Source organism: Spinacia oleracea, chromosome 6 (genome assembly GCF_020520425.1).
Source record: "Spinacia oleracea cultivar Varoflay chromosome 6, BTI_SOV_V1, whole genome shotgun sequence".
NCBI classification, from domain to species: Eukaryota; Viridiplantae; Streptophyta; class Magnoliopsida; order Caryophyllales; family Amaranthaceae; genus Spinacia; species Spinacia oleracea.
In genome coordinates, this window is record NC_079492.1 from 112,941,838 (window position 1) to 113,086,016 (window position 144,179).

The 144,179-nt window shown below is 36.5% G+C and overlaps 6 protein-coding genes, 2 long non-coding RNA genes and 1 pseudogene across 8 annotated transcripts; 3 read left to right on the forward strand and 6 right to left on the reverse strand.

The window, feature by feature from the left end:
• Window positions 1–2,054: 2,054 nt before the first annotated feature.
• Window positions 2,055–5,377, reverse strand: LOC110795565 (uncharacterized; annotated as a pseudogene).
• A 473-nt stretch (window positions 5,378–5,850) lies between these two features.
• Window positions 5,851–7,147, forward strand: LOC130462446 (uncharacterized). The gene is made up of 2 exons (XM_056830654.1): window positions 5,851–5,973; window positions 6,497–7,147. The coding sequence occupies exons 1-2, from the start codon at window positions 5,877–5,879 to the stop codon at window positions 6,808–6,810; spliced, it is 411 nt and encodes a 136-aa protein (XP_056686632.1). The 5' UTR covers window positions 5,851–5,876; the 3' UTR covers window positions 6,811–7,147.
• Window positions 7,148–11,621: 4,474 nt separating this feature from the next.
• Window positions 11,622–12,315, forward strand: LOC130462445 (uncharacterized). Its single transcript, XM_056830652.1, has 2 exons — window positions 11,622–12,020; window positions 12,111–12,315. The coding sequence occupies exons 1-2, from the start codon at window positions 11,637–11,639 to the stop codon at window positions 12,312–12,314; spliced, it is 588 nt and encodes a 195-aa protein (XP_056686630.1). The 5' UTR covers window positions 11,622–11,636; the 3' UTR covers window position 12,315.
• A 1,946-nt stretch (window positions 12,316–14,261) lies between these two features.
• LOC110795566 (uncharacterized) lies at window positions 14,262–19,607 on the reverse strand. Its single transcript, XM_056832643.1, has 6 exons — window positions 19,341–19,607; window positions 18,608–18,804; window positions 17,619–17,919; window positions 15,906–17,359; window positions 15,453–15,807; window positions 14,262–15,252 (listed from the first exon to the last, which is right to left on the reverse strand). The coding sequence occupies exons 1-4, from the start codon at window positions 19,605–19,607 to the stop codon at window positions 16,238–16,240; spliced, it is 1,887 nt and encodes a 628-aa protein (XP_056688621.1). The 3' UTR covers window positions 14,262–15,252; window positions 15,453–15,807; window positions 15,906–16,237.
• On the reverse strand, window positions 14,428–16,229 carry LOC130463498 (uncharacterized). The gene is made up of 5 exons (XM_056832642.1): window positions 16,212–16,229; window positions 15,906–16,157; window positions 15,453–15,807; window positions 14,698–15,252; window positions 14,428–14,615 (listed from the first exon to the last, which is right to left on the reverse strand). Exons 1-5 carry the CDS (start codon window positions 16,227–16,229, stop codon window positions 14,428–14,430), a joined length of 1,368 nt encoding a protein of 455 aa, XP_056688620.1.
• An 8,042-nt stretch (window positions 19,608–27,649) lies between the features above and the next one.
• LOC110795567 (uncharacterized) lies at window positions 27,650–28,635 on the reverse strand. Its single transcript, XR_002535325.2, has 2 exons — window positions 28,049–28,635; window positions 27,650–27,798 (listed from the first exon to the last, which is right to left on the reverse strand). It is a non-coding gene; the product is annotated as an uncharacterized lncRNA (long non-coding RNA).
• Window positions 28,636–50,353: 21,718 nt separating this feature from the next.
• LOC110795572 (embryo-specific protein ATS3A) lies at window positions 50,354–51,553 on the reverse strand. Its single transcript, XM_022000588.2, has 2 exons — window positions 51,024–51,553; window positions 50,354–50,929 (listed from the first exon to the last, which is right to left on the reverse strand). Exons 1-2 carry the CDS (start codon window positions 51,126–51,128, stop codon window positions 50,477–50,479), a joined length of 558 nt encoding a protein of 185 aa, XP_021856280.1. The 5' UTR covers window positions 51,129–51,553; the 3' UTR covers window positions 50,354–50,476.
• A 4,169-nt stretch (window positions 51,554–55,722) lies between these two features.
• LOC110795573 (uncharacterized) lies at window positions 55,723–79,714 on the forward strand. The gene is made up of 3 exons (XR_002535330.2): window positions 55,723–55,860; window positions 55,947–56,050; window positions 79,574–79,714. It is a non-coding gene; the product is annotated as an uncharacterized lncRNA (long non-coding RNA).
• A 21,612-nt stretch (window positions 79,715–101,326) lies between these two features.
• Window positions 101,327–104,144, reverse strand: LOC110795568 (BTB/POZ domain-containing protein At5g60050). The gene is made up of 2 exons (XM_022000585.2): window positions 103,251–104,144; window positions 101,327–102,547 (listed from the first exon to the last, which is right to left on the reverse strand). The coding sequence occupies exons 1-2, from the start codon at window positions 103,824–103,826 to the stop codon at window positions 101,585–101,587; spliced, it is 1,539 nt and encodes a 512-aa protein (XP_021856277.1). The 5' UTR covers window positions 103,827–104,144; the 3' UTR covers window positions 101,327–101,584.
• Between the last annotated feature and the right edge of the window lie 40,035 nt (window positions 104,145–144,179).

Consider the following 144,179-nt stretch of genomic DNA (forward strand, 5'->3'; position numbering starts at 1 on the left):
AATCGACTTAATTCATTACCAATTGAACTTGTTTGCCTCGTTTCGTTAATAAACATGTTAGTCTCGTTGTTGTTTAAACCAATATGAATATATGACAAACTTGTATTTACAAACTTTACAAATTCATTACGTATTAATTCATCATTATCGATTATTAATTACTACATTATTAGTATTTAGTTCATCAATACATATTTCGTAATACTCTAGCATGGTGGGGGAGGGCATAGATGATTTTGATTCCATTTGAATCATTTGATTGGTAAATATTACATGACATAATAAAAGACATTGACAGACTTTTCTTAATTAAGTTTATGAAATTAATTGGATAGTGAACATTACTACATTAGTTGTTCGTCAAAAAAGAAATAACATTAGTTGTGATTTTAGTAATAACTCGACATTGTTTGTAATTTGTATCCGAATTGATCTGACTAAACATGAACCCGACCCGATATGAACCCGACCCGATATGATTCCGACCCGATTACAATCCGGCTAAACCCGTTAACAAACCGAACTGAATTGACCCGACCCGACTACAAACCGACCCGATTTGACCCGACCCGGTATGAACCCGACCTGATATGAACCCGACCCGATATGAACCTGAACCGATATGAACCCGACTTAACCCGTTTATGACCCGACCAGGTATGAACCGACCCGATATGAACCCGACCCGATACGAACCCGATCTGTTATGAACCCGACCCGATATGAACCCGACCCGATATGAACCCGTAACACATAACCCGAACCCGAACCGATTCGTTAATTTTTCAACCCGACCCGAACCGAACCGATAACAAAATAAACCGATTTCAACCAGAACCGATGAACCCGAACCGAAACAGAACCGATGACCCGATTTGACACCTCTATGCAGAAGGGTTTAATTTTGTGTATGTCCTTGTTGTTTATTAATGAGAATTTAGCATCTTCATTAATTATTATCTTGTTCACACACGGTGTACGTACGGTGTGGTTATTACCCATTAATCAGTTATTCATAAACAGGGAAAGAAAGCGTTGGGTGGTGTGGAATTGTGGAAAGCTACAACGTAACGAACTCTACGTGATATATAATCCGTACTACTTCCTCTGTCTCTTAATATTCGACCTGATTTGATCGGCATATAATTTTAGACAATTCAATTGACTTGGAAGTTTATTAGGTGGTACTCCTTCCGTTTCTTTTTGTTCTTTACGTTTGATCTTTTGCACGTCTATTAATGAATAATTAATTTGCATTAAGATTCCTCTATTTTTTATTTAAACAGGAAAATATTTATAATGTTTTCACTCTTATCAAAATTCTGATGTTGGGAAAATGAGAAAAAATTAATGCCTCAATAAAAAAAAGTGTGAGAGATTAAATGACCCAAATGAATTTAATTTGTTAAAATAATCATTGGACACAAATTTTAATAGAATATTAAAACATTTATGTGATAATATAAAAGGAAATGTACAAACCATTTTGAATCACCCAAAAAGGAAAACGTAAAGAACAAAGAAACGGAGGGAGTAGTTGATAATGGAGTATTTTTTTTAATATAGATAGTGGAAAATGTGTCAAATAAAGGGGTGGGATGGGATAAGGGTGGATGCAATATTTGGTTTATACCACCGGGTGCACAGTGTTCACCGTTCACCCTATTTTTAAATGAAAGAACATAAGAGCGAGATAATTACAAAGAACATAGTTAATAGGAAGAACATAAAGGCAAAATACAAAGAACATTGATAAAATATAACAAATTATCCCCATGATTAAATTTAGAACATTTTGTGAAAAAAAATCATCAACAAATCTTCAAACTTATCATCAACTTCATGAATAAACACAAAGAATTCGTAAAACAAGAATAAGTACATTCCATACTAAAAATAGTAAAAGAACCCATAGTTCAAACGCATAGAACATATGCACCCATAGAACATAAACGCTCATAGAACATATGCACCCATAGAACATATACACCAATAGAACTTAAACCTTCATAGAACATAAACACTCATAGAACATATAGTTGAAACCCATGCAATGAACATATAATTCAATCCCAAAGAACTTATAACTCAAACTCAAAGAACACACAGCCCCGGCCCGGACAAAATGGAGGCCCTGTGCTGAGGTTGGAAAATAGGCCCCTATATACAAAAATTCAAAGGCACAATTATTTCAAAAATAGTTATTATTTAATTACATTATAATTGTTTCTTACCGGCAACATTAATAAGTAAAAATACTATCTTTTTATTTAAAGAGCGCCATCCTTCTAACACTTTTTGAAGCGAAATCGTCAACCAAATCTTCATAATCAACCTTCTCCAAAATATCATTCTCAATTGCTATTAAGGCCAACCCATTAAGTCGTTCTTGTGACATTGTGGAACGCATATATGTCTTCAACAACTTCAGTTTAGAAAAACTTCTTTCTGCAGAAGCAACCGTTACAGGAATAGTTAAAAGGATTCTATATGCAATCATCGAGTTAGGGAAGAAATCCAGACTTTTCAAATACTTCAAAATATCCATAGGTCCCATTTTTTCCACAGGCAAGAATTCCATAAGTAATTTTAACTCCACATATAACTCATTACCATCAATATCAGATTGTCCATTGTTGTTTGAAAGTGCAGTTTCCAAATGAGTACAAGAGAGCTTCAGACAAACATGATCTAGTGATTGTAACTTGTGGGAATTAAACAAGAAACCAAATATATTTTCATATTCTTGGTACTGCTCAAATCTCTTAGTAAGAGAAACAACAGCTTGATCAACAATGTATAAGAAATAATTAACTCTAAATGATTCTTCAGGAGATTGGGAAGCAGATGACGTGTTTGGAATCTCGTCAAAAAAAACTTTACGTCTAATTTCACGTCTTTGGGGAAAAACAGGATCTATGTTCATTTCAATGGCAATCTTTTTAGCACTCTCGAGGGCATCATTAAAACCATTTTCTCTATATTGCTCAAAAAAAGAAGTCAATCCCTTTACTTTTTCAATAGCAACATCAATAAGCATATCCTTAAACTGTAAATGCTTACTAACCAAATTTACAGCACATAATATTTCAAACCAAATAATAATAGCCAGTATAAACTCAAAATCACCAAGCTCATTTTTAGCCAAGGATTTAGCTTCATTTTGTATATTATTTTCACCATCATCAATATCCCCCACTTGTAACAAAGCTTCTCGAATTTCCAACATTTGAAACCGTATAGCTTTGACACTTTCAACACGACTTTCCCAACGGGTGGATGACAAAGACTTAAGAGTTAATCCTTTTACATTATCTTTTAAAAAATTTCACCTTTTTGTAGAACATGCAAATATCGTATAAATACGTTGTATGATGCCAAAAAAATCTCTAGCTTTACCACAAGTGTTAGCCATATCACACAATGCTAAATTAAGACTATGACAACCACAAGGACTATAAAAAGCTCTAGGATTTATATCTAGAAGTCGTTTTTGTACTCCTTGATGTCTTCCTTTCATATTTGATCCATTATCATAGGCTTGTCCTCGCACATTATCAATATCAAGACCAAGATCCTTTAACTCGTTTTGCAAAACATCAAAAAGCCCTAGACCACTTGTATCATTCACATTCAAATATCCTAAAAATGACTCCTCTACATTAATAGGCTTTGAAGAGATGTCGACATATCTTAAAATAATAGACATTTGTTCTTGGTGACCAACATCAGGTGTGCAATCAAGAATCACAGAAAAATACTTAGCTTCTTTTATTTTCTTAATAATTTCACTTTTAATTGCGGAACCAAGCAAAAGTATTAACTCATTCTGAATTCTATGGCCAAGATAATGAATATGAATTTCATCATTTGTAATACGTCGAACATGGTCTTGAATGATTGGATCAAACTCTGACAACATTTCAATCAAGCCCAAAAAATTTCCATTACTACTTTGTTGTAATCGCTCATTAGAGCCACGAAATGCTAAATTATGTTTTGCAAGAAATTTTACAATTGAAATAATTCTTACTAAGACCTTTTTCCAATGCTCTTTTTCTTTTTGAATTCGATTTTGAGACACTTTGTCAATAGTCTCATCCTTCTGGAATCTAAGACGCAATTCATACCAACTTGCCATATTTTTAAAATGTTCCATACTTGTCTCGTGCTCTTTAAGCCTTGTACTAATATGTGACCAATCACTAAAACCTTCAGTGACTAATTGACCTCTTCCTAGCCCTTTTTTAAATATTTTACAACAAAAACAAAAAACTCTGTCAAGTTCTTTTGAGTAAACAAGCCATTCTCTATCACACTTCTCTCCATTTGATAAGACTCTAGTATATAAAGAAGCACAAAATCGCTTAGAAAATTTATCTTTGGGACCTTTATCAATAGATGAGTCTCTTTTAGGGCCCTTTGTTGCTAACACATCAATCATTTTAGAATCAAGGCCATCCCATCTCCGTGGATCAAATATATCAACCATGTTTGTTTGCCCACCGTTATCATTTTCAACATTCATTTCATCCAAATTAGTAACATCAGGAACATTATTTTCATTTACACCATTACTATTCTCAACAACAGGATCATTATTTTCATTTAGATTGTTGTTATCATCAGTACGATCATCACTTTCATTAACATTATTATTACCAACATCAATAGGATCATTATTTTCATTCAAATTGTGATCACCACCACTAGTATCATTATTTTCATTCAAATTGTGATCACCACCACTAGTATTATTATTTTCATTCAAACTAGAGACTTGGGGTTCTTTCACAATATACTTATCAAAACCTCCTCTTAAGGACATATTTAACTCTTCAAGTCTCATTTTCTTTTTACGTTTTTCATGTCCGGAATCATATTTTCTAAATCGAGGAGGCATAATTGAAATAATACAATACAACACAATAAATTAATATTAAATGCAATTTGAAAAGAAAGAAACCACCTCAATTTCACTGCTAACAAACTTTCATTATTTCAATGAATTCAATCGGCAAATCGGCAATGTCAATCGTCTCAATCCATTTTCCATTATTTGTCCAAGACTCCAACACCAAAATCTGCAAGTTAACCAATGAATTAAAACAAATTTAAGGGAAATTCGACTACTTAACTCAGATTATTCGGTGTACAAAAAAAAAATATGAAAATAAAAATTCAAAATTAAACTATGAAAATTAAAATTACCTGAATTTCAGAATTTTTAGATGTGAATTGAGAGGAGATGGAACTTGTAAATTTATAGAAATTGATTTATTTCCGTTGGAGAAGAATTGAGCGATGAGATTGATGTGATTTGAGAGACATAGCTTCATAGCTATGGCTGATTTTCTACTTTTCTTCCCAAAAAAAAAGGAGTAAACTGTACTGAAGGTCCCTAAACTTTGCCAAAAGGAGCAGTTAGGTCCCTCAAGTTTCAAAAGGAGCATTTAGGTCCCTCAAAATGGATGGAAAACGCTGCTTTTTGTTTTCCGTCACTAACGTCCGTTAAAATGCATTTAATAATATTAAAAATTATTAAAATAAAAGGAGAATTAATATACACGTAGATTAATGATTGAAAACAGATGATTTTGATGAAAATAAGCGTTTTCCAATCACTTAGCCTTTTCAACTTACTTTTTCAATGTGTACACGTGGAAACCCTTCCAACTTCCCTCGTTTTTTCTGGTTCCTTCCTAATAATGTTTTGGCGGTAATTTTTTACTGTTCCCAACCCTATTTCCCCCCTTTTCACTTCCTATTTATATGGTCCCCCCCCCCCATTTTCACTCTCAGTTGTCTTTTTGCCATTTACTCACTCAAACACTTAAGAGAATTAGAAGTTATTACTCTGAGTTTTCTGCAAAAAAATGGGTTCTTGCGTATCAAACAAAAGGTCTGCTGATTCCAAGTGGGAAGGTCTCACCAGGAAGAGAACAAGAACAAGAATATCCAGATGGGACGAAGGTATTTTCATTCAATTTGTCGGTTTTTTCAATAAATGTTTGCAGTTGAGCCATGATAAATTAGGGCTTTTTTGTTAAGTAACTTTTTCCCAAAATTGGTGCATGCATTATCTTGATTGTGGTGTTTTATATGTTAATTTAAACAATCGTGGGCTGATTTCGCATAATTTATCAATTGAAGTTGGAATTAGGGTTTCGTCCGTTTTTACTTTCCAATATTTAATTCGAATTGATGCTTGCATGTTCTTGAAAATGGTGTTTAATATGTTAAATTATACAATTGTTGCCTAACTTGGAATTAATTTAAACTAGATTTTGTAGTAATTAGGGTTTCACTTACTGTTTTTGATTCACTTAAATAAAAAACAGAGTTTGATTAATTCGAATTGATGCTTGCATTTTCTTGAAAATGGTGTTTCTTTAAACTATTGTTTCTTAATTTAGAAGTATTTTAATCTAGATTCCGTATAATAATTAGGGTTTACTTACTATTTTATTGACTTTGGCCGTTACTTTGACTTTAGGAGCCCATGCTTTAAGGGAGGCACACCCCCTTTGCCATCATCAGGACATTCTAATCACCCAGATCTTCCCCAGGCTGGACTGGGAGGGGCAGTCTGCTGTGCAGAGTGTGTGCAAGCAGTGGCGTCGGTGGGCCAAGCTGCGGTACCGCCTCCCATACCACTACCCTCAAGGATGCTACCGTGCATGGCTGCGTGAGTGGGTCATCATGGACATCATTGACAATGATGGTCGTGACTTCCACGCCTGGTTGGACAAGGACATGACCGTCTACTTTGACGGCTTCCCCCTCCTTTTCAAGGAAGAGGAGGAGTAGCTGGTGGTGGAGGCCATGCAGGGTGGGTGGTGGTGGCGCTGGTGGTGGCCCCTCTTTTGTCAAGCTTTTGTTGATCCAGCTTGTTTATAGCTTTTTTTATTTTTAATTTTCAAGGACAATTACATTACTACTGTCATTGCAATGTTGGTTTTTGTGGAAGGTGACAAATGTTGGTTTTTGGTATTTGTCACTGCTATGACAGTAGTTTATACTTAACCGTAGGCTTCTCCCTCAATAGTGGATTGAGGTTGTAATGTAAGGGTTGAAGCCTACCCTTTTGTAAATTCAAATGGAATGATCATGATGAATGAATGAAGATAACTGTTTCCTTTTGTTATCTCTTGTGTTGTTATTCAAGCTTTCATTTGGTTTGATTTCTTAAAGTTTTGTTCTTTTAATTGATATTGTTTTAACTTTGATCAGATGATGTTGATGATTTGACTTTGAACCCTTGCATATATGTGCATCATGGTGGTGAATGGGTTATGCAAGGTGATATGGTTTATAGTGGGGGGAGGGTGGATGTCTTTGATTACATCCATGAGAATGCAGATGGGAAATATGTTAAGGAATTAGTGGATAGTTTAGGTTATAATGATATAGAGAAAGTACATTTCTGGGACCCTAGGAAAGAATTCAAGAATGGGGTTAGGTTTTTAGGTTTTGATAGTAGTACTTGTGACCCTTTCTTAGCTTTACTCTTTGAATACAAAAGCATTCATATATACATTGAACATAAAATCAAACCCACCTACAACTTTAACCTAAACAGGAGTGTAGGAGGGGGAGGAGGGAGAGGTAGCTTCCTTGAGTTGTTGAATACTGATGTGGTTGACTTAAATTCTGATTATGTGGAACCACCTTTTACAGTATTCCCACCCAAACAAACTGAAACTCAACCTGAAACTCAACCTGAACCTCATATTCAACCTCAAAATGTGCCTCAACCTGAAATTGATTATGATTCAGAGGGTACAGATGAAGATGATGATGAGTTAGCCACTGCTAGGTCTAAGATATCTGATGATATGAGAAGGGAAAAGGCTTATTTTGAGGAGTTAGTAATGCTGAAAAAACTAGCAGAAAGTAAAGTAGAAGGTGGTCTGAACCTAGGGGATGACTTTGATGGATACAGTGACTTAGACAGCCCTAGTGAGTCAGAAGATGAGGATGATGTTGGTTACTTAGTTGCACCACAACACCATAAGAGGGGGAGAGGGAAACAGAAGCAAAACGACACTGAAACTGAAGAGAGGGAAGCCACTTTTTATGTTGGGCAACAGTTTGAGAATCCAAAGACATTTAGGAAAGCAATCATAGATTATTCAATTGATAAAGGAAGAAACATTCCATTTTCTAAAAATGATTCCACTAGGGTTTGTGCAGAGTGTGAGCACAAAGATAAAGGTTGTAAATGGAGAATTTGGGCTTCATGGGAGAGAGGAAGAAGGTCATTTACAGTGAAAACATTTGTCAGTGAGCACACTTGTGGTAGGACACCTATCATTACGGTTTTTTCATGAAATGCCCCCGAGGTTTGCAAAAACGCACCAAATACCCTCGCGTCTTTTGAATCACATAATATACCCCTATTTTTTCCCAAGTTTGCACCAAATACCCCTAAACCGACCTTCCGTTAGTCCTCCGTTAAGTCGTGTTTATAATTCACAGAATACCCCTATTTATAAATTTATTGCACAATATACACCTATTTTGAAACTAAGTTGCACCAAATACGCAAAATGCTTTTAAACTGCAGAATTTAATTTCCACAAAGCGTTCACCTAATTAATCAAATTAATCAACCAAAAAGTTAAACCTAAAACATGAAATAGAAGTAATAATCAAAGAAAATTGAAATGCTCAAACAACAAATCCAATAAGAAATTGATTGAATTGAACTTGATGCAACTGTTCGAGGAACTTGATAGGCAAGTGGTTGATTCATTGTGGAACACTTGTTACAACAAGCCTTCTTTGCTTAGGGAGAAATGTCTTCTTGTACTTGCCAAGATTTACCTCCACCTGATGTTGCCAACAAACACTTTGAACCTCCTCTTCGAGCTTGGGTTGCGAAACGTGAACCTAAGAAACCTTCTGAGCGAAAAGAAATGCATAAACAAATGCATACTAGTCATACACATTCTTGCAGCAGGTGCGGCACTGCAACACACAAAAAAGTACCATTAGCACCAACCTCAAGCATCTACTGAAAGCCTCACAGCAGGTTCTATCTTGTACAAAATTTTCACGAAGGTATTATTCTGATATAAACAAATATTCTCTTGCAACATAAGAGAAATCAAGCTCAAAGAATCATCAAAATTAGTCTCAATAATTCGGTAGTTCCATATTGGTTCAATTTTATTGAACTTAACAATATCCACCCACTATTCTTTAAACTTTGCATACAGATCAGTTATAAAGTCAGTCCGATCAACATATTTTCTCATACACATGTAATTAACAACCCAACTTTTAGCCTTATCAAACATGTGTTGTGAAGCCAAGTAGCTAACTCTACTATTTCATCTTCAGGAATATAGCAAAGGTTCAAGAGTGCTCATATACATCCATGAACCTACAACTATTACCTGTTCATTTGGGGGAGAAAAAGTAGCCTTGGGTGTAGCTAGAGCAGTGTATAATGGAAATTGCACTCCCCCAGTCATCTACTGAGCTACAGAATCACAGGTCACCGTAAGAAGTGCAATTTTTCATGAACAAAACTAATTCAACCCTTGTTCACAGAAATGAGAATACCGAAACTCCAAATTTGGAACCATAGTTGAAAACCCAAAAACAATTCTCTCACTCTCCTCAAATAACGTTCCTTAAATACATTAATTCAATGAAAATTGATGAATTTTCAACCAACTAAACAATGAGACGAACTTGAAGCAATTTACTCTAATAGTCTATCACTTCCACCGACAACAACAACAACCAGAAAATTGACAGCAACAACAACAATGGCAAGAAAAAACAACAACAATCAACACTGAAATCAATAAATAGCAGCAAATGGATTATGTTTTGATTCGAAAAAAACAATAAATTTACTCTAATAGTCCATCAATTCCCAACAACAACAACCAGAAAATTGAAAACAATAACAACAAAAACCAACAACAATGACGGCAACAACATTCAACACAAATCAATAAATGCAATTCCAATCTAGTCAAGGAGAGAAGGAGAGAGTGGAACCTCACGACGGGCAAATTCGACAGCGGCGAATAAGGACGTCGGAAAGGGGAAGGAGAGGATCGACTTTCGTCGGCGGTCAGAGAGCAGGAGTCGGACGCCGCCGGCGACCAGAGAGCAGGAGGAAGAACATCGGAGAGGAGAGAGAAAGAGAAAGAGAAAGAAGTTGAGATTTTTTTTTTTTTTTTGGAATTTATGTCGAAAAATACGTATTAAGGGTAAAATAGTAAAACACGACTAACGGCAGACTAACGCCGTTAACTCAAAGGTGCATCTCATGAACAGTACGCAAAAATAGGGGTATATTATGTGATTCAAAAGACGCGAGGGTATTTGGTGCGTTTTTGCAAACCTCGGGGGCATTTCATGAAAAAACCGCTATCATTAAGAAGATGACTTCACATTGGATTGCAGAACACTACCAGAATCTGTTTAAGGTTAACCCTTACATGAGAGTGCAAGATATTCAGGAAACCATTTGGTTAGAAAAGGGTATAAGGGTGAGCAAAGACAAGGCTGCCAGGGCTAGGAGAAGGGGTCAAGCACTCATTGTTGGTGAATACAAAGAGCAGTATGCATTACTCCCAAGGTATGCAGCTGAGATACTAAGAAGCAATCCAGGGAACACAGTGAAGTTGAAGTTGGATGCAAATGTGTTTGACAGACTGTATTTGTGTTTTGAGGCACTTAGGAAAGGGTTCTTGGCAGGATGCAGACCTTTCATATCACTTGATGGATGTTTCTTAAAGAGACCATTTGGGGGTCAATTGTTAGTAGCAGTAGGGAGGGATGGAAACAATCAAATGTTCCCTTTGGCTTGGGCTGTTTGTGAGGTTGAGAGCACTGACACATGGAGTTGGTTTCTAGAACTTCTAGCTACTGATTTAGGCACTAGTGAAGGAGCAGGGTACACTTTCATGTCTGACCAACAAAAGGGTTTACTTGCTGCTGTGTCAAATGTGTTTCCACAAGCTGAAAGTAGGGTGTGTACAAGGCATGTGTACTGTAACTTTAGGGGAGTGTTTGGAGGTGGTTTAGAGTACAGAAAACAATTTTGGACTATTGCAAAAAGCAACACAGTAAATCACTTCAATGAAAACATTGAAGTAATGAGGGGTATTTCACATGAAGCTGCTGAAGACCTACTGAAAAGGAACTACAAGAAATGGTGTAGGGCATTCTACACTCCATTATCTTGTTGTGACAGTGTAGACAACAACATGAGTGAGGTGTTTAATGCATACATCTTGAGTGCAAGGCACAAGCCTATTATTACCATGTTGGAAGATATCAGAGAGGGTTTGATGGAAAGACTGCATAAGAAAAGAGATTTCATTGGGAAAAAGGAGATAATGTTGTGTCCTAGGATCCAAATTCAGTTAGAGAAACACAAAATTTGGGCTAGGGGTTGGAATGCATACTGGGATGGTGGGTTTTGCTATGGAGTAAGAGAAGGTGCAACACAGGTTAAGTATGTGGTGGATCTGAACCAACATACTTGCAGTTGCAATGCATGGCAGGTGAGTGGGATTCCATGCAAACATGCAATTGTTGCTATATGGAATAAAGTAGACCACCCAGAATAATATGTCAATGCATATTTCTGCAAACAGACCTACATGAAGGCATATGAATTTTTGTTAGAGCCTTTAAATGGTCCTCAAGAGTGGCCTACTTCTGATAGCATTGTTGTGGCTCCAAAGGTGAAAAAGGTCAATGGAAGACCTGAAACAAAGAGGAGATATGGTGTTGGAGAGGTAACTGCATCTGGTAAGCTGAAGAGAACAGGTTGTTCTATGAAATGCAGCTTATGTGGTGTGATAGGCCACAACAAAAGGGGTTGCAAGAATGCCCCTAAGAAACAACAACACAGCAACAATCATGCTACTGCAGAGCAGACCACACCACAACAACAACACCCAAGAACCAGTTCAGCTATACCAATGCACAATAGGGGTGTGGGTATTTATACCTACCCAAATGGGTATCAAAGAATAGCTACTGTAAGTCATTCAATATACTCAAATTCTTTCTTACATGTTACTTTACTGTACTGAAGCCAACTTGTTCCTAATTTGTTTTAATTAATGCAGCCTATATCACAACACTTCCCCACACCACAGAGGCAAAGACCTCCTGCAGCTTTCTATTCTGATCATGGGGGTGAGCAAACCATCTACTCCTTCCCTGCACATGACTTCCCATTGTCACAGACTCAACCAAGTCAAGGACACACAATATCAAGCCAAGCATTGCAGGATCTTGCAATGGCTAGAAGATTAGAAAAAAGACCATGAGGTTAGATTTTATTGAATTTAAAGTCTTCATTACATTTCATTAGTGCAGATCATTACATTTTACCTACCCACTTAACCCACTTAACTTAAAACAAACCAGATAAAAAAAACAGAACCACTAGGATTACAACCCACACTTCACATTTCACACTAATAGGTCTTCTCATCTTGCTCATCACATAGTCTGCCTCCCTCTTCCTTGCATAATTGTTAGCTTCACTAAGTTTTGTCCTAAAACTATCAACTTCAGTAGCAAGGCTTTGTTTATCTTGCATTAACCCTAGTATGACAATTGTTTGCCAAGTTGTTGGTTCTTGTTCATCAATCCATCTAAAAAAAATGCAACCCCTTCTGTTTGTTTCAACATCATAATCTGGACAAGCAATGAACCTCCTTCCAGGATTTTCTTTTGTCCATGCCTTTTGAATGGATACTGTGAATCCACAGTAGCACCTCTTAGGGTGTTCATTATCACCATTGTTGAACAAAGAGATAGCCCTGTTCATCATTCTGCAAATAAATTACGTTTTAATAATTTATTCCTAAATATGTTTAATTATTGTTAAAACAAGCTAACTTAAGATTTACAAAAAAATGGCAGGAAAATACCTTTTTATGTTGAGAAGAGTCAGCTATGGTGGAGCAACAGAGAAAAAACACAGAGCAGAAGATGGAGAAGAAAGAATTTTTTTTTTAAGTGTTTTGTTGTTGTTTTGATGTGCATGGAATGTTAAATACTCTGATTTTTGAGAGCCTCAACGGCTATATTTTTGTAAAAAGCTAACTGAAATGAATTTCCCTTTATTTAATTATTGGTAAATGGTAAATGTAACTGTTTTTTTGTCGTTTAGTGCCTTTTATTTAGTTTCCTTTTAATTTAAATGCATTTTAACGGACGTTAGTGACGGAAAACAAAAAGCAGCGGATTCCATCCAAACGCAGGGACCTAAATGCTCCTTTTGAAACTTGAGGGACCTAACTGCTCCTTTTGGCAAAGTTTAGGGACCTGCAGATCTATTTACTCAAAAAAAAAAAAGAGGAAGAAGATCAGTAATTCAGTAGAGTAGATGAAGAGATGCGTTAGAAACTAGGTAGTAGGTACTAGGTAGAAAATAAGGGAGGAGAGAGAAAAGAAACCTCTTTTAAGTTTTGGGAGTACTGAGTAGTGAGTACATAAGGAGTAGGAATAAAAGAAACCTCTTTTAATTTTTAGGGAAATTTCCATTAGTACACTTGTACTATTGGCTTCTGCCAACGATACACTTATTTTTAATTATATTTCCATTAGTACACTTAAGGTATTGACTTTCTTATTACCATGAATCATTCCATTAAATATTTAACTGCAGTTAAAGTTAAAAAAAAGAACAAATAAAAAAAAACAAATAAAATTTAAGACTCCTCTCATCAGTAAAAGAAGGCAAGCACCGTACCTCCAAATTAGTCATTTGATTAACTCATAATACTACATATTACTCCATGCTTCGTATGAATAATATGTTTTAACATTGTGGTTGAAGAAGCAATGTTGTTTGTAACTTACAGTCCACTGCTTCATATGGAGGAAAGCATGAAGGAGCTCACAATTTCATTTGGAGCATGAAGAATTCTAAACTCTGGACAGGCAGCAGCCACATTAGAACATTCTTTCATGATTCATGATGCTAGCCGAAGTTACTGGTTCATGATGCTCTTTATGGTTCATGATGCTAGCCGAAGTTGTAAGAACAATATAACCAACTGTCTGGAGGGAAGCAACCTATCTCTTTGACTCCAATATCAAAATGAGGGCTGCAACCTAGTTGTTCTGGAATAAGTCTCTTTGATTCCAACATCAAAACGAGGAGATGAACACTAAGCATTTATACTAGAAGACATATCAGACCCAAGAGAAGACAAAAATGATTTTTTTTGTGTGGAAATGTAAGCATCATGAAAGACTAAGTGTCAAAATCCAATATGACTTTCAATAAGAAACGTATTACAGGGACAAAGCACATAAAAAGCAACGGGGGTCTACTTGATAATATTCACCAAAAAATTCCAGCATAAATGTGTATTATGCCTTAAAATATTGTCTCATTTAACCATAAAATTAGATTTGTGGTTGGGATTATGTCGGTTGAGTACTCATCTGAGAGTTTGCTTGTTGTGATTCTCTTGCTGGTGCCTTCCCCCTTCTGGACCCATTTGTTCTAGCTGCGATGTCTGCTGCTCTGGCTACTGCTGCTGCAACTTCAGCGACTTTTGCCGCTTTTGCCGCCTTTTCAGCAGCCTTTGCCGCCTTTTCAGCTGCTTTAGCTGCATTTGATTGATCTCTAACTCTAGGGTTTTTTTATCACAATTGGCTCATCTGTCTCTCTCAGCTCCTTTCCGGTCAGACCTCCCTTACAAGTCCTAGAATTGTGCCCAAAACAGCCACACTTGTGACATTTTACAGTCTTTGATCTTTTCCCGGGCTGCTCTTCTCCTTCTTCTCTCCTTCTATTTCTGCAAGGCCTTCCAACTCCCCTTTTCATTCTAGGTGGCTTGATTGTTGGTAAGTTCTCATACATCAGCCATTGATCTCTGTCAGGCAATGGAATGATGTTAAAGTTGTAGATTTTCTTGTAGGTTTTTACAGAAAACCACGAGCTAACAAATTTGTGTAGATCCAACTTTGCATCAACCATTGCCCTTATGGCATGTCTACATGGTACACCAGAAATTTGCCATGCTCCACAAGAACAAATCTTATCATTCAAACTTAAAGGGAACTGAGATTTACCCTCATGTATCTCATACTCCCCTGGCCTAGACATGTATGCCCTGCAACTACTGGATTCCTTGCCTATTTGTTTAAGCATCTTCACAATTTTAGGACAAATTCCATCATTATCCCAACCCATTGAATTCTGATGCCTGGTTGATATTCTAACCATACATACCCTTCTAATTCCTACAATTTTCACATAAAATTCAAAATTAATAAGATATGAAACACATAAACAATGGTGCAAACACAAACAATGCATCAATAGTAATTTAACATTAATTTACTATCTTCTTAAACCATGATAAACTTATAATGATAACTTGTAGTTTTTTGTCCTAATATTGAATACAAATCAATTAATTTCATAAGTAAGAATATTATACCTTCAAGCAATGTCAAAACTGGCCTGCATCTATCTACTCCAAGAGTGGAATTGAAACTTTCAACAAAGTTTGAAGTATTTGAATCACAACACACATTTGGGTCAAATTTGTGTTTGCTCCACTTCTCCTGCTTGCCTAACTTTGCAAACCAAGTCATCACGGGTTTACCCCCCACCTTTTGCAACCTCTCCATTGCTTTTCTGAAGCTGTATGCAGAAGTAGCATTGCAAACTCTCCAAAACATTATGTACATTGCAGGCCCAGGAAATTCTCTTTTGTAGTTCCTACTTAAATGCCTACAACAATATCTTCTCTTTGCAGCCGGCCACACATCCTTCAAAGCAAGATCAACTCCCTGAAAAACACATATTGCATCACAAAAACATCATAATTTAGCTCCTATATTTTATTAAAGATAAACTTATAAATTATTACAAATAATACAACTAATACCTTCTGCCTATCTGATATAATTGTCCAATCTGATCTGTTTGAGTCCTTCAATATGTTGTACAATCGCCAAAAGAAAAAACTCCATGTCTCTTTGTCTTCAACACTCACAATTGCAAACGCCAAAGGGAATATTTCATTGTTGTTGTCTAAGGCGATCGCGGACAACAAAATACCACCATAATTTCCTTTTAAATGGCACCCATCCACACCTATCAAAGGTCTGCAACCACCAAGGAAACCCTCCACTGAGCACTGAATGAAATGAATATATTGCTGAACAAAAGCTCCTTTGGTAAACTTTCAGACTCCACAATTGTGCACCATGCCTTTGATTATGGGTTGGTGTCTCTTATAATCTCAGCATAGGCAGGTAAATGTCCATAAGACTTATCATGGCCTCCAAATAAAATCTCAATCACATACCTCTTCATTCTGTATAAAGTGGTTTGCTTCATAAACAAACCAAACCTCTTGAAGAGTAATTCATACAATGACAGTCCAGGGATGTCAGGGTTTGCCCTAATGTCTTCCATTACTTTGGAGGCAGCCCACTTCACACTACAAACAGGATTATGAGTCTCTAATCCTCTACAAGTATGCTCATTAGGCATAATTTTCTTAATAGCCCACGTTCTGCCATCTGGTAACCTACTAGCATGTAATCTCCAGTCACATTTCTCCTGAGAACAAGTGACTGTATATATCTTCTTATCTGCATACAACACGTTGATGGAAAATTTTTCTTGGATACAATAATCCTTCAAAGTGTCCTTGAAATGGTCCTTGTCAGTGAATATCATCCACGGCCTAAGTTCTATCCTTCCAAATTCTTTATCTTCGTACATCTCACCATTTATGTACAACTTCTGAAAATAATAATCGTCATCATCTTCATCAATAAACCCAAACCACGTACTAGGCTTCCAGTTGTCTTTTATTTTGCTTACCCTAACAATATCCTCCAACTCATCAGCAGGGATGTCGCCATCTGGTATAATATCACCATCAGAATCATCTTCATCCTCAAAAGTAACTTTTCTCCTAACTTTAGCACCACTTCTCCTAGATTCACCCCTAGTTGCTCCACTTGCAGACACAGTTGGATTAGTCGGGTTTCTAACAGATTTCCTAACCTCTCCAGTCCAAAAACCTTTCTTAATTGCTGTGGTCCTAGGCATTTTTCTAGCAAACACTGCTGGGTTAGTGTCTTGTACCTCAGGTGCAGTGTTAATGTTATGACCGACTTGAGGGGAAAACCTAGGGCTCGTCCTTCGTTGTAAAGTCTGGAATACAGTGTTAGGTGATTTGGGGGATGGTGGATATATGCCTTTGGTTGTCTGGTCCATTTCACTCACAACAACAGGGGATTTTCTTAGTGTAGCTAAAATGGTTGTTTTATAAGTTCTTCTATCCTCATTGTACTCCTGTGACTGATGGACCTCCCCGAGTAACTCCTGCATATCATTCCAATTATACTCATTAGCAATGTTAAATTCATTCTCATCATGTATGTCAATGTCATCAAGTGAAGGGTTGACAACTTGTTCTGGTTCAAACTGAATGATCAGTGGGTGCTACTGCTGTCACACCAACTGGAGACAATCTGGCACTTCTTCTGGGAACAAGTTTTCCCTTCGTTGGAGTGCCTTTTGAGTGAATCGGTTGAAGCAAGGCTACATTTTCAATGGTTTTGGATCTCCTGAAGTTACTCACCATCAAGTTCAATGGAGTAGGTTCTAAAACTGTGCCAACCCATATATAAATAAGTCTGGCACCACGCAACCTTTGGAACATGGTCATTAAATCAACATCTGTTAGCAGCTTCCACTGTTGCATCTTCCACAAATACGCAAATGTAGGGTAATGCAAATCTGCAATAAGTCCTCCATTAATCCCAGATATATCTTCAAACTCCATAACTAAATCTAGTAAGTTACACTTGTCCTCATCAACCTTGATGTCACAGTCCTTCCCCCTTAACTGAAACCTCAAAACTCTACCATCATTATCCATTCTGCAAAACAAAATTATAACCATGTATCAGTATAGCACACAAAATTATACAAACTTTACTCCAAATTCATTAAAAATATACAACAAATTGATTTATAAACTGAGTTATTTCCCTGAACTCTTTTTTCTAATATACAACAAACAAGATGTGTGATATCTTGTATAATATATTTGGTAATCAATTAGTTGCGAACACGTGACTTTATAGTGGACCAATGGTGTAATACATTAGGATAGTGTAGTGGCGTACTAGTGTACTGGTGTATAACAATGGCTTATGGCTCTGAATTTGCCTAATAGTGTACGGGTGTATAACAATGGCTTATGGCTCTAGACTCTAGTGTACTAGTGTATTGGTGTACTGACATTTACACCTTCAAAGGCATAACTGATAAATATTGACCGACAGTGTATTCATAATTGCTAATATATTCATAATTGCCATAGTTTGGTACCACTGTACCAATCTTGTATTAATAATTGTTAATGTAGGAGCAAACCATCAACTTGCTACTGGACACAAAAAGTTCAATAATTTAACAAGGCTTAAACAAAGAGACAAATTGCAAAGCCTAATTGACAATCTAAAACCAAGTTACAATTTGAAATTAATACATATACGGTGCAAAGTTACAAAAAATTAACCAAATTTGATAGAATTATTGAATCAAAATAAGTAATTAACATACCTTGTTCCACCGTCAATGATTGCTTCACTACACTCGACCAAATTGGCAGCGAAATTGCCCACCAAAACTGATTCAATAATTGAGGCCAAGTTGAATATTTTCCCAACAATTTTGCTGTTAAGGTTTAGAATTTGAGATAAGTGCAGATTGTGTATAATTTTGTTTAGGTTTAGATGACAGAGGAAGAAAAGGGAACGCTAATGTTTTTAGAACTTTAAAGGGTTATGTTTTTTGTTATTTTTTTTATTTTTTTTAATCAATGCTTAACTACAGTTAAACTATCTAAGAGAAAAGTTTATAGTAATAATAAAGTCAACCTTATAAGTGTATTATTGGCAAGTCAATTTATATTGAGTGTATCGTTGGCAGAAGCCAATAGTACAAGTGTACTAATGGGAATTTCCCTAATTTTTAACTTCTACACGTGATGTTTTTGTTTTGAATTTTTTATTTTCTTTCAATTTTTTTTCTGAAGTTGGGGGCCCCTTTGAAGGCGAGGCCCTGTTCCGAGTCCCATTATGGGCCGGTTAAGGGCCGGGCCTGAGAATACATATATACTAACAAAACCTACATTGTCTTTATTTTTTTTTATTTTTTTTGACATTGGCTAAATGAAAAACTAAAACATACAAGGAGAAATCAAATAACTACTACGAGCTTTTTTTGCTCTTACATTGCTTTCTAAGTGACTAAAAAGACTCAGTGACAATTTTCGTTTGTCACCAATACCTACCTTGAAAAAGAAGAGACGCTTCCGACAGTTTCCCCTTTTCCTTACCTTAGATGAAGTAACGCAAGGTGGGATCGATCTTGGTATTGCGATGCTTTTGAGCTTACGAGCCAATGTTGAGAATACAAAGGTGGTAGTTGTTGACAAGTTGCTTTTTAAGCAAGTCTGGGAATCAAGGTGTGTCCTAGTATCATGAGCCTTGGGATCGAGGTTCTTATCCATATGTATCCCATACTCACTAATGTCCTTAGTGGTGACAATTTCCTCCATTGTTGTTGGGATCTCAACTAATTGAGCACTTTTCTCATAACCACTCGCACTTGAAGCTTGTTTCCCCTGATCTTCAAGTCCTGTCTTCGGATCAATGCACACCGAGATCCAAGAATGATCGTTAGGTTTATAAACCTTGATTTGTTCTCTTGGAGCAGTTGATCATAAGTCGTGGATGAAATCTGCATTGAAGAGTTTTTCCTCTTCGAGTTGGAGAATGCAAATTTTGTTTTCCCTTTATCAGTTTTGAAGCTCGGCCTTGACTTTTCAGTAGGTGTGTTGTTAGGCATACCCTCATTAGCATTTGTGATGTTTCCTCCCTTGCTCATGGAGCAATTAAAATTGTCATCCTTCCCCTTTTCGGTATAGGTAGACATAAAATGGACAGTAGAAAAGGCCTTCTTACCTTTCCTGTCCTTGGCTATCCAACAATCATCCTCTTCCGATGATCGTCGCTTTCGTCTCGGAGTGGAGACCTCTGTCAATAAATGAAAGGGATCAAAAGTCCCATTTGGTTGACTCTTGTTAGTCAAAGAGCTGATTTGTTTGGCGGGTTCATTCGGAACGCCGTTGATAGAGACCACTTGCTCAAGGTGGTGTCCTTGAATTTTTCCATGAAGGATTGAAATTTCTAATTTGATAGCTTTATCAAGAGGTGCTAATGTTAATGCCTTTTCAAGGTCTAGCATAGCGGATTGAACGTCACCAGATCTAGCATACGCTTGTCCTCTTCTGTAGAGGTTTTTGGTGTTGTTTTGGTCCCTAGCTAGTCAAGATGACAGTACATAAAGAAATAACTATCTCATAATTTCCAATCTTCAGTTCACAAGCTGATAAATTCGAAAAATATGAATTGACAAGTGTGGAGATATTCTTGTTCAATTCATTGCTTCCTCCATAGAGAGTTCAGAGATAATAGCAACCAATATCGTTTCATAAATCATGGTAGCATATTTAAACTCTCCTTTTTTGAAGTAGCAATTGCCTATCTCCTTCAATCCAGAAGCCCAATAACATAATTCCTCAACAGAGGCTTCACCAAGATCCCCCACTTTCAACATATGCGACTTAAAATCCTCTCCTAACACTTAAAACTTACATTGTCATCTAATAAACATCGTCTTCAAGCTCATACAAAACAAAAAAAATAGAAAAGTAAATACCAAAACACATGAAAAAATAATTAAAACATATATTTTCTTTCAACAACAAATTTAGGAATTTCTTCATCATCAATACAATCACTATAATATATCCATAAGAATTGGAAAACCCCAAAATGATTTTCTCTAAAAATTTGCAAAAAATCAATTAATATGAAGTTTAGTTGTTTAGCAAAGAAGAATAACTTGGCATCTTATTTTTTCAAACAGAATCTTATATGTTCAGTGAGTAATATTCTGTGTTTTTAACCAAATCCCATATTTTTAGTGAGTAATATTCTATTTTTTTAACCCAACAATGATTTGTTAAAACATAATCCCATATTTTTAGTGAATCGTATTTTATTTTTTTATTTGTTTTGATTTCAATAAACTCAAAATTACGTCGTTTTGAACGGGGTGCACAATGAACATGGTGTACCATCCAATTTGCGTGGGGGTTAAAGTTTTTAATGGTTTTTTAGGAATTAAGGAATTTATGTGGGTACATGGTTAGGTGATAAATGATACTTGCTCTGTTCTTTTTTAAAAGACACAATTATTTATGCACGTTTGCCAATGCATGATTCAAACATTAATATCCTCCATTACTGATAAGAAAAAATTATAAAAAGTTGATATTTAAAAAGTATTTATTGAGACGAATCTAATAAGACTCCAACGAGTATGTTTTTCTTATGTATAGATCACAAAATGAAGTCAAATGAGCTTTTTGTGAATAGTGTTAAAACCCCAATTGTGTCATAAAAATAAGAACGGGGGAGGTATAATATTAGTAAAAGTATGTCATTTATAGAAATGAGACGATTATTAAGGGACGACTTTATAAGGAAACCGGAGCGAGTATTAAGGGGCGGAGGGTGTATGTAGGAAGTAGCGAACCAAGTTCTAGCTTTCCTCGGTCGTCCACCTCTTATCGATCTCGTCATATGTGCACAAACGACTGTTGAAAGTTCGTGATTTGTAAAGTTATACGTAGTTGTGATAGTACATAGTACTCCCTCCATATCTAAATGATGTATCCATTTGGAAAAGGGTGGTGTTTTTAAGAAAATTGGAATCTTAATTTGTATTGGTATAAGTGTAATGATTGAGTGTAAGAAAAATGATTGTATGTAAGAGATTATAATAAAAAAAAGAAGAGAGAAAATAATAAAGAAATAAGGTAAGAGAGAGGAGTGATAATGATGGGTGATAAAGGAGGTGAGAGAGTGGGTATATGGGGAAGGGAAAAGAATTAAATAATAGGGGTGAGGAAATTTAGGTGGGGAATCTTTGGGTATTTTGGTAATTAGATAGAAATGTAAGGGTATTTTAGGAGAAAATGTATGTCCAAAAATAGAAACGGATACAACAAAAAGAAATGCTTAAAATAGAAACGGATACAAAAAAAAGAAATGGAGGGAGTAATATACTCCCCCAATCCCTTATTAGTAGCCCCGGTTTGACACATTAGTTTTAGGTAATTTAATTGACTTATTAATTTATTAGGTGTTTGTTGATAGTGAGGTATTTTTAAAAAAAATATATATATATTTAGTGGGAAATGTGTCAAATAAAGGGTGGGGGTGGGGAAAGTTGAATTTTTTAATGTTTTTATAGGAAGTAGGAATATATGTATGTTCATGGTTAAGTGAGAGAAATGATATAATATTAAAAGTATGTCATTTATAGAAACAAGGCGAGTATTAAGGACGACTTTATAAGGAACACATAGCGAGTATTAAGGCACGTATTTGGTACTATTAAGATGCCGCCTTAAGTTTATATATATTTGAACAAAGTCTCGTTTTGTTCACCTTATCTAATCAGAACTGATGTGGTCTAATTTGATTTGAACTTATTTTTTCTGATCAGATCAGATCTAAATTGATCTGATTTGATCTTCTTTTTCATAATTAAGATTTAAATAAAATTACAGTTATTAATATTAAATGATTTACATGTAAAATAAATTTTATTCAAATGCATAATATTGTTATTATATACTCCCTCCGTTCCTAAATGTTTTTTCCCGTTTCCCGATTTGGCGTTCCTTTTTTTTCTTCCAAGTTGGAACCTTTACTAGTTTTGGGCATCATTTTTTACCAAAATACCCTCAGTCTACAATTTAATTTCCTACCATATCCTACCTTTATTCCATCCACCTACCCAATTATTCCCTTGATTTCCCCACCCACCTTATTTAATTCATTCACACCCCCTAATTCATTCACCCATCTTATTTTATGATTCTTTTAATAAAATATCTCCATTTTCTTTCTTTCTTTATTATTTTCTCCCAATATCATTTATTCTAAAAAGTAGAATCTCTTACACCCCATCATTATTCTTACGCTAATCATACCAAGATCATCCAAATGACAACCTACACTTTCTCGGTTTAGTGCGGAGGCCGAATATAGAGGTGTTGCAAATGTCGTATATTGTTGGATGCGAAAATTACTACTGGAACTTCTTTGTCTTGTTAGTAAGGCTACTTTGGTCTATTGCGATAATGTAAATGCAATATATCTCTCTCGGAGCCTAGTTCAACTTTAATCACCAAACATACTAAGATGGAAATTCAATTCGTACGCGAAAAGGTTACTAAAGGTCACGTACGTGTCCTACATGTCCGTTCCTATTGTCAAATTGCTGAAATTTTCACGAAAAGACTTCCGCTGATATTCTTTGATGAATTTCGGAACAGTCTCAGCGTACACAAACTTCCCGTTTCAACTGTAGGGATATGTTAGAATATGTATATAATATATTTTATTATATACATAATCTTGTGATTAATTTAAATTTATTGTAATTGATTCTGTAAATATTCTGTAGTTATATTTACTAGTTTAGCCTACCTTGTAATTGTATAAATACTACCTCCGTTCCTAAAAGTTCTTTACGCTTTCCGTTTTAGTCCGTTCCTGAAAGTTCTTTACACTCCTACTTTATTCCATTTTTACTCTTATTTGGCCCACCATAACTTACCCACTCACAATACTTTAATATTAGTTTCCACCCACTCACATTATTGGACAATTTATAGCCACTCATTTTCCATTTGTTACCCCACCATCACATGTTCACCAAAATTCCTTAATTACCGTGCAAATAGTAACCGTAAAGATCATTTAGGAACGGAGGTAGTACATGATATAGGCAATAATAAATCTCACGTATTAATTCCTTCAATAATGATTTGGACCGAAAAGTAAAAAAAAAAGTGTATTGTTTAACCACCCTTCTTTTTAGAAGAAAGTACAAATTAAGATTTACATTAAAATGTCACAAATGTACCGTATTTTGCATGTTCTTGGCACAACTTTGTCAAATGTAATAAGAAATTTAGTTTGAAATTCACATTGAGCAACCAAAGATATTTTACCATCCCATTCCCCCTATTATTTGGATAACCAAAAAGATGAAGTTTAATTATAAAAAAAAAAATTTGAGAGCGAGTTCTTATTTTTTGGATGTATAATTCTTATGAAGTATGTAAATTGATTCTCGCCCTTGTAGGGTTTTTACCCCAATATCCCTTTTATTTAGAAAAATTCGCCGAGTCCTTTAATAATTACTCAATTCGTCCCTTAATACTCGCATCGATTTGACCGGTAAAGAGTTTAAGATACTTAAATTGACTTATTAATTTAATGTGTGGTAGTTGATAATGAGGTATTCTTTTAATATAGGTATTTCAGGGGTGGGGGTGGGAGGTGTGAATTTTTAAATGTTTTTTTTGTAGGGAGTAGGGATGTAGGTGTGTTAGTAGGTAAGTGTGAGAAATAATATAATATTGTTAAAAAAAATCAATTTATAGAAGCGGTGCAAGTATTAAGGGACGACCCGAAAATGAAAGCGGTGCAAGTATTAAGGGACGGAGGGAGTAATACATAGGAAACAGTTTCCTATACATTTCCCACTAACTATATTAAAAAAAAATATCCCATTGTCAACTAACACCCATTAAATTAATAAGTCAATTCAAGTGTCTTAAACTCCGCACCGGTCAAACCGGTACGAGTATTAAGGGACGGAGGGAGTACTCCTCAAAGCAAAGATGTCGTCTTCCTATTTTATTATCTACTACTCCTTCCGTCCCAAAATTATAGTCATGTATTTCAAAATGGGCGTTTCATAATTATAATCTTGTGAACATAAACTAATTCTTATATTACCCTCATTTGGGACCACAAAAAAATATATTGCATTTGAAAACCTCCCCATGTGCTATATTCCCCTTCCTCGTATACTTTATTCCTTTTTACATGAACTATATTTTATTTTCTCAATCAAATTAATCATCAATGTACTATATTTCAATTTCTCACGCAATATATTTCCCTTTAGCTTAAAATCCGTATTTTTACTCAAACGTGACTATAATTTTGGGACAAAAAGAGTACAAAATAATACGTATATGAGAGCGTGTTTTTATTTTTTTGATCTTATAATTCATGTAGGCTTTTATCCCCACACTACCCCAATATCCCCTATTACTTAGACAAGTTCTCCAAGTATCTTAACAATTAGTATAAAACTACTAGTTTTAGGTTTCGTCTGTTTTAACGGAAAAACACCTTTTCGTAAACCCATTTTTTCATTTTTCTTTGTTTGTTTGGACAAGGGTGATATATAATTTTTCAAAAAGTGAAAAACAACTTTCTTTAGGAGAAATCCAATTTTTAGTTCGAAAAGAAGGAATGCCACATTCCACTCAAATCCCTTACAGTTCTGTTTCTCTCCTCTCATTTCCACTTCTATGTACTTTTCTTTATAAATTTTTTTGGCAATTAATAATGTATTAAAAACCAAAGGACCTTGAGGAATAAGAACTCAAGGTAAGAGATTACAGCCAAAACCACCTAAACAACAACATCACAAACCAGCAACAGCTAGCTAGTCAGCCAGTAATACAACAGTTTAGCTCTAAGCTCATCAGATCATCTACAAGAAACCTTAAACATAATTTCCTTTACAATGAGATGGGAAGATTTAGGTAGTACCACAAAACACAATAGAGTTTCTAAGCATCCAGATGGAGTAAAGGGTTTCAGAAAAAACACATAGTGTAAAGCTGGGAGAAAGCACCACCTTTCCTACTCTGATAAGCAGCAATATAGAGCTCCTGGTCAAAACCATAACTGCACCTTGTAATCCCCAACACAAGCAGAACTTTCTCCCCAACACAAGCAGAAATTTCTGCCATATTTCAGCAGAAAAAGAACATTCAAAGAACAAGTGTTCGACTGACTCTTTACCAGAATTGCATAACACACACTGATCTGAACATTGAATCCCCAATGAGAGGAGCTTGTCGTTGTAGCTAGTCTGTTGAGAGCAGCTAACAAAGTCACAAAAATACCCTTTGGGCTAGCCTTATTATTGCATATCCGTCTTTTCTAGTGGACTTTAACATGATTACCTTGTAGTTGCTTATAAACTTTGCTAATATAGAAATTAACTCCGGCAGTTGTGTTATGCCAACTTCCAATTTGCTGAATAACATCCCTGCAGCCAAAATTTTTCTTCAAAGCCCAAGAGCAAGTGTTAGGAATAGAACAACTCAAAGGGTCTTGCCCTATCATATAATAGCTATCCACCCATTTCATCCACGTACAATTTGTCTTTCTTATGAGCTAGGGCCCATAACAATTTATTGATAGCCACTTTATTCCAAATTGCTATGCTATTGATGTTCCAACCACCTGCCGACTTAGGTAAATAGAGCTTGTCCAAGCCACTAGAGCCTTCTTGGAACTAATAAACAGTATCACCTGTCCATAGAAAAACTGTGCAGAAAGCTTCAACTTCCTTAATAATTCTCTTTGGCAAAATAAAGAGCTGGCACCAAAATTTTTGCATCCCAAAGAGAATAGTATTAATCAGTAAGAGCCTTCCAACATAAGAGAGAAACCTAGCCGACCAGATTTTAGCCCTAGCCAAGATTTTATCCATCAATGGCTTGCATTGATGATAATTCAGTTTCCTAGGAGAAAGGGGAACTCCTAGGTACCTAAATGGAAAGAAACCTTCTGTAATCCCTCCAGAGCCTACAATTTGAGAGGAGAACTCTGCAGAGATACCACCAAAGTAAATGTTGCTTTTGCTCATATTAGCTTCCAGCCCTGAAGTAGAGGAAAATTCCCAAAAAGCGTTGAGAAATATTCCATCCATATAGCAAAGAGAAAAGGAGATATAGGGTCACCATGTCTCAAACCTTTTTTAGCTTGGAAAGGAGTAGTAGGGAATCCATTAATCAATATTGAATAGGAAATTGTAGTTAAGCAGGCCATCACCCATTTTACATAAATCCCAGGGAAACCCTACTCATGCAGAACATTTTCAATGAAAGTCCACTCAATAGAGTCATATTTCTTCTTTAAATCAATTTCCAGGACACATCTTGGAGAGATGTGAGCTCTACCATAACCCTTAATGAGTTTAGTAGCAAGCAAGATGTTATCAGCAATGTACCTTCCAGGTATAAACCTAGATTGACATTCACTTACCAATTCTGTAATCACCTGTTGCATCCTACCAGTGAGGATCTTAGAAATAAGCTTGTACACAATAGAGCAACGTAACATGCTATTGGCCTGAATGTTGGGGAATAGACAGGCCCGATCCTGAGAATTTAAGGGCCCTAGGCGAAGTTGAAAAAAAGGGCCCCCTTAATAAAAAGACCAATTTTTTTTTCACAATCAAAATAATACTACATAATAAATAAACTTAGTTTTGCAAATATTATCATGATTTTCATTCGAGTGATCTAAATTTTCATTTGTATCTACCCTTTTCACCACAAATTTATCCATGGCTCCGTATTGTGATTTTCTTATCTCTTCCTCTCTTTTTCTCTTTTTTCGTTTTGCACTTCCAGACAACATCTTGAATAAAATAAATAACACACTAAGTAATAAATCAATTAAACAAAGAATTTAAAGAACAATAGCACCTATAAATTGAACAAAATTTAGATAGAACATCCAAAAATTAAATCTCCAAAATCCAATTGGCATCGATCGACGATTCTCAATCTGTAACAAAACAAATTGAAAACAATTAGAATAGTAATAACTACAATTCATTGCCAATTCAACACCAGAATTCACAAATTGAAATCAAAAAAATTAGAACTGAAATCTGAAATTAAAAGAAACTATTAAAATAATCGGAAATTCGGAATGATTGAAATCATAAGAAACTAATCGAAATGATTTAACATAAAAAAAAAAAAAAAAAACGGAATGATTTATATATTAGCAATAGGCAATCAATTAGGCATACCTGATTATTGACTGCTACTCTCTTAACACAAACCCTCAACTGCTTCGCCCCACCAATTCCCGACTGCCGCCTCTTGTTGCGCCGACTGCCGCCTCTTGTTGCGTCGCCGGCCTTATCCACCACCACCGCTTCGCGTTGCACCTCCGGCCGCCGCGAGATTTGACAAATCCACAAAAAGATAGATAATTTTGTATAGAAACAACCACTAACGGAAATAAGAGAGAGGAGAAGGATTGAGGATTAATGAATAATTCCCCTCTATATATCTTGATAAAAATATTTCCGTTGCCATTGTTTTGATTAGAAAGCTTGAAAATTGAAAGTATGAAAATAGGGAATTGGAGAAGAAAATGTGAATCAATTATTCAATTAATTGATTCGATTTAAGAAATACTGGAAATATTGAACGACATTGATGAATAAATGGAAGGAATAAGTTCAGAAAACAAGAAAGAGGAAGGTAAAAGAGCTGGACGGAAATTCGAGATTTGGAGGAATACAAATTTTCCGTGATTTTAGGCATTGGAAAGGGTAACTGTTAATTTGGTGGTTTTTTTCCGTTTACATTCATCTTCCGTGATTTTTTTTCCTTTTACATTGCACTAAATAATCAACCTAGCTAATAACTATTTTTTTTTGGGCCCCCTTTTGGCTTGGGTCCTAGGCGGTCACACTCCCGGCCTACCCCCTAGGGCCGGGCCTGGGAATAGAGTTAAACATAATAACATGTGCGGAAACAATCCCCAAAGCCAGGAAGCATGTATAAAACACATATTAAGCATACTTACATTTGAAGCGTGTTTTCCACAATAATTTGTCAACGAACACGAACTTAGAACTCCACTTGTCGTTCCTCTACTTGGTTCACCGACATGTTCAGATCCATCTTGATAATCGTAGCTTAGACAATCATTCTAGAGTTTGTGCTTTTGGGAAGAACACATCCATGGAGGCTGAGAGAGAATTAGGGTTTCTCTCTCCTCCTTAGGGTTTGATGTGTGTGGCTGATATGTTGCATTAGCATTAGGAAAAAAGTAATAGTCTAGGTTATATCAATAACCTATTAAGTGAGCCAAGCCAACCGGCCAAGCATAGAGCCCGACCGGCTAGCATGGCCCACGACCAAACCACTGCACAAGCGCGCAGCACACAGCACGCGGTGGGCTGGGCCTACGCTGCTGCTGTTTCTGTTGCTTCTCCGTGCATGCACAGCCAAGGCAGCAAGGCCATGGGCCTTTGCTCCTTGCGCTTTGCTCGTGGGCTTGCATTCGTGTTTGCTTCAATTAATTATCATCCGATAATTCATTTATCGTTTCGTACTTGACGATCCATTGTCATACGATACGATTATTCGTTTCTCCTAGCTTGCGAATATATGCAATCACGATATACGATTTCACCATCTAATGTTAAATCGTATAATTATGTTTTCCAAACTAATTTCCCGAAAAGCTATTAAATGAATTTCCGATTCATTTAATCCGGTGATCTGTTACATGCCATTAATGTGACCTTGTAGGTTCAGTCAAGAGTAAGTTGTGAGCTTAATATTCATTAGAACTAACTGATCGGAAGCATTGCTCCAGCTAGCTGTTCCGATCACTTGATCTCACTGAATTAATTGTTCGCAATTAATCTGAACCTTGGTATTAAACTTAATGCACCTTGGGTGAAGGACATATTTCCTTCAATCTCCCACTTGTCATTCAGACAAGTGTGCATCAACATTCCTTTGTCACTTAGTGTTACCTACTGAACATAAGGTAAGATCCAAGCCATCCTTATTAGGTCCAAAAGTGTTTCTCGGATTACAGAGTTCAACTGTCAAACTTTCGCAGAAGGTTAAGCCTAACCATTCTGAGCACGGCCATGCATTTTACAGTATCTAACTCTCCGAGAGGCCTTGTTACACAAAAAACACCATATCCTATCAAAGATAGGAGGACAATCCATTCTTGCAATCTATGAACACTCACTCTGATTCATAGTACGCTCAATAACTGCTTTTATAGCCTCCTTTTACGGTGCGACGTTTAGCTAGTATCAAAGCGAACTAATTCTCAAACGAGCAGACATAATCGTTCATGTTCTGAGGAATGGTTCTAATCACCATTAATGAGAACTACCTATGACATGACTTTAATCTCTTAAAGTGTTCTCATGGTCAATCCGATACAAGATCCAATAAGTATCTATGCAAATAATTTCTGACATCCAGTCCATCTAGTTCAAGAAACATAACTATAAATCAACTTGCAATCTAATCTTCATTAGTCATTGGTCGTCCACCTTTCAATGACCAGGATTAGGGATCCTTTGTGACTTCAATATTCAAGTTCACTTATGGGTGTTTCTTTGTCGAAGAATCCATCTTGACATCCCATTTGAATGATTTGAATCACATGGACTTATCATCTAATACTAAACCAAGATTAAATGAACTATGAAATATAATTTCATAAATGATAAATGTTTAAACCAAATGCTTACCAATTTGTGGGCCTCTAACCCAAAATCAAGCATTTAATGTTTTACAAATATAGGCCTTTCACCCAATACTTAAAACATTCATGGAACTCAAACTTGATTCCATATCTGCATATAAATGCTGTGTATCATTCAATGCAGAGGTTTAGTTTATCATACTTTGCTATCCTTAGCATCTTTTCTATCGAAAGCCTTTCGATGTAAGATGAAAAGATCTTTGAATATGTTTCTAGAATGATCTAGCCTTTCGTTGCTGTTTAGAATGATAATCATATCTAAAATAGAAAATCATCCAGGTAGCAGACTTGTGATCAACCTGAGTTCATTGAAGAACTCCCACTAAAAACAATTCCCTTTCATTGCTTCTTAGGCAACAATGAATTCATTTCAATTATGTAGAATTTCAAATGATGCTTCCTTTTGGAATGCTCCAACCAGTTCACATAGATGTGGGCCGGGAGATACATCTTTCAACTGAGAACTTGGAAACTAATCATTGATTCAGTTTCCCATGCATCACATATGGTTTAGAACCTAGCTATGTTACCACCTTTTAATCACGACGCCTAATTGCCCGTGTATGTTTGTGGTTTGCCTAACAACAAGATTCAACTTTTGCTTAGGCAAATGCATGTAGCATCAAAACTTTAGTTATCTTCACTTCCTCTTATCAAGTGCTCATCCTACATATCCAAATGTATTGGATGTTCTTGATACTGTTCCAATGATCTTTGATCCAGATCAATAGAGATTGGTATAAACTCGTCATGATCCAATGTTGACGAGTTATCTTGGCGATCTATATATCACATTATACATGATTTATTGTAATGAAAAAAACCATTCGCATTTTAAAATCTATCCATGTAACTTTTAGCTTCATTCTGTTTCAAGAGACACTGAATCTTACTAAAATCTTGGCATTGCCATGTGATATAAGGTGAAGGCACCTCTTCAAGGTCCTTCATGCTTAACTTTAGTGATAACAACCTAGCTTTATACTTAGTTAAAGCATTCATAACTTAGACTTAATCATATGGGATGAGAGTCTCTTTTGAGTCTCTCCATTGTGTTTGATTTAGTAATTACTTTTACAGAATCCAAACAACGCTTTAGATCCTATCCAATAGATCTTTAACCCAGTATGTTCTAAGTTTCGCCATGGTTCTAATAAAATACTTTCAAATCTAACCATTTAGAATTTGAATGTCATTTTCAATACAGAGATATGTATCTCATATATAGAACCAATAAACTGGACTTAGCTCCCACTAAACTCCTCATCTATAAGATGATCCATATTTTCATAAAGCTATGATTTCTCAATAGCCTTTTAGACAAATATGGTCCAATTCCCACTTGCATGCTTTAATCTAAGAATATATTTCTTAAGCTTGCTCTTTTATCTAGCATCCAAAACTTTTACATTGTGTGATGTACACAATTCCTTTCTACAAGTCCAATTGAGTAAGGTGTTTCGTTTTCCAATTTCCATATTTCCATATGCAATGATTGCTAGATTTATCCAAAATAGTTCAAGCATTCCGACTTGGTGAAAAAGATTTCAACATTATCAACGTCGTGAAGTTGTTTACAATCTTTAACCACCAATCTAGCTTCTCTTTTGTATGTGTATACAATATCATCTTTGTATGTTTTGAAAACATGTTTACAACCAATGGGAGTGAATCCTTTATGCAAATCAACGTTTAGAAAACATGTTTGCAACTAATGGGAGTGAACCCTTTATGCAAATCAACCAAATCATAGATTTGATTCTTCAAGATGAAGGTACTTTGGATGAAATGGCCTCAAACCATTTTTGTATGGCCTCGAACCATACTTATGTTTCTGATGGCCTCAAACCATACTTGGGAATTTTTAATTCGTCGTAGCTAACTTGTAATTCGTATGTTTTTGAAGCACTTTCCAAAGTCTTCATAGTTTTCATTCCTTAAGATATCTATGTATCTATCTTCGTTGAATTCTATTCCTTATACGATTTACTTAGGTATTGAACATCAAACGTTAGTGTCTATAAAGACATTACTCAATTCCTTTGAGTATTAGGATTCTCTTGAAGCACTTCTAACGTCTTCCTGAAGCTCTTCCAAAGGCTTCTAAGTACGGAGCTTTTCCAAAGACTCCTAAGTATCTTACATTTGTTTGTTGCTTGACTCGAAGTCCATTCGAGGTCAATTTTCTCCCACTTGCCTTTTTGGAAATATGATGGTTTCCTAAAAGACATTATCTTAAGCAACAACCATATGTTCTCAGATTTGTGGTAGAATCAATACCTTTTGTTTCTATGAGTCGCTCATAAAGAAACATATATCTATCCTTGAGTTTGTTTGATGAAACACTAACTCCCACTGGGTTCGACAACCCTAGATATATATGTACTGAAAAGATGTACTGAACCGAAGTTCAATCCTTATGACATCTTATCCTTAGCTTTGACAACCTTGTTTAGTGTGATAGTCACTTGAGAGTATCATTTAGAAACTATATAGGAAAATAGTCGTGATTATCGTTAATCGAAATAGATTCCGATTTCTCCATTTGGACATACCATATTCTTATGGAGCTTTGATTGTTATAATGCCATATAAACAATCTAGATAATCTTTCTTGGCTCATGCAAACATCACCTTGACCCTAGCCTAGATGTTCCAAAATTCTTGCCAAGTTGATTTTATACCCTTTTGTGAATTACATCGAAGTATTTCACATATTTCACTTTGAGTAAATATAGCCATATTTTCTCAAATTCTTGTGAAATAGGTAGGTCATAAAATCCATCTTTGGCCCATGAACTTCATTGTCTAGAAACTTCTAACAATAGTCCATTTCTATGTCATGTTCAACAAGCAAGACCCACGTGTCTTAAATTAACCAACTTTCAGAAATCCATGCCATGGAATCTTAGAATGTTGACTTGTTGATATGATCGTATGACATGGCCAAAGATATGTGGAACACAAATCAAAATGTTTGATTTGAACCTTCTTAAGTTTGAGTGTGAAGAGATTCGTTTGTTTATTAATCAATCATATGACTCAACCCTTAAATGACCATTTCATTCAAATAAACACTCAACGAATGTTTTTGTTTACTTTGAATGTGAGTCTTTGCGTTGTCCAAATAGAAATTGATTATGATGATTAATGGAATATAATACCATTAAGTTCCAGCCTTTAGAAGGACTTTAAAACAAACATGATGACTCTACAATTAATGTAGCACAACTTTTCTTCATTTCCCACTTGTAGGTCAAAAACTAGACTTAGCTCCCGGAATTTGAGTTCTTAACAAGAGTTTAGAACTTCAAGCGGTAATCTAATACCATAGGAGTTTATTTGCTAAGTCGTTTCTCTTTAACATAAACTGCAAGGTAGAAATTGAATATTGAATTCATTTCTTTTGTTCCCCTTTCCTATCCTTTCTAGCACGTTTTCTTATAGTCCTAAAGATTTTACTCTTTGCTTGATCTTCTTACTTTGTTACGCTTACAAAGTCCCTTTCTTTTGTTCACTTTGAATGACAACATCCAATGAGTCTAATTCATTATCGAATCAAAAGAAAATTGGTTGCTAACCATTGGTTATACATGAGTCTTTAACTCAATACTTCATTATTTCAAAACTACCCAGTATTCTGAATATATGAGGTCCAATTGGTCTACCATTCAAATTCTAGTTTGAAAACAACCATGAAGATCACTATAAGAAAATAGCATTCAAGATACGCTCTCACTCTCCTTTTCTTTGAGAATCTCTCTCAAAATAGTTACCAATCGATCGAGGAAATATCGCAGTTCTATTGTCCGAACGCAATAAGGTTGAAGATGTACTATTCTACAGAATGAAATAGCAAAGAAAACATTTATCATACTTTAATAACTTGAAATAAAAGCATTGACGCAATCATCAAAGCTATTAAACATTTCATTCATGCAAAAAGCAAAAACATGGTCCAAAATGAATGAAACGATTCCAAGACCCCAAAATTCCTAAAATCCTTAAGCAGCTTTAGCATGTCTTAAGTAGTTTAAGATTTTAGGTAAGCAAAACCTATTGCTAGTAATCTCCAAATTACTCTTGGTTAATAAATTAATGCCATAATTTATCCCATTGCCACAACTTAATGCCATTGTTGTTTGAGTTGTAACCACAATCAACGTGCACCTTTAGGACGCCTTACCACCTAAGTCAACTAAAATAGCACCTCGCTTTAACGTAAACCTACTATCTTAGATCCCTAGATTTTTGTAAGTGTTGATTTGGAAGGCAACTTTTAAACTCAATATTACTTGGACCTAGTTGTTTCTATGTTGGTTCGATTATTAAGTGAACTTAAAACTAATCGATTCGTAGGAAACAACCTGTTCATGCAAAGCATACATACATTCATACATTCACGCATAATATATATATTTAATTGCATAAATAAATGGTGATCTAGTATGGCCCAAAACATCTTGTCTTGAAGCATCCAATCTTCATCACCTCCTTGTTAGCTTGGCATCGTCTTGAATCTTCGTTCAAATGCTAACTTAAAGTTCTAAACTTAGAAATACTTGAAAATAATAAAATTACATCAAAATTTCCATGGTACGCAGACCATATTTAAAACTTTACATTCAAAGATAGAACGGTACGCAGACCGTATTTAACTATCCTAAATTGGCCATACTAGTCACTTGGAGTACCTGCATTACATAAAATATATATTCTATGCATTCACCCATTCGTATGCTAAAACGAATGACCCATATTAATATGCAAGTATTTACGTGAATTAATTAAAATTCACGTTCACATAAACGCGTCCTAAAAGATTAATCAATTTCCAAATTATTAATCCTTAGACTTTATTCTAATTAAAAATGAATTTAATTAAAATAATGCGACCTACGAAAATAATTAAAAAATAATTATTTCATTTTAATTTCATTTAGTGGCTCCCACTCAAACCAATAATTATTCCGGATAATTAATTATGAAATATTGAATTAAACTCGCAGCCCGGACCAAGCAAATAAAATATTAAATTAAATATCCCGTTAGCCCAAATTAATGCAAATATACGAAGCTCAACGAATTAAACGATTTTTAACAAAAAAGTCCAATTACTTAGTCGGGCTAGGCTTGCGCCCAGCCCAATGCCTTGCGTGAGGCCCAAGACTGCACGAGCAAGGTTCGCACACACCCAGCCCCGCGCGCGCATCGCGTCCCCGCAGCTATGCTGCCCCTGCGTGCGTGTTGTGCGTCGTGTGTGTGTTGGACGTCGCATGGCTCGCGCCTTGCTTCGTCGCCGCCCCGCAAGCAATGCCGCCTGCCCCTTCCTCGCCCAGCGCGCACGAGGCACGCAACGTAGCTGCTGCTGCCCATGTCGCATGCGGCTCGGTCCAAGCACAATGGCCTCGTATGGCTCGACGAGCCATACGTCCACCATGCTCATGTTCGTGCCTTTGGTTCGTAATACGGACCAACTTAATTAAAATTAAATTTAATTCACGAACTTGCATTAATTTTATTTTTCAAAAAAGTTACGATTTTTATTTTCGAAAAACAACGATTTTTTACGATTTAATAAACTTTAACGACAATCCCATTTCGTAAAATTAATAAATCAAGGGCTAACATTATTCAAACTTTTAAGAACGATCGAATCAACATTAAAGTTTGAACTTTTAATTAATAAAATCCGAAGCTTTAAATCGTTCATAAACAATTAAATTTCAGATTTTTAATAATTTGGTTTAAGTGCGATTAAAATTAACGAAACCATTCAAAATTTTAATCCATTAATTTTTAAAATTAGCCACTGACCCCTGAAATTATATCCCCTTTCCCAATTAATCGAATTATTAAACCAAAATTAATTAAAATTCAATTAGGGTTTATCCCCCACTTTGACTGAGTCTTGGAGTAAGACGATGGTCAAAGTATCAGACGAAGTGCGTCATACAAGCCATGGTGTATGTGACCGGTTTTGCGAGGGTCTCACGATCCCCCGAGTGATAACATTTGACTTAAGGATCATCACTTGAAGTGTTAACATATTCCTCACGTGTCATTGGAATTTGTTAAGTATAGGAACTCCCTCACTTTGTCATCGGAAGTACCTACAGATGTATAGAAACTCCCTCACTTTGTCATTGGAAGTATCTACAGATGTTTTCAAAATCAAAGCTATAAAGTGTAACCAGGCCTGGCCAAGCCTGATCACGAGGTAAAAATGTTTTTAAAGATTCTCATTTTCAGGGTTAGCTAAACGAGAAAACCCCCTTTGTTTTTATAGGACGTAAAACGAAGGAAAATCCAGCACATCGCTCTTTTTTGGAAAAGCGGAAAACCAATCCTTTGATTTTTGGAAAAGGGAAACCATCTTTTGATTTTTGGAAAAAGATAAACCATCTTTTGATTTTTGGAAAAGATAAACCATCCTTTGATTTTTGGAAAAAGATAAATCACCCTTTGATTTTTGGAAAAGGAGAAACCGGGAAAAGTTATTGCTGCGACAAGTAAGGACCTGCGCGGTTAGTGGCGCAGACCCCACCCGCTGAAGGTGGGCGAGCCTGTTTTTGTTGTTTTTTTTTTTGAATATTTTTTTTGAAAACTGAGGACCTGCGTGGTTAGTGACGCAGACCCCGCCGGCTGAAGATGGCGAGCCTGTTTTTTTGAAGATTTCATTTTGTTATTATTTTTGTTTTCGAAAACTGAGGACCTACGCGTTTTAGTGACACAGACCCCGCCAACTGAAGGTGGGCGAACCTGAATTTTTTTTTTTTATTTTTATTGGGGACTCGCATGGTTCTGACGCGATCCTGCCTGATTGAGGCGGGCCAGAATCTATTTCATTTATCCTTGGAATTTCTTTTGAGAATTTTTTATTCATTCTTGTAAGAGGGAGTTCTCTCGAGAAATGCTCGGGTTTAGTTGTAACCTGAATGTGGGTTGGCAACGTGTCTAAACAGACCATCGTTTCGCGGCCGTCTGCCTTTCATGGCTTTGAACAAGTCTTTACGGCCCATAGGATGTATGTCACCGTTGAGAACTGGCCTAGTTATGCCACTACTTAGGTCCTTGCGAAATGACTGGTGGGACCATATGCGAATGTTAACGGAGACCTTTGCTTTGAGGTCGAGTTCGTTTTAGAATTTGTCCAAGGGCGGGACGCGGCCTGGAAGCGTTGTTCCAACTTGCATCGTGTATTTTCTTTCTTTCGAGCCCCCAAGCATTCGTATTTGATGGTTGCTCTTTACCAAGAAGAGTGCGTATTTTATAACGTCCTTGATCGTGTTTGGGATCATGCTCGTAAGTGCGAGCGACCTTGGTAGTGGTATGCTACTTTTATGAAATCGTGGAGTGCGACTTCATTTTCCGGGCGACAAAGTCCATTTCATTTTTTTTCAATGATTAATGCATCGAGCTTACTTCGGCCCGGATTGACCCTTTTTTTTTGACAAATAAACGTTTTTAACTTGAGAAACCAACGACGTAATGATTTTTTTTGTTCCGAAGAATGACCTTGGTTAATATATTTTTTATTGCTTTTTTAAAAAAAAAAATGTACACATATTTTGGAGACGTGTCTAAGTTTCGACACTTGCTTTCACCATTTGGGCTCTAAAAATATTTTGGGCTTGATCTTGGTTAAAACAGGGCCCCGTGTCTACTAACACGGTTTTGGGCGTTTTCCTGGTTTGCGTTTTGGAAGAGTCGGGCCTTGGGCTGCATTTTCAACGCCCTGTGCCAAGCGTTAGATATTCCGGCGCCCAGCCTCGGGCGCTGAAAATGCTGCCTTAGCAGCCCCTTTTTTTTATTTTCCGAGATTTCTCAACGCGTTTCCGAATGGGATTAGGATGATTTCGTGTATATATAGGGGGTTAAGTACGTTTTTCTTTTCCACCACTGCCAACTTCTTCTCTCAATTATCTAGCTTTATTTTTTACTCTCGCCATGTCGATTCCTCCTTTCTCCCTCCAACGAGCTGTTAGACGCTGGCTTAGAGCTCTTAATCACACAGAAAAGGTTTTGTTGAAAGGATACCACTTAGAGGCACTTTTAGGCTTACAACAAATTAACATTGATTATAACTTTCTGTATGCCGCCCTAACCTTTTGGGATTCTCATCACCATGTTTTTGTTTTCCGGGGCAACGAGGTATGCCCTTTACCAGATGAATTTATCGCAATCCTGGGTTATCCTACTAATGCTACTCCTGCTACCCCTGGCACTGTTGAAGAGGGTAAAACAACTATAGGGGCTTTCCTAGGACTAGATGATGAAATGCTTGCTGAGATCATTGTGGGTGATAAGGTTAATTTGGCGAAACTTGCAAAACATCAGTTTAGGCCTAGTAAAAATATGACTGAAAAGAAATTGAATATCCGGGCACTTGTGTTCTGCTTGTTGAACCACTATTTACTGTCGAATAACAATGGTGAGTTTGGCGATATAAGGTTGATTCCCCTGATCAGTCAAATGGAGAGTTGTTATTCTATCATGCCGTTGATTGTTGCTGAGACCTTGTTGGGTGCGGATGAGTTAAAGAAGGATGCCAAGTCTGAAAATTTTAAGGGGAGCCCCCTATTGCTGCAGGTAATTGATCGTTTATTTGCGCGCATATAATTATTTTTTCTTTTCGTTTGCCTCTGCCTGTAGCTGATTTTCAGTGCCCAGGGCTGGGGGTCGGAATTTCTGGCGCCTGGTCCTGGGCGTTGAAATTGCGTCTCAGGCCTTATTATTTTTCTGATCGCACCCGTTTTTTGCAGACTTGGCTCATGGAACGACTTAGGCTTCTAGAAGCTCCTGCCGATCCTAAACATTTCGCCCTATAGCTTTAGGCAACCGAAAGTATTTGCACCAAGGCCAGGACGAGGCCGAATGGGCCTCTTATTTTGCTCATGGCATATGCTCTATTAAGTGGGTGGTACCGTGGTGGGGCTTGACTAATATGACGGGGGGTTCCGAGTCGGTGGTTCATGTTTCTTTGTTGGGGCTACCTCGGCCTGTTTACATTTTTCCTTACCGAGTCATGCGACAATACGGCTTAAGGCAGACTATCCCATTTGCTGATACGGTACCACCTAAAGTAGCGGTTTTTTCACGAGCACAGGTTCAAGCGTGGGCTAAGTATTATGGTGGCCTCCCGCGTTGGACCGTGACTACAGATGGTTTTGTTGGTCTTTCCGAGAATTATAAGTTGTGGATGAATTCCGATGATAAGGCTGTGAGAACTAAGGCTCGAAATGAAGAGCCGGCTGAACTTTTGATACCTCGAGGTAGGGCTAAGTATGAAAACCGTAACCCTGCTAGCTCTCGTGAAAATGGCATTAGGATTGTGAAAGCTCGTCCTGATCGAAAGCGAAAGGAAATTCCTCCCCGTTCCAGTTCTAGGCCTAAAAAGGTACCTAACATGAAGGGGTCTGCTGTTCCCAAAAGAAATGGAAGCTCTCGCGGAGATCGTCGCCAGAATAATGTATGGGTTAGGAAAGTTCAGCCCCCAGTAGAACCAGTGGCTAATACAACTGATGTTGATAATCCTTCCCCTCCCATTATTTGTGCCCTTGAGGCTGAGCGGGCTATAGCTGTTCAAACTGAAAATGTTTATGAGGACTTGGCGTCCTTGGAAGTCAGTGTCAAGGAGCCCGTTCTTATGGAGATCGACATAGGGGTAGCGCAAGAGCCTGTGGGGGTGGACCCTGCGAACATTACCCTCTACAACACTCTATTTGATGACCCGGAAGAACTCGAGTAGCGTAGTTCTTGCTAGGGTGTAGATGCCCCTTTATTTATTTCAGTTGTGTTTGTTTTTCATTTCTTAGCATTTTTGTTTTCCTTCTTATTTTTAAACATTAATAAAGGCGTGATTTTATTTTTCTGGTTTCTTTGCTTTCTTGTTCTCGCTTTGCTTCTCTTTTTTATTCGCTTATTTCCAACACTTATGCACATTATATATTTTTTGATTGGACCGAATCCATAAATGGGATTGCCTACGTATCCTTGTTAAATAACTTTAACTTAGAATCAGGTCGCGCGTAGTTCTAGCTAGAATGAATTTCAAGATGCCGGATTCGATAAGTATGTTCTGGGATGGAAACATATTATTTGAAACGGTAGAAATAGGCGATGTTTATTTTGATCTGCTGCTTTGCCAAAAAAAATCTTTTTTTTTCTTTGAGTACATGTGTTTTGCGCATTATTTGTGTACACCCATAAATAGGCTATATTTTTTAGTTATGTATTTTGTGCATCGTTTTTTTTTGGCATGTATATCTGAATACGTGAACACGTGCTGTACCCCCCAAGTGTTTGTTATTTTTCCGTGTATGTGCGGATAAAATGACGAGCACTTCTGGGAAAACTTTGGCAAGCAGAGAGTTTCAACGCCCAGACTGGGGCGCTAATGATTTCGGCGCCCAGCCCTGGACGCTGAAAATGATTTCTGGGGTGGTTTTTGGGCGTGTTGCTTCTTTTGTTTCGCATGTGTCTTGCTTTTATTTCTTTTTTTGTTCTTACTTTTTCATTCGTCAGAAATCAATTTTGACACTATTTCGGAAGCTTTTTGGACTGTTAGCGTGAGATGCATTTTCGTCCGGATTAATTTTATCTATTCGTGACTCAAAATGGTTTTGAAAACGGAGTTAGGGTGTGAAAGATGTGAAGATCTTTGTGTGGGCTTTTGGGTGGGTTGAGGTGCGTGTTGTTAATGGTGGGAAAGATGGGTTCATGTATTATGAATTTTTTTTTTTTTGTTGAGTAACATTTTGCATTATTGGATTTCCTTTCTTTTTTATTTCTTTGGGTTGCATGGGTTGACTTTTATGATTGCACGGATTGACTTTTATGTCTTGGAGGTACGGTTTATTTTGTGGGTTTTGAGAATCGGTTTTGATGTCACGATTCAAGACCGAGTGGGCCTTGCTATTGGGCCTAAAGTGGGCCACTTCCTTATATTTTGCGATTTTGTTTTTGCGAATATGATTAGTGCTTGTTTAGTGTTAGAGCAATTTTTAGGGAAATCTTACGCCTTTATTAATTTGGAAATTAAAGTAAGGAAAACACACTGGAAATAAATTAATCTATATTCTAAGGGGTCCTAGGACCATCTCTAGAGTTTTATTATCATCTAAAGAACTACTAGGCATTTTGCTAAAGTGCTCTCTACGGCTCAAGCCTTGGGTTTAGTCTCGTAGAACCTTGGTCCTTCGCCTGTACTCATCTTGAATTCTATTTCCTTTGCATTGACCCACTGATATGTCTCCACCCATCCGTTCTCGGTCTCTTCTGGTGTTGATATAGGAGTGATTAACCGGGTTGGATTGAAACCTTCATCTTGTAGGGCTAGGGTGGTTATTACAGTCTCGTCCTCCATAGGTCTCGATTCGTTAAAAAATGTCCATAGAGCTTGGTTGTCTAATATTTCAGCTGTTTTTAGTCTTGGTGAGGTGGGGTGCCTCATCCATAGTATGGCAGTCTTGGAAAATTTCAAATCCGGGTTTTAACAGGCCGTCCTGGACAAAGGGTTCAAGGAAGTCGCAGCAGGGGTGTTCTTCTCCTTCTCGGACAAACATACCGTTAAGAGTTCTTTGGTATGGGGGGAGAAGGGCGGTTTGTTTTGTCTTGGCTGGCTTAAGGCGTAGCCTGGACAAGTGGTCAACGATGTCTTCCTCCGTTGGTGTGTAGCCTAGACCAAAGGGAGTAGTTTTGTTGGGTGGGGGATGGAACATGTTGTTCTTCTTCCTTATGCCCAATGGAGTTCCCGGGAAATAGCCTTGAGCTAGCAACATTTTAGGGATGACCCGGGACGCTCGCTGGTCTAGAAATGCTAAGTTGTAGTCCTCAATGACCTGGATGACTTCATCCATTTGAAAACCGTAAAGGTCTTCTGCAGCATCAGTCGTTCCGACCATAGTACAACTGACGTCGAGAGGAGGGGCGCGTATTTCTAGAATTATCCCGTTATGGTTAAGTTTAACCATCTGGTGCAAGGTAGAAGCCACACCTCCTAAGTCATGGAGCCAAGGGCACCCTAAGAGGAGGTTGAAAGTGGGCTTGATGTCAATTATCTGAAACTCCGTGGTGCGTGCCACAGGCCCGGTTTGTATTGTGAGGTTGATTTTTCCCAACACAGGCCTTCGAGAGTTATCATAGGCTCGTACCCCTTGCGTGGAGGTTTAGAAGTCATCATTTCCTAGCCCCAAGCAATGGGCGGTTCGTAATGGGCAAACATTTACCGCTGAACCGTTGTCTACGAGTGCTAAGGGGATGTTTTGTCCTTTGCATCCAACCACTAAATAGAGAGCCTTATTGTGGGCGCCTCCTTCTTTAGGTAAGTCTTTGTCAGTAAAAACTATTGCTTTTTCCTCAACATCTCTGGTGACGTGACTAACCAACAAGTCAGGTGTGATGTCTGTAGGGACTGAGATGAGGTCAAGTGAGCGAATAAGTTTTTCACGATGTTCCTTTGAAGTGCACATGAGATCCCAGATGGTAATCTCGGCTTTGGTTCTTTTTAGTTGCTTCAAGAGAGGATTTTCGATGACTTCTGCGACGGTGGTGTGCCGCACGTTTTCAGGAGTCTGTCTGACTGGGATGTCGTCCACGGGAGGTGGGCGAATATCCTGCTGGTATACCCTTCCGGACCGAGTGAGATTGTCAACTCCGAGCTCTTGAGGGGTGGTGTCAATGGGAGAGTGCCCGGGCCAAGTTTTAGTAAAGAGGTCCTGGCCCGATACCTGGACAGGTAGATATCTTCAGCATCATCATCCCACACACCGCACACTTCTCTCTCGATTTGATCCATGGGGACCATGGCGAGTGGTGCACCTTGGGGCGTAATATACACCGTAGGGTCAAAGCTCATATTTTCTGGTTGATCGAGAGAGATGTGACAAGAGCCGAGTGGGCTCTTGTTGTTGTTGGGTTTGCCAACGTTAGGGAGGGTTATTATTTCATCTTCTATCATATCCTGGATCGTGTTTTTTAGATTCCAGCAGTTTTCAGTATCATGCCCATTTCCTTGATGGAACTCGCAGCGGGCGCCCTCGACCCAGTATTTATTTTTGAATGGAGGGTCGGGTGTGGGGCCTATGGGCCTTAGTTTTCCTTGTTTGGTTAGCCTTTGGAAGGCTTGTACTAGAGTTGACCCGAGTGGGGCAAACTTTCGGTCTCGGGTCCATATCCCGGGGCTCCTTCGGGTTGGGGTTTCTTCTACGGCGTGGACCTCTTGGGCTTGAGGTGTGTGGCCCCTGTTGTAGGTATTACTTTTGTATGCAGGCTTGCTTTGTACTGTTTTTGTGAGGTCATCCTCGATCTTTATTCCTACATCGTAAACCCTTTTGAAAGTGTCAAGGCCCAAGTATCTAAGATGTTGTTTATAAGCTGGGTCTAGGTTGTCAATGAACTTTTGGACCAATTCAGTTTCATGAGGCCTATTGATTAATTGGGCCGCTTGGTCCCTCCATCTAGCAAAGTAGGTCGTGAAACCTTCATTTTTCTTTTGGAAGAGGACTCCCAGCTCGCGCATGGTGACTTGAAAATCCATGTTTGACGAGTATTGCTTGATGAAGACATTGACAAAGTCCTCCCAAGTGGGGAAGAGCTTAGGGTCCTGGTGGTAGTACCATTTGAGTGGCACAGGTTCCAAGGATAAAGAAAAGGCAGGCAGATACATGGACTTGTCCACACCTTTCAAGTTCATAGCATTCAGAAAGCTCAAGAGATGATCACGGGGATTGTCCGTGGCTTTGAACTTCGGTAAGTCGGATGAACTAAACTTTTCCGGTAGTTTGCCGGGAAAAGGTTCAGGATCGAGGGAGAAATACTTGCTCCCCATAGTTTGCTGCAGAACCATTTTTTCGATCTTCTTCTCGTTATCGAGGTCATGTTTGGCCTGCGCAGCCGCTAAGGATTCGTTTTCCATTTTCAGTTGATTCATAAGTAGGGTCATTTGGGCCATTTGGTCCCGCAGCTCTTCCATGGACATGTTTTAGGGTGCGAATCGAGGTTGGGGAATCGGAGATCCTTAAAAGGGGGAGTGACGGATGGAGCTTGGAGTTGCTATACTTTGTGTTGGTGATGTATCTTCGAGACGTACTAACCTTTGATTTTCAGATCGACGCCAAGTGGCAGAACCAGCCCTATGCATAAGACAAGCTAAAGTTTAGGCCCAAAGTTAAGCATTACTTAGTCTAGACTTTTGACTCTTCCTATCGATTTTCTATTCTCACTCTTGTTGGTATATTTTGGTTTTTCTTTAGGTCATTCTTTAGATTTTTGGAACACTTGCCCGTGTGACATTCAAAGTTATTTTAATTAGCTTGCTCGGTTTTGGTGCCGAACATCGCCGTCATAGGAGGCCTAATGACGATATAAAGAGTCGTTTATTTTATAAGTCGTTCTTAGAATCGAGTGCTTTTTCAACGTCCTCGTAGCAAATTAGTTACGAATTTTTTATTGCTACGTATATTTTGTGCGCGGGCACCGAGGCTGCGGTGCCTGGCCAAAAGGCCAAGCAGCAACTTCAGCGCCCAGCGCAGGGCGCGGAAATATTTGGCGCCCAGCTAGGGGCGCTGAAAATGCGTCCCAGACTGGTACTCGTATTCTGTTCGCGTATTATTTTTTTGTACATGCGACTTGATTTTGCGTGCTTGCCTAATAACGTCCTTTACGCGTCGTGAAGCGTTGTGGGATCCGTCACATGCAATCCTAGGCTTCACTTATTTTTGTGGCGATAGCCCGGGGTCGCGGAACACGTATCTTGGTATGACTCTTTGGCCAATCGGTTTTTTATGAATGTTTGGGCAATTTTTAGGGTCGTTGGTTTTCTAGCGTTATTTGTCACACACAATCACAATATAATCATGTAATTCGCTACACATAACTAACATTACAACATGAAGCAGAAATAATATGTCACGTAGTTTATGATAGGCTTCTATGGGTAATATTTGCGCCTGGCTTGGTACCGCTTCTATTGCAGATCCAACACATGCCCCGGTCGAGGTAGTGCATTCAACAGACGAATTTCGTCCCAAGAGGCCAATCACGATGTAAGCCAAGGGGGCATGCACCAATGAGAGGGACCTTAGTGGGCGAGCGATTGGATTTGGGACAGGTGTACTACTAGCGACAAGTGCCGAGTGGACAACATTCAAAGCGTATGCACCCCCCGGTAGGCGATGGGTATCCTTAGTCCCAACTCCCGAGATGAAACATGCCAAGGGAGCCGAGATTCGTTATGCGGTTCTGCCCGTTCACATTAATATGCTGATTTTCAGGTCGTCCCAACTTGATAAGGAAATAAACGCGGAGTAGGATCGTTTCACCCTTCGGCTATTTTAATTACCTACGAGCACGAGTATTTCATTAACTTCCCCAGTGGAGTCGCCACTGTGAGGGGGTCGAAAAAGCACGAGGCTAATGCATGACCTCGTCCCTCGTGGGCGTGACGTCGTCAGATCAAGTGTAGTTAGATTTCCTGTGAGTTTACACCCAATCGACTAGTAATATAGGAGTCGCCATTCAGTTTTTAACGACAATGAGAAAAACTGACAAAACCCGGTTATCGTGACATAAAGGGAGTGCAATTATGTTCGACCACGACGGCCATAGGTTCCCTTGTGATCCCTGGTGTGGGGATCGCTCAACGTACACCCGCAGGGCAGAGATTGAGAGTTCGGGGGACTGTAACTACCGAGAGGAGTGCTCATCGATAACTCCAGAGGCAGGTTATCCTTACTAGCTCAGCATAAATAATTGAAGGGACATGCGTTAACTATTAAACTATTCTGAATTGATTTTAGCAATATGCAACACATAATACTAAATCGATCGTGATTATCTTGTTTAGATTGATTTAAGGTACCTAGCATGATAGTTCGTTTGTCCAAGATATTATCTTTATTAGGCGTGATAGATCAATCAGATTAATAGTTTAACAATTTTATAAAGGGTGATGAAAGCGATTAAATCATGCGAAGGGACACATTACGACGCACCCTTGAGAGGTGCGTCACGGTTCTCAGAAAACTAACCACTTGGCTTTGCTATTTCTCCTTTTATCTAACGAATCTCGGGTTTTTGAGCAGTATTCCAGTATTTAGGCTTAATTCATCAGCTACAAGGGACAGGATACGTTCTGTTCGACTTTTGGGTCGATTGCGACAGAACGCGGGATCAATTTCGCAGCGTGAGGCTTAGGCTTAGGGTTGGAGTCAATACTCAGATTATGAATTGTGTGTCCTCTTTTCGTTGATTATGAGGCTGTATTTATAGGGAAAGAGTTGGTGGAAAGATAGATCTTTAGAATCCAAACCCAAAGAGAATTCGAAGACAACACGTCCCAGGTATTTTCAGCGCCCAGACCCAGGCGTTGAAAATAGGGTATGAGCCGAGCCTTTTGTCAGACTTGGACTCTTAATCACGGAGCTTTTGAGACTTATCAGAGTTTCTTAGTGCGTATCAACTTATGACGGAATGCGTCTGGGCCCGTTACGAACTCTGGGTTCGTTAGGAATTTAATTAATACGTAACTCTTATTTTCGAATTATAACAGGAATGGAATTCCTTTACCAATTCTATCTCTTTTAGGACTTTATGTTGGAGTGCAACACCTAATTCTGACAGATTTCTATCTTTTATGTCTTGCCACTTTTAACAACTACTTCTTACGGCAGTTACCATTTTTAGCAGGTTTCTATAAATAGCAGGTTTGGCTGAAATGAAAGGGTGATTTGAGATTCGTTATTTTATAGGAGATGCGTTGCCAAGCGGAGATTTACGTTCTCATCATCGAACCTTCCCTTTCGGGAATGGGGACAAAAGTAGGTGTCTACATGTTTCAAATTTTACGAATTGGGGAAAGGCAAAATTAGGGTTTATACTAATCGGAAAAATCTGAAATTTTTACCATAGATCAATCTTGTACCCAGAAACATTGTGTCAAAATTTCAAGCAATTACGAGTAGTTTAGGTCAACCTTTTAATTGAATTACTGTCCGACACTTTTAATTTTTAATGAAAAATTAACAAAAACGCCCAAAAAACGATACTTCGAGGCCTGTTTTTGCAATTCTATCCTCATGAGTTGATCTTAGAAAATCGTTTTCCATCAGATTAGGGTTTTAAAACTCGAAAAAACGAAAAATATTGATTTCGGACCTGATTATTACGCAATTCATCCAATAATTCGTAAAAATTCCGAAAAATCAACAAAAATTCCAAATTTTTCGACAGATGAAAAAACAATAATAATCATGCTAATTCATGCTTTGAATACATAAGGCTGATGATACCACTGTTGGGGAATACAGTTAAACATAATAACATGTGCGGAAACAATCCCCAAAGTCAGGAAGCATGTATAAAGCACGTACAGATTAAGCATACTTACATTTGAAGCGTGTTTTCCACAATAATTTGTCAACGAACACGAACTTAGAACTCCACTTGTCGTTCCTCTACTTGGTTCACCGACATGTTCAGATCCGTCTTGATAATCGTAGCTTAGACAATCATTCTAGAGTTTGTGCTTTTGGGAAGAACACATCCTTGGAGGCTGAGAGAGAATTAGGGTTTCTCTCTCCTCCTTAGGGTTTGATGTGTGTGGCTGATTTGTTGCATTAGCATTAGGAAAAACATAATAGTCTAGGTTATATCAATAACCTATTAAGTGAGCCAAGCCAACCGGCCAAGCGTAGAGCCCGACCGGCCAGCAAGGCCCACGACCAAACCACTGCACAAGCGCGCAGCACACAACACGCGGTGGGCTGGGCCTACGCTGCTGTTGTTGCTGTTGCTTCTCCGTGCATGCACAGCCAAGGCAGCAAGGCCATGGGCCTTTGCTCCTTGCACTTTGCTCGTGGGCTTGCATTCGTGTTTTCTTCAATTAATTATCATTCGATAATTCATTTATCGTTTCGTACTTGACGATCCATTGTCATACGATACGATTATTCGTTTCACCTAGCTTACGAATATATGCAATCACGATATACGATTTCACCATCTAATGTTAAATCGTATAATTATGTTTTCCAAACTAATTTCCCGAAAAGCTATTAAATGAATTTTCGATTCATTTAATCCGGTGATCTGTTACATGCCATTGGTGTGACCTTGTAGGTTCAGTCAAGAGTAAGTTGTGAGCTTAATATTCATTAGAACTCACTGATCGGAAGCATTGCTCCAGCTAGCTGTTCCGATCACTTGATCTCACTGAATTAATTGTTCGCAATTAATCTGAACCTTGGTATTAGACTTAATGCACCTTGGGTGAAGGACGTATTTCCTTCACTGAAGTCCTTCACTTGGAAAGCATTAATGATTTTAAGAACTAGGGTAACTGAATTACAATTGACCCCACTGTACATCTTCCCAGTCTAAAAGAAGTAAAGAATAGCTTTGTACACATCCTCTTCGATAATGTGCCAAATTTTCTTAAAAAACACAGCATTATACCCATCTACCCTAGGGGCTTTACTATCATCAATATATTTCAGAGCTTGATCAATTCCTGAAGTAGTAACAGGGGCACTAAGAGCATGAGCAGCTTCATAAGAGAGTCTATAGCCACTTAATTCTAAGGATGGGAATACCAGGAAGATTCTTATAGAATTTCTGAATTTCATCGGCAATGTCCTCATGATCAGTAAGCTTCATCCCTTGTTCATCATACATAACAAAGATCTTATTCATACTTCTTCTCTGTTTGACTAAAGCAAAGAAGAATCTAGTGTTAGAATCCCCATTAGCAAGCCAATGGATCGTGGCTTTCTGCTTCAAAGTTGATTCTTCAACTGACAACCATTTCCCGAGTTTCTTAGTGTGGCTTTTTTCTTCAATTTGTAGGTTTATATCAGAAGGGTCATCAAGGAGTTGAGAGTGAATCATCTCCAGTTCTTGCTTATAATTGGAGATTTTCTTAATAATTCCAGCAAATTCCTCCTTAGGAAACTTCTTGAGTTCTACTTTTAATCTTTTGAGCTTGAACCAGACTCGATCCACTGAGAAGGGTGCCACTCGATCACATAATTGTGCCAGTCAGTAGCCACAACTTGCTCAAACTTGGAGTGATCAGTCATGAAATCAAAATATTCAAAAGGTATTCCTCCCTTTTTATGCCCATCACCAAACTGGAGGAGTAGAGGAGAGTCATCAGAAATTGAAGGGTGCATATAATCAACAAAGATTTGATCATAATGCAACATCCACTCCCCATTCGCCAAAGCTCTGTCTATCCTACTTGCAATTCTATCATCTCCAAGCCCTTTATTACTCTAAGAGTAAAAGTGCCTTGTAGCTCTAATTTATAATTTTCTTGTAAGGAAACAAACAGATTTTCCCTTTATGTTTTCTCTTGAAATTTGTTTTCCATTGAAAATCATTTTCCTTTGAAATATTTTCCGTTAAAACAAACGGAACCTTAAAGTATTTCCTAATTTCTTACTCCTCAACATAAAGATGGGAAAGATTCCTATTATCCAACTTTAACACATTTTTGTTTTTCTTTTGACGGGAATTTTTAACAAGGTTTATCAGAGATCATACGAAGTAACTCAAAAAGTTATTTGAATGTATTGAAAAAGGGGTTTCAATTCCTACAACAAAAAAAGGGGCTTTCACTATATGGTCCGGTCAACATGGCCAGTATGGGTCTGGTCTGAAGGAGTTATAACAATGGGCTTAAAAGCACTTTAGGTCTTTAGCAATAAGTATAGTATGAGAAAATGAGATTTGCATGGTTTACACTTTACACTAATTATACTGAGCATTTGCAGCTTAAAGCAGAAAATTAATAATTCAATAAAGAAAAAGAAGATGAAATTATTATTCAGAGATGATTAGTTCTTTCACAAGGTAGCTGCCTAGATGGAAAAACTGAAGCTTACGGTGCATGATCCTTTACGTAACAAGGTAAAGTTCCAAGTTAATGAAAAATCTTCCTTTTATGCTTGATACCAAAAGGAGTGACTTCTCTATCACACAAGTCATAACCATGCCACACATGCCTAGGGAGATAACGACGGAAATAGAAATAATCCGAATTAAAACGGGCTTTATCTAGAACCCGGACTTGGGCGAAACCGGGACGCCAGTTATCTGATCCTGTCAGTTTTAGATACAAGTAGCAGATGGTTGTATCCACACAGGGTCCATCAACCTGAAATTCATCAACATTGCAAGGCTGGAATGGTTTCCTTGGTACATCATCTAAAACACTTTGATCCATTTTATCTACCCATTTGACGTGCTTCCTGTTAAGCGGTCGGACTAAAACGTCGTTGCTTTTTGAGTCCCCAAAACGTAGGCTGACGTGGTTAGATGTGCCAGCATTCTTGGTGCAACTGGTTTCTATGGTAATTACATAGCTGCAGTTCCCCTGCAACCCCAAACTGATCAATATATTCATAATACACAAATAAATAATAAGAAAGAACAAAATTACAATTATACTCAAGTTCACTTGTGCGTACCTTGATTTGCAGTTCCCTTGTTGCAAATACCATGTTCTGACAATTCAAGGCAAATGCAAGTAAAAACAGCAAAGTAGTGGCGAAAAATCGCTGATGAATCACCATTAATATTGTATCTGAGATGTCTCAGTTGTGTAGAAATTAGACCATGGTTACCTTTATACTAGAAAAATTCCCATGGGAATCATTCCTTGCTTCAAAGTATGAAAAAGCTCTGATTCTAAGCAGCATATCATATCGCTACGTACGTTTGTAATTTAACTTGCTTGGATTCTACTTAATTATACCGGTATTAATCTCTGAATTAGCTAGCATTAATATTACAGTATTAGCATAAATCCTGTAACCTTAGTGAAGTCCCAAGTTTCTATTATTCTCTTTATCTCTTATTCATGTTCCTATATCAGAAAAGATGCCTCAAAAACTAACTTGAAAAGTAAAGCACATTGTACAACAATACGCACTATTCGCATTATTTTATGTTTCGTGCTTGTTCTTTAATGGGGTTGAACATCTCCCAGTCCCACACCTGATTAACAGATTATCACACCATAGAAGCACCCGCACCGGCTAATATCGATCTCCAAATATAGAAAACATAAATTTCCTGATAAACAAGCTACTACTACTGTACTACATAGAATGTCACTGTGGAATATATACGAACTACTACCCACATGTTTACATAATACATATCATCTCCATTCTCCAAGAACGAGTAAATACACCGGCATGTCTGATCAATCAACTGCCAACTGGAACAGATTCCTCCCTTGACAAATAAAATAGACCAATATTACAAACAATTAATTAATAAAAACAAGGCATTGACCGTGACAAAAAATGATCTGAAACCTAAAGCATATTCATTATTCAAAGCAATATATAACAGAACATGTTCCAAAAGTATTCTATATAGCACACCATTGCATTAAACTGGATTACTCAAGCATAACCTTGGACTAACATTTTGAACCTAAAAAATGGTGTAACAAATTAAAATGCTGGGGGTACCACTCTAATCAAATGATCTACTTGATCTTTTCTTTTTCTTTGATTTTTGTAATTTGTTTTTCCTAGGAATCTTCAAATTCTCCAACCGCAATGCTTTCATGCTTGATGCTTCCTCTTCCTACTCCCCTTGTAGTTGTTGCCCGACTTAATTCCAATCATTTTTTATTTCTTAATTTCCCTTGATGAGTTGGTTTTTTCTTATGTTTCGTTTCTCCACTCCCTTTAACTTGATTCTCTTTGCTCCCTTGACGAGTCATGACTACTAGGGTAACTCTAAATTCTTTTTCAATTCTTTTTCAAGCTTGACTCTTTTCTTCGTCTTTTCTTTACTTCCATCAAGACTTTCTGTCTCATTCTCATTCTTGACTTCACTAACAGAGTAACAGCACTATCATCATAAATCATAATCAGGTTGTTCCTCTTTTTGTTTCTTTTGCTTGTCGCCGTAACCTTTTCCAATTTCAATTGCGTGCCCATTACTGTCGTCCTGACTATGATGGTCACTAGAGACTTTATTCCCAGTACCACCAGTGATATCATGGTTTCCCCTCTCAACTTTATCTTTTTTTTCTTCTTAACTTGTTTTTTATTTACACTAATATAAACCTGCTCCACGCTAATTTAGTGTGGATCAGGGCAACGGAGTAATTTGTAGGGGCTATATGTGTAAATGTACGTCATGTGACAGTTATTTTATGGTTTTAAATAGTAACTATATGCGTATTACAGTAACTATGTGTTTTTTAGAGTTTCAATGCGATTTTTGTCCAGCCCACTTTATATACATTTTAAACTTTTTTATTTTTCAAAATTTCAGATCTGATTCCGGTCATTTCTCTTTTATTTCTCTCTCTTCATTTTTTCTCTATGCTTTTCAAAATTTAGCCCAAATTTCTAGGTTTTGTTCGATTTTCTTCGTAATTATCTTATAATTCTTATAATTTGATCTATTAGGTGAGGAAAAATTGGAGGAAGTAGTAGATCAAGAAAGGAGGTTCGTCGTTGCCGAAACCGAATCGAAGAATTTGCGCTCGTCTACAAATCTTCGCAAGAATTTTTAGAGATCACATATCGGTTTGTTGCTTTTTAAAGAATTTTAAGTCTATTTTTATTTAAAATTGAAAATATTTGTTGTTTTGGAGAAATTAATGTTTGTGTTTTGCCGAAATAATGTTTTCACTTAGCGAATTCGATCAGTGACTTTACAATTTTAAATAGTAACTATATGAGTAATACAGTAACTATATGGTTTAAAAAGGTACTATGTAATTTTAATGGTTACTATATGTGTACAATAGTTACTATATTATTTTAATGGTTACTATATGTGTACAATAGTTATTATTTAGTTGAGTGATTTGAAATGTTTGTTGTTTTGTTGAAATTAGGGTTAGTGTTTCACATAGTTAGTATATAAATGATATAGTTACCTTTAATTTATGTTGCGAAATAGTGTTTTTAATAGTCACTGGAATATCCGTTGTGTTTATGTTAGTAGTAGTTTTTAGAGTAACTATATTTTTTAAAAAGTTACTATAGTAACTTGAAAAGAGTACTATGTGTTTAAAATAGTTACTATGTTTTTTAGAAAGTTATTATAAGTTTATGAGCTTAAGATAGTTATTATGTTATGAACAGTTTATAGTGACTTTTTGATAAATAATAGTTACTATATGATTACATTATGTACTATGTTATTTAGAGTATACTTTTGTTCGCTTCTTAGACAGTGGCTATATGATTATAATGGTTACTATATTATAATAATAATCCCTATATGTTTATATAGTTACTATATGTTTTATATAGTTACTATATTTTTGAAATAGGTACTATGTTTATTTTATCATGATTGGTTACCATATGTTTATTTTCTTCAACAATATTTGTATGTTTTATATAGTTACTATATGTTTGAAATGATAACTATTTTAATTTATTATGTTCTTTGCATGTTTTTTATGTTATTCTATATTTTTAGGGATAGAGTTACTATATTATTATCACACCAACTATGTCTGCAACTATGTGACTAAATGACCATCAATAATATTTATAGGTATTATATCTTGTATAATAGTAACTATATATTTGATATAGTTATTATCTACTTCGTATATTATAATGTTCTTTTTATGTTATTTGATGTCCTCTATGTTATTATTAATAAGAGTTACTATGTTATGATCACATTAACTATATGATCATAACAATAACTATATATGCAACTCTGCTAATATATAATATGACTATCATTAATATTAAAATATACTACATCATGTATAATAGTAACTATATATTTTTAATAGTTACTATGTTATCATTTTGTTCTTTTTATGTTTTTTTTTGTCTTTATGTTATTAGTAATAAGAGTGACTATATTATTATGACAGTAACTATATGACTATAACAATAGCTATATTTGCATTTCGGCGAATATCTTACCATCATTAATTCTAAGAGTTACTGTATGATGCATAATAGAAACTATATGTTTTACATAGTTACTATGTCATTTTTTCACACTTAAATGTTAAATTATTAACTTAGTTTATATATTATTAATTCAGAAATACAAAGAAGATTCATCTAGAATTGAAGTCGGGCGAAGAATAACTTCTGCAAGGAAAACAAAAGCAGGAGAAGAAGAAGAAGAAAATTCTGACAACAATGAAAACCAAGGACGTGGTAGAGGAAGAAGAGGACCCGGACGTGGAAGGAGATGACGTGCTACTATATTTTTTGAAAGAGTTAATAGTAACTCTAGAATATAAAGAATTACTATATGATATAGAAGAGTAACTATTTCTATACGATATAAATATTTACTATATGATATAAAGCAGTCAATATCTTTGTGTATACATTATTAAGTAATTGAATTCTTATCAAAATGACATCAAAAAATTATTGTACTCCCTCCGTCCCTTAATACTCGCACCAGTTTGACCGGTGCGGAGTTTAAGACATTTGAATTGACTTATTAATTTAATGGGTGTTAGTTGATAGCGGGGTATTTTTTTAATATAGTTAGTGGGAAATGTGTAAGGGGTGGGGAGTAGTGAGTGAGGGGTGTGGATTTTTAAATAATTTTTTGAAGGAAGTAGGGGTGTAGGTGGGGTAGTAGGTAAGTGTGAGAAATAATATAATATTGATAAAGATTTCCATTTATAGAAGCGGTGCAAGTATTAAGGGACGGTCCGAAAAGGAAAGCGGTGCGAGTATTTAGAGACGGAGGGAGTATGACTATTAGAGTAATTATATTACAGTACAACTATATTAACTGAACAGTTACTATATGATCTTTGCAGTAACTATGTCGCATATATTAATAATTATATTGTTAAAATTTACTGTATGACTAGTAGAGTAACTATATTGCATATAAGTAAACTATATCAACGTAAGAGTTACTATATAGGCCGCGAATTTTTTGGATCACGTAAACATTGCTTGTCCATGTCATCTTTAAAAGCTGTAAAATACCTAAAATACTCTGGTCCACACTAATAATAGTGTGGACCTGGTCCATGCAAGTGAGATTGCTTGTTTTTTCACTCCATCAAAACTTGATATTCCAGTATATATTGTAATGTGCCCACCGTATTCTAAAGCTAGCTGTTGGGCCTTGTAGCATTAGGCCTACCAATTCAAAGTATATATACTTTCCTCATATCAGAATTCCTGACATGGATTTCCGAGTTTTCCTTGTGTTAAAAAATTGGAGTTGATCGTTATTGATGTAGCAGATGGTGATGACAAGCTTGTTGCTTTGATCTCTTTGATTGAGGCATGCCCTTTGTTGCATACTTTCAAGTTGGAGGTATACGTAGCTTATTATTTATTTAGCTTTGTGTTTGTATGTTGTGAGTACATAAGCAAAACATTAGCGTTGAATTGGTTTTGCAGTTACAGCGTTGGATTTAGCCAAGAGAGGCGATGTCTGCTGTAAAGGATAAACAAATCAACGCAATACGCGCACATCAACACCTTAAGACTGTAAAGTTTGTTGGGTTTTGTTAAGATATTAGATATTATTCTGTGACCTGTAGAGTCCTAACTATGGTATGTTACCTAATGTGTAACCTAGGGTTTAGGTAACTGAATTGTACTATATATACGTGTGTGATTAATGAGAATGATACGAGATTACACAATATTTGACATGGTATCAAGAGCCTAGGTTAAAAACCCTAGATTTTTTTTTCCCGCACGAGTTTGAGAGAGTTTGAGAACAGCGAATTCCTTCGCTAGTTGAGTACTGAGATATTAGGAATTACAAATTCCTCGAGTATAACAATGGGTACCGAAGAGGAGCCATCACAAAAGACAGTTGCCGCCGCCGTCGACCTAGACTATTATCTCGGGTCAGGCGACGACCCCGGTATTGTTATCACCCCTGTGAAACTGAGAGGAGCATCGAACTACGATGAGTGGGCCAAAGCCGTTCGTCGCTCGATGATTTCAAAATTCAAATTTGGTTTTCTTGATGGTTCTGTGAAGGAACCCATTACGGACGCGACGAAGATGAAACATTGGATTGCGGTCAATTCGATGGTGATGTCTTGGATCACAAACACCATAGACGAGAGTTTGCGTTCGAATCTGGAAGACTTTGATATTGCTCACGAGTTGTGGAGTCATTTGAGGACGCGGTATTGCATCGTGTCGGGCACTAGGGTTTGTCATATTAAGATGGCTCTGAGTGGCTGCAAACAGGGCACGTCTGAGGGTGTTATGGAGTACTATGGCCGCTTGTCAAAGGTATGGAAGGAGTACGTACAGTATGCACTAGTGCCAAGGTGTATATGTGCGGGTTATACGTGCAACATAGCGAAGCAGGTGGGGGACATTCATGATGAAGATCGTCTGCACTATTTCTTAATTGGTCTAGATGATCACTATGAAGCCATTCGTGCACAACTGTTAGCAAGATTGCCGTTGGCAGGCCTCGACGAGGCGTACCAGACGGTTATGAATACCGAGACCATGCGCGCCAAGGTAACGAGAGGTCCGGAGAGTGTCATGGCTTTCAAGGTCGAGAGTAAGGCTCGGTCGAGGTCGGGAGATGCGAGTGACAGATTTTGTGGTCATTGCAACCGTGAGGGTCATGAGGAAGAAACTTGTTATCAGCTGATTGGATTTCCCGAATGGTGGGATGAGAAGAAACGAGGTGGAAGAGGGCCTGGTCGAGGAGGCAGGCCGTCGGTTAGAGGAGGCAGAGGAGCTCGTGGGGCAGCGCCGTCGACCAGTGGTGTCGCTCATGCTAATGCCGTGAGCAATGCTACAGGAGGGGCGACAACCACTGTCACGAGTGGAGGCGGATCGCACGGAGCAGTGACGACAACCAATCATGAGCTTGTTGGTGTGACGAAGGAGCAAGTCCAGCAAATTGTTGACATCTTGTCACGACCACCAAACAAGTTGCAAGGTAATCTTGATTTACGATGGATTGTTGACAGTGGAGCCTCACGTCATGTGACGGGTGATATTTCTGTTAGGTTATGATACATATGAATAAACATAAATCATGCGGAAAAACCATAAAGCCAGGAAACATATTATTTACACATAATCATTTAGCATAATTCAGATGCATACACTTTGTAGCGTGCCCTCCCTAGCTGCGCCCGAACCGAACAAGAACAAGTCTTTAGGACTCCAAGTGTCGTCCCTCCGTAGATAGTCCACAGCACGTCCGGATCCGCCTTAAGCTTGACCAACTAGAATCGCCCTTAAGGTTACTAGGATTTTCGGCTATTTGGGTTGCAAGTGTTTGGCTGATTTTTGCTTAAAAATCTTACCTTTGAATACTTCAAAAATCCTCTGTTAAATATGTGACCCTAGGCCCTTATTTATAGAGTTTATGGAAAGGAATTATAATCCTACTAGGATATGGATTTATTAATTAGAATCCTATTAGAACTCTAAATAATAAATTTAATCTTTTAGGATTAGGATTTAATCAATGCACGAATTCCGATAGGATTAGGATTCGTTACGAACACGAGGACACACACACGCATGCACGCCCGCACGCAGGCCTTGCGGCCCACGCCGAGCGCACAACGCATGCGGCCTCGCAGCCCATCAGCTTCGTGCGCGCCCGCCAATGCTTGGCTGGGCCTGGTCGAGCACTTGGCGTGTGGCTTGCTGGGCGTTGGCCTAGCCTCGTGCTGGGCCTTCGTCTAGCAAGCCTCGTCCGATGCTAATTCGTACGACACGCTTTCCGATTAAATTCCCGAATCCGAAATTTATTTCCGATACGAACAATATTTAATATTTCCGATTCCGGAATTAATTTCCGTTTCGAACAAATATTTAATATTTCCGTTTCCGTTTCCGGAATTATTTTCCGATTTCGATAATATTTCCGATTCTTACAATATTTCCGTTTCCGGCAATATTTCCGATTCTGGCAATATTTCCATTTCCATTAATATTTTCCGATACGTACCATGTTTCCGTTTCCGGCAACATTTACGACTTGGATAATATTTATATTTCCGATACGATCCATGTTTCCGTTTCTGGCAATATCATTGTTTCCGGAGTATTCATTTGCTTGCCTTTGACGATCTCAGCTCCCACTGAAACCAAGATCCGTCGATTCCAAATATCCATGGATGGAGTATTTAATGCCATTAAATACTTGATCCGTTTACGTACTATTTGTGTGACCCTACGGGTTCAGTCAAGAATAAGCTGTGGATTAATATCATTAATTCCACTTGAACTGAAGCGGCCTCTAGCTAGGCATTCAGCTCACTTGATCTCACTGAATTATTAACTTGTTAATTAATACTGAACCGCATTTATTAGACTTAACATTATATGCATACTTGGACCAAGGGCATTATTTCCTTCAGTCTCCCACTTGTCCTTAGGGACAAGTGTGCATTTCCTAATTCCTTTGTCGCTCGATGCTTTCTCTTGAACATAAGGTAAGAGTTGTCATCCATATTATGTCCAGAGGTGTTTCTCGGTTTCAGAGTTCAACTGATCAAATAAATAGATAATCATAGCCTATGATTCATCTGAGCACGGCCATGCATTTTACAGTTTCTAGTTCTCCGAGTGGCCTTGTACAACTTTTAAGCATCTCATCCCGATTCATGGGAGGACAATCCCAATCTTGCGATCTTGAGATTAGACTTCGTTTGATAGGTGATTACCTTAGCGTTGCCTTTATAGCCTCCTTTTACGGTGCGACGGTTGGTCAACGTCAAAGTAACCAGTTCTCAAACAAGTAATCTCAAATCACTCAGGTATTGAGGATTTAGTGTCTAATAATTTTAATGAAATTTACTTATGACAGATTTTCATCTCTTACAGTAAAGTTTCATAGGTATGTCCGATATTAGTCTCCCAAAGTAAGTATCTATGCAAATGATTACGAAATTGCCATGTCCACATAGTTCAAGAAACAGAACTACTAGTCATTTTGCATTCTAGTCGTCTAACGTTTTCTATGCGTCCATCTTTATAGAAAACTCCGACCAGGGACCATTTTCAACTTTTGACATTCAAGTTCACTTGATAGACATTTCTTAGTCACATGACTGGTCCTGACAGTCTATCTTGAATATTTCGTCAAGTTGAAGGGACTCGTCATTTAATAAACCACAAATTAAATGGAAAATGAATTTCTATTCATTTATTGTGAATGATTAACCAATAATGTTTTACAAAGAATTAAACTCTAAAACTTTAAAACATTAAACAAGGACATCAAAGCCATTCTCCAATATGCTTGATTCCCATAGCTGCAGTGTGCGAGTTGTGCTTCGCCTGCGGCAGAGGTTTAGTCAATGGATCTGATATATTGTCATCAGTTCCAATCTTGCTTATCTCGACTTCTTTTCTTTCAACGAACTCTCGTAGAAGGTGAAATCTACGAAGTACATGCTTGACTTTTTGGTGGTGTCTAGGCTCCTTTGCTTGTGCAATAGCTCCGTTATTATCACAATACAGGGCTATTGGTCCTTTAATGGAGGGGGACTACACCAAGTTCACCTATTAACTTCCTTAGCCATATAGCTTCCTTTGTTGCTTCATGTGCATCAATGTACTCCGCTTCAGTTGTAGAATCCGCAATAGTGCTTTGCTTAGCACTTTTCCAGCTTACTGCTCCTCCGTTGAGGCAGAAGACAAACCCAGACTGTGATCTGCAATCATCTTTGTCTGTTTGGAAACTTGCGTCCGTATAGCCTGTAACAATTAATTCATCATCTCCACCATAGACCAGGAAGTCATCTTTGTGCCTTTTCAGGTACTTCAGAATATTCTTGGCAGCAGTCCAATGTGCCTCTCCTGGGTCTGACTGGTATCTGCTCGTAGCACTGAGTGCGTAAGCAACATCCGGGCGTGTACATATCATAGCATACATTATTGAACCAATCCATGATGCATATGGAATCCCATTCATTCGTTTACGCTCATCAAGTGTTTTTGGGCACTGAGTCTTGCTTAGAGTCATTCCATAAGATCGACATGGGTAGGTAGCCTCGCTTGGAGTCTGCCATCTTGAACCTATCAAGCACCTTATTGATATAAGTGCTTTGACTAAGTCCAATCATCCTTTTAGATCTATCTCTGTAAATCTTGATGCCCAATATGTACTGTGCTTCTCCTAGATCTTTCATCGAAAAACATTTCGCAAGCCAAATCTTGACAGAGTTCAACATAGGATTGTCATTTCCGATAAGTAATATGTCGTCGACATATAATACTAGAAAAGCAATTTTTCTCCCACTAACCTTCTTGTATACACAAGATTCGTCTGCGTTCTTGATGAAACCAAAGTCACTGACTGCTTCATCAAAACGTATATTCCGGCTCCTGGATGCCTGCTTCAATCCGTAGATTGATTTCTTTAGCTTGCATACCTTTTTAGCATTCTTTGGATCCTCAAAACCTTCAGGTTGTGTCATAAACACAGTTTCTGTTAAAACTCCGTTTAAGAAAGCGGTTTTGACATCCATCTGCCATATTTCGTAATCGTAATATGCAGCGATTGCTAACATTTTCCGAATAGACTTTAGCATTGCAACTGGTGAAAAGGTTTCATCGTAATCCACACCGTGGACTTGCCTGTAACCTTTTGCAACCAATCTAGCTTGGAAAACTTCAAGTTTCCCATCCTTGTCCTTTTTCAGTTTGAAAACCCATTTGCTTCCAATGGCTTGGTAGCCATCTGGCAAATCGACCAAATCCCAAACTTGGTTTTCAGACATGGAGTCTAATTCAGATTGCATGGCTTCATGCCATTGCTTGGAGCTAGGGCTCGTCATAGCTTGTTTGTAAGTCGCAGGTTCATCACTTTCAAGTAATAGAACGTCATAGCTCTCGTTCGTCAAAATACCTAAGTACCTTTCCGGTTGAGATCTATATCTCTGCGATCTACGCGGGATTATATTTCTAGATTGACCATGATTCTCACCAGAAACTTCTAAAGATCTCTGAGTTTCATCCTGAATGTCATCTTGAGCATTCTCTAGAGTTTGTTGTTCGACTCGAATTTTTCGAGGTCTACTTTTCTCCCACTTGTCATTTTGGAAATGTGATCCTTTTCCAAAAAGATACCATCTCGAGCAACAAACACCTTGTTCTCAGATGTATTGTAGAAGTAATACCCCTTTGTTTCCTTTGGATAGCCCACAAGGATACATTTGTCAGATTTTGGATGAAGTTTGTCTGAAATTAATCGTTTGACGTATACTTCACATCCCCAAATCTTAAGAAATGACACTTTTGGAGGCTTTCCAAACCATAACTCATATGGAGTCTTTTCAACAGCTTTAGACGGAGCTCTATTTATAGTGAGTGCGGCTGTATTTAGTGCATGTCCCCAAAATTCTATTGGAAGTTCGGCCTGACCCATCTTTGATCGAACCATGTCTAGCAAGGTTCTGTTCCTCCGTTCCGACACACCGTTCCATTGTGGTGTTCCAGGAGGAGTCAATTCTGATAGAATTCCATATTCTTTCAGATGGTCATCAAATTCATAGCTCAGATATTCACCGCCTCTATCAGACCGCAGTGCCTTAATCTTCTTGCCTAATTGATTCTCTACTTCACTCTGAAATTTCTTGAATTTGTCAAATGATTCAGACTTATGCTTCATTAGGTAGACATAACCATATCTACTGAAGTCATCAGTGAAAGTGATAAAGTAGCTGAAACCACCCCTAGCATTTGTACTCATTGGTCCACATACATCTGTATGGATTAAACCCAATAGTTCAGTTGCTCTTTCTCCAACTTTAGAGAAAGGTTGCTTTGTCATTTTGCCAAGTAAACATGATTCGCACTAACCATAATCCTCTAAGTCAAATGGTTCTAGAATTCCTTCCTTTTGAAGTCTTTCCATGTGTTTCAAGTTAATATGGCCTAATCGACAATGCCACAGATAGGTGAGATCTGAATCATCCTTTTTGGCCTTTTTGGTATTTATGTTATAAACTTGTTTGTCGTGATCTAATAAATAAAGTCCATTGACTAATCTAGCAGATCCATAAAACATCACTTTAAAATAAAACGAACAACTATTGTCTTTTATTAAAAAGGAAAATCCCTTAGCATCTAAGCAAGAAACAGAAATGATGTTTTTAGCAAGACTTGGAACATGGAAACATTCTTCCAGTTCCAAAACTAGCCCAGAGGGCAACGACAAATAATAAGTTCCTACAGCTAATGCAGCAATCCGTGCTCCATTTCCCACTCTTAGGTCGACTTCACCCTTGCTTAACTTTCTACTTCTTCTTAGTCCCTGTGTATTGGAACATAAGTGTAAGCCACAACCAGTATCTAATACCCAAGAAGTTGATTTAACAAGTGTACAGTCTATAACGAAAATACCTGAAGATGGAACGACTGTTCCGTTCTTCTGATCTTCCTTTAGCTTTGGAAATTCTTTCTTGAAATGGCCAATTCCATCATAATAAAGACAGCTTGATGTGGACTTGTCCTGCTTTTTAGCATTGCCCTTGAACTTTCCACTTTTCTTGAAGTGTCTCCCTCTAGCCTTGAGTAAATCTTTGGCTTCACAGTCGAGTACTATCTCAGCCTTTCTGACAAGGTGAACAAACTCTGCAACTGTTTCTTCTCTTGGTTCACTTAGGTATAGTTGCTTGAAGCGACCAAACCCACTGTGCAGTGAATTGAGCAAGATTGAGACTGCCATCCTTTCGCTTATTGGTGTTCCTAGCAGACTTAGGCGATCGAAATATGAAAGCATAAGATCCACATGGAACCTTAGTGGGACGCCTACCCTTTGTTTAGTGCGAAGGAGCTGAACATGTGTTTATTGGACCTCCATCCTATAACACCTGTTGGGAGAACTAACCTTTAGACCAGACATTGATTCAATCAACTCATGGACGTTCAGGTCCCTGTCCTCCGTGCTTCCACGACAGGTATCCCTCAGATTCTTGATGAGCGTAAAAGGTTCATAAGCTACAAACCTTCTAGCCCATTCATCAGGGATATTGCTCAGCATGAGACTCATAACCTTTTTGAGATCCGGATCCCAGGAAGAGAATATTTCAGGGGTCATGTCTCTGGCATAGTAGCTTGGCATGGGATGTAACAGTACATACTCAAGTCCATTGAGTCTGACTATTTCAAATAGCTTAGCTTCCCATTCAAGAAAATTTGTTAGGTTCAGCTTGACCATAAGCTCAGAACCCATGATGATGTTTTGATTGTTGTTTGCCATTATAAAAACTACAATTGAAAAGAATAAACAAATAAATAATCATTCACAGTTTCTCTTAATAAACTTAAATTCTAGCATACATGCATAATTCAATGTTCATTAAGCATTTTATTCAAGTTATGTGTTCCGGCAGGTGTGAATAAAATGATTCCAAGATCCTAAAAACCATTGAAGAATTAAGCACATTATGTATTTAGACTCAGTTCTAAAATCTTTTAGGTAAGCAAAAGCCTTTTGCTAATAGTCTAGAAACTACTCTTGGTTGATAGGTACGTCTAAGAACTCATTAGGTAAACCTATCGATTTTGCCACGACATAAAAGGACTCCTTACTTATATCGTTGAGTTTCACCAAAACTAACATGTACTCACAATTATTTGTGTACATATAATTAAATAAACGCAATTTGCAATTAATTACGAAAATTAATCACCCCTTTAATTCTTTGCAAATTTGTAAAATTTAACCATGTTCATGTGTGAGGGGGTCGGAAAAGCACGAGGCTAATGCGTGACCTCGTCCCTCGTGGGTGTGACGTTTCTTTTTGTCAAATCAAGTGTAATTGGATTTCCTGTGAGTTTACACCCAATTGACTAGTAATATAGGAGTCGCCATTCAGTTTTTAATGACAATGAGAAAAACTGACAAAATCCGGTTATCATGACATAAAGGGAGTGCAATTATGTTTGACCACGACGGCCGTAGGTTCCCTTCTGATCCCTGGTGTGGGGATCTCTCAACATACACCCGCAAGGTAGAGATTGAGGGTTCGGGGGACTGTAACTACCGAGAGGAGTACTCGCTCGTCGATAACTCCAGAGGCAGGATATCCTTACTAGCTCAGCATAAATAATTGAAGGGACATGCGTTAACTATTAAACTAATCTGAGTTGATTTTAACAATATGCAACATATAATACTAGATCGAGCGCGATTATCTGATTTAGATTGTATTAAGGGACCTAGCATGATAATTCAATTTCCCAAAAATATTATCTTTATATGGTGTGATAGAACAATCAGATTTAATTAGTTTAACAGTTCATAAAAGTGCGAGGAAAGCAATTAAATCATGCGAAGGGGCACATTACGACGCACCCTTGAGAGGAGCGTCACAGTTCTCAGAAAACTAACCACTTTGACTTTGCTATTTCTCCTTTTATTTAATGAATCTCAAGTTACGGGACAGGATACGTTCTGTTCGATTTTTGGATCGATTGCGACAGAACGCGTGATCAATTTCGCAGCGTGAGGCTTAAGCTTAGGGGTTGGAGTCAATATTCAGAATATGAATTGTGTTTTGTGTCGAACTTGGGGCTATATTTATAGAAAAGAGTTCGTGGAAAGATAGAATTGTAGAACTCTAATCCACGAGGAATTAGGAAAGAATACGTCCCAGGTAATTTCAGCGCCCAGGGCTGGGCGCCGAAGATTTCGGCGCCCAGAACCAGGCGTTGAAAATAGGGTCTGGGCCGTTTCTTTGTCAGATTCGGACTCTTAGAATCCGGAGTGCATGAGACTTAATCGAGTCTTTTAGTGCGTATTAACTTTATGACGGAATGCGTCTGGGCCCGTTACGAACTCTAGGCTCGTTAGGATTTTAATTAATACGTAACCCTTATTTTCGAATCATATTAGGAATAGGATTCTCTCGCAATTTCTATCTCATTTAGGATTTATGTTGGAGTGAAACACCTAATTCTGACAGGTTTCTATCTTTTATGACTTGCCACTTTTAACAACTGCCTATTACGGCAGTTACTATTTTTAGCAGGTTTCCATAAATAGCAGGTTTCGGGTGAAATGAAAAAGGGTGATTGAGATTCGTTATTTTATAGGAGATGCGTTGTCAAGTAGAGATTTATGTTTTCATCATCGAACCTTCCCTTTCGGGAATGGGGACAAAAGTAGGTGTCTACATCATGCAATTTAGATTATGAAAATAATAAGAGGCTCGTGATACCACTGTTAGGTTATGATACATATGAATAAACATAAATCATGCGGAAAAACCATAAAGCTAGGAAACATATTATTTACACATAATCATTTAGCATAATTCAGATGCATAGACTGTGTAGCGTGCCCTCCCTAGCTGCGCCCGAACCGAACAAGAACAACTCTTTAGGACTCCAAGTGTCGTCCCTCCGTAGATAGTCCACAGCACGTCCGGATCCGCCTTAAGCTTGACCAACTAGAATCGCCCTTAAGGTTACTAGAATTTTCGGCTATTTGGGTTGCAAGTGTTTGGCTGATTTTTGCTTAAAAATCTTACCTTTGAATACTTCAAAAATCCTCTGTTAAATATGTGACCCTAGGCCCTTATTTATAGAGTTTATGGAAAGGAATTATAATCCTGATAGGATATGGATTTATTAATTAGAATCCTATTAGAACTCTAAATAAAATATTTTATCTTTTAGGATTAGGATTTAATCAATGCACGAATTCCGATAGGATTAGGATTCGTTACGAACACGAGCACACACACACGCATGCACGCCCGCACGCAGGCCTTGCGGCCCACGCCGAGCGCACAGCGCATGCGGCCTCGCGTCCCATCAGCTTCGTGCGCGCCCGCCAATGCTTGGCTGGGCCTGGCCTTGCGCTGGGCCTGGTCGAGCACTTGGCGTGTGGCTTGCTGGGCGTTGGCCTAGCCTCGTGCTGGGCCTTTGTCTGGCAAGCCTCGTCCGATGCTAATTCGTACGATACGCTTTCCGATTAAATTCCCGAATCCGGAATTTATTTCCGATACGAACAATATTTAATATTTCCGATTCCGGAATTAATTTCCGTTTCGAACAAATATTTAATATTTCCGTTTCCGGAATTATTTTCCGATTCCGATAATATTTCCGATTCTGACAATATTTCCGTTTCCGGCAATATTTCCGATTCCGGCAATATTTCCATTTCCATTAATATTTTCCGATACGTACCATGTTTCCGTTTCCGGCAACATCTACGACTTGGATAATATTTATATTTCCGATACGATCCATATTTCCGTTTCCGGCAATATCATTGTTTCCGGAGTATTCATTTGCTTGCCTTTGACGATCTCAGCTCCCACTGAAACCAAGATCCGTCGATTCCAAATATCCATAGATGGAGTATTTAATGCCATTAAATACTTGATCCGTTTACGTACTATTTGTGTGACCCTACGGGTTCAGTCAAGAGTAAGCTGTGGATTAATATCATTAATTCCACTTGAACTGAAGCGGCCTCTAGCTAGGCATTCAGCTCACTTGATCTCACTGAATTATTAACTTGTTAATTAATACTGAACCGCATTTATTCGACTTAATATTATATGCATACTTGGACCAAGGGCATTATTTCCTTCAATTTCAATTCTGAGAAATATCAAAACATCAAGAAATCAACAGGTTGTGTTACCAGACGGTCAACCTGCAAATTCAAATCAATATGGTTCGGTGGTCATGGAGGATGGTTTCGTGCTTGATAACGTTCTATTTGTGCCTAAATTGAACTGCAATTTAATTTCTGTAACTCAATTAAGTGACGAATTACATTGTGCTGCTCAATTTACTAACAAAATGTGTGTTCTTCAGGACCGCTCGACGAGGATGGTGATTGGCGTGGGTGATCGACAGGAAGGACTATATTTTTTCTGTGGGGCTCCGAGGGTTCGTGTGCTAGCAGTGGAGTGTGTGGTCGACGTGTGGCATCAACGTATGGGGCATCCGTCGGAAAAAGTGTTGCAGTCTCTTCCTCCTGTGAGTCATAAGATTAGGAAGAATAAAAACATTTGTGATGTATGCCCGCGGGCGAAACAATGTAGGGAGAGTTTTCCAAATAGTGATAGTCATGCAAGTCGCCCATTCGATCTTGTTCATCTTGATTTATGGGGGCCTTACAAAACACCCTCGTCGAGTGGGGAGAAGTATTTTCTTACCATTGTGGATGATTATTCTAGGGGTGTGTGGATTTATTTATTGTGCAATAAAGTGGAAGTTGAATCGTCGTTTCTTAATTTTGTAGCCATGGTTAAATGTCAGTTTAATCAATCCCTGAGGGTTGTTCGTAGTGACAATGGTACTGAGTTTAATTGTTTGCAAGGTTATTTCCTTCAAAATGGGATTTTGTTTGAGTCGTCGTGTGTTGGGACACCTCAACAGAATGGGAGAGTCGAGAGGAAACACCAACATATTTTGAATGTTGGGAGAGCGTTACGGTTTCAAGAGAATCTTCCTATAAGATTTTGGGGGGAATGTAGTCTGGCTGCGCACTTGATCAATCGTACACCTACACCGGTCCTTGACAATAAAACCCCTTATGAGATGCTATTTGGAAAACCACCATCATATGTGTCTATCCGGGTATTTGGGTGTCTGTATTATGCGTATAATCTCCGGAGTAAAGGGGATAAGTTTGCGTCTCGTGGTCGCAAATGTGTGTTTCTGGGTTACCCGTTTGGCAGGAAGGGATGGCAACTGTACGACCTAGAGACACACGAGTTCTTTGTCTCAAGGGATGTCAACTTTCATGAACGGACGTTTCCATTCGCAGACACGTCGACTATGTTGCCTGCAATGTATGATGGTGATGGGGTGCTTGACCAGTGGGGTTTGGATGAGAGTGGGACTGGATGTGCTCAGGAGGTGTCGCCTGCAGGTGACAATGAGGAAGTGTCGTCACCTGCAGGTGCCACTGAGGAGGTGTCGTCGCCTGCGGGTGACACGGAGGAGGTCTTGTCGCCTGTGAGGGAGGAACAACAACATGATACACCTAGTCGAGTGGAATCAGACATCGTCTCATCAATGACAGGTGTGGATGAGACGATGGGTAGTGATGAGAGTGAGACAAGGCAGTGTGTGGAGGATACGGAGTTAGGAAGGGGGAAGCGTGCGAAGTTTCCGTCGACAAAGCTGAAAGACTGTGTGATACATACAATACGGGAAAAATATAGTACTTCCGACAAAACACCTACGGCGTCACCACCCTCAGGTACTCCTTATCCTATCACATATTTTGTTAATTATGAGCGTTTTTCGTCAAAGCACAGGCATTATATAGCAGCATTGCAAGAAAGGCAAGTTCCTAAGAGTTTTAAACAAGCGATGCAGCATGAGGGGTGGCGTCAAGCAATGGCTGCTGAAATCGACGCGTTGGAGGAACAGGGGACATGGACGTTGGAAAATTTGCCGGAAGGGAAGAAAGCACTGGGGAGTAAATGGGTGTATACTGAGAAGCGTGATGAGATAGGAATTTGTTGAGACTGAAGGCCCGATTGGTATGTCTAGGGAATCATCAGGAGGAAGGGTTGGACTATAATGAGACATTTGCTCCCGTCGCGAAGATGGCGACAGTTCGAACTTTCCTAGCTGTCGCTCCTGTCAAACAGTGGGACGTGCATCAGATGGACGTACACAATGTTTTCTTGCATGGTGACTTGGAGGAAGAGATCTATATGAAGATTCCTCCTGGATTCCAGAAGAATAACTCTAACAAGGTGTGTCGAATGAGAAAGTCGTTGTATAGATTGAAACAAGCACCTAAATGTTGGTTCCAGAAGTTGTCGACGACACTGGCGCACTATGGCTTTCGACAGTCGCTGTCGGATTATTCGCTCTTCACTCTGTCTAAAGGTACGTTGCAGCTGAGTGTGCTCATTTATGTGGACGACATGATTATCGCAGGCAATAACAAGTTTGCGCTTGAGAGTTTTAAGGCATACTTGAGGGAGTGCTTTAAAATGAAAGACCTCGGGGGTCTGAAGTCCTTTCTTGGGTTAGAGGTGGCACGAAGTAGTCAAGGGTTCTATGTGTGTCATAGAAAATATGCCCTCGACATCATCTTAGAGGCCGGATTGTTGGGAGCAAAGTCTGTGGACTTTCCCATGGAACAGAATCATAAGTTGGCATTGGCAGACGGGCCAGACCTGCCGGATGGTGAGCAGTATAGGCGTCTGATCGGATGTCTGGTTTATTTGGCTGTCACGCGACCAAACGTCGCTTACTCCGTACATGTCCTATCTCAATTTATGCAAGCACCAAAGGAGGCACATTGGGAAGCAGCTTTGCGAGTAGTGAGATACTTGAAGAAGGCCCGGGTCAAGGTATACTACTCCGGTCGGATAGTGCGTTGTAGTTGGAGGGGTGGTGCGATTCGGATTGGGCGGGGTGTCCAATGACGCGTCGGTCGGTGACTGGATGGTTTGTGTCACTTGGTATGTCGCCAGTTTCTTGGAAGACCAAGAAACAACATATTGTTTCTCGGTCGTCTGCTGAGGCAGAATATCGGTCGATGGCAGCTCTGACGTGTGAGTGTTAGGTTATGATACATATGACAATTCATGAATCATGCGGAAAAACCATAAAGCCAGGAAAACATATTATTTACACATAATCATTTAGCATAGTTTAGATGCATACTCTTTGTTGCGTGCCCTCCCTAGCTGCGCCCGAACCGAACAAGAACAAGTCTTTAGGACTCCAAGTGTCGTCCCTCCGTAGATAGTCCACAGCACGTCCGGATCCTCCTTAAGATTGACCAACTAGAATCGCCCTTAAGGTACTTAGGATTTTCGGCACTTTATAGGCAATTGTATGACTGAATTTTGCTCTCAAAAACTCACTTTGAATACTTGAATGCTCGATGTAAATATGTGACCCTAGGCACCTATTTATAGAGTTATGGAAAAGGATTTGGAATCCTATTAGGATACTAATTTATTTAATTATAATCCTACTAGGACTCTAATTAAATAAACTAAATATTTTAGGATTAGATTTAATCATATGACAAATCCCGGTAGCTTTAGGATTCGAGTAGCACACAAACACACACGCACGCACAGCAGCCCACGAGGGGCGCCATGCGCGCGCCCGCAGCCCGCGAGCTCGCAGCCCACTGCCGCAAGCCCACACGCTGCCGTAGCCTTGGCGCGCGCTGGGCCTGCCTTGCGGTGGGCCTGGCGCAGCCTTGGCTGGTGCGTTTGTGGCGCGCTGGCTTGCTGGGCGATGGCCCGGCTTCGTGCTGGGCCTTCGTCTGGCAGGCCTCGTCCGATGCTAATTCGTACGATACGCTTCCGATTAATTTCCCGATTCCGGAATTCATTTCCGATACGAACAATATTCAATATTTCCGATTCCGGAATCAATTTCCGTTTCGAACAAATATTTAATATTTCCGTTTCCGGAATTATTTTCCGATTCCGATAATATTTCCGATTCTGACAATATTTCCGTTTCCGGCAATATTTCCGATTCCGGCAATATTTCCATTTCCGATAATATTTTCCGATACGTACCATGTTTCCGTTTCCGGCAACATCTACGACTTGGATAATATTTATATTTCCGATACGATCCATATTTCCGTTTCCGGCAATATCATCGTTTCCGGAGTATTCATTTCTTGCCTGTGACGATCTCAGCTCCCACTGAAACCAAGATCCGTCGATTCCGAATATCCATAGATGGAGTATTTAATGCCATTAAATACTTGATCCGTTTACGTACTATTTGTGTGACCCTACGGGTTCAGTCAATAGTAAGCTGTGGATTAATATCATTAATTCCACTTGAACTGAAGCGGCCTCTAGCTAGGCATTCAGCTCACTTGATCTCACTGAATTATTAACTTGTTAATTAATACTGAACCGCATTTATTAGACTTAACATTGAATGCATACTTGGACCAAGGGCATTATTTCCTTCAGTCTCCCACTTGTCCTTAGGGACAAGTGTGCATTTCCTAATTCCTTTGTCGCTCGATGCTTGCTCTTGAACATAAGGTAAGAGTTGTCATCCTTATTATGTCCAGAGGTGTTTCTCGGTTTCAGAGTTCAACTGATCAAATAAACAGATAATCATAGCCTATGATTCATCCTAGCACGGCCATGCATTTCACAGTTTCTAGCTCTCCGAGTGGCCTTGTACAACTTTTAAGCATCTTATCCCGATTTATGGGAGGACAATCCCAATCTTGCGATCTTGAGATTAGACTTCGTTTGATAGGTGATTACCTGAGCGTTGCCTTTATAGCCTCCTTTTACGGTGCGACGGTTGGTCAACGTCAAAGCAACCAGTTCTCAAACAAGTAATCTCAAATCACTCAGGTATTGAGGATTTAGTGTCTAATAATTTTAATGAAATTTACTTATGACAGATTCTCATCTCTTACAGTAAAGTTTCATAGGTCTTGTCCGATACTAGTCTTCCCAAAGTAAGTATCTATGCAAATGATTATGACATTGCCATGTCCACATAGTTCAAGAAACAGAACTACTAGTCATCTTGCATTCTAGTCGTCTAACGTTTTCTATGCGTCCAATTTTATAGAAAACTCCGACTAGGGACCATTTTCAACCTTTGACATTCAAGTTCACTTGATATACATTTCTTAGTCACAGGACTGGTCCTGACAGTCTATCTTGAATATATCGTCAAATTGAAGGGACTCATCATTTAATACTAAACCAAGATTAAATGGAATATGAAAAATACATTTCATATATGATAAATGTTCAACCCCTAATGTTTTACCACCATGGGCCTCAAACCCATCTTCTAAAACAGTTCATGGAATTCAAAGCTATGCTTGATTTCCAGTGCTACAATGTGAGTGTTGTTTCTCACTTGTTGCATAGGTTTAGTTATCATGCTTTGCCAATCTTAATATCCTTTTCATCGAATGTTCTTCGAGATATGATGATAAGAACTTTTGAGTATGTTTATTTTGTGATCTAGTCTTTCTTGCTACATTAGTGGTTCTACGCATTTTGCAATGAAGAACCATTAAGTCAACAGACATGTGATCTTCCCAAGTTCAATGAAGAACTCATATAAACAACTCTTTTTTATTGCTTCTTAGGCAATAAGTACCTTTACTTCAACTTTATAGGTTGCTAGTGATGCTTTGTTTGGAATTACTTATCCAAGCAGTTCACAGATATGTGGAATACTTTCCAGCTGTATCTTAGAACATAGAAATTAATATTTTAATTTCCCACGCAACAACTCATGGTCTCCAATCCATGTTGTCATTTCGAAACACGATGCTCTTTAGCTCGTCCTTGTCAATGGTTAACTCCAAAGGGTCTTTTCTTGATCCTTTGCCAGTGTTTATGCGTGTAGCATCAATATTTAGCATATCTTTATTTCCTTGAATCAAGAACTATTCCTATGTACCTTTTCAAGTACCATAAGTATTCTTGATCTCAATCTAGTTGATCTTCACTTAGATCAATAGAGACTGGTATATGTTCGTCATGCCTAAAGTCATACGATACGTTTTTGGCGATCCTCATATTATATCATACATGATAAATTCTTTTGCAGAATAATTCTCAATTGAATTGTATTCATGTAACTTTAGCTCATTCAATTTCAGTAGATACTGAATCCAGCTAAATTCTTTGACATATAATATAGGTTAAGAATCTCACTTAGATCCTTTGATGTTTTAACTTAGTAAATGCTTATACATAGGGGTGTAAACGAGCCGAGCCGAGCCGAGCTTTACCCTGTTCATGTTCATTTAACTTATGCGAGCTCGAGCTCGAGCCCGAGCTTTTAACCGAGCTCAAAAATCTGTTCAAGCTCGGTTCGTTTAAAAGATTTTGTGTTCGCGAACTGTTCGTGAACGGCTCATTTATTAATCGATCCGAGTTTATAAACGAGCTTTTTTCATGAACGAGTATTCTTAAACGAGCTTTAGAGTACAACCACTTGAAAATCTAACAAATTATAATCATATCTAATAATAAAAATTAAAGTACATTACTTTATTTGATAAACAAACTAATAATTTAGAAAGAGTCAAAGAGCACTAATTTAGCAATTAAAATTTTATTTCAAAGTATTTTTATTCTATTATAGATTTCAAAAGTCAAAAACATGATTTTTATTTAATTTGAAAAACGTATATATGGTAAAATATGATACATAACATAATTAGACGAACTTGTTCACGAACATAAATGAACGAGTTGTTCATGAACTTAAATGAACGAGCATACCTATGTTCATGTTCAAGCTCGTTTATTAAGCGAGCTTCAAAAGTTGTTCAAGCTCGGCTCGTTTAATAAATGAACGAACATGAACGAGCTTTAAACGAGCCCGAGCCCGAGTAGTTTATTGACCGGCTCGGCTCATTTACACCCCTACTTATACATAGTTCAAACATTCTTTTACTTAGATTTATTCACATGGGTCGAATATCTCCAATGGAGTATTTCGTGTTTGATTTAGTAAATGCCATTACTTAATCCAAAACAATATTATAAGATCTTTGTAAATAGATCTTAGTACCCAGTATGTACTAAGTTTCGCCTTGGTCCATCATTGATGAATAATTTCAAATCTAAGTCATTAGCATTTGAATGTTATTTCACAATAGAGAGATATGTGTGTGATACACACAGGACCAATTAAGTTTTATGTACTCCCACTAAACTTCTTATATATCTATAAGAATCATGTACATTTTATGAAACTAAAATACTTATTAGCTTCACTAAAATACATTTCTAATTCCCAATTGCTTGCTTAAATCTGTACTTAGATTTTATAAACTAGCTTTTCTTTTCAAGCATTTATTTGGATCCACAAATCCTATGACATACCATGTACATAGTTTCTTCCAACATTTGACTGAGGAAGATGTTTTGTCATCCAATTGCCATATGTACCAATATGCAATCATTGCTTGAATTATAGACTTAAGCATTACGATTTTGCATGAGGTTTCAACACAATCCACATCGTGAATTTGCTTGTAACCTTTAGCAACTAATCTAGCTTTGTGTGTGAACACAATTTCATCTTTGATGGTTTTTATCCTTAAAACAAACTTTGCAACCAATAGGTGTGAAACTATTCTTGCAAATCAACAAAATTTCAATTTTGTCATCAAAACATTGAGTATGTTTTATGGCCTCTAACCATTTAAAACATTTGAGTCTATATATGGCCTCTAACCATTTTAGGGAATCTGGGTTTCGTCATAGCTTTCTTACAAGTCACAAACTCATTAATCTACATGATAATAGTTTGACTGCAAGTTGTAGGTTTCTTCACTATCTAATGGAAGAATCGCATAGCTTCAATGACCTGAACTCCATGTTTCTTCACTATCTAATAGAAGAATCTCATAGTTCCAGTGACTTGAACTCTATGCCTACTAGGGTATAGAACATCAAACAATAGAATATCAATAGCCACTTGAAAGTCCTTTGAATATTCTGTTCTCGTTGAAGCACTTGTAAAGTCTTCTAAGAGATGTCTATTCTTTAAAGCCACTTCTAAAGTCCTTAAAGAATAAGTTCGGATTTTCTGAAGCACTTCGAAAAGCCTCCGGAATGTCCGTTTATGTTTGTTGTTCGCCTCGAAGACTTTCGAGGTCTATTTTCTCCCACTTGTCATTTTGGAAACGAATCTCCAAAAGGACATTATTTCGAGCAAACAAACATTATGTTCTCAAAAATTCGTGGTAGAAACAATACCCTTGTGTCTAATTTGAATAAATCACAATGAAACATATATCTATACTTGGGCCTTAGTTTGTCGAATGACAAACACTAAGCTCCCACTGAGTTTAGGAACTCTCTAGATATATTTTATGAAAAGTTATTCTGAAATTACTTTTCAATAGCTTTGACGAATTTGGTTTAGTTTGGTGGTAGTTGAGTTTTAGAAATTATAGGAAAAGTCTTTATGATCCATCATTGATCGAATCAAGTACTAATTGACTTCGATTATTCCAACGTAGATATGCCATATCTTATGGAGCTAGATTGTGAAATTACAACACACAATCATTGATGATCATATTTGGTCTCAAGTAATCATCAACATGATCTAACCTAGATCTTTATGATTTCTTGCCAAGTGGATTTTATACTTCTGAATCTTTGAACTAGCCAAACAGATTCAACTTATATCACATTTGAGTAAATAAACCTATATTCACTCAAATCCATGTGAAATAATAAAGTCATAAAACCTTTCTTTAGCTTTGAACTCTATCGTCTAGGCGTTCTAACAATAGTTCATATTCTTTGTTACTTTCAACAAGTAAGACTAGTTGTCTTAAATTGATTTAGAAATCAATAAACTTTCAAAAGTCCATCAAAATAGAGCTTTTGAATGTTAACTTATTGATATGGTCTAAGCAACAATGCCAAAGATTAGTGGAACTCAAATCAAGGGGTTGATTTGAACCTAGTAAAGTTCTTTAAAGAGTTGTTTGTTTTAATCAAGCATATTGACTCATCCCGTAAATGACCATTTCATTCAAATAAACAAACAAACAAGCATTGTTTTTGTTCTTCTGAATGTGAGTCTTTCTGTGTTTGAAGCAGAAATTTAGGTATGCTGATTATGGAACAAAATAACCATTTAGTTCCAGCCTTTAAAACAAACTAGATGACCCTACAACTAATGTAGCATTGCCATGCTTCATTTCCCACTTGTAGGCCATTAGTGTAGCCTAGCTTCCATTATTTGAGTTATTACCGAAGTAAGAACCTCAAGCGGTATATGATACCAAGGAAGTTTGATTCCTAGGTCACTTCTCTTTAAACATAAACTTATAGGTAGAAACGGAATTATAAATTCCTTTCATTTGTTCCTTTGTTTTCCTATTTCTTGTACCCTTTCTTATAGTCTTAAGAATTGAATTCTTTAGTGTTGACTTTTATACTTTGTTAGACATCGCTACGTCGCATCGCTGCTGCTGCTCTCCTTCGCAAGGCATCACGCGAGCTGGTGCTCGCTGCGCGCGCCAGCACTCGATGCACGCGAGCCATCGCTCGCTTCATGCGAGCCAGCGCTCGCTGCGCGCGCTCGCCAGCGCTCGCTTTATGCGGGCCATTGCTCGCTCGCCAGCGCTCGCTGCGCGATGCATCGACACTGGGCGTAGCACTCGTGGCACGCGAGCTTGCGCTCGCTGCGCGCGAGGCTCCGCACGCTTGCGCGATGCAGTGCGCGCTGTGGCGCAGCTCGCTTGCTGCCCACACGCGACTTCTGTGTCTTGCTTTCGCCCTCGCCCATTCGTCCATTGCTCACAGCCCACGACACAAGGCAGGGCTGCTGCCTTGTGCTCGTGCACCATGGCCTTGCTCATTGCATTCGTGCCGCATGGGCGACGAGCTCCCTTGCTCGTCGTCACATGCCCGCACTATACAACACCCCTTAAGGGTAACACGTAGCGTCCATTGCTTTGTGCGTGCAAGTTATATGAGCGAATCGCATAAAATTTAAAAAATTTATATTTAAAATTAATGACAAATTAATAAATAATATTAATTTCATAATTTTAGTGCGAAAAATCGAAAATTTATTATTCAATTGATTTCCGATTAACATGGATTCAAGTCTAGGTCATAAAAATTTAAAATTTAACATAAATTTACAATTTTTATGGTGGTTTTTAATCATAGGTATCTAATTAAATTATAATTAATTATGAAAATCAAATTAATTCTAAATTATTCTAATTTTCAACAAATTAATCATAATTACAAATTAGATTGCATAATTAACAAGGCTAGGCATTCAAACTTGTTAAACATATATAGTAGGTCAATCAAAAATTCAAGATTTATCAACAAGAATCGCAAATATTTAATTTAACATCTTAAATTTACGAAATTTTGCATTCGAAAAACTAAAACCTCCGAAAAGTCATAGTTAGGCTTCGAATTTGAGAATTCTGGGTTCGGCAGAAAAATATTTTTTTTTTTGTCAAAATTTTAGAATGCCTTTTACATGCGGAATTGACACAAAAATCACTCGATTTGGATGAGTAACGAAGAAACTCCCGAAAAATTGCGTACGTATAATTAAATAAACGCAATTTGCAATTAATTAACAATTACGAAAATTAATCACCCCTTTTAATTCTTGCAAATTTGTAATATTTAACCATGTTCATGCAAATTTAGATTATGAAAATAATAAGAGGCTCGTGATACCACTGTTAGGTTATGATACATATGACAATTCATGAATCATGCGGAAAAACCATAAAGCCAGGAAAACATATTATTTACACATAATCATTTAGCATAGTTTAGATGCATACTCTTTGTTGCGTGCCCTCCCTAGCTGCGCCCGAACCGAACAAGAACAAGTCTTTAGGACTCAAAGTGTCGTCCCTCCGTAGATAGTCCACAGCACGTCCGGATCCGCCTTAAGATTGACCAACTAGAATCGCCCTTAAGGTACTTAGAATTTTCGGCACTTTATAGGCAATTGTATGACTGAATTTTGCTCTCAAAAACTCACTTTGAATACTTGAATGCTCGATGTAAATATGTGACCCTAGGCACCTATTTATAGAGTTATGGAAAAGGATTTGGAATCCTATTAGGATACTAATTTATTTAATTATAATCCTACTAGGACTCTAATTAAATAAACTAAATCTTTTAGGATTACATTTAATCATATGACAAATCCCGGTAGCTTTAGGATTCGAGTAGCACACAAACACACACGCACGCACAGCAGCCCACGAGGGGCGCCATGCGCGCGCGCGCAGCCCGCGAGCTCGCAGCCCACTGCCGCAAGCCCACACGCTGCCGTAGCCTTGGCGCGCGCTGGGCCTGCCTTGCGGTGGGCCTGGCGCAGCCTTGGCTGGTGCGTTTGTGGCGCGCTGGCTTGCTGGGCGATGGCCCGACTCGTGCTGGGCCTTCGTCTGGCAGGCCTCGTCCGATGCTAATTCGTACGATACGCTTCCGATTAATTTCCCGATTCCGGAATTCATTTCCGATACGAACAATATTCAATATTTCCGATTCCGGAATCAATTTCCGTTTCGAACAAATATTTAATATTTCCGTTTCCGGAATTATTTTCCGATTCCGATAATATTTCCGATTCTGACAATATTTCCGTTTCCGGCAATATTTCCGATTCCGGCAATATTTCCATTTCCGATAATATTTTCCGATACGTACCATGTTTCCGTTTCCGGCAACATCTACGACTTGGATAATATTTATATTTCCGATACGATCCATATTTCCGTTTCCGGCAATATCATCGTTTCCGGAGTATTCATTTCTTGCCTGTGACGATCTCAGCTCCCACTGAAACCAAGATCCGTCGATTCCGAATATCCATAGATGGAGTATTTAATGCCATTAAATACTTGATCCGTTTACGTACTATTTGTGTGACCCTACGGGTTCAGTCAAGAGTAAGCTGTGGATTAATATCATTAATTCCACTTGAACTGAAGCGGCCTCTAGCTAGGCATTCAGCTCACTTGATCTCACTGAATTATTAACTTGTTAATTAATACTGAACCGCATTTATTAGACTTAACATTGAATGCATACTTGGACCAAGGGAATTATTTCCTTCAGTGAGTTGAAGTGGTTGAAACAACTACTACGCGACTTGGGGGTGACACACGACCAAGGCATGAGGATGTACTGCGACAGTCAGTCTGCGTTGCATATCGCACAGAATCCGGTGTTCCATGAAAGGACAAAACACATCGAGTCAGATTGTCATTTCATTCGAGATGCAATCAAGGAAGGGATCATCAGTCCGTCGTACGTGTCGACAAAGGTTCAGTTAGCAGATATCTTCTCCAAAGCGTTGGGGAAGGCGCAATTTGAGTTTTTTTTGAACAAGATATATGGGCATTCGAGATCTACATGCTCCACCTTAAGGGGGATGTTAAGATATTAGATATTATTTTGTGAATATTCTATAGAGTCATAACTATGGTATGTTACCTAGTGTGTAACCTAGGGTTTAGGTAACTGAGTTGTACTATATATACGTGTGTGATTAATGAGAATGATACGAGATTACACAATATTTGACAGGTTTACCGGGAGCGCATCTGCATCCGAGCTTGCGCTTTGTCTGGCTGAGCATGCTCCCTTGCTGAACAAGTTCATTTTTAATCCTCGTTGTCCATTATTAACTGTATTTCCAAAACAAGTAGCGTACGACACTCAAAGACAACAAATTCATAGAGCTTGTGTTGATGTGGTCATTCTATGATATTTACTACAAGGATTTCAGTTTCGTAGTCTCATTGCTTTAATTTATCACAAAGAGCAGGGACCAAACATGGTTTATAAAATACTCTAAAAATGATTTCATATGTAATGGCTACTTTGGTCTGTATAACCACTTTCACATTATAATTGATCTTTCTGCTATAATTTTCCTTTTTTTAACCATAGAAGGTCGATTCTCATCCATTTTTAGTTTTTAAGGTGGTATATATGCCTACATTTGACCTCGTTTCCGGTGTCATAAGTGTCAATGATGAAACTATAACCCACTCGTTGGCATGGAATGCACTCTGATTAGTTGAATAATCATACTCGACTGACTGAAGAGACCATCCGGAGCAGAGCTGTTAAATATAGTAACTTCCATAAAAAGCAAGTGTCCTAAAATAGGTTGGACACGTATTTATTCGCATTCGCATCCCGATACATCTTAATACATGGTCACATCGTTACAAGGATTGAATGTGTACGCGTGCAGCACGCCAGCAAGCGTCACAGTGCCCTAGTGCTTCCCTTCATGCTCTAGAATAACATAGCTTGAATCATAACATTTAACGAACTCACAGTTCTTTCGCACAATACATGTAAATGTTAACCCAAATTACTTAAACATGCTCACAAGTGCTTAGAATAAGCTCGTTAGCTCGTTGGAAAATGATACGTCCTTACAAACTCAAAGTTAGTCTTATAAAATATGGATCATGCACATTACATGGATGTATAGACCTTGGAACAAGCTTTCCATAAATTTATCATAAGCTAAAATCCCATTTAATCTCCCTGTCCCACATTACTCATTACACTTATGTTTGCACAAAATTTTAGATGATAAGTAGTTGTTTGCTTATGAATTGTTATTTTAGGAGTTAGTGCGTGGGGTATTTTTTTTAATAGAATGAGAGAGAATGGGGGGACAAAACTTTTTCTAGTTGGAAGAGAGAGACAATATAATAATTGTGGGGTCTTTCCTAATTTAGAAGTGTAACCAGTAATATGGGTCATGCGAAAAAGGAAAGTGTAACAAGTAATCTATGACGGAGGGAGTAAAATGAAAGAGTTATAAGGCTTTACATGGTGTAGTGGGTTTTTTCGTACTCTTTCTTTTTTGTATTTTCCCCTACGGAGGGCTTTGTATGTTTTTGGATTTCGAAGGAATCGCCACCAAACAATTTTAAGGGTCTCGTTTGGAAAGACCAAAGTGACTCTTTAGTGGGCTAATGCGATTCGGGGCGAGTTTGGGTGAATAGGTTTCAATCCCTCCCAATTGTTGTTGTGGGGGACCAAACGCGCAGTCGTCCTGACCTACCAAGTTCAGCCCAATCACCACTGAATTGAACCAACAAGCAATTGGTATACTACTTTATTTAATAAGTACTACGTAATATGCATACACATTATACATACATGTCCAATGTCATTTGAAATATTTCAGCTACTTAAAAAAGTGGGTTTACCAACAGTTGTCGCCTTATCAATTTCATCTATTAATATATTTAAGGTGTTGTCTCATCAGTTTCAGCCCCACTTCAGCTATTGATATCAAACAGACCCTTGTTGTCTTTTAAACTCTAATTATTTATCTTATTTCCACTTATTTTAAACTAAACTTCATCTCAAAAAGACAATTTTTACATTTTAAAATTTATTCAACATATCTTTTTAATTATAAAATCAATTGTAAATCTCTTTTTACATTGGCTGATTCTATTAATTTTATAAGTGGCGCTCTAACATTTCTGCAAATATGTTCATTTAAATTATATATATTAGATTAGATTATATTAGATATTGAAGGTTCCTTTTACGAGCTTATTGAGCTGAATATATACATCAAAGAAAGAAAACTATAAAGTCGGTTTTCAACATACGTCAAAACAATATGTGAGTTTTGTGAATGATAAAAAGAAAAAGAGTACAACTTCCGGATATTATCTAATAAAATTGATGTTATATTTTTATAGCTAATAATAATAATAAATTGATGTTGTATATTAGGAAACATTTACGTATATACCATTATACCCTATATATATATTATACAGATTTTTCATGAAATACCCCCGAATTATGGCGTAATTCACCAAATGCCCCTCGACTTTCAGAAATTCACCAAATGCCCCTCATAAAATGACTTAATACCCAAAATACCCTTACTAATGACGCGCCGTTAGTCCTCCGTTAGCCTAATTTTTAAATTCACCAAATACCCCTATTTTATTACTTATTTCATATAATACCCCTATTCTGAAACTTAATTCACCAAATACACATAACTTAAAATTACCCATTTTGATGCTCAGCGGCTAGTTTTTATGTTTGAAAATTAGCCGTTGCTTATTGTTTGCTTACAAAAACCCCTTTTCTGACTATTTATTGTAGTTTTTCTATTGTTTTGTTAATTTCATATCATTTTTGTCATGAGTTTTCTTTCAAAATCATCATCCACACCCATGAATCCACATATGTAAGAGTCCCAAACAATTTCTAATATTATGGGAGGAAATTTCCATCTGAGGCTCCGATACAACACTCAGTAAGTTTCAATTATGATCCAATAAGTTCAGGCCTCATCCAGTAAAGACAATGCACTTTAGCTGAGCAAAAGGCCAAAAAACCCCATTTTCAAAGGGATCTTATGTAAGTGAAGCTGAAGTAATTCAATCTAAAGCTAACACCTTAATTTTCTTATTGTCCAAATGGTAAAGAAACTAAGAAATCAAGTTCAATAACACATACATTTTTATCACAACCTCGATTTCAACTTGGATTCATGATGTGAAAATCTTGAGTTTGGAGGCAAATCTTTGTGCCAAGATTCATGTTTTTTCACTGGTTCATGAGCTTTGGAACATACCTTAGTTTCATTTTTTTTTCTTGTTCCCTCAAATCCAAAAATAGACATTTGTCCATAAATCTGACCATGTCAATAGGACCTAGCTCAAAAGAAAAGTGGGAAAACCTTTATGCCTCGACTGTAAGGTTGAGAGAAAGTTAGGAGATTGAAGAAAGATGTTTGGAGGCAGTAGAGACAGGAGACAAAAGAGAGTTAACGTTAAATATGTGGCATGGAAGCAATAGAAGCCGAGGTAGCTGGAACATATGCGTTAGAATAAAATTAATAAGAGCTTTATTTTTAATCTGTTTGCATATGTTAAAGATATTTCCCATATTGAAAAAGGAATACCTTCCGATTGCGTGGTAAATATAATTAATTGGTCACATAAAGAATAAGGTACAAAAGAAGTAGCTATTTTCTTGAAGAGTTGCGACGTTTTGAGGTATTTTTAGGAGTGTTTTCTGTTTTAGTGTTGTACCGGAGCTTCAGATTGAGTGTTGTATCAGATATTCGGATGTCAAATTTTCTCCCATGATAACAAAATTTATTTGGGACTCTTACATATGTGGACTCATTGGGTGTGGATGATGATTTTGAAAGAAAACTCATGACAAAAATGATATGAAATTAACAAAATAATAGGAAAACTACAATAAACCGTCAGAAAAAGAGTATTTATAAGCAAACAATAAGCAACGGCTAATTTTCAAACACAAAAACTAGCCGTTGAGCATCAAAATGAGTAATTTTAAGTTATTGGTATTTGGTGAATTAAGTTTCTGAATAAGGGTATTTGGTGAAATAAGTATTAAAATAGGGGTATTTGGTGAATTTGAAAATTAGGTTAACGGAGGACTAACGGCGCATCATTAGTAAGGGTATTTTGGGTATTAAGTCATTTGTGAGGGGCATTTGGTGAATTTCTGAAAGTCGAGGGGCATTTGGTGAATTACGCCAAAATTCGGGGGTATTTCATGAAAAATCCGTATATTATATATATATATATATATATAGGCTCACGTGAGAAATGTAACTTATGTGAGAAGGGTGAGAAGTAATAGGTGCGGTTGGATTTTAAAATCGACGGTCAAGATATATCCTAAGCTACTACGGGTTTTGTTCTGTTATTTCAATTCCTTTCGATCCAGCATCTTCCTCCAAACATCATCCCTGTTGAATGAAATTAGTTCCTCCTCCCCGCCCCAAACCCAAAACTCCGCGAGAATCTGTCAACGGCAATGATAATTAGATTATGCTACTGTTAAAAGAAATTTGAATTATCTTCACTCTCCATCACCTCCTCTAACCAAACTCCAACTATGGCGATTTTAATTAGTAATTAGGTAGTTGATATACCTTCAATGGTAACTTGATATACCTGTAGCAGTTAGTTGATATATTTATTCTCGATGTACCTTATATTTATTCTTAATGTATCTCATGTTAATTCTCAATGTATTTATGAAGTATTGTTGATGTACCTGGGAGTTCTTTCTTGATCTATTGTATTTTTAATGAATTTGCATTTTATACACTTTGATGGTTGAGATGAATTTGCATTTTACACACTTTACCTTGGAAAGAGGAGAGAAGCTTGAGGTAGGAGAGAGAATGCTTGAGGGATCGATCATGGGTTGCAATAATTAAGGGGTTTGGGTTTGGTCTGCTACAAAGAGAGAGGAGAGAGAAGGCATGAGTTTATATTTCTCAATATATTCATTTTAGTTTTCATCGCACGCGGAGTAGATTGTATTACAATTACTAATCGTTAGATTAATTAGTTTGTACGGTTAAGATTACTTCTCACCTTCTCACGATAAGTGTACTTCTCACCGGATCCCAACCCTATATATATATATATATATATATATATATATATATATATATATATATATATATATATATATATATATATATATATATATATATATATATATATAAAGTCAATAAAAATGCGATTCTTGATTTCTGTATCATCGATAAACCTAGTTTTCTTGATTTAATCTCAATAACGTGATTTCTTGATTGATAATTTCCCTACAATAATCACCATGAATCCTCTGATGATGCGCAGATGTGTTCTTGCTTATGTTAGTGCTAGAGACTCTTTAATCAATAATCATCACAACCTCCCACATCCCGAGCAGGCCAATTATAATGCTTTAGTCATCGAAGCGGACGAACTTCTCGCTCAGACTCAGGAGAATTCGATGGGGGCAAACCCTAATTTGGGCCTCCATCGGACAAACATTCATAATATAACACGGTTGCGGAATGAATTTGAAGAACTGCAAAGACAGATCGAGGGCTTCAATGAAAATCACGAGCAAGAAGTTGGTGAACTTCAAGCTCTTTATTACTCGCTTTGTGTTCGTGAGTCTAGATTGGAATTTAATTCAGCAGCGTCGGCAAATGTTCTAGTTGATAGAAATTTGAGGACGCACGCGGAAGTTTTGATGGACCTCAATTATATAACAAAATTGTATTTTCATCATTGATTACATTGATAAGAATTGTACAACAATATTGCGAGAGCTCATGTCTCTCACTTATCACTTTAGTAGAACTCTTGTTTCTACCCCTCACTCATATTTTTTGTGGAGCTCTCTTGATTGGCTCATCCTAAAATTATGCAAATACAACCTATTTATAGTTGTTGTATTATGGTTTCTAGTTTCTTCTACTCCCCCTCATCATCTAGATTTTTCTTAGGATAATTCTAGACTAGATTTTAGCCCGTGCGGTGCACGAATTCTATAAAAATTGTTATGTTTAAATAAAACTCCTATGTAAATACTAACTTTATATATTAGATTAGATTAGTTTTTTTATTTTGCATTGAATTTCATTTTAGATTTATTTTTAATTATGAGAGTGGTTGTTTTTGGATGAAATTGTATATTTGTAATATTAATAACTAAATTAATAAAAATATCTACGTGGCACTTAATTATTTATCTACGTGGAACTCTACTTTTTTAATTCAAAATTAATTTTGAAATCTAGTGTTTGATTTTAAATTGAATCTTATTTATTTTATTTTAGATTAGGGTTTGATTTTGGATGAATTTTATTTTAGATTTAGTTTTAATTAGTAGAGTGTTTGAGTTTAGACAGAGTTGTATATATTAGTAATTAATTAATTAAAATATCTACATGTCACCTAATTAATTATCTACGTGGCAATCGGTTTTTTCTAATTCAAAAATAAATTAGAAATCTTATTTTTTATTGGCCGAAACCATTAGAAATCCTACGTCTTGCGATGCACGATTTCTATTAAATTGTTAAATTAAAATAAAATTCATATATATATATCAACTGCTATACTTTATATATTAGATTAAATTGGTTTTTTTTTTTTTTGGATTGAATTTCATTTTAGATTTATTTTTTAATTATTATAGTGTTTGATTTTGGATAAAATTGTATATAAGAAATATTTATAATTAATTAATAAAAGTATTTACATAGCACCTACTTATTTATCTACGTGACATACGACTTTTTTAATTCAAAAATAATTTTGAAGTCTTATTTTTCATTGGCTGAACCCATTAGATTTTCTATGTGGCGCTCTAATATTGGATTAATTTTGATTTTGGATTGAATTTTATTTTAATGTTTGATTATGGATGAATTTTATTTTAGATTTATTTTTAATTATTAGAGTGTTTGATTTTGCATGGAATTGTATATATTAGTAATTAATTAATTAATTTAAATATCTATGTGGCACCTAATTAATTATCTACATGACATTCGATTTTTTTAATTCAAAAATAAATTAGATATCTTATTTTTCATTGGCCGAAACCATTAGTAATCCTAGGTGGCGCTCTAATATTTCAGCAAATATGCCTCCTTTATATATATATACTAGATTTTAGCCCGTGCGATGCATAGATTCTATTAAATTGTTATGTATATACCAATTTTATATGCTTTGTATTAGATTAAATTAGTTTTTGGTTTTGTATTAAATTTCATTTTAGATTTTAAAAAAAAATTATGAGAGTGTTTGTTTTTGGACGAAATTGTATATGCGTAATATTATTAATTAATTAATTAAAATATCTACGTGGCGTTTAATTATTTATTTACGTGACACTCGACTTTTTTAATTCAAAATTAATTTTGAAATCTTATTTTTCATTGGCCGAAACCATTAGGTTCCCTACATGGCGCTCTAATATTGGATAATGAATTTTATTTATTTTATTTTAGATTAGTGTTTGATTTTGAATGAATTTTATTTTAGATTTTTTTTAATTATTATAGTGTTTGATTTTAGATGGAGTTGTATATATTAGTAATTAATTAATTCAAATATCTACGTGACACCTAATTAATTATCTACATGGCAATCGATTTTTTTAATTCAAAAATAAATTAGAAATCTTATTTTTTTATTGGCTGAAACCATTAGTAATCCTAGGTGGCGCTCTAATATTTCGGCAAATATGCCTCCTTTATATATATATATATATATATATATATATATATATATATATATATATATATATATATATATAATATAATATATTAGATTAGATTATAATTTACAATCATATTTCTAGATTTTTATACACAATATATTTCACTACTAAATTTTTACAAACATATTATCTAGATTTTTCTAGATTAATATTTTAACACTAGTGGACGCGCCATATTACTAGATGAAGTTGTAAAAGCTATGAGTAACGATGAATTGGCTGCTCTGAATGTGATTCTTTCTGGAAATGAAATAGAAGCTGACAATCTATAATTGACAAAGAAGCGACCATGAATCCACGGAAACGTACAGGAGGGTAACGTAGAATATTATTACTGATCGATTACATTCTTTTAGTAATTGGGTAGTTAGGTTATAATTAATCATTACTCCAATTATTGTTTATTCGATTCTTCTTTTAGTACTTAGGTTATAACCATTACTCTTACTTGATTGTTACGCTTAATACAATTGTCTAGTTATTTTATGCATTTATGCTATCTAATACTAGTCATTGTGTACTCATTAGTTCTATATATGCTACTTTAATAAATTTATTTTTACATTAGGTCAGCTTCTTGGTTTGTTACAACATCCTAACACTTATAAAGCTTCATACTTTGATTACTATTCACCCAATAGTGAATTTACGTGCATGCCCCTCATTTCCTTCTTTGTTTTATTTTGTCTTATTCTTAACAATAGAGTATTTACACTTTCACCCTTGCATTGTGATACAAAATGTATTGTTTTATTTGGGTATAATTTCCTACATATTTTTCCTTCGAACTATCAATTAAAACGCATATGGTTTCTATTTCTTGTTACATGTAAATCCAACATCTAACTTTAACATATCATTTCTAGCATTTACCATAAATTGTAAGTTCCTAGCTTTTAAGTAACATTTTTACAAAAATAATTTTGTATACCTTAGGGGATCGTGCACGCTAGCGCACGATCCAACAACTAGTTAACTAAAGCCTTGGAATTGGCTTCTGTCTCTTCAATCTTTATTCTTGATTTTTTCAAATTAAGTTTAATTGCAAACAAGATTATAATTTGTATGAAAGTCAAAATGACAGATATTCAAATACTTATAATCAAGTAGTTTATGCATTTCTATAAAATTCTGTTCACCAAATTGAAAGAAACATTTAGTGAATTAAATTCAAAGAAAGATTTCTGGTCCTCCTCCAAACACTTTCTTTCCGTGGCCAACACTTAAATTCGGGAAAATGCTACGAGTACACTAGATCGATGTACAAAGCATATTGTACACCATTAATAGTGTTTTGAGTTTTGACACATCATCAATTCAACTTAGAAATTAGAGGGAAAATGCTACAAGTACACTAGATGTACAAAGCATATTGTACACCACTAATAGTGTTTTGACACATCATAAATTCTACTTAGAAATTAGAGGGAAAATGGGGAATGAAAACAGAAAATGGGGAGGGAGTTTATTTCTCTTAATTGCGCCTAATGCATTGCTTGGGCGGGAAAATTTTCTAAAGACTGAAAAACGACTTTGGAGTATCATTTTAGTAATTAAAATATCAAAATGTTAGATAATTGTTTAACCTTTAAATTTTGATTTTTTTGGGATTGTCAGGTAATTAATTGTCCTGCCTCATTATAAAAAAATGAGTTGGTTGTTGGAAATATAAAACTGATTAGTTTTTTTTAATTATGTCATATATATTTTTATGATTACACAAGAGTTTAGGGTAGAACTTAAAGATCCAGAAAATGTTTAACGATCTCCAAATAATTTTTTTCTATTACCGTATTTCTAATCCTGTAAAATCATACTCCCTTCGTATTTAAATAGGAGACACACTTACCATTTTCGGTCGTATTTAAGTAGGAGATACACTTACCATTTTTAGTAACTTTTCAACCCCACCATCTTATGAAATAATATATCTAACTTACCCTATGACCCACTACCATATTAAACAATGAATTTGATAAACCTCCCACCGCACACCCCTCCAAAATTTAATGGTCCCCACTTATTTTACTTGATTAAAAAATTTACCCCAACTTCACTTGCTTAATTTTGTTTCATTCAACTTTTCTTCCTTAATACCCGTGTCCGACCAAGTATGTCTCATATTTAAATACGGAGGGAGTAAATAACTGCGTACGTTGTATATAAATTGATTTGAACATAACTTCGAAGAGTTAGATTTTAATTACTAAGAGTGGCTAGGATTACACGGGATCATTTAACTTTTGAAAATAATTAAATTTTAAAAAAACCAAACTCAAGTAAAATAGATGCGTAACTCCTAATACATGCTTCATGGCTTTGTGGATTGTTTCGCACATGTTAATATCTATTTAACTGTATTCCCCTACACTTTTATGTGCTAGATCATGACAAACAAGTTTATAACATAAATACCGAAAAGGACAAAAAGAATGATTCAGATCTCACCTATCTTTAGCATTGTCGATTAGGCCATATTAACATGAAACGCATAGAAAAACTTCAAAAGGAAGGAATTCTAGAACCATTCGACTTAGAGGATTATGGTAAATGTGAATCATGCTTACTTGGAAAAATGACAAAGCAACCTTTCTCTAAAGTTAGAGAAAGAGCAACTGATCTATTGGGCTTAATTCATACAGATGTATGTGGACCAATGAGTTCAAATGCTAGAGGTGGTTTCAGCTACTTTATCACTTTCACTGATGACTTCAGTAGATATGGTTATGTCTACCTAATGAAGCATAAGTCTGAATCCTTTGACAAATTCAAGGAATTTCAGAGTGAAGTAGATAATCAATTAGGAAAGAAGATTAAGGCACTGCGGTCTGATAGAGGCGGTGAATATCTGAGCTATGAATTTGATGACCATCTAAAAGATTGTGGAATCTTGTCAGAATTGACTCCTCCCGGAACACCTCAATGGAATGGTGTGTCAGAACTGAGGAACATGCATGACCTTGCTAGACATTGTTCAATCAATGATGGACCAGGCCGCACTTCCTATAGAATTTTGGGGACATGCACTAAACACAGTTGCACTCACACTAAACAGAGCTCTGTCTAAAGCTGTCGAAAAGACTCCATATGAGTTATGGCTTGGAAAGCCTCCAAATGTGTCTTTTCTTAAGATTTGGGGTTGTGAAGTATAAGTCAAACGATTAATTTCATACAAACTTCAACCGAAATCTGACAAATGTATCCTTGTGGGCTACCCAAAGGAAACAAAGGGGTATTACTTCTACAATACATCTGAGAACAAGGTGTTTGTTTCTCGAGATGGTATCTTTTTGGAAAGATGTCACATTTCCAAAATGACAAGTGGGAGAAAAGTAGACCTCGAAAAAATTCGAGTCGAACAACAAACTCTATAGAATGCTCAAGATGACATTCAGGTTGAAACTCAGAGATCTTTAGAAGTATCTGGTGAGAATCAAGAACCAACTAGAAATGTAACCCCGCGTAGATGGCAGAGATATATGTCTCAACCAGAAAGATACTTAGGTATTTGACGAATGAGAGCCATGAAATTCTATTGCTGGAAAGCGATGAACCTACGACTTACAAACAAGCTATGACGAGCCCTAGCTCCAAGCAACGGCAAGAAGCCATGCTATCTGAATTAGACTCCATGTCTGAAAACCAAGTTTGGGATTTGGTCGATTTGCCAGATGGCTACCAAGCCATAGGAAGCAAATGGGTTTTCAAAGTGAAAAAAGACAAGGATGGGAAACTTGAAGTTTTCAAAGCTAGATTGGTTGCAAAAGGATACAGGCAAGTCCACGGTGTGGATTATGATGAAACCTTTTCACCAGTTGCAATGCTAAAGTCTATTCGGATAATGTTAGCAACCACTGCATATTACGATTACGAAATATGGCAGATGGATGTCAAAATCACTTTCTTAAACGGTGTTTTAACAGAACCATGTGTTCATGAGTCATGACACAACCTGAAGGTTTTGAGGATCCAAAGAATGCTAAAAAGGTATGCAAGCTTAAGAAATCCATTTATGGATTGAAGCAAGCATCAAGAAGGTGGAATATACGTTTTGATGAAGCAGTCAATGACTTTGGCTTCGTCAAGAACACAGACGAATCTTGTGTATACAAGAAAGTCAGTGGGAGAAAAAATGCTTTTCTAGTATTATATGTCAACGACATATTACTTATCGGAAATGACATTCCTATGTTGAACTCTGTCAAGATTTGGCTTGGAAAATGGTTTTCGATGAAGGATCTAGGAGAAGCACAATACATACTGGGCATCAAGATCTACATAGATAGATCTAAAAGGATGATTGGACTTGGTCAAAGCACTTATATCAATAAGGTGCTTGAAAGGTTCAATATGGCTTACTCCAAGCGAGTCTACCTACCCATATCTCATGGAATGATTCTAAGCAAGACTCAGTGCCCAAAACATTGGATGAGCGTAGACGAATGAGTGGGATTCCATATGCATCATTGATTGGTTCAATAATGTATGCTATGATATGTACACGCCCGGATGTTGCGTACGCACTCAGTGCTACGAGCAGATACCAGTCAGACCCAGGAGAGGCACATTGGACTGCTGCCAAGAATATTCTAAAGTACCTGAAAAGGCATAAAGATGATTTCCGGGTCTATGGTGGAGATGATGAATTAATTGTAAAAGGCTATACGGACGCAAGTTTCCAAACTGAAAAAGATGATTTCAGATCACAATCTGGGTTTGTCTTCTGCCTCAACGGAGGTGCAGTAACCTGGAAAAGTGCTAAACAAAGAACCATTGCGGATTCTACAACTGAAGCGGAGTACATTGTTGCACATGAAGAGCAAAGGAAGCTATTTGGCTAAGGAAGTTCATAGGTGAACTTGGTGTAGTCCCCTCCATTAAAGGACCAATAGCTCTATATTGTGACAATAATGGAGCTATTGCATAGAAAAAGGAGCCTAGACACCACCAGAGAGTCAAGCATGTACTTCGTAGATTTCACCTTCTACGAGAGTTCGTTGAAAGAAAAGAAGTCGAGATAAGCAAGAATGGAACTGACGACAACATCTCATATCCATTAACTAAACCTCTGCCGCAAGCGAAGCACAACTCGCACACTACAGCTATGGGAATCAAGCATGTTGGAGAATGGCTTTGATGTCCTTAATAAATGTTTTAAAGTTTTAGAGTTTAATACTTTGTAAAACGTTTTGGTTAACCATTCATATAAATGAATAGAAATTCATTTTTCCATTTAATTTTGTGGTTTATTAAATGATGAGTCCTTTCAATTTGACAATGTATTCTGTTAGGTTATGATACATATGACAATTCATAAATCATGCGGAAAAACCATAAAGCCAGGAAAACATATTATTTACACATAATCATTTAGCATAGTTTAGATTCATACTCTTTGTTGCGTGCCTTCCCTAGCTGCACCCGAACCGAACAAGAACAAGTCTTTAAGACTCCAAGTGTCGTCCCTCCGTAGATAGTCCACAGCACGTCCGGATCCGCCTTAAGATTGACCAACTAGAATCGCCCTTAAGGTACTATTATTTTCGGCACTTTATAGGCAATTGTGTAATTGAATTTTGCTCTCAAAAACTCACTTTGAATACTTGAATGCTCTATGTAAATATGTGACCCTAGGAACTTATTTATAGAGTTTATGGAAAGGAATTATAATCCTATTAGAATACAAATCTATTTAATTATAATCCTACTAGGATTCTAATTAAACAAACTTTATCTATTAGGATTAGATTTAATCATATTACGAATCCCGGTAGCCTTAGGATTCGAGTAGCACACACGAGTGGCGCACAAGCACCGCACACCCGCACGTAGGCCTTGCGGCCCACGCCGAGCGCACAGCGCAATGCCCACTGTCGCAGCCTTGTCCGCGCGCGCGCCCAAGCTTCGGCTGGGCCTGGCTTTTGCGTTGGGTCTGGTCGTATGCTTGGCGTGTGGTTGTTGCGCTTGGCTTGCTGGGCGATAGCCCGGCTTCGTGCTGGGCCTTCGTCTGGCAGGCCTCGTCCGATGCTAATTCGTACGATACGCTTCCGATTAAATTCTCGATTCCGGAATTCATTTCCGATACGAACAATATTTAATATTTCCGATTCCGGATTTTAATTTTCGTTTCGAACAAATATTTAATATTTCCGTTTGCGGAATTATTTTCCGATTTCGATAATATTTCCGATTCTGACAATATTTCCGTTTCCGGCAATATTTCCGATTCCGGCAATATTTCCATTTCCAATAATATTTTCCGATACGTACCATGTTTCCGTTTCCGGCAACATCTACGACTTGGATAATATTTATATTTCCGATACGATCCATATTTCCGTTTCCGGCAACATCATCGTTTCCGGAGTATTCATTTCTTGCCTGTGACGATCTCAGCTCCCACTGAAACCAAGATCCGTCGATTCCGAATATCCATAGATGGAGTATTTTAATGCCATTAAATACTTGATCCGTTTACGTAATATTTGTGTGACCCTACGGGTTCAGTCAAGAGTAAGTTGTGGATTAATATCATTAATTCCACTTGAACTGAAGCGGCCTCTAGCTAGGCATTCAGCTCAATTGATCTCACTGAATTATTAACTTGTTAATTAATACTGAACCGCATTTATTAGACTTAACATTGAATGCATACTTGGACCAAGGGCATTATTTCCTTCATATTCAAGATAGACTGTCAGGACCAGTCCTATGACTAAGAAATGTCTATCAAGTGAACTTGAATGTCAAAAGTTGAAAATAGTCCCTGGTCGGAAGTTTTATATAAAAGTGGACGCATAGAAAACGCTAGACGACTGGAGTGCAAGATGACTAGTAGTTCTGTTTCTTGAACTATGTGGACATGGCAATGTCGCAATCATTTGCATAGATACTTACTTGAAAAGATTAGTATCGGACAGACCTATGAAACTTTACTGTAAGAGATGAAAATCTGTCATAAGTAAATTTCATTACATATTAGACACTAATCCTCAATACCTCAGTGATTTGAGATTACTTGTTTGAGAACTGGTTACTTTGACGTTGTCAAGCGTCGCACCGTAAAAGGAAACTATAACGGCAACGATTGGGTAATCACCTATCAAACGAAGTCTAACCTCAAGATCACAAGATTGGGATTGTCCTCCCATAAATCGGGATGAGATGCTGAAAGTTGTACAAGACCACTCGGAGAGCTAGAAACTGAAAAATGCATGGTCGTGCTAAGATGAATCATAGTCTATGATTATATGTTTATTTGATCAGTTGAACTCTGAAACCGAGAAATAACTCTGGACATAATAAGGATGACTACTCTTACCTTATGTTCATGAGAAGGCATCAAGCGACAAAGGAATTAGGAAATGCACACTTGTCCCTAAGGACAAGTGGGAGACTGAAGGAAATAATGCCCTTGGTCCAAGTTTGCATTTAATGCTAAGTCCAATAAATGCTGTTCAGTATTAATTAACAAGTTAATAATTCAGTGAGATCAAGTAAATTGAATACCTAGCTAGGGGTCGCTTCAGTTCAAGTGGAATTAATAACATTAATCCACTACTTACTCTTGACTGAACCCGTAGGGTCGAACAAATAGTACGTGAACGGATCAAGTATTTAAGTGAATATATTATTCATTAAGTACTCCATTTATGAACATTCGGAAACGACGGATCTCGGTTCCAGTGGGAGCTGAAATCGTCAAAAGGAAAAATAAAGAATACTCCGGAAATGATTATATTGCCGGAAATGGAAATATGGTTCATGACGGAAATATAAATATTATCCAAGTCGTAGATGTTACCGGAAACGTGAACATGGTTCGAATCGGAAAATATTATCGGAAATAGAAATATTTCCGGAATCGGAAATTTTGTCGGAAACGGAAATATTACCGGAACCGGAAATATTGTCGGAAAAAGAAATTATTTCCGGAATCGAAAATATTAACGGACACGTAAATATTTGTTCGAAACGGAAATGAATTTCGAAATCAGAAAACGAATCGGAAGCTCGACAAGCAAGCAAGGCAGCACCATGGGCGGCGTCCTACGAGCAAGGCAGCAGCACCATGTGCCGCGCCTTGCGAGCAAGGCAGCAGCACCATGGGCTGCGCCCTGCGAGCAAGGCAGCAACACCATGGGCCGCGCCTTGCGAGCAAGGCAGCAACACCATGGGCCGCCCCCTGCGAGCAAGGCAGCAACGCCATGGGCAGCGCCAAGCTGCGAGCAAGGCAGCAGCTCATGGGCCGCGCCCAACCAGCGAGCAAGGAGTGCAGGCCTGCCGAGGCAAAGGCCACAGCGCTTTGGGCCTTCGGCCAGCTGCGACTGTGTCTTGGTCGAGGCAGCACGCGCACCAACATGGCCCGTTGTGGCTGCGTTTGGTTGTTTCGTCTTGGGCTCCAAGAAAGGTCCGATTGCTTAATTCCCAAGTAACCTTGGATTAAGTATTCCTAGTCCTACTGGAATTCAATTAATTAAGAGTTTAATTAATGTTGCAATTCTAATTGAATAAGAATTTCAATCCTAGTATGGTTGGTAATTCTATTCCTAGTAAGACTCAAATTCCTTATTTCCTACCTTATTAATATGAGGCTAGGCCCTCATAATTATATACATCAATCACATTGAAAATCATATTCTTTATTCCCATTGTGTTCAAGGGAGAACATAATACAGCCTAGCCCGAATACATAAAACCTTAAGTAAAATCCTAGTTGGTTAAACCTAAGGCGGATCCGAACGTGTTGTGGACTTTCTACGGAGTGGAAACGTTTGGGGCTCTAAATACTTGTTCTTGTTCGGTTCGGGAGCAGCTAGGGAAGGCACGCATCACATTGTATGTAACCTAAATTATGCTAATTGACTATGTGGCAATTAATTTGGATTCTGGCTTTATGGTTTTTCCGCATGAATTATATTATTCTATTATTCATAACCTAACATATTCATAACGACCTTATTCTTATTTGTCTACGCTGCTGCAGCCACCATTTTTTCAGCTGCCACCGCTGGCTAGTTGATTTTCTTGGTAATAGCCGGCAGTTTCTTGGTGGTTGTGGTTGTGGCTGTCGTTGGTCCGCTGTTGCTTCTATCGCTGGTGGTAGTTGAATGGTGATGTTGAATTATTGATGTTGTTTTGAGTTATTTTTTCTTTAGTTAAGAATCATTTTTGGTTTAGTTAAGGATAATTTTCTTTTAGTTAAGAGTATTTTTGTTTTTGTGAAGAATAATCTTGTTTTAGTGAAGAATAATCTCGTTTTATTTATGAATAAATTTTTAAGGTTTAGTTAAGATTTTCTGAGTTTTAGTTATGATTTTCTTACCTTTTTGTGAATATTAGGTACTGTGTGTATGTTTTTAAGTTCAGTTATGATTTCAGAAGTTTTAGTAAAAAATAAAATCGTTTTATTTAAAAAATAAAACTAATTATTAAACAATGTAACTTATTAGTTAAGCAATGGAATTAATTAGATAAACACTGGGACTAATTAGTTAAGCAATAGCATTGATTACTAGTTAAATAATGGAACCAATTAGTTAAGCAATGGAACTAATTACTGTAACATTGAAACTAATTAGTTAAACATTGGAACTAATTAGTTAAGCAATGAAACCAAAAGTTTACAAATATAAAGAAAGTATTTGTTAAGCTAGAAATTCAATTAGTTAAGCTTGAAATCTAATTAGTTAAGCAATAGAATCAATTAGTTAAACAATAAAACTAATTAGTGAAGCACCGAAACCAATTTTTTATACACTTGAACTAATTAGTTAAGCACTGGAACTAATTAGTCAAGCAATGGAACCAATTAGTTAAACAATGAAATCAATTAGTTAAGCACTAGAACCAATTAGTAAAGCACTGGAACCAATTAGTAAAGCAATGGAACCGATTAGTTAAGTCTGAAATTTAATTAGTTAAACAACGAATTCAATTAGTTAAGCTACGAATTCAATTAGTTATACAACAGTTTCAATTAGTTAATGAAACCAATTAGTTAAGATTTTATGAGTTTTAGTTAATCATAAGTTTGTTTAAAAATAATAACTATTCGACTCATAGGTTTAACTATTTGTCTTTATGATTTTATAACTTTTAGTTATGTTTTACACTAGTTTATTTAGTACAAAAAACAATTGAAAATTATAATTTTCGAATAAAAAAAAAAAGTTCAAAAAAAAAGTTCAAAAAAAAAAATTCGGAAAAAAAATCGAAAAGTAAATTTTAAGCCTGAAATCCAATTAGTTAAGCCTGAAATTCAATTAGTTAATCATGAGATCCAATTAGTTAAGCCCGAAAAAAATTTGAAAAAAAAATTAACAAAAAAAAGTTCCAATTTTTTTAGCACGCGCGCCACATAGGCGGCCATCAAGGCAGTCTTTCCTATAAGGCTGTCTTACACAAAAGTTTCTCTATGAAATATTCGACCAACCTTTTTTAAAACTAGTAAATATTCCTCAAAATCAAATCTAATACTCCCTCCGTCCCTTAATACTCGCACTGCTTTCCTTTTCGGGCCGTCCCTTAATACTTGTACCGTTTCTATAAATGGAAATTCTAACCAATATTATATTATTTCTCACACTTACCTACTAACCCACCTACACCACTATTCCCTACAAAAAATTATTTAAAAATTCACATACCCCACTCACCACTCCCTATCCCTTATACATTTTCCACTAACTATATTAAAAAAATACTTCACTATCAACTAACACTATTAAATTAATAAGTCAATTCAAGTGTCTTAAACTCCGCACCGGTCAAACCGGTGCGAGTATTAAGGGACGGAGGGAGTATATATAAATAAATAGGAGTTTTTTGGAGAGCAATGAGAGCGTCCACGTAGGATTTCCATATCACAAAATAAATTATAATGCAATTTTAAAGTAAAAAAATAAAAGTAAAAAAAATTAGATAAGTATTGAAATTTCTGTAAAAAAAATATCCGAAAGTATGATTGACATTAATCTTTAAAATAGAAAATAAAAATTAAATCTCTTGGTAAAAGATAAAATATTTTAAGCTAATTTTGAATTTGGTGCGTGGTTTAATTATCACAAAGTAAAAGATAATGCCATGAAGTTAAAAAAAAAAAAAAAAAAAAGATAATGCCATGAAATCTGTAAATAAAAAAAAAATAAAAAAATCATCCCAATTCCCCCACCCCCTTAAATACGTTTACTGCTACTTTTTTTTGTGCTTTAAAAAAAATGCCATGAAATCTATAATTAAAAAAAAAAAAAAAAAAAAAAAAAAAAAAAAAACCCACATCCCAATCCCCCCCTCCCCCTTAAATACGTCTAATGCTGCTTCTTTTTTGTGCTTTATTAACTATTTGTTCTTATTATTAGCTGTGTTTTGTTGTTTTGACTTCTCTGATTATTAGTAATAAGTTGTACGAAGTATTAGAATATTTTGTTTATTTTTTCAGACTTAAGAGGTATGATTTCATGATTTTTTCCCTAATTGTTTGTTTGTTGCTCCTTAATGAATAAATTTTGTGCAGGTATATTCTCCATATAATCAAGGTTTCGTTATACTAAACAAAACTAACACATTTGCAACATTTGGTTTTAGTTTTAGGTTAAAAGTTAAGCACAACGAACCTCTTTCGTATTATGTGCCACAGACAATCTCCAAGTGCATTAAGGTATTGCAAATTTAAGGAGACTAATTTACTTGATTCCGTACACCCGGTGACCATTAATAAAAGCAACAACAAAAGGAAAACTGTATTTCCTGCGTGCATAAACTTTCATTCTCTTAAAAAGCAGGTTAATTAAGTATGAGCCTTTTAAATACATAGGCAAATTCAAGCTAGCTAATTAATATATATGGAGAGGGTGACCATATTACAACTTTGAGTTGAAGAACAACATACGCGTAATATACCATTAATATATCCTACTTAAATGCATAACATATGCATAATATGTTTAGTAAATAAAGTTCTACTTAAACTAAATAACATTTTTTTAGAATTAAAAATTATGGTGAACTTAACTTACCCAACCAATACAATTTAATATTATCACACCAATCTCCTACAAGACTAAATATTATATTAGTAATTAAGTAAATAAAGTCATACTTAAACTAGATTCCAAATAATACATATTTTCGGATAAGATTACGTCAAGTATACAATATTATAAAACTGCGATAGCATATGCATAGTATACTATTTCTATACTTATACAAAGAATATGTAATGATTTAGTTGAGATCACAAGAATAACTTATGCATAAACATTTTAAATATTAACAATACATTTATACTCCAATTTGAAAAGGGACCTATTTTAACTTTCTATTATAGGTAAAATTTATAAAATACCTATTTAGCTATTTATATACGATGATATAATAAGACAAAAATGTACGAAAATTTACAAACCCATGATCAATCATGCTAACACCCCCACTATACTATAGTGTTTTTTTTCGTCATTTTTTTGGGTCTAATGAATCCTCATTCTATAAATATTTAACTAATATTATTCAGATTTTTACCTGATAAAGGATAATAAGAGATACAATTTGCTAGGAATAAAAAAGATAAATAATTACTAAGTAAAAGATAATAAGAGAAAAATATATAATTATCCCCTTTAAAAAAAAAAAATGCATACACAGTTTATATATTAAGAACACATTTATACTCAAACTTGAAAAGGGACCTATAACTTTCTATTATTATACGTATAATTTATAAAACAGCTATTTGTATACGATGATATAATAAAACAAACTAGTGTGTAGCCCGGGCGATGCCCCGGTTGCTACTTTGAATAATTTAAAATTCGATTTTTTTTTTCAACTCAATATTTGACTAAGATACATGTAGACCATAAAAGTGAAAAGATTCATTAAGTTCATCATCTACACATGTACATTACCTTCATCATGCAAAGTAATTTTTCTAATATTTTAATTGTTTAATTCACGGCTTTCCTAATATGTAACTGTTTTTTTCATTCTAATATAGTCCATACGAAATAAGAAGTAACATAAAAATTTAGTTGTTTTAGACTTCATGTTAACATGTATTATAAATTAACGTGCATGGATAAACAACAATTAGTGGTTGGTTAAGATGGTAATGAAACTTCACTTCTACACATGAGGTCTTGTGTTCAAATCTCATTGCATTAGTTTTGGTTGTCTATGACATGGCATAACACTTGGTGAGTGGATGATGTGGCGTAAAGGGGAGAGTACTATGTGACACATATACATTTTTCACAACGCCTTTTAATATATTATATAGATATGTACGAAATTGACAAACATGTGCATCGCACGGGCTTGAATAACTAACTCGAGTTTTACCATTATTGAACTAACTATTTCATGACTCGGTTTTCTATGAGGGTCTTATGCATATACATATTAAATATAAAGAACACATTTATACTCTAACTTGAAACGAGACCTAAACTTTCTATTATACGTATAATTTATAAAACACCTATTTGTATACGATGATATAATAAGACAAATATGTACGAAAATTGACAAACCCGTGCATCGCACGGGCTTCAATACTAGTACTATTTATTAGGGAATTTATTTCCTTAATGTGTGTCCATGGTCACGCGTTAGAAAAACCGTTAATTAAATACTTCTTCGGCAGTGCCCCATATAAAATAGTAAATCTATCTTGGATATGCCTTAGGTTACCATACGACAGATTATATGTTAAAAAACAGGAGGAAGTCTTTGTCACAAGTGACTTGTGTCCATATTGGACACAAGTGAGTACCAATACAGAATTTGGAGTACCAATACAGAATATGTTAGTACCAATACAAATTATGTGAATACCAATAATAACACATATGACTTATATTGGTGGTATTTCTAAGTAATTTTGCATTTTGGTACTGACATATTATGTGTTGGTACTCAAGATGATTGTATTTGGATCACTTGTGTCCATGTGGACACAAGTTACTTGAGGTTTAGAAACCGTCTAAAAACAGAAGCTTGGTGTACCAGCAATTTCTTCCCAAAATCTCTTCACATCTGTATTCTGTTCTCTGTCAGTTCTAAGAAACTATCAGAAATAATCTCAAAACAATTACAGATATGTGAGAATACCACAGCCAATTTGGATAGAATCAACCCTGCACATCTGCATACTGGAATTCAAGATTAGCTCTCAGGAGCTGTCTTTCTACTTTCCCATACAAATTTGCAACAGCAAACTTATTTACTCAGGCATCAAAGTAGAAAAGAGTCGTATAAGGAAGATATATACAACCTTAGTGAGCTTCAATAACTCTTAATAAGCTTATTTGGTATGACATTTCTGTCTTATACTTCGTATGTCTTTAGCGCAACAAATGATACACATTGCAAATATATCATCACACAATTCAAGTGGGAAAAGAAAAAGAAAAAAAAGGCCATCAAAGAGCAAGCAAAATTAGCTAATACATACAATCCTGCTCTAATTGGGCACAATCAATCAGCATAATCACAGACAGTAATCTGCATGTGTTGATCTTGTTCTGGCACATACTGCCTAATAAAAGCCCTTCTCCACCAAATCTCAAATGCCTTTTGAATATTAGGACAATCGTCTCCTTTAGTAAGAAATCTATCAAACCAATTCATCAAAATGCTCTGCTGCTGTGATATAGGCAAAGTAAGAATTGTTTGGCTAAGACCATCTTCCACAACTTTCTTATCAACAAACCTACTAGCCCTCTTCATCCATCCAAAGTCCTCATATAAAGGTTCCAGCCACGTGGAAAGAAGTGAATAACGCGTCTCCTTTGGCACCAAAATATGACCCCTTCCAATAGCTATGCATAGCTGTGCTGTAACCCTACTAATCTCATGCCTGTACATTGTCGGGATTTTTGAATGGAGGGTAGCCAGTTCCTTTTGATCAGCCCACAATTTTACAAACTCATCCCCCATCTTTTTGTCGATTAAGATTTCCACAATCCACTGCATATTGTCGGCTTCACGGGCTATCTCAGACATTATAACACCTCGGTCCTGTCTACTTTCATCCATGCATGTAGCTTCAGACAAGCAAAGGATAAGAGCACTGAGACACCTATGGCAGAGACTGTAAAGAGTGTCTCTGGAAACATCAATTTTAGGACCATAATTGTTGTAGTCTGCAACATCTTCTCTAAGCAACCGTGAAATAAGAGACTTCATTTCTCTACGAGCTTTATCATCTTTTGCTTGAAGGACACCATTAAGCATTTTCATGAACATATCATCGGCTCTTGCAGAAGTAGATGGTTCAGTTGATACTCTCTGCAGTACATCTCCACTTACTGAGTCTTGAAGCTGAAGCTGACTAAGACATGCAATAATTTTCTCCTCTTCGTCTTCAGACCATGGAACAGCTTCCAAATAGTCTAAGCACGACAATATCCCATCTTCAAATAAAATGGCTGCAGATACCTGAAATTTTGGCCAACATCCCAATCACTACACCAGAGCATAGAAACACCATTACAAGTTCAAATTTAGTCACACCACAGAAAATGTTGCAATTAAATTTCCACTGAAATAAATGTACAAAATGAAGTTAACAGTCACAACTTTCAATTTGAATGTTCTTTGATCGCATCTTTTTCACAAGTTATTGTTTATTTAGGCTGTTTTTGGCCTTGAGGAAATTAAGCTAGAGAAAGACAGGTGCTTTGATTAGTTCCTTTGTATCTAATACGATTCTGTTTTACATGGACTCAGCTGCAAAACAAACAGTATGTTTCAAAGTTCCAAACTTGGCCATCCTCCGAAAATCTGACATGCTTTCCCCTAACTAAATTGTATAAAGTGTCCACTTTCGACACATAACATCTATACTTATTCGAAATAAAGAGTCCACATTAACACATAACTGATTCACAGAATTGCAAATGCCTTCCAAACCAACAAATCCGACCACCACAAAACCTCAGTACAAAGGAGCACAATCAACATCATCAACAATAGTACCACATAATTTTAATTGCTTGCCAATGGCCAATGTCTCATAAAGTCATAACCACACTAATTTCCCCAAATTTAGCAAAATAATAAACAAACATGTGAACAATTGTTAACTAAAGCAACCCAGAAAAAGAACAAGAACAAAAACAGACTAAAAATATTGACAGACCTTAAGCAAGGCCAAAATTCTGGGAACATCTTCACCCATCAATTTCTTCTTCAAATCATGAGAATACATCAAAACAAGAGTTTCAACATAAATCTCAACATCATCACAATCACAAATCTCAACAGAATGAGTAATCCCACCATCACTCAATTTCTCAGCAAAAAACCTACTTTTGTCCGCCAAAACCCTTCTATGAACATCCATTGAAATCTTGAACCCATCTCTTCCACTTACAGTAAGCTTCACATCTCCATCTCCAAAACCCCCCAAATTATTACTGCTACAATTGTTACTATCAGCAAAATTAGGGTTCCTCGACAAAACCCTAGCCAATTTATCATGCAACCTTCGGCGATTATTATCGGTTGATTGTTTAGACTCCCGAATTTGTTCTTCCGACATCATATCGAAAAGGGTAGGTCGGGAAAATGCAGGGGGAGGAGAGAGAGAGGTGTGTTTAGAAGGGGAAGAAGAAGGGGAATTTCTGGATTTATTGTTAATGGGGGAAAGAGAAATTGATGGGTCTGAAATAAAGCCTTGTTTAATCATGTTGGAAACTTCCTTAGAAGACGCCATTAAAGGGAGGAGAGAGAAAGCTTGAGAGTATGGTGGGAGGAGTAAATGAGGAGAATCCAAGGGAGAAGCAGAAAAAGTAGGAAGAGCAAATGTTAGATCTGTGATTCTTGAATTCGGGTGTAGAGTGTACTAGCAAAATGGCAATACAACTGAGTCTGACTGCCTGTGAGCAGTGACAGTGAAAGCGGACAGAGTACAGAGCAGAGTGAGCAAAGAGATGGCCCCTGTTTTCATTGATTATTAATTACGGGCTACTTTATTATTGTTCATAAAGCCTAACACTTTGGGATTATACTCGTGGATTACCTACAAAAATTTGTTATGCCGACAAAACGAGGTTGTGAGTTGTGACATAAATAAATAATGTAGAATGAACTTAGGGCACCAGATTGACTAGTGACTACTAGAGCTGTCAAAACGGTTACTCGAGTCAGGTCTGGGTCTGGGTCTGGTTATCTCGGGTCTCGGGTCATTATCCGGTCGGTTGGTGTCGGATCATTTTATCACCAGGGTGCAGGTCGGGTTCGGCCAGGTTGAAATTTTGTCAGGTCATGTCGGATTGTTTTTTCATTTCGGTATAAGTCGGGTTCGGTTCGTGTTCGGGTCTTTTTCTAGTTAGGTACAATTACGGGTTCGGGTCTTAATGAGTCGGGTCAAGTTCGGATCGGATAATTATTGATTCGGTTAAAATTCAGGTTGGGTTCACTATCTGACACGGTTAAGACCGGGTACGATAGCTATCAGGTCTAGTCAAGTGTTAACCTTATAATTTATACCTTATATAAATTTGGTCAAATTTGGTTTAACGCTTTTCACTTATTCTAGATTAGGTAATTATAAAAAATAATATTAACTTGGTTTAAGTTATTATTTAGTTAGGTCCATGACAAATCAGGTTGTCAACAGGTCGCGTAAAATCAGGTAACGGGTTGTCACGAGTTGATTCAATAACAGGTTTCATCGGGTTATATCGGTTTCGGGTTGAAATCGGGTCGGGTGATGAATCGGGTTCGGGTCATTTTTCGTTCTGGTAAGCTGACTTAATTCTGTTATCGTTATACTTCGGTCGGGTGACAGGTTCGGGTCTGATTCATGCATCAACAAGTCAAAATCGGTTGTTGGATTTAACGGGTTGGATACGGTCGGGTTACGGGTTTCCTATTTTAACAAAATTTCGGGTCTCGATTGGGTCCGGGTCATTAAAAATACAGGTCGATTTAGGTCGGTTTCTTAGATCGGGTTATTTTTTGACAGCTCTAGTGACTAACAAGTGTCGGAGTATAACAACTTAACATGCAACAATTTTTACAATAAAATAAAAAAAAATGGTATATGTCACATAATGATTTCTCATATGTTAAGGCCGTGAGCGAGTGAGAAAGAGCATAATGCCTTATTCCTTTGGTATGAGAGGACATAATTGAACTTGTATAAGGAACTATGATGTTAAATTGAAGCGAACTCAAGAAACTCAGGTCTTGATTAAACCAATCTCGAGAGGAATTCCTAAAGAGCAAGGTCAAGATGATATTCCAAGAGGGTAGAATTTCGCATGAAATGCAAATTCATAGAAAATGAATTCCTTATGGTATGTTTGGATACCATCATTTCATTTGAAACGATGGAATTGACCCAAATTTCTTGTTTGGAAACACTTAGAATTTGGATTTGAATTTGGGTCAAATCCACCCCTTTAAAAAAATAAGTCCAAGTTTAAGAATTTGAAATCCCATCACAAATGTTGTCATTTCAAATTATTATTGGGCTTCAATGCTTCACGATGTTAGTCTCTCAACCCTCACTGTCCTCTTTACCCCCTTCCTAACAACTCATTTTCTCTCTCGTCTCTAAACCCCACCACCGCCTCAACCCCCTATTTCTTCATCACTTCTTCTCTGCCATCTCCACCACTGCCTTCATGACGACCACCTCCAATCCTCCATACATCCTCCTCCATAACCGCCGCCTCCACCATCCAAGCGACCACCACCTCTGCAACCATCTACTCCGCCGAGGCAGGATTGTTAATTGTTTTCATTGCGATGTAGATGTCATCTCATATGTCGAAGTCTCTAATACAAATCCACTCGATTTTCCAATTTCTCAAGCTAATCACATGGAAATCACTGATTTCAGAAAAAAAGAGGAGATTAAGGAATGAAAGTTAAGTTGCGCATATCGCAAATTGAAATTCAAAGTACGTAACTGGTATAGTTAATGAGCAATACATATATTGTCACTGAGAATTAGAAGAAAAAATTTATAGGTAAAATCTCATTTATTTGCCAGTACAATGTTGTTAGAGAGAGAGAGAGGGGTAAATTTTGAAGTCGATCGAAAATTCTTTTTATTTCTAAACACAAATGGAATTTTAAATGAATAATTTGAAATGATTAGTTTTTCCCAAACAAAGAATTTGGAATTGAATGTTAGTATTTCAATTTCCAGATTTGAAATGAGTCATTTCAAATGAAATAGTGTATCCAAACACTACCTAATTAAATTCATGGGAACTTGCTAGAATTCTTTGGTTAAAAATGTGACCTAGGGGGAACTAGGTAAGCACATTCTCCAATTTTGTGGGAAGTTGAAATCCCCATGAAATTTCACTTCCCCCATTTTCATCAAAATGTTGTCAACCAAACAACTCATATAATTTGCAATTTATAAGAATTGTAAATTCCCATATTTTTATATGCAAACCAAACGACAGGAATGACATTCTAAAGTTACTCCATATGAGCTTTTCTTCCGAAGCCGAAACTCATTCCGACTAAAAAAGGAATGACATACATCCACGTTATTAGCAAATTTTTTTTTTTTTTTTGTATGTTATTATATGGTTTGGATCATCTACATATACATGACCACATGGGCACACGGCCGCACACCACATGAGCACAATAGCTTCTTCTTTTCTTTTGTAAGAGGTTGTGAGAGCCCTGAGAGGGTGTGCTTTAGTCAACAAATAAGTAATTGAAATACTTGTACAAGTATGTGTATACATTGACCATCTCTGTTTTTAATTTCTCTTACTTGGATGGATATATGGTCAAATGATTTTTATACAAGTATGTGACAAGTATGTGTATACTTACTTCCTTGTTTGGTTTTTAAAAAAAAATGTTGTACTACGTAGAAATCACACCCCACTTAAGAATACATATTGTCATAACGGAAGTAAGAAATATTATAAATAATGTAAATAAAGAACACAGAGATTTAACATGCATGGTTCACTAATAATGTACTCCCTCCGTCCCATAATATAGTGCCTGTTTTCCTAAAATGGTGTCCCTAAATGATGTGCCTATTTCTATTTTAAACCATTAATTTTTACTTTGAAAATTGTACTTTTTGACTTTTATTCAACCCATGTGCTTGATTTTTGTCCTTTTTAGGCCTATTTATTATGTACACACCTTTAATCTATAATTTATCTCTCCATTTTTGCCAACTAACATGTACTTTATCTTGAAAGTACAAATCATTATTGTTTTTATTATCAATGTTATCCTTTACCTTAATAACCGTGATTTTGGTCAAACGGGCACTATATTATGGGACGGAGGGAGTATTAACTATGTCCACATGCAGATGAGAGAAAAGTTTATTGGTCTTGAGGAGTACAGATTACAGAATATGACTAGGTTATGACATAGAAAGTTTATATAGTACTCTCTACACATATGCGGAAAATCCCAGACAATAGGCCCAAAATAGATAACTTTAGTCCAAAACAACATATTCAAGGCATATTCTAACACATGCAATAGAATCAAAAGATAATTATGAACCTCCTAAAAAGCATATAATTTGTTAAGGTAAGATGAAGATGACCCCACTTGAGAAGGAGATAAGGAAAATCCCTCAAATGAGGCTTTGTTCTTTAGAGCTGAACTAAACTGAACTGAATTGAACTGAACTGAACTAAATTGAACTAAACTGAACTGAACTGGACGCTCCTGAAATGAACTGAACTGAACTTAACTGAACCTAAATTAACATAATATTACTGAAATAAATATTAAATATTTATTATTAAATATTAAATAACTACTGATTAATAAATAATAATTAATAATTAATAATAATTAATTAACTATTATTCTCTAGTTAATTACAAAATAATAATAAAAAATGTTAATTAATAACTAAATAATAAATAATAAATAATTAGATATATATAATAATAATAATATAAATATAAATAATAAGTAATATAATAATATAAATAATAATAATAATAAAAATTATTATTATTATTATTATTAAGTTGAATTAAATTGAATTAAACTGAATGCTTCTGAACTGAACTGAACTGAACTGCGAATAAGTTTTGAAACTGAAATTAAGCCAAAAAGAACAGGGTCTGGGACCCATTAGATTTGGTCCCAAGACTAGAAGGATATAAGGTGGAAAGAAATACCACTACTACACCACCTCAATCTCTTCTAGCCAGTAATAAGAATATAATGTCATTAGTAATTATAGTACTAAAATGAACTAACCACGTGATTACATTTCTACAACAACGAAAGTCACAATAATTTTTTTAACAGAATTGATTAAACACCTAAATAGTGCTATTATAATTAGGGTGTTCGTCGGTCCAAAATCGGACCGGACAAACCCGGACCAAACCGAAGACCAGAATTTTGATAATTCAAGATTCGGACACTGGATCGGTTATGCTTGGACCGGACCGAAATAATCGGTCTAAAATATATATCAATTTTTAAGGCATTTTTTGAAAGCTAAAATAATATACGGAATACATCACAATCTAATACTGTGCGATATATTTGTTGTGCGATTAGAACGCTACATAGGAAATTTAATGGTTTTGGCCAATGAAAAATAAGATTTCTATTTATTTTAGAATTAAAAACATGTGTGCCACATAGATAAATAATTAGGTGTCATGTAGATATTTTAGTTAATTAATCTAATATTTATAATAGAAGATATAAATGATAAGATAAATATTAGAAATACTAAGATAATCAAGAGGATAAAACATTTAGAAATACTAAGCTAATCAAGAGGATAAAACATTTACAAATGATAAAATTACAATACACTATAAACAACGTAAAAGATAATCACTAACATTAAATATAGAATCGCAATAGACTATGTCTATCGGGAGGAGTACCATACCATATAAAGGTAAATGCCAAGCCTTTTACCTAGATCACCAAGAAGAGGCTCGCCGCTCCTGCTGCTTCTTCTATAGATTCTGTTCCAATCCGTGGATTATGTACCATGGTGCACAGTGAGTATGGTGCACCATAAGAACACATGCGCATAAGCAAAAGAACATAACACTACGACAAAAAAAACATGCGATATAATATTTCATTTTTTTGTTATAAAAATTAATATGTTATTTCACTATTTATTAAAAATATAAATAAAAAATACATTCATGTTTTTTTCACGTAACTAGATGTTCTTTTAATTATATACTAGTGTTCTTAAGGTGCACCATGCTCACTGTACACCATGGTTCACCTTCTAAATTGCGACCATTAATATTATCTTCTACTAAAAACCAACCACCTAGCTTTACTCTTTTTCATAGCTTGTACTACGTATCTATCTATACTATATATTAAAAGGTGTTTATAATCAAGTTCATTTGCCACGTGACGCTCTTATTCTTCCCTCTCTAAAGAGTCTTACTCCATGCATTTACATACAATAAAAAAAAAATCTTATAAGACTTGAACCCTCAACCTCAAGTTTCAAATAATAAAGACTTATCCACCAAGCTATATGTCATGTTTAATTTCTTTCCATACAAAATATAATAAATGGCAAAATAGAAAAGAAAGAAAAATAAAAGAAGCATTTAATCACGTTCTTTTTATGTAGTAACATAAATATGATTTTTTATGTAATGACCCGGGGCATCATCCGGGATCAAAAACTAGTTGTGTTATTATAAAGTACTCCGTAATAAGACCAATGACGTCTTGGCCTAGTGGTTAAGACTGAGGGCCTGTGTACAATAGGTTTCAGGTTCGAATCCCCCGCCCCCATTTATAATTTATATTGCCTTGTGGCTCATTCGCACCAAAAAAAAAAAAAAAAAAAGTACTCCGTAATAATTGGGAGTATTTTAAGTTATTGGCGATGTAGATTTTTGGTAGCTAGATATAAGTCCTGTAAGCCCTTTAGATTACTTTGGAAATCCAAAAACTCATTGCGTTAAAAGTTTTTTTTTTTAATTTATAATCCTTTATAAGTAAATCAAAATTTATTCCTTAATCATATATATGCATTATGTTGGCTATGCAGTGATTTTATGTGTTGAAAATAACACTTTATCATTTTGTTTACTGTGACTTATCCAATATATCATGTGTACAAAACTAGACTATGATAATAATTTTCATAGTAAGATTGTGGCTAGGTAATTCAGTAATCTGAATTTCTTTCCCATATTTGTTCTTCCTCATATTTGGGTGTAGTTTTCGTTTCTACATAGCAACTAGTATTATGAATAGTTTGTTTTGTTTTGTTTAATCATTACCTTTTTTTGTGTTAGTATGGTGTTAATAGATGCAATATTTTATTGTTTTCTACCAATTCCATGTATTTTTTCAAGATGAAAATTTCTTAAACGTTAATGGCATTTTAAAATATAAAACCCCCAAAGATATTATTTTTCAGGATTAGCCAAAGATTGTATCTAAAACAATTAGATCTGAATTGAACAAAAAAAATAATTACATACTACCTCCGTTTCACAAAGTTCTTTACGCTTTGGAAAATGTGTCCAAAGTATACAAACTTTGACCGTATATTCTCACCATTATATACATCAAAACGTTACATGTAAGATCTTGTTAGATTGGCCTCGGAATGTATTTTCAGAATATCAAATTTTTATAAATTTTTCACATACAAAATTGGATATATCAGTAGTTAAATATTGCATTGGAATCCGTGCAAATAGTAACTGTAAAGATCTTTTTGAAACGGAGGTAGTATATTACATGAAAAATGAATTTAAGGTATATTAAAATTGAGTGATAAGATAAAGATTGAATAAAATAAAGGGGAAAATATTTATCTACACCTGTGCATTGCACGGGCTTTTGTAATAATTACTAATATATATAACTCCATCTAAAATCAAACACTCTGATAATTAAAAAGTAAATATAAAATAAAATTCAATCCAAAATTAAACAATAATCTAATTTTGTTTTATAAAAACACTTATTGCACTCCGTATTTACCTAAAAATGATAGGAGACTTTTGGATTATCCAATAAAAAAATAAAATAAAATTGATTTGGTAGAATTACTTGCACCTTTCTTCTCATAATAATCCTAACTTTGAATTATTTTTGAGGGGATCTTCTCAAAATAAACTAAACTATCACTTTTCTTGCCTACACTAAACCGTTTTAGGTCTATAATATATATAAGGAAATTAATAGTTCGGATTACTTTGAGAAGGTACCCCCTAAAGTTGGAATTATTCTAAAATAATTCGAAGCTAGAATTATTTTTGGAAGACTGGTGAAAGTTAGGATTATTCATGTCAATTTTTTCAATTAATTTTGAAGTGATAAAAAGATACGGGGTAACAATAAGTTTGGTATAATTGAATTAGTTTTAAATAATAACAATAAAATATAAATTTGTATTTTCAACCTCCCAATGTTCTTTTTTTTTTTGACATAGGATAAAGTTATACAATAGGGAAAAAAAAGACAATAAAAAGCTAATTAAACATGAGGCCTAACACCAAATGGTGAAGAGAATTGCAATCCTTCCTTAGCTGCCCTTCTTGCCAGGTCGTGAGCAGACTGTATATCACGTCGATCAACCTTATTAATCATACAAGTCTTGAAAGTTTTCCCTATCTCAAGAATCGCATTAACCGTCCAACGAACATAGATATGAGACTTAACCTTCCCTTGCAAGAAATCAACTAAAGTTGATGAGTCAGTATATACTTCTATGTCAGTTATTGATGAACCCGAAGCCCATTGTAACGCACGCATACACGCCATAGCTTCCACATGTAAAGCTGAATGCCCTAGACCATAGTCACAACCCCCAATGATTCCTGTTTCTACTGTTTGTGGTTGTTGAAGCACCCAACCCATTCCAGCTCTTGAAGTTATTTTGTTCCACGCTCCATCAATGTAAATAACCGAACCTGGCATATGAGCAATCTCCTTTCCTATATTTGCAAAATAAAACCCCGGTGGGTAGGATTGCATGTACTCTGGTGGGTGTAAAAAAGCCAGGTTTTCACAATCTTTCTGCCTGTAAATTGCATTCTGCTTCAAAGCTAAAGAAATTTAGGTTTGAACTGCTTGAATGTCCCCAGTCTCAGAACGGAATAGTCTCGCATTTCGTGTAACCCATAATGCCCACAAGATCCCTACAAAAGTAACTGCTCGATCACTTTTCTTGCCATCCTCGCTAATAAAAAGTTGGATATAGTTGAGAATCCATTGTTGGAGCGAATGATTCTCATTAAAATTTGAGTATATGCCTAGCACACTACTCATCCACACTTGTTGGGCCAAATTACAATGGCGAAACACGTGTTGCCCATCTTCAGAAATGTCACTGCATAAATCACACGAAACATCTAACGTAATTCCTCTCCGCTACAGACTAGCTTTCACAGGCAGCCCTTCAACCATAATCTTCCAAATAAAAAGCTTCCACTTAGGCAGAATTTTAAGAGCCCAAAGTAACTTAAAAAACGGAATCAACCTATCATGCCTAATACCTAGACTAGCATCCTATTCAATTAGTTGTTCCTGTAAAAATGCATAACCAGTTTTGACTGTGAAATTTCCAGCATTGGTTTTAGGCCAATAAAGAAGATCTGGAACTGAAGCTGATTCTGAACCAAGAGGGAGCTCAACCGACAAAATAGAAATTGCTTCAGAATTAACAAAGGAGTTTCTGATTAGACTTGCATTCCACCGGTGTTCCGAAACCTGAATAAAATGATTGACTCTCCACAACTTAGCATCTGTTAAACGAATATGGGAAGCAAAGACAGGAACCATTCCATGAACCCATTTATCCTTTCCTGCTATGATATTGCTTCCATCTCCAACCTTCCAAGCACAACCCTGAAGTAATAAATTCTCTGCTCGGCGAAGACCTCTCATTCCCCAAGAAATACGACCTTTACAACAATTTGGCCTGCCTATAGATAAGGCAAACTTTCCCTTTGCAGCATAAACCCTTGAAATAAGAAGTTGTGGATTTTGATGCATTCGCCAAACTTGCTTCATCAGAAAAGCCTTATTTAGCATCGATAAGTGGCGAATACCTAAACCTCCCATCCCTTGGGGAAGATGTAAAATACTCTTACGAATCCAATGCATTCCTTTTTGACCTTGCTTTGCCCAGAAGAAGGAAGCAATCATTGAATCAATTTTATTCGAAATTGAAATAGGAATGTCCAAGCTCATCAACACATGAGAAACCATTGCCACGATGACTGTATTAATTAAAACTAACTTTTGTGCCTGGGAAATCAACACCCCATTCCACGAGGTAATCAGATTTGACACCTTATCAAGTAAGTAATTAAAATGAGAACGTTTAGAACCCATACCATCAATAGGAACACCAAGATGTTGTCCAAATTGTGTTACTTGTGGCATTCGCAAAATAGATTTTAAATGTTGTTGTTGCGGGAGAGAAGTATTTGGACTGAACTTGATAAAAGACTTAGCAAGATTAAGCTGTTGACCTGAAATCTTACAGTAGCGATCGAGAATAACCCCTATATTCTCACAAGATTTTTCTGTTGCTTGGAAAAAAATCATAGCATCATCTGCGAAGAACAAATGCGAAATCATGGGTGCTTCCCTTGTCAGTTTAATCCCTTGAAATAACCTAATATCCCGCCCTAACGATAGCATTCGTCCTAGAATATCCATGCAGAAGAGGAATAAATACGGAGACAAAGGATCCCCTTGCCTTAAACCACACTTCGGTCTAAAAGGCGGTGAAGTTTTTCCATTAATAAGAACCTTGAAAGACACAGTTGAAATGCACTGGTATATCAGATGAATCCATTTAGAAGGAAACCCATACGCTTTAAGAACACGCAAGAGAAAACCCCAGTGAATTCGATCATAGGCTTTGCTCATGTCAATCTTAACTGCTGCCAATTGTGGGCCCGCAAACTTCCTTTCATTTATAAAATGAAGAATATCATGGCTGAGTAATATATTGTCACTCATGTAACGTCCCGGTATGAAGGCGTGTTGGGGTTCATCAATAAGAGGGTTGAGACTAACCTTTAGACGATTAACCAGACATTTTGACGCACACTTGTAAACAGTGTTACATAAGCTAATAGGGCGGAGATGATTTACCTCTTCTGGGGAGGCGAGCTTTGGAATCATAACTAGAAGCGAATGATTCCACTCTTTTAACAAAAAACCAGTCCTGAAAAAACTTTGAATTCCATCGATAACAGACCCACCCACTATCTGCCAATGTTTCTTGAAAAAAGCAACCGACATTCCGTCTGGCCCAGGAGATTTTGAACCATTCATATCAAACATAGCCTTTGTAATCTCCACTGTTGAAAATGGAGCTGTAAGCCTAGAGATATCATTTATTGAGAGTTGAGGCAATTCCATTTCCCGAAGAACATAATCCACTTCCTCATAATCTATATCTGGATCATCTGATTTGAAAACCATTTTCAGATTGTCAACTACTAATTGCTGAACATTATCTTGTCCCTCCTTAAAAATCCCTTGGCTATCTTTCAAACGGAAAATTTCGTTTCTTTTTTTGTCTTTTTTTTCACCTTAGAAAATAGCAGCGTTGACGGGAAATCACCACTTTTAATCCATAATTCCTTCATTCTCTGAGACCAATATTGATAGCTTAGATTTGCTTGCTCATCTGTCCGTTGAATACTAATATTATAGTGGTTTCCTTTCTGAATATTGTCCACATCAAGCCCTTCAGAAGCAAGTGTTTCTGAAAAATTACGCCAATTAATACCCATAACTTTTTATTTTGCAAACACCACTTGCGCAATACCTTTCGAATAGTATCCATCCTACGGGATAAGGAATACATTGGTGAACCCCAAATATGAAGATTCCAGACATCTTGAATTGAATTTCTAACTTCCGGAAAAGAAAAACACCAATTTTCTAACTGATGCGGGCGGTTTTTGGAAAAGATAGGTTCTTCAGTTTGTAAGATAATGGCAGCATGATCAAAAACTGAAATGGGTTGATTGATAATCCTTGTATCTGGGTATTTCGAAAACCATGAATCTGTCATATATGATCGGTCTAACCTTTTCATAACTAAGGAAGTTGAATCTCTCTTGTTTGTCCAGGTGAAAGGTGGTCCCGAAAAAGGAACCTCAGCTAAATTAGTAGATAATCTCCATTGTAAAAACACTTCCCAACCCTTTATAATTGAAGAACCTCCTAACTTATCAGAGAAAAGTTCAACTTGATTAAAATCTCCAATTAATAAACAAGTAGGGGATGATAATAAAAGGGTCAAAATTTGATTCCATACTACTTCCCTATCCTCTACTTTTGGAGCACCGTAAACAAACATTACTTCCCATATATTTCCATTAGGTTCAGAGATTCTACAAAGTACAATATTTGAAGAAACAAAGAGACGCTTAACATCAAAAGAAGTCCACCCAAAAACTACTAAACCACCACTAGAGCCCATACTATCTATACCAAAAATACAAGTAGGGTTACAACCCCCTAATAAACTAGATACATTAGCTAGAGAAGTCTTAGTTTCGGAAACAAACAAAAACATTGGCAAAAAGGTTTTAACCAACCAAGTAGCATAGGGCCGAACTAACGATCTAGGATTATTAACACCTCTACAATTCCACGAAATCACTTTCATTTAACACTCGGGAGCTGTGAGAGGCCAGCTGGCGTACCTGATTTGGATTGAGAAGAAGATTTCTTGCTCGAGAACCCTTGAGAAAACCATGAACTAGAAGCATTGTTGGAGGAAGGAAAGTCCCCTGCAAATAAACCTAGAGAACCAGATTGATTCTTTGGCCTTTTACCAACTGAAAACATATCATAATCATAACAATGCTTCTTTCTTCTTTCATCTTGATGATTCTTAAAACTGATACAATCTTCACCCTGATCATTACTAAATGTATTTTGAGAAAGACTAGCAAACTGAGCCTGAACTGATGTTGAAATATGCTGCATAGAATCAATCTCTTTTGAGGATATCATTCTGAAGTCATCAAAACTTTTATGTCTCTTGTGAGTCCAAGAGCAAACTGAATAGCCTTGTTGTGCCACATTATCATAGGATCTTGAACGCACAAAATTATGAGGATTTTTCCGTTTCTTAGACACTTGTTGATCAACTCTTTTAGTTGTAAAGACCAGAGCTGGACAAGCTAACAGCTGAACATGAGCGTTAATGACATCCCTTGCAGACTGAAAACCGCAAACTGATGGAGTTGAAGGATCAGTTGAACAACCATTCAGCTCATCTCCCACATTAACCATACTTGGAATGCTTAACTTTGAAGGAGGTTGAATTGCTTTAGAACGCTTCTGGATTGAATCTGAAAACCCTCGAGAAGGGATATAAGATCTTGCACGATCAGCAGCTCCAAAATTTCCACCAGAATAATCATCAATATTTCCCAACTCATCAGACATTGGTTGAGAAACAGTAGCAGGTACAGTAGCTGAACTAAAGAAACCAAAGGGAGCAACTGGAATGGAAGAATACACATTATCCCTAAAAACTTGAGGCCTGCCTTCAACAAAACCATCTGAATTAAAAGAACTAGGTGCCATGGAACCAAACTGATCTGGCTGAATCAGAGGTGACACCTAATGAACAGAATAAGAAGGCTCCCCTACTTCAATAGAAGACTTAAAAGCTGCCCAATTCTCTGTAAAATTACCATCTTGATCAGCTTCTACAATGTTGCTGTCACTACTATCACTATGCATTGAAGGAGCACGCATGTGAAAACTAGGAATAGGTTGTTGATTTTGAGAAGGGAAATAGGGTTGGTATGGAACACCAGGAGAGGTAGAGGGAGGTGCAGTGTGCCTATGCATATTGAAACGCACAAGATGATGATAATTCTCAGGTGTAAGAGGATCAGACTCCTCAGTCAACAGATCACCATTCCCAAATTCAGCTACAGTAGCTTCATCAGAAGAAATTTCTTCTGCACTCACATAACTTTCTGAACCAGAACTACCAACTAAACCATCAGCAGCATTACCATACATAACTTGATTAACATTATCTTCAAGTGGCCCATTTTGAGCCCCTCCCAAGTTCATCCCATTTAATCCATCATTAACCCCATTGTGACCATGACCATTTTGAGAACTAACATCACCATTCTGATAGACACCATTATGCAAATCACCCCCACCTCCATCATTATTACCACCTGAAGAATTACCACTGTCTTGACTGTCATCACCAACATCTGGCTCTCCCCCATCATCCTCATCATCATTCCCTAACTCCACATCTAACCCAAGCAATAACAAATCAACTTGCCTATTCCTATTTCTATATCTATCAGAAAGGCCTTCTATCATGTTCGAATATAATGGTGTTTTCATAGGACCATGAATCACAGTTAACCCAGATAATTCAAAACCCTCCATTCTATCAGAAATTAAACGAAAAGTATGATAGGCTGAAAATTCACAGTTACACATATAATGCCCCACCAAGCCACATTTCTTACAGAATTTGTAAATTCCCTCATATCGAAAATAAACCCACACAAGTTGCCCCCCAGGAACAGGAACGAAACAACCAGGAATTAATGGTTTTGACAAGTCTAACCATACCTTTGCTCTGAATTTTGGAGTTGAGGGGAGAACTTCACCATTCTGCTCCATCATCTCAACATGACCAATAAGATTAAGGCATTTCAGAGCCCATTCAGGGTCCAGCAACCTGAGAGGCAGTCCTACAACTCGAATCCATAGACATGCTTTACTGAAATCTATATTATGCAGAATTGAACTCACACTTCCTCTGCGAAAAGTGATGACTCTTCCCTCGATTATGGTGGAATGGAGCTCAACTAGTGCCTCAACATCAGCTTGATGAGAGCAAACAAAAACAAAGAACTCCCATGTACGGTACATAGTAATATTTTCTCTTTTCGTCCATCTTGAATCCACCAGATGTTGAACCATCGATTGACTTGGCGGACTTGTATCAAAGAAATGCCCCACAACTGATTTATTCCAATTAATTTCCTCCATATTACACTCAAGAGGAGGGTCAACATGGGGACCCATCCTATAGGTTTGCCAAGGATGCACTTGATTCATGAAGAAGCCAACAAAAGATTTTCCAGAAAAGATAATAAAAACGAGAGCTTTAAGAAGTAATAGTTTAAGAACAAGGAAGAGATTAAAGAAGAGTATCTTGAAAGAAACAGAGAAGAGGGACAGACAGAGAAGAGTATCCAAAAGGATTTAAAAAGAGTAGAAATTTAAAACGTTTTTGTAATTAATTTGGAAAAGGACAGGTGTTTAAGCTTAGGTAAAAGATTAACAAGAAACTAGAGAATTAGATCGACAGATGTTCAAAAACAAAGGATGAGTCTTTGCTTTGAAAAAGGATTAACAAGTAACTAGGGTAAAAGAAGGACAGATGTTCTAAAATTAAAACAAGATAAACAGGTGTAAAAACAAAAATTAAAGAAAGGAAACAAAAATAACGACAGAAATCAGTAGAAAAAAGTAGAAGGTTAGAGGAATTTCTAATTAAAAAAGAAGAATTCTCACTGAGGCTGAAGAAAACTTGATAAACCCTAATCGCCTAGGGATGATTTCACTCTCTTTTCTAGAGAGGTTTTGAGCTGTTTGGTTAATTTTTAACCTCCCAATGTTCAATTACTCTATTTTTGTCATTTGAGTACTAATCAAATCCATTTTAGTTGAGATGATTTGTATTGATAATTATTTTTCAATTTTAACAAGTTTTTTCATTGGTTCATTCCCGAATGAAGTATTTTTAGTCTAAATAATAAGTTTGAAATATAGTTTAATGTAAATTAAATAAATGGGTAAAATCAGTTTGGTAAGACTTTGGTTTAAATCGCTCTCATAAAAAAAATAAAAATAAAAGAGCTTGATTCAAATACTACGTAGAAAAAATAAATAAAAATATTGGGATAAATTTGATGTAAATGATAGTGGTATTTGATATTAATCTAAATTTTTAGTAAATACTATTGTGGTACATATATTGTTCCTCTAATCAACGTGCGAATTGAAGTATATGTTTATGGGATATTTGTGGTTTTGCTTTTTTTTTTCTTAATCTTAAAGTTTTATATTTTGTTTGAATTGAGTTGTTTAGTTTATTGTGTGCAGATATATTTTAATGAGTAATCACTTTCCTTAGCAGGTCATCGAAAACTAGTAATGTTCAGTAGTTCAACGTAATTCGCATACGTTAATTTAAGAGTAGCATTTTTAGTCGAGGAACATCAAAAAAGACGTACGTTTATAGAGGTAATATTATCATTCAATTTTTACATACTTTCAATCACAATGCCATATTTATTAATAAACTTTGACGTAACATGAATTTATTAATGAAAATAATAAAAATAAAATATAATCGTCATATCTAAACTTGTAAGATAATAAGGAGCAATATCGTATTGTAAGCGAAAACAAGATAATTATACAACTTTTTCAAAATACCTTTGGGTTATAAATAAGATTCCAATGCATATTTTAATTGTGTACAATTACAAACACTTGGATCAGTTTCTAAAAAACTACTCTCTTCCTAGTATGTACGAAGTTTTTTTTTTTGACTTGGTTTATTTGAGTCACTGTATAACAATTTTTCTAATCCAAATTTGTATTTTTTGTTGTTTTTTTTGTCTTTCTAAACGTGGTTGGTATGGTTGTGAATGGTTCACTTTAACTCTTTTTTTTCTTTTTAACAAAGAGTATCTTGTACTGTTCAGTTGTTCATAATTTATATTTAATTTGTGCTTAGTGTTGGATATTTACAACTTTGTTGAATATTTCACTTACCCACTTCAATTTCTTATTTTGTGATGTTATGTTAATTGATTGATTTAGGTAATGGGGTTAGCATAAAAAAATAAAACAAAACTAATGCATACATGAAAAAAATATAATTACTTGTGCATTACTCGAAACGCAACCTAATAACATAAGTACAAAATAATTGATAAAATAAAAAATGAAATAAAACTCGTGCATCGCACATGCTTCAGAACTAGTATAGTAATAGTTACTACCTCCGTTTCAGAAAGTTCTTTACGCTTTGAAAAATGTGTTCAAAGTATGAAAACTTTGGCCGGCCGTAAATTCCCACTATTATATATATCAAAATGTTACATGTAAGATCTTGTTAGATTGGTCTCGTTATTCATTTTCAGAATATCAACTTTTTATAATTTTTTCACATATGAAATTAGATATATTAGTAGTTAAATATTGCATTGGAGTTCGTGCAAATAGTAACTGTAAAGATCTTTATGAAACGGAGGTAGTACAACATATTAAATGAGAAAATTAAATTTGTAAATAGTTTATACGAAGTATTATATTTTATAAAGGAAGAAGACCGGAAAATGATACTTCTCGACCCAAAGACCAGATTGATTGTCTTCGGTTGGTCCGTTCAATTTTTTCAGTCGAACCAATTTTTGCGCACCCATAATTATCGCAATTTTTTGCTACACTCGAGTACAGACAGTGTTAATTGGTTTTGCTACACTCGAGTACAAACAGTGTTAATTGGTTGTACCCCCTCCAAAACCACGTCGTTTTGTGTTAATCAACATGAAAATTTATATACAAATTTAAAAAAGAACAATTATTGATATGAAAATGATCTACAATCTGGCGACTTCGCTGGGGATGTCTTGTATGAGATGAAGAACACATCGATGACTGCTCTCGGAGATCCTGTTGGTATGATTGCTCTGTGGAGAGTGTTGGAGGTATTTGCGACTCCTATTGAACTGTTGTATTTTTAATTGTACTTGACCCACATGGTTTACTTGTTCCCTATTTTCTGACATATTTGGGCGTATGAGCATTTCCCTAGCTTTGCACTTGCTCGCCCTTATGTTGCATCTTATCCGTTTTCTGCTTCATGGATTGAAGGCGCGCAACTAACACAACCTTGCACCTGGTCCGCAAAGCTTTGCGGACTACCCCTATTGAGGAGGTATGATTGTATTTACTTAATTATTGATTTAGAAATAAACATTTACTATTTGAAAATGAACATAGTTAGTGTATGAGTATGTATTACTTTGAAACATACTCCCTCCGTCTCAAATTACTCGTTACACTTTTCTTTGCACAAAGTTTTAGGTGATAAGTGGCTATTTGGTTATCAATTGTTATTTTATTGAAAAAGTAGATGTGATAGGTGTTAGTGGGGTATTTTTTAATTGGGTGAGAGAGGGTGTGGGGACAAAAAAAATTTAGTGGAAAGAGAGAGACAATATAATAATTGTGGAGTCATTCATAATTTAGAAGTATAACAACTAATCTGGGACGGAAGAAAAAGAAAATTGTAACAAGTAATCTTGGATGGAGGGAGTGTATGTATGTACATATTGTGCAATTAAAAATTCCAAATAGATTGTTACTGATAATTTGAACATGTTAAACATTGCCTTTGTAAAATTGTACTCCGTACGTAAATTACAAAACATTGATAGAAATCACCATCTCATTGTTCCATATCTTCAATCCTGAGTATTGCTTTTGATGTACTTTCGAATGTGTGATTCTTTTGGAGAAATGCGATCTAAATACAATATTTGACTTTCAGGTACTTTCCTGTTTTTTATAAGCTGAAAATAGTAAATAATTTTATATGAATACTACCGAGGAACGTGTAAGGAGTATTATTTTCAAAAATGATGAACAAAATGTTTAAATGATATTGAATATACAATGGAAAGAACAATATATTAAACCTGAACAGTTAACCTTTTACAAATGTACATATTCAAAATGGATCTAGCGCGCTTTTGAACTACTATAATACAATACAAGCAGGTCAAGCACTATAAACATGAACAATAAATCGTTTTATAAATGACCATAATACTAATTTATTATATACATACTAACTTTGATAATATAAAAAGTTATGTTTAATGATAAACATAAAACTTATACAAAAATAAACGTATTAGATATGCATTCAGATTATGAATATCATACCTTTTGATTTTGAAAAAGTTAGAATGAACAAGATCTTTAGTTCAAGTAGTTAATAACATGTTTCTTTTTATAATGAACATATAATTATTTGAAAATGATCATATCTTTACATTAAAGAATATAATATTGAGTTAAAACATACTTCCTCCATATTTTATATTTTATTATTGCACCGTTTTCCTTTTTCAAATTGCACCGTTTCCTTTTTAGTAAGATTACCCACATGAAATGACATTTCTATCCTTATATGGGTGGTGGGGCCAAACCCCACTTGTTCTTTACATCAAAACTTGTACTTAAACACATGAGTATTTTTGTCATTCTCTCACCTTTTACGGTTTTACCTCCTTTCTTAATTCTTGTGCCCAATGTAGATGGTGCAATAATTAAAAAATGGATGAAGTATATGGAGTAATTACGTACGTCTACTAATTGTACGACAATTGTAACTTTGTCATTGAAAAAAACTCATATAACCACATGTATTTAATAGAATGCATACTCATACATGCTTAAATAAACATTTTCAAACATATATATATTCCAAATCTAATATATATAGGATCAGTAGTCATAATTAAATCCAAGCTGTTTTGTTTATGAACATATTATTTTCTTATTGTGATCAGAAAAAAAAAAAAAAATTATAATAAGATGGGCACTATTTTTACCTTTTCATAATATGTACATACAACTTTACACAAATGAACATGGTGTTCTAACAAAATTAATATGATCAATAATAATTTAATTGATAGTATAACATATGGAATTATTGTGTATGTTTTTCACTTGAGTTTTCTTTTTGTTATTTCTTGTGTAATAACTTGAATGTTAAAATTAAATAATTGATAATAAACCATAACTAAAATAAAATAAGAACATCATAATATCCCAAAACGAAAATAATTTTTACTTTGATTTTTAACATTTTGACAAATCTCTAAGTTTTATAATGTTGTAACTATGAATATCATATACATAAAATTATTTGTATGGAAAATAACAATATTATACATAATATGCACAGCAAAATGAACATTTTATTGTCTAAAAATGAACATTTTATTCTTTGAAAATGAATATTTTTTAAATTACAAAACTTAATCAACGAGCATATATTTAATATTCGTTGTAAATAGATATATGAACTTCATAATCTCAAAATAAACTTCAGAACTTTTCAAAATTACCATAATGATATATTAATACGAGCCTTTAAAGAAACCTAGATTAAAAAAAATATCTAGATATGAAATTTTTGAGAAATTTGTTAAGAAAATGGAGATACCATGAACCAGATTTTAAAAAAATATCTTATGTATTAGCAATATGAATTTTATGACGAATGACAATATTACACACAACAAAATGAGCATTTTATTCTTAGAAAATGAATGTTTTATTTTCAAAAAGTGCACATTATTACATTTCAGCATTTAATCAACAAGTATATATATTCAATATTCATAATAAACAGATATGAACATTAGAATCTCACGAAATGAACATTAGTATGTATTAATATAATCTTTGAAAAAACTCTAGATCTAAACAAAAATTAAAATTCCAAATCTGAATTTTCCTAAACTTAACAAGAAAAATGGAGGTGTAAAGCAGGAATTTTTTAATCCACTTAAAAATTAACAAAATATGAGTAAAAAATGTTTCCCTCACCCTTTATTTTTGCATTTTTTTTCATCCATAATCTTGCTCCAATTGATTTTCTCTCAAACATCAATTGTTTTCTTCCTTAATTTTGCTTGGAATCTCAAAACGTTGGTGACTTATATTCGTTTTCTCCAATTTTGATGAATATTTCGACGAATGTTACTGTTTTGTGAGTGGTTGTGGCGAGGAATTGATGAAAAAAATCTTGTTGGAAGTTTAATCGAGATTTTTGGAGAGAGAACATTTATGGTTTTTAAAGAGGAATTTTCTGGAGACAACAAGTGGGGTTTTGAAATTAATTTTGTATTTAACTTTATTTTATAACTCAATATATAAGCTTTTTTTTAATACATGTGCCAAACACACGTGGGTACACCAATAAGTCAATAACCATTAGGAATATACTCCATCCGTTCCTAAATAAGTGTCCACTTTGGACATTTACGTGGGATTTGAAGGAAATAATGCCCTTGGTCCAAACATGCATTTAATATTAAGTCTAATAAATGCGGTTCAGTATTAATTAACAAGTTAATAATTCAGTGAGATCAAGTGAGCTGAATGCCTAGCTAGAGAACGCTTCAGTTCAAGTGGAATTAATGATATTAATCCACAGCTTACTCTTGACTAAACCCGTAGGGTCACACAAATAGTACGTAAACGGATCAAGTATTTAATGGAATTAAATACTCCATCTATGGATATTCGGAATCGACGGATCTTGGTTTCAGTGGAAACTGAGATCGTCACAAGCAAGAAATGAATACTCCGGAAAACGATGATATTGCCGGAAACGGAAATATGGATCGTATCGGAAATATAAATATTATCCAAGTCGTAGATGTTGCCGGAAACGGAAACATGGTACGTATCGGAAAATATTATCGGAAATGGAAATACTGCCGGAATCGGAAATATTGCCGGAAACGGAAATATTGTCAGAATCGGAAATATTATCGGAATTGGAAAATAATTCCGGAAACGGAAATATTAAATATTTGTTCGAAACGGAAATTAATTCCGGAATCGGAAATATTAAATATTGTTCGTATCGGAAATAAATTCCGGAATCGGGAATTTAATCGGAAGCGTATTGTACGAATAAGCATCGGACGAGGCCTGCCAGACGAAGGCCCAGCACGAAGCCGGGCCATCGCCCAGCAAGCCAGCGCACCACAAACTCCCCAAGCCTAGGCAGCGCCCAGGCCCACCGTAAGGCAGGCCCAGCGCGCGCCAAGGCCACGGCAGCGTGTGGGCCTCGTGGCATGGGCTGCGAGCTCACAGGCCGCGCGCGCATAGGCGCCCCTCGTGGGCTGCCGTGCGTGTGTGTGTTTGTGTTCGTACACGAATCCTAAAGGTATTAGGATTTGATATATGATTAAATTCCTAATCCTAAAAGGATAAATTAATTAAGTCAGAGTCCTACTAGGATTCTAGTTTAATTAATTAGTATCCTACTAGGATTCCATTTCCTTTTCCATACCTCTATAAATAAGTGCCTAGGGTCATTATTTACAGAGACAATCGAAGTATTCTAAAGGTAAGTTTTTGAAAGAAAAATTCAGCCATACACTTGCACTAACCTAGCTGAAAATCCTAGTACCTTAAGGGCGATTCTAGTTGGTCAAGCTTAAGGCGGATCCGGACGTGCTGTGGACTATCTACGGAGGGACGACACTTGGAGTCCTAAAGACTTGTTCTTGTTCGGTTCGGGCGCAGCTAGGGAGGGCACGCAACAAAGTGTATGCACCTAAACTATGCTAAATGATTATGTGTAAATAATATGCTTTCCCGGCTTTATGGTTTTCCGCATGATTTATGTTTTGTCATATGTATCATAACCTAACAGTGGTATCACGAGCCTCTTATTATTTTCATAATCTAAATTGCATAAACATGGTTAAATATTATAAATTTGCAAGGAATTAAAAGGGGTGATTAATTTTCGTAATTGTTAATTAATTGCAAATTGCGTTTATTTAATTATATGTACGCAGTTTTTCGGCATTTTCTTCGTTACTCATCAAATTGAGTGATTTTTGTGTCAATTCCGCATGTAAAAGGCATTCTAAAATTTTGACAAAACTAGTATTTTTCGCCGAAACCCAGAATTCCCAAATTCGAAGCCTAACTATGACTTTTCGGAGGTTTTAGTTTTTCGAACGCAAAAGTTTGTAAATTTAAGATGTTAAATTAAATATTTGCGATTCTTGTTGATAAATCTTGAATTTTTGATTGACCTACAATATATGTTTAACAAGTTTGAATGCCTATCCTTGTTAATTATGCAATCTAATTTGTAATTATGATTAATTTGTTGAAATTCGAATAATTTAGAATTGATTTGATTTTCATAATTAATTAATAATTTAATTAGATACCTATGATTAAAAACCACCATAAAAATTGTTAATTTGTGTTAAATTTTAAATTTTTATGACCTAGATTTGAATTCATGATTAATTGGAAATTAATTGATTAATAAATTTTCGATTTTTCGCCCTAAAATTATGAAATTAATATGTTTTATTAATTTGTCATTAATTTTCAATTAAAAATTTTAAATTTTTATGCAATTCGCTCATAAAACTTGCACGCACAAAGCAATGAACGCTACGTGTTACCCTTAAGGGGTGTTGTATAGTGTGTGCATGAGACGACGAGCAAGGGAGCTCGTCGCCCATGCGGTACGAATGCAGCGAGCAAGGCGAGTGGCGCGCGAGCACAAGGCAGCAGCCCTGCCTTGTGTCGAGTGCTGCGCGCATGTGGGCGATGGGCGAGCAGCGATGGCATGGCACGAGCAGAGGCGCGCGCGCGCGAGGGCGAGAGTTGGTCGCCCAGCGATCGCTGCTCCGCGCACCAACACGCGTGGCCTCGAGCGCTTGCTTGCGCGAGCGAGCGAGCACCATCGTAGCTGCTGCGATGCTATGGGCAGGCAGGCTGCGCGCAAGCGTGGCTTGGCTTGCTGCGTTTGCGCGTGGCTGCTGCTACGATGTGCCATGGGCCAGCAAAAGGCCGAGCAATCGACGGGGCTTGGGCGCAAGCCCAAGTGCTCGTCATGTTACGATTGTCGAGTTTTAAATTTTAATTTGAGATTTTCAGTTCAAGAAATTTTAATTAATTTTAAAATTAATAATTTAAATTGTTTTCTTGGATTTTAATTTTGAACATTATAATTATTATAAATTTTATTTATTCTAATTATTTTACTAAAATTAAAAACCTTGAATTAATTTAAATTCGTCTGAAAATAAATTAAATAAGTGGATTCAATTATAAATTTATATGAGCTTTGAATTTTAATTAAATTTGTATGTTTCCGGTTAGACTAGAAATACATTTTTATGTTTAAAATTAGTAAAGCATATGAATTTGTTGGTTTAAGTGGGAGCCCTTTTTAGTCTTAAACTCCAGATTAGGTCTACAAATCCTTTAAGGTTAAACAACTTGATTAGAATTAATAAGGACTGAATAATTGGTAGATTATTGGTGCCCTTGATTAATTGCTGCAAATGTTTATATGATGCATACAATGTGTTTTTACTAACCAATTATGTGGGCCATTCAGGATAATGAATGGATGAATGGTATATATTGTATATGTACTGTTTTGCAGGTTATGAAGTGACTAGTATGGCCCAAATAGGATAGAAAATATGGTCTGCGTACCATTAATTTGAACGTAATTGGTCTAAAGTACCAAATTTGTTTTTCAATTCAAATATGGTATGCGTACCATCAAATAGTTGTAATTAGTTTAATTATAGCTTATCCTATTTGGAGAAAATGGCGCCTCCCACGGTGAAATTCAAGACGAAGTTTCCATTTTCGAGACGGACTTTGAAGTTGAAGCTTCAAGATGAAGTCGGGCCATACTAGATCACATTTATCTTTTGCATGCTTTAAGTTATTTATTGCTATTAAATAAGTCTTAAATATGCATGAGATCAAAGCTTGATTATGTTGCATGATTAAGGATTTTAGTTCACTTAAAATCTAACCAACATAGTAAGAGCCTTAAGTTCCAAACTTAAAAATTGAGTTAAAAGGTGCCATGCCAAAATAACACTTACTTGGATATCCTTTACATCGATCTTAGTAATAGTTTTCCGCCATAGCGAGGTGTTACTTATCGATACTAAAGGGGTAAGGTACACAAATAATTGTGAGTACATGTTAGTTTTGGTGAAACTCGACGATATAAGCAAGGAGTCCTTTTATGTCGTGGCAAAATCGATAGGTTTACCTAATAAGTTCTTAGACGTACCTATCAACAAAGAGTAGTTTCTAGACTATTAGCAAAAGGCTTTTGCTTACCTAAAAGATTTTAGAATTGAGTCTAAATACATAATGTGCTTAATTTTTCAATGGTTTTTAGGATCTTGGAATCATTTTATTCACACCTGCCGGAACAATAAAATCGAATAAAATGCTAATGACTTGTTTAAATTGCATGATTGCTTTAATTTTCAAGTTATTACTCATGATAAATGTTTAGACTTTGCATGCTTCAATGTATGTTTTAATTATTGTTCATAATTAAATATCTTGCACTGCAATAAATCCTTTAGAAGGTAACAGTAAATTTCCTCGATTGGTAGTGAATCCAAGAACGATTCACGGAAATGAGAGAAAATGAGCAATTTAAATGTATTTTCTTTTAGTGACTTTTATGGTTGTTTTCGAGTATCCAAATCGAATGGCGAACCGATTGGTGCTTGTGGATTCAAAATACAATGTAGTTTTGAGATCATAAAGCATTGAGTTTAAACGCTCAGCTTTACCAATGGTTAACAACCTAAAATTTTTTTCCATTTAATTCTCGAATGAGTCTAGTCCCTAGACATTCGAATAGATAGATTCTTAGAGAACTTTAGAAGCTTCTGGTAAGATCATCTAGTTGAAAAGAATATTCAACATAAATAAAATGGTAAGAACTTTGTTGGAGTGACATTGGACATGTCTAACAAAGTATAAAAGTCAACACTAGAGAATTCAATTCTTAAAACTTTAAGAAAGGGTACAAGAAATAGGAAAACAAGGAACAAATGAAAGGAATTTACGATTCCGTTTCTACCTATAAGTTTATGTTTAAAGAGAGTGACCTAGAAATCACACTTCCTTGGTATCATATACCGCTTGAGGTTCTTACTTCGGTAATAACTCAAACAATGGAAGCTAGGATACACTAATGACCTACAAATGGGAAATGAAGCATGGCAATGCTACATTATTTGTAGGGTCATCTAGTTTGTTTTAAGACATTCAAAGGCTGGAACTTAATGGCTATTTTGTTCCATAATCAGCATACCTAAATTTCTGTTTTCAAACACAGAAAGACTCACATTCAAGAAAAACAAAAACAATGTTTGTTTGTTTATTTGAATGAAATGGTCATTTACGGGTTGAGTCAATATGCTTGATTAAAACAAACAACTCTTTAACAATAAAACTTAACTAGGTTCAAATCAATCTCTTGATTTGAGTTCCACTAATCTTTGGCATTGTTGCTTAGACCGTGTCAACAAGTTAACATTCATAAGCTCTATTTTTATGGACATTTGAAAGTTGATTGATTTCTAGATCAATTTAAGACAACTAGTCTTACTTGTTGAAAGTAACAAACGATATGAACTATTGTTAGAACGCCTAGACAATAGAGTTCAAAGCTAAAGAAAGATTTTATGACTTTATTATTTCACATGGATTTGAGTGAATATAGGTTTATTTACTCAAAGTGATATAAATTTGAATCTGTTTGGCTAGTTCAAAGATTCAGAAGTATAAAATCCACTTGGCAAGAAATCATAAAGATCTAGGTTAGATCATGTTGTTGATTACTTATACCAAGAATGATCATCAATGATTGTGTGTAGTAAAATTCACAATCTAGCTCCATAGGATATGGCATATCTAAGTTGGAATGATCGAATTCGATTAGTACTTGATTCGATCAATGATGGATCATAAAGACTTTTCCTATAATTTCTAAAACAAAATGCTCAACTACCACCAAACTAAACCAAATTCGTCAAAGCTATAGAAAAGTAATTTCAGAATATCTTTTCGATAATATATATCTAGAGAGTTGCTAAACTCAGTGGGAGCTAAGTGTTTGTTATTCAACAAACTAAGTCCCAAGTATAGATATATGTTTCATTGTGGTTTATTCAAATGAGACACAAGGGTATTGTTTCTACCACGAATTTTTGAGAACATAATGTTTGTTTGCTCGAAATAATGTCCTTTTGGAGATTCGTTTCCAAAATGACAAGTGGGAGAAAATAGACCTCGAAAGGTCTTCGAGGCGAACAACAAACATAAACGGACATTCCGGAGGCCTTTCGAAGTTCTTCAGGAAATCCGAACACGTATTCTTTAAGGACTTTAGAAGTGGCTTTTAAGAATAGACATCTCTTAGAAGACTTTACAAGTGCTTCAAGGAGAACGGAATATTCAAAGGACTTTCAAGTGGCTATTGATATTCTATTGTTTGATGTTCTATACCCATGTAGGCATAGAGTTCAAGTCACTGAAACTATGAGATTCTTCTATTAGATAGTGAAGAAACATGGAGTTTATGTCACTGAAGCTATGCGATTCTTCTATTAGATAATGAAGAAACCTACAACTTGCAGTCAAACTATTATCATGTAGATTAATAAGTTTGTGACTTGTAAGAAAGCTATGACGAAACCTAGATTCCCTAAAATGGTTAGAGGCCATATATAGACTCAAATGTTTTAAATGGTTAGAGGCCATAAAACATACTCAACGTTTTGATGACAAAATTAACATTTTGTTGATTTGCAAGAATAGTTTCACACCGATTGGTTGCAAGTTTGTTTTAAAGGATAAAAACCATCAAACATGAAATTGTATTCACACACAAAGCTAGATTAGTTGCGAAAGGTTACAAGCAAATTCACGGTGTGGATTGTGTTGAAACCTCATGCATAATCGTAATGCTCAAGTCTATATTCAAGCAATGATTGCATATTGGTACATATAGCAATTGGATGACAAAACGTATTCCTCAATCAAATGTTAGAAGAAACTATGTACATGGTATGTCATAGGATTTGTGGATCCAAATAAATGCTTGAAAAGGAAAGCTAGCTTATGAAATCTAAGTACAGATTTAAGCAAGCAATTGGGAATTGGAAATGTATCTTAGTGAAGCTAATAAGTATTTTAGTTTCATAAAATGTACATAGTTCTTATAGATATATAAGAAGTTTAGTGAGAGTACGTAAAACTTAATTGGTCCTATGTGTATCACACACATATCTCTCTATTGTGAAATAACATTCAAATGCTAATAACTTAGGTTTGAAATTATTCATCAATGATGGACCAAGGCGAAACTTAGTGCATACTGGGTATTAAGATCTATTTACAAAGATCTTATATTATTGTTTTAGATTAAGTAATGGCATTTACTAAATAAAACACGAAAGACTCCATTGGAGATATTCGATCCATATGAATAAATCTAAGTAATGAATGTTTGAACTATGTATAAGCATTTACTAAGTTAAACATCAAAGGATCTAAGTGAGATTCTTAACCTATATTATATGTCAAAGAATTTAGCTGGATTCAGTATCTACTGAAATTGAATGAGCTAAAGTTACATGAATAGAATTTAATTGAGAATTATTCTGCAAAAGAATTTATCATGTATGATATAATATGAGGATCGCCAAAAATGTATCGTATGGCTTTAGGCATAACGAACATATACCAATCTCTATTGATCTAAGTGAAGATCAACTAGATTGAGATCAAGAAAAACTTATGGTACTTGAAAAGGTACATAGGAATAGTTCTTGATTCAAGGAAATAAAGATATGCTAAATATTGATGCTACACGCATAAACACTGGCAAAGGATTAAGCAAGATTCCCTTGGAGTTAACCATTGGCAAGGACGAGCTATAGAGCATCGTGTTTTGAAAATGGCAACATGGATTGGAGACCATGAGTTGTTGCGTGGGAAATTAAATATTAATTTCTATGTTCTAAGATACAGCTGGAAAGTCTTCCACATATCTGTGAACTGCTTGGATAAGTAAATCCAACCAAAGCATCACTAGCAACCTAAACAGTTGAAGTAGAAGTACTTATTGCCTAAGCAGCAATAAACCAGAGTTGTTTATGTTAATGAGTTCTTCATTGAACTTGGGTAGATCACATGTCTGCTGACTTGATAGTTCATCATTGCAAAATGCGTAGAACCACTATTGTAGCAAGAAAGACTAGATCATAAAATAAACATACTCAAAAGATCTTATCATCCTATCTCGAAAGACATTCGATGAAAAGGATATTAAGATTGGCAAAGCATGATAACTAAACCTATGCAACAAGTGAGAAGCAACACTCACATTGTAGCACTGGAAATCAAGCATAGCTTTGAATTCCATGAACTGTTTTAAAGATGGGTTTGAGGCCCATGGTTGTAAAACAATGGGGTTGAACATTTATCATATATGAAATGTATTTTCATATTCCATTTAATCTTGGTTTAGTATTAAATGATGAGTCCCTTCAATTTGACGATATATTCAAGATAGACTGTCAGGACCAGTCCTGTGACTAAGAAATGTCTATCAAGTGAACTTGAATGTCAAAAGTTGAAAATGGTCCCTGGTCGGAGTTTTCTATAAAATTGGACGCATAGAAAACGTTGGACGACTAGAATGCAAGATGACTAGTAGTTCTGTTTCTTGAACTATGTGGACATGTCAATGTCATAATCATTTGCATAGATACTTACTTCGGGAAGACTAGTATCGGACAGACCTATGAAACTTTACTGTAAGAGATGAAAATCTGTCATTAGTAAATTTCATTAAAATTATTAGACACTAAATCCTCAATACCTGAGTGATTTGAGATTGCTTGTTTGAAAACTGGTTACTTTGACGTTGACCAACCGTCGCGCCGTAAAAGGAGGCTATAAAGGCAACGCTCAGGTAATCACCTATCAAACGAAGTCTAATCTCAAGATCGCGAGATTGGGATTGTCCTCCCATAAATCGGGATGAGATGCTGAAAGTTGTACAAGGCCACTCGGAGAGCTAGAAACTGTAAAATGCATGGCCGTGCTCGGATGAATCATAGGCTATGATTATCTGTTTATTTGATCAGTTGAACTCTGAAACCGAGAAACACCTCTGGACATAATAAGGATGACAACTCTTACCTTATGTTCAAGAGCTAGCATCGAGCGACAAAGGAATTAGGAAATGCACACTTGTCCCTAAGGACAAGTGGGAGACTGAAGGAAATAATGCCCTTGGTCCAAGTATGCATTTAATATTAAGTTTAATAAATGCGGTTCAGTATTAATTAACAAGTTAATAATACAGTGAGATCAAGTGAGCTGAATGCCTAGCTAGAGAACGCTTCAGTTCAAGTGGAGTTAATGATATTAATCCACATCTTACTCTTGACTGAACCCGTAGGGTCACACAAATAATACGTAAACGGATCAAGTATTTAATGGCATTAAATACTCCATCTATGGATATTCGGAATCGACGGATCTTGGTTTCAGTGGGAACTGAGATCGTCACAAGCAATAAATGAATACTCCGGAAAACGATGATATTGCCGGAAACGGAAATATGGATCGTATTGGAAATATAAATATTATCCAAGTCGTAGATGTTGCCGGAAACGGAAACATGGTACGTATCGGAAAATATTATCGGAAATGGAAATACTGCCGGAATCGGAAATATTGCCGGAAGCGGAAATATTGTCAGAATCGGAAATATTATCGGAATCGGAAAATAATTCCGGAAACGGAAATATTAAATATTTGTTCGAAACGGAAATTAATTCCGGAATCGGAAATATTAAATATTGTTCGTATCGGAAATAAATTCCGGAATCGGGAATTTAATCGGAAGCGTATCGTACGAATAAGCATCGGACGAGGCCTGCCAGACGAAGGCCCAGCACGAAGTCGGGCCATCGCCCAGCAAGCCAGCGCGCCACAAACGCCCCAAGCCAAGGCAGCGCCCAGGCCCACCGCAAGGCCAAGGCCACGGCAGCGTGTGGGCCTCGTGGCATGGGCTGCGAGCTCACAGGCCGCGCGCGCATAGGCGCCCCTCGTGGGCTGCCGTGCGTGTGTGTTTGTGTTCGTACACGAATCCTAAAGCTATTAGGATTTGATATATGATTAAATTCCTAATCCTAAAAGGATAAATTAATTAAGTCAGAGTCCTACTAGGATTCTAGTTTAATTAATTAGTATCCTAATAGGATTCCAGTTCCTTTTCCATACCTCTATAAATAAGTGCCTAGGGTCATTATTTACAGAGACAATCGAAGTATTCTAAAGGTAAGTTTTTGAAAGAAAAATTCAGCCATACACTTGCACTAACCTAGCCGAAAATCCTAGTACCTTAAGGGCGATTCTAGTTGGTCAAGCTTAAGGCGGATCCGGACGTGCTGTGGACTATCTACGGAGGGACGACACTTGGAGTCCTAAAGACTTGTTCTTGTTCGGTTCGGGCGCAGCTAGGGAGGGCACGCAACAAAGTGTATGCACCTAAACTATGCTAAATGATTATGTGTAAATAATATGCTTTCCTGGCTTTATGGTTTTTCCGCATGATTTATGTTTTGTCATATGTATCATAACCTAACAGGATTTAATAAAACTGAATTGTGTGTAAGATGTAATGATTGAGAATGTTTTATTTGGGAAAAGGAAAAAATATATATAATTATTTAATGTTAAAAGTACAATAAAAAGGATGTGGGAATTGAAAAGTGGGGATTGTGTAGAATGTGTAAGGAAAAGTAATAATAATTTATAGAAAAATGAGAAAAGTTTATAGAAAAGTGTGAAAGGTGTATGTCCAAAAATGAAAACTTGACACTTATAAGAGACCGCTATTTATGGGAACTGGACACTTATTTAGGAACGGAGAGAGTACTAATTATAACCGACCTTATATCTGATTTGACATGACTTACAAATTTACGAGGCAAAATTGAGGAAGTCTTAATCTATACTGGGTATATCATTGAAATGGTATACTAATATTCTGCATTTTTATTTAGTACCAAACCACATAGTTTGATACAAGAAAAGTAGTTGTATTTTCTCATGCGATACCAAACAACATAGTTTGGTAACGTGGTTTCAGTTTTATTTGGTTCCAAACAACATAGTTTGGTACTCACAAGTCAAAGATAAATGTTATTTTTCGTGGGCCAGACTCAATTTTTCACTTGAACTTACCATTTAGCCCTTAATATACCGACTGAAGTTACTATTTTGACCTTAGTATACCATTTTAATGGTATACCCAGTATAGATTCAGAAAACCTCGACAAAATTATTGGACACGGTACTGGTATTCCTTTTGAATTGACAACACAGTCATCCAATAGCTAATACTCCGTACTCCGTACTCCGTATAGAATAGACAGGGAAACATAAACGATATAATGAAGAAAGTAGAATCATCGAAAAGTGATAAAATAAGCAAAGATAATCAAGAACAAGATAACACCGGTTTTAGTTGCTTATAATCAAGAACAAGATGGAGATACTGTTAGGTTATGATACATATGACAATTCATAAATCATGCGGAAAAACCATAAACCCAGGAAAACATATTATTTACACATAATCATTTAGCATAGATTAGATGCATACTCTTTGTTGCGTGCCTTCCCTAGCTGCGCCCGAACCGAACAAGAACAAGTCTTTAGGACTCCAAGTGTCGTCCCTCCGTAGATAGTCCACAGCACGTCCGGATCCGCCTTAAGATTGACCAACTAGAATCGCCCTTAAGGTACTATTATTTTCGGCACTTTATAGGCAAATGTGTGACTGAATTTTTCTCTCAAAAACTCACTTTGAATACTTTGAAACTTGTGTTATAAATTGTGAGCCCTAGCCTCATATTTATAGCGGTATGGAAAGGGAATCGAAATCCTATTCAGATACAAATTAATCAAACCTAGAATCCTACAAGAACTCTAATTTAATTAATTTATCAAATAGAATTTAGGAATTTAATCATTAACCGAACTCTGCATGTTTTAGGAAACGTGCACGAACACAAACACTTGCACACACACACGCACGGCAGCCACGATGGGCCCCATGCGTGCGCGCGAGCAGCAACCCACTCAGCGCCCGCGCGCGCTGCGCGTGCTGTGCGCGCTGTGCGCGCTGCGCGCTGCGCGCAGCCTGCTGGGCCTGGCCTTGCGCTGGGCCTGGCGTGGCTGTTTGTGCGGCGCGCTTGGCTTGCTGGGCGATGGCCTGGCTTCGTGCTGGGCCTCGTCCGGCAGGCCTCGTCCGATGCTTATTCGTACGATGCGCTTCCGATTAAATTTTCCGATTCCGGAATTCATTTCCGATACGAACAATATTTAATATTTCCGATTCCGGAATTAATTTCCGTTTCGAACAAATATTTAATATTTCCGTTTCCGGAATTATTTTCCGATTCCGGTAATATTTCCGATTCTGACAATATTTCCGTTTCCGGCAATATTTCCGATTCTGGCAATATTTCCATTTCCGATAATATTTTCCGACACGTACCATGTTTCCGTTTCCGGCAACATCTACGACTTGGATAATATTTATATTTCCGATACGATCCATATTTCCGTTTCCGGCAATATCATCGTTTCCGGAGTATTCATTCCTTGCCTGTGACGATCTTAGCTCCCACTGAAACCAAGATCCGTCGGTTCCGAATATTCATAGATGGAGTATTTAATGCTATTAAATACTTGATCCGTTTACGTACTATTTGTGTGACCCTACGGGTTCAGTCAAGAGTAAGCTGTGGATTAATATCATTAATTCCACTTGAACTGAAGCGGCCTCTAGCTAGGCATTCAGCTCACTTGATCTCACTGAATTTATTAACTTGTTAATTAATACTGAACCGCATTTATTAGACTTAACATAGAATGCATACTTGGACCAAGGGCATTATTTCCTTCAGTCTCCCACTTGTCCTTAGGGACAAGTGTGCATTTCCTAATTCCTTTGTCGCTCGATGCTTGCTCTTGAACATAAGGTAAGAGTTGTCATCCTTATTATGTCCAGAGGTGTTCCTCGGTTTCAGAGTTCAACTGATCAAATAAACAGATAATCATATCCTATGATTCATCCGAGCACGGCCATGCATTTCACAGTTTCTAGCTCTCCGAGTGGCCTTGTACAACTTTTAAGCATCTCATCCCGATTTATGGGAGGACAATCCCAATCTTGCGATCTTGAGATTAGACTTCGTTTGATAGGTGATTACCTGAGCGTTGCCTTTATAGCCTCCTTTTACGGTGCGACGGTTGGTCAACGTCAAAGCAACCAGTTCTCAAACAAGTAATCTCAAATCACTCAGGTATTGAGGATTTAGTGTCTAATAATTTAATGAAATTTACTTATGACAGACTTTCATCTCTTACAGTAAAGTTTCATAGGTCTCGTCCGATACTAGTCTTCCCAAAGTAAGTATCTATGCAAATGATTATGACATTGCCATGTCCACATAGTTCAAGAAACAGAACTACTAGTCATCTTGCATTCTAATCGTCTAACGTTTTCTATGCGTCCAATTTTATAGAAAACTCCGATTAGGGACCATTTTCAACCTTTGACATTCAAGTTCACTTGATAGACATTTCTTAGTCACAGGACTGGTCCTGACAGTCTATCTTGAATATATCGTCAAATTGAAGGGACTCATCATTTAATAAACCACAAATTAAATGGAAAAATGAATTCTTTTCATTTATTGTGAATGATTAACCAATAATGTTTTACAAAGATTTAAACTCTAAAACTTTAAAACATTAAACAGAGACATCAAAGCCATTCTCCAATATGCTTGATTCCCATAGCTGCAGTGTGCGAGTTGTGCTTCGCCTGCGGCAGAGGTTTAGTTAATGGATCTGATATGTTGTCATCAGTTCCAATTTTGCTTATCTCGACTTCTTTTCTTTCAACGAACTCTCGTAGAAGGTGAAATCTACGAAGTACATGCTTGACTCTCTGGTGGTGTCTAGGCTCTTTTGCCTGTGCAATAGCTCCGTTATTATCACAATACAGGGCTATTGGTCCTTTAATGGAGGGGACTACACCAAGTTCTCCTATGAACTTCCTTAGCCATATAGCTTCCTTTGCTGCTTCATGTGCAGCAATGTACTCCGCTTCAGTTGTAGAATCCGCAATGGTGCTTTGCTTAGCACTTTTCCAGCTTACTGCTCCTCCGTTGAGGCAGAAGACAAACCCAGACTGTGATCTGAAATCATCTTTGTCGGTTTGGAAACTTGCGTCCGTATAGCCTTTAACAATTAATTCATCATCTCCACCATAGACCAGGAAGTCATCTTTGTGCCTTTTCAGGTACTTCAGAATATTCTTGGCAGCAGTCCAATGCGCCTCTCCTGGGTCTGACTGGTATCTGCTCGTAGCACTGAGTGCGTACGCAACATCCGGGCGTGTACATATCATAGCATACATTATTGAACCAATCAATGATGCATATGGAATCCCATTCATTCGTCTACGCTCATCAAGTGTTTTTGGGCACTAAGTCTTGCTTAGAGTCATTCCATGAGACATGGGTAGGTAGCCTCGCTTGGAGTCCGCCATCTTGAACCTATCAAGCACCTTATTGATATAAGTGCTTTGACTAAGTCCAATCATCCTTTTAGATCTATCTCTGTAAATCTTGATGCCCAATATGTACTGTGCTTCTCCTAGATCCTTCATCGAAAAACATTTCCCAAGCCAAATCTTGACAGAGTTCAACATAGGAATGTCATTTCCGATAAGCAATATGTCGTCGACATATAATACTAGGAAAGCAATTTTGCTCCCACTGACCTTCTTGTATACACAAGATTCGTCCGCGTTCTTGATGAAACCAAAGTCACTGACTGCTTCATCAAAACGTATATTCCAGCTCCTGGATGCCTGCTTCAATCCGTAGATTGACTTCTTTAGCTTGCATACCCTTTTAGCATTCTTTGGATCCTCAAAACCTTCAGGCTGTGTCATAAACACAGTTTCTGTTAAAACGCCGTTTAAGAAAGCAGTTTTGACATCCATCTGCCATATTTCGTAATCGTAATATGCAGCGATTGCTAACATTATTCGAATAGACTTTAGCATTGCAACTGGTGAAAAGGTTTCATCGTAATCCACACCGTGGACTTGCCTGTAACCTTTTGCAACCAATCTAGCTTTGAAAACTTCAAGTTTCCCATCCTTGTCCTTTTTCAGTTTGAAAACCCATTTGCTTCCAATGGCTTGGTAGCCATCTGGCAAATCGACCAAATCCCATACTTGGTTTTCAGACATGGAGTCTAATTCAGATTGCATGGCTTCTTGCCATTGCTTGGAGCTAGGGCTCGTCATAGCTTGCTTGTAAGTCGCAGGTTCATCACTTTCAAGTAATAGAACGTCATAGCTCTCGTTCGTCAAAATACCTAAGTACCTTTCCGGTTGAGATCTATATCTTTGCGATCTACGCGGGGTAACATTTCTAGATTGATCATGATTCTCACCAGATTCTTCTAAAGATCTCTGAGTTTCATCCTGAATGTCATCTTGAGCATTCTCTAGAGTTTGTTGTTTGGCTCGAATTTCTTCGAGGTCTACTTTTCTCCCACTTGTCATTTTGGAAATGTGATCCTTCTCCAAAAAGACACCATCTCGAGCAACAAACACTTTGTTCTCAGATGTATTGTAGAAGTAATACCCCTTTGTTTCCTTTGGATAGCCCACAAGGATACATTTGTCAGATTTTGGATGAAGTTTGTCTAAAATTAATCGTTTGACGTATACTTCACATCCCCAAATCTTAAGAAAAGACACATTTGGAGGCTTTCCAAACCATAATTCGTATGGAGTCTTTTCGACAGCTTTAGACGGAGCTCTATTTATAGTGAGTGCAGCTGTATTTAGTGCATGTCCCCAAATTTCTAATGGAAGTTCGGCCTGACCCATCATTGACCTGACCATGTCTAGCAAGGTTCTGTTCCTCCGTTCTGACACACCGTTCCATTGTGGTGTTCCAGGAGGAGTCAATTCTGATAGAATTCCACATTCTTTCAGATGGTCATCAAATTCATAGCTCAGATATTCACCGCCTCTATCAGACCGCAGTGCCTTAATCTTCTTGCCTAATTGATTCTCTACTTCACTCTGAAATTCCTTGAATTTGTCAAAGGATTCAGACTTATGCTTCATTAGGTAGACATAACCATACCTACTGAAGTCATCAGTGAAAGTGATAAAGTAGCTGAAACCACCTCTAGCATTTGTACTCATTGGTCCACATACATCTGTATGGATTAAACCCAATAGTTCATTTGCTCTTTCTCCAACTTTAGAGAAAGGTTGCTTTGTCATTTTGCCAAGTAAACATGATTCGCATTTACCATAATCCTCTAAGTCAAATGGTTCTAGAATTCCTTCTCTTTGAAGTCTTTCTAAGCGTTTCAAGTTTATATGGCCTAATCGACAATGCCACAGATAGGTGAGATCTGAATCATCCTTTTTGGCCTTTTTGGTATTTATGTTATATACTTGTTTGTCGTGATCTAATAAATAAAGTCCATTGACTAATCTAGCAGATCCATAAAACATCTCTTTAAAATAAAACGAACAACTATTGTCTTTTATTATAAAGGAAAATCCCTTAGCATCTAAGCAAGAAACTGAAATGATGTTTTTAGTAAGACTTGGAACATGGAAACATTCTTCCAGTTCCAAAACTAGCCCGGAGGGCAACGACAAATAGTAAGTTCCTACAGCTAATGCAGCAATCCGTGCTCCATTTCCCACTCGTAGGTCGACTTCACCCTTGCTTAACTTTCTACTTCTTCTTAGTCCCTGTGGATTGGAACATAAGTGTGAGCCACAACCTGTATCTAATACCCAAGAAGTTGAATTAGCAAGTATACAGTCTATAACGAAAATACCTGAAGATGGAACGACTGTTCCGTTCTTCTGATCTTCCTTTAGCTTCAAGCAATCTCTCTTCCAATGCCCCTTCTTCTTGCAGTAGAAGCATTCGGATTCAGAAGTGGGTTGACTGACCTTTCTCTTTGCAGATTTGGCGCCAGTTTGCTTAGTTGGGCTGGCTTTGTTGCCACCTTTCTTAGCATTCCTCTTCTTTCCAGATTTCTTGAACTTGCCCCCACGCACCATAAGCACATCCTGCTTATCACTTTTGAGCGTCTTTTCAGCGGTCTTCAGCATACCGTGAAGCTCAGTGAGCGTTTTGTCCAGACTATTCATACTGTAGTTCAGTTTGAACTGATCATACCCGCTATGAAGAGAATGGAGGATGGTGTCTATAGCCATTTCCTGAGAAAATTGCTGATCCAGCCGACTCATATTCTCAATGAGTCCAATCATTTTGAGAACATGTGGACTTACGGGCTCGCCTTTCTTAAGCTTGGTCTCAAGAATTTGCCTATGAGTCTCGAATCTTTCGACTCGAGCCAGATCTTGGAACATGTTCTTCAACTCACTGATGATTGTGAAAGCATCTGAGTTGATGAACGTTTTCTGCAGATCCGCACTCATGGTGGCGAGCATTAGACATTTCACATCCTTGTTGGCATCAATCCAACGATTGAGGGCTGCCTGAGTGACCCCGTCGCCTGCAGCTTCGGGCATCGCCTCATCTAGGACATACTCCTTTTCTTCCTGCATAAGAACTATTTGCAAGTTCCTTTGCCAGTCAAGGAAGTTTTTCCCGTTCAACTTCTCCTTTTCGAGAATTGATCGAATGTTGAATGAATTGTTGTTTGCCATATTAAAAACTACAATTGAAAAGAATAAACAAATAAATAACCATTCACAGTTTCTCTTAATAAACTTAAATTCTGGCATACATGCATAATTCAATGTTTATTAAGCATTTTATTCAAATTATGTGTTCCGGCAGGTGTGAATAAAATGATTCCAAGATCCTAAAATCATTGAAGAACTAAGCACAGTTTGTCGACTTAATCCTAGAACATCTTAGGTAAGCAAAAGCCTTTTGCTAATAGTCTAGAAACCATTCTTGGTTGATAGGTACGTCTAAGAACTTATTAGGTAAACCTATCGAATTTGCCACGACATAAAAGGACTCCTTACTTATATCGTTGAGTTTCACCAAAACTAACATGTACTCACAATTATTTGTGTACCTTGCCCCTTTAGGACCAATAAGTAACACCTCGCTGAGCGAAAACTATTACTAGATTGATGTAAAGGATATCCAAGCAAGTGTATATTTTGGCATGGCACCTTTTAACTCAATTTTTAAGTTTGGAACTTAAGGCTCTTACTATGTTGGTTAGATTTTAAGTGAACTAAAATCCTTAATCATGCAACATAATCAAGCTTTTGATCTCATGCATTTTAAGACATATTTAAAACAATAAATAACTTAAAACATGCATAAGATATTTGTGATCTAGTATGGCCCGACTTCATCTTGAAGCTTTGACTTCAAAGTCCGTCTTGAAAATCTCCGTGGGAGGCACCATTTTCTTCAAATAGGATAAGCTATAACTAATTACAACTATTTGATGGTTCGCAGACCATATTTGAATTGAAAAATAACTTTGGTACTTTAGACCAATTACATTCAAATTAATGGTACGCAGACCATATTTTCTATCCTATTTGGGCCATACTAGTCACTTCATAACCTGCAAAACAGTACATATACAATATATACCATTCACCCATTCATTATCATGAATGGCCCACATAGCTGGTTAGTAAAACACATTATGCATCACGTAAACATTTGCAGCAATTAATCAAGGGCACCAATAATCTACCAATTATTCAGTCCTTATTAATTCTAATCAAGTTGTTTTAACCTTAAGGATTTGTAGACCTAATCAAGAGTTTATAACTAAAAAGCGCTCCCACTTAAACCAATAAATTCATATGCTTTACCAATTTTAAACATAAAAATGTATTTCTAGTCTAACCGGAAACATACAAATTTAATTAAAATTTAAAGCTCATATAAATTTATAATTGAATCCAAAAAGTTTAATTTAATTTCAGTCGCATTTAAATTAATTCATGATTTTAATTTTAGTAAAATAATTAGAATAAATAACATTTATTATAATTATAATATTCAAAATTAAAATCCAAGAAAATAATTTAAATTATTAATTTTAAAATTAATTAAAATTACGTGAACTGAAATTTTCAAATTAAACATTCAAAACGATCTAATCGTAACGCAAACACCCTACGCGTTGCACGCCCATGGGCCGCACGCACACAGCCATCGCTGGCCATGCGCGCGCAGCCCATGCGCTCGTCGCATAGCTGCTGCATCCCTATCGCAAGCCTCCGCACGCATTGGTGCTCGCTGCGCGCGCCAGCGCTCATCGCACGCGGGCTATCGCTCGCAGTGCGCGCGCGACATCGCTCGCTGGGCGCGCGACATCGCTCGCTGGGCGCGCGACATCGCTCGCTGGGCGCGCGACATCGCTCGCTGGGCGCGCGACATCGCTCGCTGGGCGCGCGAGCCATCGCTCGCCGGGTGCGCGACATCGCTCGCTGGGCGCGCGACATCGCTCGCTGGGCGGGCGACATCGCTCGCTGTGCGCGCGAGCAATGCTAGGCGCAGCGCTCGTGGCACGCGAGCTTGCGCTCGCTGCGCGAGAGGCTGCGCGCTCTTGTGCGAGGCAGTGCGCGTTGTGGCGCAGCTCGCTTGCTGCCCACACGCGATTGCCTTGGCTCGCCCTTCGCCCATGCCCATTCGTCCATTGCTCGTGGCCCACGACACAAGGCAGGGCTGCTGCCTTGTGCTCGTGCACTACGCCCTTGCTCATTGCATTCGTGCCGCACGGGCGACGAGCTCCCTTGCTCGTCGTCGCATGCCCGCACTATACAACACCCCTTAAGGGTAACACGAAGCGTCCATTGCTTTGTGCGTGCAAGTTATATGAACGAATCGCATAAAAAATTTAAAATTTATAAAATTAATGACAAATTAATAAATATTATTAATTTCATAATTTTAGGGCGAAAAATCGAAAATTTATTATTCAATTGATTTCCGATTTACATGGATTCAAGTCTAGGTCATAAAAATTTAAAATTTATCATATATTTACAATTTTTATGGTGGTTTTTAATCATAGGTTTCTAATTAAATTACAATTAATTATGAAAATCAAATTAATTCTAAATTATTCTAATTTTCAACAAATTAATCATAATTAATAATTAGATTGCATAATTAACAAGACTAGGCATTCAAACTTGTTAAACATATGCAGTAGGTCAATAAAAAATTCAAGATTTATCAACAAGAATCGCAAATATTTAATTTAACATCTTAAATTTACGAAATTTTGCATTCGAAAAACTAAAACCTTC

Coding starts and splice junctions, on each gene's coding strand:
- LOC110795572 (XM_022000588.2), bottom strand. CDS start 51,128: ATGGTGATTCATCAGCGATTTTTCGCCACTACTTTGCTGTTTTTACTT. Junction 50,930..51,023: donor CAAGGGAACTGCAAATCAAG/GTACGCACAAGT, acceptor TTGGGGTTGCAG/GGGAACTGCAGCTATGTAAT.
- LOC130462446 (XM_056830654.1), top strand. CDS start 5,877: ATGGGTTCTTGCGTATCAAACAAAAGGTCTGCTGATTCCAAGTGGGAA. Junction 5,974..6,496: donor AATATCCAGATGGGACGAAG/GTATTTTCATTC, acceptor CTTTGACTTTAG/GAGCCCATGCTTTAAGGGAG.
- LOC130463498 (XM_056832642.1), bottom strand. Junction 15,808..15,905: donor TTATATCAGATAGGCAGAAG/GTATTAGTTGTA, acceptor TGTGTTTTTCAG/GGAGTTGATCTTGCTTTGAA. Junction 15,253..15,452: donor AGTTTTGACATTGCTTGAAG/GTATAATATTCT, acceptor TGAAAATTGTAG/GAATTAGAAGGGTATGTATG.
- LOC110795566 (XM_056832643.1), bottom strand. CDS start 19,607: ATGGAGGAAATTGTCACCACTAAGGACATTAGTGAGTATGGGATACAT. Junction 18,805..19,340: donor AGCGTCTCTTCTTTTTCAAG/GTAGGTATTGGT, acceptor TAAAAACATTAG/CGTTCCCTTTTCTTCCTCTG. Junction 17,920..18,607: donor ATCATTGACGGTGGAACAAG/GTATGTTAATTA, acceptor TTTGTTTTGCAG/AATGGATAATGATGGTAGAG.
- LOC110795568 (XM_022000585.2), bottom strand. CDS start 103,826: ATGGCGTCTTCTAAGGAAGTTTCCAACATGATTAAACAAGGCTTTATT. Junction 102,548..103,250: donor GAATTTTGGCCTTGCTTAAG/GTCTGTCAATAT, acceptor CCAAAATTTCAG/GTATCTGCAGCCATTTTATT.
- LOC130462445 (XM_056830652.1), top strand. CDS start 11,637: ATGAAGGCATATGAATTTTTGTTAGAGCCTTTAAATGGTCCTCAAGAG. Junction 12,021..12,110: donor GGTATCAAAGAATAGCTACT/GTAAGTCATTCA, acceptor TAATTAATGCAG/CCTATATCACAACACTTCCC.